Below are 144,179 nucleotides of genomic sequence, written 5' to 3' on the forward strand. Positions count from 1 at the left end.
TGAAGCTTATTTGACATCTTCCCTGGCCTATCAAACTTGACATCATCAAAACTGAACTTCAGATCTTCCCCCACAGCCTTTTCTCAGTCTTCCCATCTCAGTAACTGGCAATACCATTCCTCCTTCGGCTCAGGCCAAAAATCTTAGAAGTCATTCTTGATTTTACTCTTTTTCAATCTATTCGGAAATCCTATTGGCTCTGCCTTCAAAAATATTAAGAATCCAACTGTTCCTTAACACTTTCTGGTCTAAATCACCATCATCTCTTAACTAGATTATCACAATAATCTTGTAAGTCATCTTGCTCCCACACCATGTTCCAGCATTCCGTTCCATCACCAGAGCAATTCAGATCACGTCTTTCCTGGGCTCAAATCCCAGTGGTTTTCCATCTCCCTCAAGAGTAAAAGCTAAAGCTCTCTAGACCATCTTCAGTGCCCTCCACCACTTGAATTGCCCCACCACCATCACCTCTTTGAACTCATTTTTTACTACTCTTACTCTCTCCACAACGGACTCTGGCGGTTTCTCAAATATGCCACATACTCCTTCATCTATCTCAAGACCTTTGCATGAGGTTCCTTCTGTCTGGAACATTTTTCCAACAGAATGTCATGGTTCTTTCAGGTCTCTGCATAAATTAACCCACTATAAATACAATCCATGGCCCCACTTTAATATCTTTCCTTTATTCCACTTATTTTGCTTCATAGCACTTTTCCTCATGTGCTGTATTACATCTGTGCATTGTTTTCTGTGTGCTAGAATGAAAGTGCAGGACAGAGACGGCCTGTGGTGTTCACTGTTGTATGCACAACCCCTAGGACAATGTCCGATATGTGCCAACTACTCAGTATTTGTGGAGGGGCACCTGGGTGGTTCAATCTCCTGAGCCTCTGACTCTTGATTTCGGCTCAGAGAAAGATCTCATGGCTTCGTGAGCCCTGCTTCAGGCTCTGTGCTGACAGTGCAGAGCCTGCTTGGGCTTCTCTCTCTCCCTCTCTCTTTGCCCCTCCCCACTCTCTCTCAGGATAAATAAATATACCTTAAAATTAGGGGCACCTAGGTGGCTCAGTTGGTTGGGCATCTGACTCTTGATTTCAGCTAAGGTCACGGTCTCATGGTTCATGGATTCAAGACCCACGTTGGACTCTGCGCTGTCGGTGTGCAGCCTGCTTGGGATTCTCTGTATCCCTCTCTCTGCCCCTCCCCTGCTTGCTCTCTATCTCTCTCTCTCAAAATACATAAACATTGAAATTTTTTTTTATTTAAAAAATATTTGTGGAATGACAAATGAACATAATCAATTTAATCAAAATTGAGGAAGGCAAGAGTTTCAAGAAGAAAGTTTTCACCAGTATCTAAGGTGAAAAAAAGCTGAGATGAAGACTGAAAAGAGTTCACTGCATTTATCAATCAGGAAGTCAATGGGATGGAGACCAACAGCTTTGGGTTGATGGTGACCGGGAAGAAAGAAAGGAAGACATTAAGAAAAGAACTCTTTTCTGAAAATGGATAGTGGTAATGACTGCACAACACTGTGAATGTACAAGTGGTACATTCTTTCTTTCTGCAGAGCCTATTTTTTTAAATAGTATAAAGCAAATGGTATAAAGCAAAACTTATACTATTTTTTAATTTTTAATATTTATTTTTGAGAGACAGAGACGGAGCATGAGCAGGGCAAGGGCAGAGAGAGAGGGAGAGACAAAATCCAAAGCAGGCTCCAGGCTCTGAGCTATCGGCGCAGAGCCTGACGTGGGACTCGAACTAACAAACTGCGAGATCATGACCTGAGCCGAAGTCAGACGCTTAACTGACTGAGCCACCCAGGCATCCCAATCATACTATTTTTTAAACTTTCATATCAGCTCATCCAATTAAATGATTATTCTGCCTACAAGTATTTACAATTGAATGCCATCAATTACAATTATTAAAATGCTTTTCTTCAGCAATACTCCGTGGAGAGTGTCATAGGTCTGCTTCCTTGGAAAACATGCTGAGGCAGATTTGCTGGCAGGGAAATTGTTGGGAAGTGCTCTTCAGAACATCTACAAGGGAATGAGGGGAGCATGACTGAACAGAGAGAGAAGCTGAACTGCACTAAAGCTGCAGCAAAGGCCTCAGCTGAAGAGGTCTGGAGCCAGACCGTCCTTTAGAGTTGTCTTGAAGAGCTCTGGAGCTAGGCCTTTCCATCCTATATCAACAAATCACTGGATGACAGCCACCCTGGGGAGGGAGCATAACCTTGGGTGAGACAGCACTTTTCAGCTCAGGGCTATAGTTAGGCAGGGATTTGGCTAGGAGAGGTGGCAGACAGCTAGGGAAATAAATACCTGGCAATCTGGACAGTACGCTCTAGCATCCACTACAGTTTAAGATAGACCATAAAGTTACTAGTCTCTATCATTGTATTTTTTTAAGGATTTTACACCCGAGAATAATAATATGATGCAAGAAGATATCGAAAAAAAGTTTTATATGTAAAGCCTCATATATGAGGCCTATAGTTAGGGCCAAGAAACACCATTTTCGCTTATTATTAGTTGACTACTTCCTCACTGACAAATTTGGGCTTAGACTGCCTGTTCATGAATCCTATACGTACAGCTGCCCAGGGATGGCACTAGAAATCTGAAGAACTCAGATTTGCTAATACATAATTGAGTATTCAAGACCTCAAGACAATATTAAGTCTAAAAGAAATATTCTTAAATGGAAGCAGAAGTTGATTGTAGAAACTCCAATTGGAGGTTGAGAAATTCCTTTCTCTTTGTACACTTCAGTCTTGTAAAGCTTGCTTTATACATTAAAACTCTCTTTTTAATGTCAAAAATTACTAGAGACAACCCTCAACATAATGGTAGCCAAACCTTTCTTATTCCAAGTACAAACAATGTTTGGTGGACATTGCTTTATAGACTGCTTGTCACTGCCCCTTGAGTCTGAGGTCTCAGATTAGGACTAGCGTTCTGAAGTGTCCCATTGTCCTTTACCTCCTGCCCCAACCTACTGACCATGCTCACTCCAAATGCTTTGCAACAACTGTAACATTCAGCATCTTCAGCCTCTGCAATCCTAGTTGCTGATTCTCTTGCTCCCTAGAGCTACAGTTTAAACTGATCAAGTTTTTCAATGGTCTCACACATCTGTGTCTAATATTCTTAATCAGATTAGATTTCCCAAAGACAGAGACTAGGTATTTTACTTTTATATTCCTTATGAAAATTCTTTAATGGATATTTAATAAAAGTGCATCAGTTATGGAACATTAATAAACAATAATTTGACGATAGGAGTATGTCTTTAATGTTTCTCAACATTGACGAATACATACAAAAAATTAAGCAACCCAAATTTTGGCTATGTATCAAAATTATATTTTGTAACAAAATATATAAGTTAAATAATTCTATTAGTTTTCAAAAAATTACATTTAATTATCATAGTAACTTTTTTAAAGAGTTGGCAAGGGAATGTCATGAAGTAATTTCTTCTTATATAACAGTACTTTGGTTGGTTATATTCTGAAAAAAGAATGAGACATTTTCTCTTATTCTTTCAAGAAAAGGATCTGTAAGATTTAAATGATCTCCAGGAAAATGTTTCCAATGCTTCAGCTGTGACATGGAGAGAGGTTTCAGAGAGCTAGACTTCTGGTGATGTGGACCAAGCTGACAATTTCTAGAGACAGTGAATTTTTCCAACGAATCACCTGAAATAAGTAAAACAATAAGAAATTCCTTAGGCCAAGCAATGCCCTACTATGATCAATACTTTTTTATTTTATGCCATAATGAGCTCATATAATTTATTACATTTTAGTCTCTGACTTCAATGTCCTCATGGTCTAGTGAGAGAATACATTAAACAAATAATCAAACAGATGTATTACAGGTAATATAATCCCTTATCTAAAACCTTTAGTGCCAGATAGGTTTCCAAATTCAGAATATAATTGGAATAAACTGGGACAGCATTCCATCATCAAACACATTAATATTCTGAAGCAAGTCATATGAATCGTCTTATGAAATGGGTATAGTTCATTATACCCATCATATAACCTAGTTCACTAAGTTACTGACTACCGATAAGTTCACATTGACTTAAGTAAAGTTTTTGCCACCCAATAAGTTTGTTGCAAATTTATACGAGAAAAAACAACTTTTGGTCTTTCAAGCTTTCTGGATTTCAAAATTGAAGACAAGGAACTGTGGAGCTGTATTACACACAGTGTTAAGGGTAAGGAATTAAGATACAGGGGACCCTGAGCACATGTAACAAGAAGAACTGACTTGTTTTATTAAGATCAGAAGGATGAGGAGGCAAGAACCAGATGAGGAAAGGAGGTGAAGCACTCGAGGCAAAGGAATGAAAGTGAAGGGAGTCTGGCACAGTCTGAGGAACTGACAGGAGCCTAAGGCAACCAGAGCCCAGAGAGCAAAGGCAAGAAAGATGCAGGAAGTTGAGTAATGCAGGGTAAAGTGCATTCAAGGACCAGAAGCAAAACATTGTGATCAAATCATGAATGGCAGAGGCTATTGGTTATTTGTGAAATCCCTATGTTTTTACTCCAGGGCACTCAGCCACATTTCCCAGTCTCCCTTACACTTAGATGCAACCACTGAGTCTGTCTATGGAACATGGTAGAAGTGTTCTGGTCATTTCCAGGTCTGGCTTAGAAAAATCCTCACATCACCTGATTTTCTACCCTTCCTCTTCTCTCACCTGCTGGCTGGCAGATGCAGGTATCCCAGCAGGGAACTCTAAGGCCTAAGGGGATGGTAGAATGAAAAGTGGAAGAAGCCTAGTTCACTAAGTCACCTTATAGAAGGCTGTCCACTAGTTACTATCATGTGCCCTGTCACATGAATGAGAAATACACTTCTATTGTGGTAGGCCACTGTGCTTTCCTATTTCAGCATTTACCCTACCCTAATTAACCACTTTAAAGATTTTAGTCTTAAATATATAAACAGGGCATCTGGGTGGCTCAGTCAGTTGAGCATTTGATTCAAGATTTTGGTTCAGGTCACAAGCTCACAGTTTCTGACATCAAGTCCTGCATCAGGATCTGCACTGGCTGCATGGAGCCTGCTTGGGATTCTGTGTCTCCCTCTCTCACCACCCCTCCCCCACTCACTCAAGCTCTCTCTCTCAATAATAAACATTAAATAAATAAATAATAAAATAAAGAGGTTAGTCTCAAAAAAAATAATTGATTAATTAATTAATTAAAATGAAGGGGTGCCTAAGTGGCTCAGTCAGTTGAGCATCCAACTTTGGCTCAGGTCATGATCTCACAGTTCATGGGTTCAAGTCCCATGTTGGGCTGTGTGCTGACAGATTAGAGCCTGGACCCCGCTTCAGATTCTGTGTCTCCCTCTCTCACTGACCCTCCCCTGCTTACGCTCTCTCAAAAATAAATAAACATTAAAAATTTTCTAAAAATTAATTAAAATGAAGACTTTAGTCTCTATCTTTAAGAGTAATGGAAGCTACTAAAAGGGTATTTTTAAACATTTTATTTATGAGGGCATCTGGGTGGCTCAGTTGGTTGAGGATTTGATTTTGGCTCAGGTCACATTCTCATGGTTTGTAAGCCCAAGTCCCATACTGGACTCACTGCTGTCAACATGGAGCCTGCTTTGGATTTTCTGTGCTCTTCTCTCTCTGCCCCTCCCCCACTCACACTCTCTCAGAACTAAACATTAAAAAAAAAAAACATTTTACTCATGGGAAATTTCAAATATATGTAAAAGTTGACATGATAGGGGTACCTAGATGGCTCAGTGGGGTTAAGTATCTGACTTTCACTTAGGTCATGTCTTGTGGTTCATGAGTTTGAGCCCCACATCACAGGCTCTGTGCTAACAGCTCAGACTCTGGAGCCTGCTTCAGATTCTGTGTCTCACTCTTTCTCTGCCCCTCCCCCATCTGCACTCTGTCCTTCTCTGTCTCTCAAAAATAAACATTTAAAAAAAAGTTGACAAGATAGAAATGAAGAACCTAAAGGTTTATTATGCACCCCGCCTTCAGTTACTATCAACTAATAGCCAATCCTGTTTTATTTAAACTGCTTTCTCTACATCTTTATTATGAAATAAATATGTACATATCATTTCAACTATAAATATTTCACTTTGCATTTCTAAAAGATAAAGACTTCAAATTTTATCATACTTAAAAAAACTGTCTTTCCTGAATATCTAAATCCTATCAATGTTCAAAATCATTGAGGTCTTAAGAGATAACATTAAGAATCTAGAAGACAGTAGGATAATACCTTCAAAGTACTGACAAAACAAAAACAAAAACACCATACTGACAAGAATTGTACACTTAGCAAAGACAGCATTAGAGAGACAGAGAAAACAAATACACTCTGAAAAATCAAAGATCGAGAGTTAACCACTAGTAGGCCTTTGTTGGACTAAGCAGAACATGAAAAGACAAAACGGCGCCTGGGTGGTTCAGTCAGTTAAGTGTCCAACTTCAGTTCAGGTCATGATCTCATGGTTTGTGAGTTCAAGCCCCACATTACACTCTCTGCTGTTGGCACAGAGCCTGCTTTGAATCCTCCATCTCCATATCCTTCTGCCCCTCCTTTGCTGCTCACGTGCTCTCTCTTTCAAAAATAAGAAACATTAAAAAATGATAATAAAATAAAATAAAATTATAAATGTACATATTCTCTGAACCAAAAGCACTGATAATTTACCTAACAGATAACACTTGAACATACGGAAAAAGATACATGAATAAAGATATATACTGAGTGGAAAGAACCTAATTAGTAAACCTAATTATACCCATAATTATACCTAATTATACTTGTGGGGGACCTGTACTGATATGGTATATCAATACAATGGAGGATTATATAAGGGAAAAAAGAATAAGGAAGTTTTCTGTAATGATATGGAAAGATCTCAAGATGTACTAGTAAGTGAAAAAGGTACAGACCTATATCTCCTTACTACACTACCTTTTATTGGTAGGAAAACTGGACAAGAATATATATTCAGAGTTCCTTGCATGAGCATAAAAATATGTCTAGAAGGACATACAAAAAGCTAATAATGGTTATGGGACATGGGCTAGAAATTAGGCAGACAAGGTTATCATAGAAGAGTTTTCATATATACATTTTATATATTTAAATAGCTGAACCATGTAAATATATTAGCAATTTATAAGTTAAAATACTTAATTTTTAAATCTGTAAAATAAGATAAAGTTGATTTGGTAGCAGAAAATTTGACTAATATGCCAGAACTCTAAACTACATAATTAAGAGAATACACATGATTTTCACGCACAAAAGAAACATTTACAAAGTGACCACATACCAGGCCACACACCACATGTGTATAGGTACCAAAGAATCAATATCTCGCAGACCATATATCTGACAACACTCCAGTAGCCAGAACACAATAACAAAAACTAAAATACATTTAAAAAATACTTTTATATAACGCATGAGTCAAAGAGGAAATCATGATGGAAAATAGAAAACATTTAGAACTGAATAATAAAAAGACTGCATATCAAAATTATGAGATTCAGCTTAGAGGAAAATTTACAGCCTTAAATAGTCAACATCATCAAGCTAAGCATTCAACTTGAAAAATAAGAAAAAGAACATTAGAATAAATATGAGGAAAAATGAAGAGAAGAGAAAATAAGAGAAGAAATTATTAAAATAGAAAAACCATCCAAGAGAAAGAATGAAATGTTGACTTACATAAAATATAAATTCTTTCCTGTAAGTCTTATACAGTCTAACTTCTTAAACCTTTTCAACACAATTTAGCCAAGGGACTTCTAACTACTGGATATTGCTTGCTCAAGTCCTACTCCTGACTCAGTTCCTATCTGAACGGCGTCCACTCTGGAGGGCTGACATTCTCAGGCTCACTTAAGCAGCACTAGGAGTCCGTCAAGTACTGAGAAGTATGGTGGCCCATGCTAACTGCCTCAGAAAGTAAGACCACGTTATAAATAAGCTCTAAACAACAACAACAAAAAAATCACAGTAGGATTATTCTGTCACGTGTATGTTTTTAAGGAAATAGAAATAAGGATTAAAAACATTTTTGTAACTCCAAAGCCATTATACCAGGATTTGTAAGATTTTCCTAAACAAGTTAAACTTTTCACAGCTAATTCAGAAGAAGCTAAATGAAGAGAACTAATAAGGTTCTAATTAATATTCCCTCAAATATTCATCTGGCAGGTGCCCTACAACCTGAGAAGAAAAAGAAAAGTAATAAATGCAAATGCTAAATATTTCAGTTATTCTGTATTTAAATGTTTTCAACTGCTAAAGAGAGATAAATTAACTTCACCATCATAACAGAATTAAAATACAACTAACCTGTATGATCTTTTTCTCCTATACATTCACAGTCAAGCAGGTCATGAGTAACACAATGCGAACTTTCATGTAAGGTGAACAAATTTTTAAGCTCCTCTACTGAAAACTGGATATGTTCAGAGGTCTTGGTTAGGTCTACCACTGCCCCCGAAAGATCTTGCTTACTGATTTGTCTCTGATAAATCTTTTCTTCTATTGTACCTAAAGAGAAAACATTGATTAGATTTGCTTCAGATCTTTAAGTCTGTTATATTTATAGGGTAAAACATGTCTATTATCACACTAGTTAACAAAATAACAGTATTTCTGATATCAAAGCACAGACTGACCAAAAAACATTTTTTTAAATTCTTCAAACAGACTACATTTTTTGTCATACTGAAGGCTCATTACCTGTGGTTAGAAGTCTGTAAATATGTACAGGATGTTTCTGACCATCTCTCCATACTCTAGACATTGCCTATAGAAAACAGATAAGAATTCTGAGAGCACAGAAGAAACCAGTAGCCCTGTCCACATAAGCATATTGCTTCTACTAACAAGATAAGCATGTTTATTGTTAACATATTTAAGATTAGGAATTCTACATTTCACTTATAGCTTCAGAAAACAAAGCCCACTGGTACCCAAGCATTCTCCACTTCATTTTTTCCTGGAAAGAAAGGGAGCGATGAACACTCACTGTGGCTCTGAAAAGGGGTGCAGGGCTGTCACACAACAGTGAGGGAATTTATCCGCATCAAAGAACAGGACAGCGAGTTTGGACAGCAAGAACGCAAAGGACCAAGCATAGCATGGGCCTGGAGGGTTTATTCTCAGTCCAAGTAGCTTATGAATCCCTAAGATACCTGCAATCAGTTCAGGCTCTAGGTAGATTCTTGTGGTTTCACAATGTATCAATGATAGTGTAAACAGTTAGTATTCAAATCCCGCACATTCCAAAGAAATGTCTCACTTTCAACCAGCTCCTGGGAGATAAATTCTAAGCCCTTGTCAATTCCTGCCTGATAAGAGCATCTTAATTTACCTAAGGCCTTGGGCCACAGAAGATAGTTTTTACTAACAATATGTATAACTCAGGTGTGGGCTGTAGACCAGTTTGACCTGTGGTGGGGTTGGAGACTGAGCAACTTAGGACAGCCACACTGCTACTCAATGCCTACATGAAGAACCTCCAACAAAATCTCTTGACACCATGACACCACGCCTTGAGTGAAGTTCTCTGGATGGTAATACTCCAATATGTGTTGTCACTCATCAATGCTGGGAGAATTAAGTGTTGCACATACAACTTCCGTGGAAGAGGACAAGTGGAAGCTTGTGCCTCATCTCTCCTGAACTCCCCATGTGCCTTTTACCTTTACTGATTTTAGTCTATAGCCTTTCACTGTAATAAACCATAACTACGAGTATAGCGGTTTTTCTGGGTTCTGTGGGTCCTTCTAGTAATCTCTGAACCTGAGGGTTGTCTTTGAGTTCCCCAACACAGACACTAAGTGAGATGCAAACTGTAGGGAGAAATCTGAAAATATGTGAAGATAGACTGTATTCCAAAGAGAACAAAGCTGCTTCTGAAATATTTTCCTAAATCAGCTATCTGTACTATACCCTGCACAAACATTGATCATAGCATCTATAACACTTTACTGTCTTTCCCTGATAGTCATGAGCATACTGAAGACCCAACTGTGCAGTAAAGTAGAGAACAGAGAAATACAGGTTTGGGTGTGAATCCTGGCTCTGCCTCTCATAAGCTAGTGGCCCAGAACAAGCTTCCATATCTTTATCTGTAAAACAGGGCTAATAATATCCACACTTGCAGGATTATTGTGAAGATTAATCAGATGTAAAGCACCTAGCAGAGTGCCTGATAGAAAGTAAGGACTCACTATACAGCACTTATTATATATCTCTTCATTTTCATATCCCAGCAGGCATTGGGTCCACAGTATGCATTCTATAACACTTATTTTTTTCATGTTTGCTTATTTGTTTGGAAAGAAAGAGTATGTGCATGCATGCAAGAGAGGCGGAGAGATAGAGAATCCCAAGATCCTGAGCAGGCTCCATGGTGCCAGTGCAGAGCCTGACACAGGGCTGGAACTCACAAACCATGAGATCATGAACTGAGCCAAAATCAAGAGTCAGATGTTTAACCAAGTGAGCCACGAAGGTGCCCCATAATGTTTATTTAATTCATAAAAAGTCATACCTGGATATCAGTGGCTGGATTCCAATCAATGTCATACAGAATTAAGTGAGATCCTCCAATAAGGTTAAGTCCCACACCACCAGCTTTTGAACTTAACAAAAAAATAAAATCAGAAGAGTATTTACTATTAAAGCCATCAACAATTTGCTGTCTTTGAGAGATTGGTGTTTGTCCATCAAGTCTTGTATAAGCATATCCATGACGCTTGCATACTTCTTGTAGAATATTCAAGGTTTGTGTGTAGTTGGACACCAACACCACCCTGCCAATCAAAAAGAAAGAGTTGTTATACATAGATTTAAAGCAGTATTGGGTTTTTTTAACTGAAGGGAAATACTACAGTGATACTATCAGTGATATTTATAGAATATGCAGCAATGACCTTGTACAATTAAATCACAGGTTCTCCTTAAAATTCAATTTTTAATTTTTTTATGTTTATTTAGTTTTGAGAGAGAGAGAGATAGGAGAGAGAGAGAGAGAGAGAGACAGAGTGCAAGCAGGGGAGGGGCAGAGAGAAGGGGATACACAGAATCCAAAGCAGGCACCAGGCTCCAAGCTGTCAACATAGAGCCCAACACAGGGCTCAAAGTCACGAACTGTGAAATCATGACCTGAGCCAAAGTCAGATGCTTAACCAATTGAGTCACCCAGGCACCCCTCAAATTCAACTTTTAAATCAATATCTAAGAAACTTCCAGTATTAAGATAGTGGAAGAAAGACCTGTCTGCTTTCTTCACCTCTCTGAAGCCACCCTAAAAATAGCAGGATAAGAAACAGAAATAACTGTACCTTTGATAAAGCAAGGAGATAATTGTATGTGAAAACAGAGAATTATGGAATAGTGACCTGCTGAGGAATACATAGAACATAAAACCTAAGTGCTCAAAGAGGTAGATTCTAATAAGAAACAAGCACAAATGTATTCATATCAGAGAATCTTAAGACACTTCAGAAGGAAGGAGTTTAGAAGGCAGCTATTATAAAAGTACTGGTAAACAGAATCTAAACTCTACTCCTATGACTATTCTTCAATGGCTAGAATGTTTATATTCTGGAGAAAGTAACACAAAGAAAACTGAGAGCAAGGGACTCTAGAAGGCAAAGATACAGTAAAATATCAAAATGAAAGCCTGCATACTGGATGTAAGATCCCAGTTCCCTTTTACTGCCAACTCCCAGAATACCAATAGCTAGGCATTCTTCTCACATCTCACCTCAAAAAGATAGTATTGTAAGATTCATCTCTGAATGACTGAAACGACCCCGAAGAAAAGGTCCACAGATATGGAGTCCCCAAATAAAAAAGCCAGCTTACTATCTAATTACCCAACGAGGGCCACCAGTCCTACTCGGACACATAGAGTGTTCAATTAATGTTTTACTACATTATTCATAAATACAAATGAATCACCAACTATTTGAGGTGAGGTTCCAACATGAAAATAGAAACTAAAATGAATAAACAAAAAAAGAAACCTGTATAAAACAGAGCAATGGAGGAAACAGGAGACAATTTTAAGAAGATAATTAATATTCTCAAATAAACAGCAGGGGCACACGGGTGGCTCAGTTGGTTAAGCATCTGACTTTGGCTCGGGTCACAATCTCATGGTTCCATGACTTTGAGCCCCACATCGGCCTCTATGCTGACAGCTCAGAGCCTGGAGCCTGCTTCAGAGTCTGTGTCTGTGTCCCCTCCTCTGCTCACACTCTGTGTCCGTCTCTCAAAATTAAATAAACATTAAAAAAAACTTTTTTAAAAATAAAAATAAATAAATAAATAAAAAGAACCAGAGAGAAATTCTGGAGATGAAAATGTGGATCTGACAAGACAGCACTAACAGCACATGAGCCAGCAATATACTAGGGGATGTGGGGACTCCACTGAGAAACAGGATGCAAAGGCAGAGAGGAACTGGGGACTGTTGTTTTATAAAGAGCCTTTTAACACCTCAAAAAATAAAAATTTTAAAACAATAAAATGATGTAAAATATAAAACCAGTATTTATTACAATAGCTGAAGTTCGATAATTAAGCAAAAAATAAAAATAAGGTCAAGAATCTTTCCTATACATTTACATTATTAGCACTAGAAATCTAAAAACAATGAAGCAAATTTTAACAGTTATAGTTTTCTTAATTATCTATGCTAAGAAGGGAAAGATAATCCAACAATATATTTGTATTTCTTATACCAGTTACTTTTCGTTACATAAAAAACCATCCCAAAATTCAGTGGCTTAAAACAACAACCATTCATTTGCTATTTAGCTTGCAAACTGTAGTATTAAAAAGAAAATCACAGACCCAAAATGGCATCACTTAGGTCAAGACCCCAAGTCAGTAACCAAAACTTGATAACAAACCTAACTGCAATTTCAGCCCCCAAGGAAGATAACCTTTAACCAGTCAACATGGAATTTCCTGACTAATACTATGAAATAGACCCCTTCTGCTCCCTTTAGGAGGGCAACACTGCTTAAACAATGCTAATAAATTCCTTTCTTACCCTCCCACCCCCCTACTCCCCCCCCAACTCCCCTCCTCTCAAAACCTTTTTGTTAGTTGAGCTCAGCAGAGCTCCTCTCTAGTTACTTGCTAGATGGGATGCTGCCTGGTTCAGGAATTGTTTAATAAAGCCAATTAGATCTTCAAATTTACTTGGTTGAATTTTGCTTTTTAACAGTAGGTTCGCAATTTAGACTGGGCTCAGCTAGAAGATTCCTCTGCTGGTCATGGCTGGGCTGACTCAAGCATCTGCAGTCAGCTGCCACGTCAACTGGGGACTAGGTGACCTACTCACCAAGCTAGTCAAGGTTTATTCACACAGTGACAGAAAGTTTCCAGGAACCCAAGGGAGGACAAGCCCCAATGCACAAGATCTTTGCAAGTCTCTCTTTTGTACCATATTTGCCAACATCGCATGGTCCAATGCAAGTCATGTAGCTCAGAGTCAGAGTGGGAAATCACATGGAGAAGAACTTAGACCATTTTTGCAATCTACCACAATCCCTATACTACTATTTCAATCATTTTTCCTTCCTCTTTCTCTTCTATTATTGTTAGAGTAGGCAGTTAGTCAGGCTTTAATAGTATGCCTGAATGCCAGCAAAGGGGGTGTCAAGGCCAGGTACCAGGAAAGTCAGCAACCTGTCCCAGCAGCATTCCACAAACAAGGCCACAAAAAGTCAGATCAAACCAAACAGGCCCAAGGCAAAAAAGGTCAGAGACCCTGACCAAGTAAGGGAGAAAAGACGCAAAATGCTGCTCCCAAAGAAATCCTCTCCCCAAACAATAAATAGCCCACCTCTCAGTTAACAACTAACTGTCAATAGAAGAGAGAGACGCAAACTTCCCAAACTTCCCCCTTCAGCTCACCGGCTCTCACATCTCCAAAGCGTAGTCTCACTTGAATAAACTCACTTGCACAGCTTAACCACTCTGTCTGGTGTGTCCCTGAATTCTTTTCTTATGACCAGACTGAGAGCCTGCAGAGATGTTTTGGGACAGGCTAGATGGGGGCTTCAGGGCCTGGAGCCAGTTCACACAGCAACATTGTAGGGACGAATAACATTATATAAATATATTAATTTTTTCTGATATAACTTCACTAGACAGAGAAAAAAAAAAAAACACCTCTGGCTTAATCCTTTCCCCCAACAAATCCTTACAAGGCTAGATGCAGATTGATGGGATAGGTGACTATCTTGGTAAGGGATCCCAGACAATCCTTTTAGAGGTCTAGAGCAGCAGCCCCACACACGTACATACCACTTGGAAACAGGCTATTATTTTTATGTTCACTAGACTGCCCCCTAAGACAACTGAAATCTGTAGGCAAGGTGTCAGGTATAGTACAGCGGCAGGTGTACCCAGCAGGAGAGTCTCCACACAAGAGAGGTACAGGGGCTGGAACGCAGCAGGAAGTCTGCTCACCGAGCCATGGAGCCTAGTGCATGAATGCAACAACCAGGAGGGAAAATAAATGTTTTTAAATTTTGAACTTTCCTTTTTAAAAATTCCGTAAAAGGGTCACCTGGTGGACAAGTCAAGAGTTCTCAGCTATGCCTCCACCCAGTTCTAACACATCTTAACCTGCTCAAAAACACTGTATGTACTAGAAGACCTCTTCCTGAAGACCTAAAATAGCACAATCTGGTTCAAGTTCCTGGAACCAAACACTAACTTTTTAAAGGTTTAGAATGCTTGTGCATAGGCAGCCCAGCCCTGGAAAGCCTGGCTTCTATACCCAATTAGCCTTTTTAAAACAAGAGCGGGGGCGCCTGGGTGGCTTAGTCGGTTAAGCGTCCGACTTTCCCTTAGGTCATGATCTCGCGGTTGGTGGGTTCGAGCCCCGCATCGGGCTCTGTGCTGACTGCCAGCTCAAAGCCTGGAGCCTGTTTCAGTCTGTGACTCCCTCTCTCTCTGACCCCCTCCCCTGCTCACGCTATCTCTCTCTCTCTCCTAGAAATAAATAAAAATATTAAAAAAAAAAAACAACAAGAGCCACAGCTCAACACCTAAAAAACAACCCAATTAGAAAATGGCAAAGGACTTAAATAAATGTTTCTCCAGTGAAAACATACAAATGGCCAGCAAGTATATGAAAAGGTGCCCAACATCACTAATCACAAGGGAAATGCAAATCAAAACCGCAATGAGATATGACCTCACATCCATTAGGTTGCCTATTATAAAAAAAAAAAAAAAAAAAAAAAAACAGAAAATAACATTATTGGTGAGAATGTGAAGAAATTAGAAACCTTGTGCATTGTTGGTGGAAATGTAAAATGGTGTAGCTGCTACAAAAAGTAGTATGGGGGCACCTGGGTAGCTCAGTCGGTCAAGTATCCAACTCTTGATTTTAGTTCAGATCATGATCTCACAGTTCATGAGTTAGAGCCCTGCACTGGGCTCTGTGCTGACAGTGCAGAGCCTGCTTGGGATTCTCTGCCTCCCTCTTTCTCTGCCTCTCCCCTGATCATGCTCTCTCTCTCAAATAAACTTAAAAGAAAAGAAATGAAAAAAGAAAAGAAAAGAAGAGAAAAGAAAAGAGAAGAAAAGAAGAGAAGAGAAGTATGGTGGCTCTTCAAAAAAATTAAAAAAGACTTCCCAAATGAGCCATCAATTCCGCGTCTGGGTACACAGCCAAAAGAACCAAAGGCAGGGTCTTGAAGGCATATTTGTACACCCATGTTGATAGCAGTAGTATTCACAATAGCCAAAAGGTGGAAGCTACCCAAGTGACCTTCAACAGATGAATGGATAAACAAATGTGGAAAATACATACAATGGAATATTATTCAGCCTTAAAAAGGAAAGAAATTCTGACACATGCTACAACATGGATGAAGCTTGAGAATAAATACTAAGCTAAAATATACTGTTTGATTTCACTCTTATGAGGTACATAGAGTGGTCAGATTCACAGAGACAGAAAGTAGGAGGGTGGTTCCCAGGAGCCGAGGAGGCAACGGGCCTGGGGAGTTGTTATACACTGGGTACAGTTTCAGTTTTGCAAGATGAAAAGAGTTCTGGAGACTGGTTGCACAATAATGTGAATGACACTACTAAACAATACACTTAGAAATAGTTAGGACGAGGGGCGCCTGGGTGGCTCAGTCAGTTAAGCATCTGACTCATGATTTTGGCTCAGGTCATGATGCCAGGGTCGTGGGACTGAGCCCCATGTCGGGATCTACACTGACAGCATGGTGACTGCTTGGGATTTTCTCTGTCCTCTCTGTCCTTCCCCTGCTTGTGCTCCCTCTCTCTCAAAATAAATGAACATAAAAAATATTTTTAAAAATAGTTAAGGTGGCAAATTTATGTTATGCATATTTTACAACGTTTTAAATTTGTAATTTTTTAATGTTTATTTTTTGAGAGACAGCACATGAGTGGGGGAGGGGTAGAGAGAGAGGGAGACATAGAATCTGAAGCAGGCTCTAGGCTCTGAGCTGTCGGCTCATAAAAAACATACTTATTTAATAAAATAAGGAAACATTTTAATAAAACATTTCCCTTATTTCCTTAAATGAAGTAGTCCTTATTTCCTTATTTTAATTCCTTCATTGTTATGAAAAATAAACCTAAAAATATACACAAGTCAAATGATATTATAAATGCTCCAAAGAGGTTATGTAAGATCCCTTGACAATTAAAAGTAATTACTATTTTGCTATATTTTCTATGTATTTTTGCCTTAATTCACAAATAAAGTTTGATACAAAGATAATTAGGACATAGTCCCTGCATTATAAATACTGATATTTAAGAGAACTAATGTGAGAACTAATATAATGTGAGAAGAGCTCCAGAAGAGACAGGGACAGGGCCCAAAGGGAGTACAGAAGAGGGTCATCTAACTCAATCTGAGGCTGGGGGATTCCAAAGGGAGAAGGCATCAGAGCCAAGTCTGGATGAAGAGAAAAAGCTGTTCAGGTGACTGAGAAGTGAAGGCAATGGAGGCGTGGGAGCTTGTCACAGGTAAAAGCAGAGGTTGAGAAGCAGAGCAAACGACAAGCCCTGCAGGTGTCTGGTATAACTGAACCACATGTAAATGTGGAGTGATGGCAAATGAGACTGGAAAAGGAGGCATTAGCCAGGTCGTGAAGAGCCTTGCCCAATGTGCTACAGATTTTAGAAATTCCTGGAAGACAATTAGGAGTCTTCAAAGGACTTTTACAGAAGAGAGGGATGTGTTCACATTTGTAGTTTAGAAATATAATTTAGGGCAATGTTGATATGTAATGAGGTTCAAAGTTAGAGGGAAGTAGTTTATAAGAGACCATCATAACCCAAATCATTAATTATAAGAGTCAAATAAAAATCTTGGTACCAGAAAGGAGGTATATTCCAAGATTATGAAATAACAATCTAGGATTCAGTGACTGACAAGGTTGAATGAGTGAAGGAGAAAAGTGCGTCTAGAATGACTAGATTTTCTGCTTGGATTATGGTGCCATTCATCAAACCAAGGAATTGATGAAAAACAATCAGGTTTGCCATGGATGAAGCTGTTGGGGATATCCGCTTCTTAAAGTCTTACACGACATCAAGAAAGATTTAGACGTCCATTAAACAGTAAGAAATAAGGACGTGGGAATGAGAAGGCAGAGTTGGACCAGAGATAGAGACCTGTTTTCAAGACTGTATGAGTGAGAGTTGAAACCATGAGGAGTAGAAGAAACCAAGGAAGGATGTTTAGAGTAAGAAGAAGGCTATGGAGAAACCCCAAGAAGTAGTGACATTTGGGGCACCTGGGTGCCTCCGTTGGCTGTGTGTCCAACTCTTGATTTTGGCTCAGGCCATTGTCTAAGTTTTGTGAGTTCAAGTTCGAGCCCCACAAGGCTCTGAGCTGACAGGGTGGAGCTTGCTTGAGAGTCTCCCTCCTTCTCTGCCCCTCCCCCACTCACACTCCCTCTGTCTCTATCAAACTAAATAAACTTAAAAAAAAAGTATCAACATTTGAGTGACAGAAAAGAAGAAAGGATTCTGAATGAGATTACTAAATTAGGTGTTGGATATCAAAAGGCATCTCCAGGTTTTTGTAAACATACATATCTACTTTAGATATAGTTTTTCTTAAATAAAGACCATGACCCCAAAGGAGGAAGAAGGGGAACTAAAGCAATAGTCTAAACCAAAATTTCATGAGCACTTACAAGCAAGTTTATTAAATTGACCTCTTACTTTTCAGTAGGACGAAGTTCACGGATAACGGCTAAGAGCTTCAACAGCACCTGGAGTTTTCCTGATTCTTCCTCGGTAAACGTGAGAGGATTGTAATCAGCAGGGAACACATTTACCAAGCCTTCATACAGACTCCTTTCTTCATCTTCATCCCAAGTTGAACTACATTCTTTTTCCTGTTTAAAAGGATGACTGTTAACACTGGCTCATGTTTGTTTTGTTAGCTGGGAGATAAAGAAATGCTAAAATTATGGGGGGAAGTGAAGATTAATAGCCACCTGAAAAGACCAAGCTAACTATTATATAAATCTTCATAGGTTATGATTTGGTCATTTTTGAAAAAGGTAACATGCATCCTACTGAGTTAATTACAGAGCCATTCCGATGCAGTCTCCTAGTGCAGGCAATCTTCACCCTACAAGGGAAGCATCACTGCCCACATGTTCCTTGGGAAGGGGAGGAGGGACAGCAGAGAAATGAGAAGCAACTAGAGTACGAACAGTGATACAACGGTTCTCTCCAAAACCCTGAGATCTCTCTTCACTGATACCTCTTTTCCTCTCTTTTCTCCTTCCATTACTTCTTTCCTGATTTGTGGGCTTCACACACCACCTCCCAGGTTATATTCAGAATCAAGCATAAGTTTACTCACTCTTATGAGCAATTTCTCCTAGCAATTTCTTCCACAAGAAGGAACAATTCTGCCATAAATTAGTAGAAGTTTATTCCTACTTATATTTTGTTCATATTACCTATAGTTTTTAGAGTAATTTTATTCCAAAGTGATGATCAGCACCTCTGAAATTCCTCTTCCAAAAGTGTCTAGATGACATGTGAATACTTAACTAAAAATATACTTATTAACTACAGCACTTTTTAGGTTAAATTTCTGATACTGGCTGGTCTCACTTTCTTCCACATTTACCAGATTTATCACTGTTTTAAAAACTTTGTTCAACCTACTCCACCTGCCTAAACTGCTTCCTCATTTTTCTGTCCAATTTTCCCAATCCTATAGATACTTAAAGACTCAATGTAAATTCCACTTGATTATTTATAGCCCTTTTCTGGGTGGCAAAGGGCAAACCTTTAATGGTTACAAAGTACATTTCAACTTTGGCCTTATTTGAGAAGTTAACTATATACTTTATTATACTTCCCTACGTTTTCATGGGTGTTTCCATGGGTATTCCCTCTTTAATAATTCCAGAAACACTCGGCAGTGAATCCTATAGTGTAAGATGCGAGGCACAGAATACATTTGGTTTATTTCCAAAATATGACAATAGCTGGGTAAAATTGCTTGATTAAAAATGCCTGGAAACCTAAGATACGAACATCACTAGGATATACAAGGGGAAAGACTGGTTGCTGGCTTCTTCAGCTTAGGTCAGCTAATATGCCTATACCCTGGAGAGGTCATCAAAAGACCACAGACTCAGGATCTAGTCCACAGCTTTTTATGTTCAGAAACTGAATAAGCTTAAGCTCTAGGCAAATGAGCCACACTAATGAAATTAAGAAACAAAGTCAGAATATAAATGTATTGACCTTCAAAGGAGACCTGCCTATTTATTTTATTATTTTTTTAATGTTTTATTTCTTCATGAGAGAGAGAGAGTATAATCAGGGGAGGGGCAGAGAGAGAGGGAGACACAGAATCCAAAGACAGGCTCCAGGCTCTGAGCTGTCAGCACAGAGCCTGACGCAGGGCTGGAACCCAAGAACCGCAAGATCATGACCTGAGCCAAAGTCAGAAACTTTACAGCCTGAGCCACCCAGGGGCCCCGAGACCTGCCTATTTAAACCAAGTGGTCTATGCATTCTGTCACATGAAACCACAAGGAAAGCCAAATCACTAGCAGAAAGTTGTCTGGTGAATATTAAATCAAAATACAAGAGATGGTGATCTTATGGCACAAGTTCTTAGCCAGGAACATGTAATAAGAATCAATCACTTGGGGAATCACTTTTTCCAAATCCTAATACTTGGGTCCTACACTCAGAGATTCTGAATCAGTCAGTCCATAGGTGTTGAGGTCTCAACAAATGGAGTTTTAAAAGCTCTCCAGGTTATAATGCTAATACCCCTAATTAAGAACCAACTAACAGATAATATCTTCATTCTGTGACAGCCTGATAAATCACCTCCAACGCAGGGGAATTTACGAGTTAGAGCTCTCATATTGGGTAGTCACGGCACTCACTCTTCTGATTCTCTGTAGACTTTGGTTATCAGTTACATTTCTTTTGGTTATATTCCACTCACATTTCCTGAAAAGAAACCCATCACCTTGACTGAACTTGGGAAAAAACTTAGTTTCAACAGGAACACATTTATAAAAACTCTGCTTAAAGGTTATTTATACATGTAGAAGGCTCATTTCAGCCATTTTCTATTGATCCTCATTTTCTATGATGTTAGAGAAAAGGCTTCACAAAACAAGACTCAGATTGTTACGTTATGCACCCTATTTGAAGCCTGTGGTATCCAGTGCCTATTACTAGTTAACTGGTGCATTCAGGGCTATGATAAAGTCTACCTTTTAAGGGAGAATTTTTGGCTTCTATTTTTGCTAGGCATCATGCCCAAAGGGTTTAATTTTTATCACTGTATATAAAATCTGTTTCTTAAAAAGTTGATTAATAAATTGTTATAATCCTGCTTACTGCAGAGTTATAGAAAGCTGACTTCTCCTATGATAAACTATGTAAATATACCTCATTGAAGGATAAACTTGAAGAATTCTGGGAGAAGGCTCCATTTTCCAAGTACATAACTAATGACTTCAAGTGTGATGCAGCATCCATGGGTTTTCTTTTGTTTTGTTTGTAAATTATGATTTTGTTGTTTAAAGAAAAAAATAAAAGAATAAAAAATGTTCTAAAAAAGTGTTAAGAATAGGGCACCTAGGTGGCTTAGTTGGTTGGGTGTCTGACTTTAGCTCAGGTCTCGATCTCATGGTTCGTGAGTTCGAGCCCTATGTCGGGCTCTGTGCTGACAGCTCAGAGCCTGGAGCCTGCTTCAGATTCTGTGTCTCCCTGCCTCTCTGCCCCTTGCCTGCTCACACTGCCTCTCTGTCTCAAAAATAAATAAACATTAAAAAAAGAATTTTTTTTTTTAGTGTTAAGAATGAGCTGGGGATAACAGAGTTTTCACAGTCATTGTTTAATTTCTATGGTCAGGCATTCTGCTAGGTTATTTCCAAGTTCCTATGGCAACTTGATGAAATAGTATGTTCACAAAAGTCATTATTGTCTCTGCTTTAGAAATAACAAAAATAAAGTCTCTTCAGATGTAATTTGACCATGGTTAAATTTGCCCTTAAAGGGGCACCTGGGTGGCTCAGTCGGTTGAGCATCTGACTTCGGCTCAGGTCATGATCTCATAGTTTATGGGTTTGAGGCCCACATCCAGCTTTGTGCTGACAGCTTCAGATTCTCTCTCTCCCTTTCTCTCTGACCTCCCCAACTCACGAAAAATAAAAATAATTAAAAAAATAAAAACTTGCCCCTAAAGAACTGGTAAGTAGTAGAATAGGGACCCAGTTCTAACTCCAAAGCAGAAAACTCTCACTATACTCCAAACTGCTTATGTTTATTAAAAATTCAAACATTTAGCTCAACTGTGTAATCATTAAAACTCATACTTGGAGAAGGTATCTAATTTGGGAAAATGTTCCCAATTTATTTAGTGGAGAAAAAAGTAGATTTTAAAATAATAAGTATAACATCATTAAAATTAAGTTTCTGTAGAACTAGATTATATATAGTATCTTTGAGTCCCTGTTTCCTCACCAAAAAAAAAAAAAAAAAACCAAAAATGGGGATGATACCAATACTTACTCCACAGTTCTGTAAAGAATAAACAAAATAATACTAGAAAAACATTTAGACCAACTTGACAATAAACTATTTGTAAAAAAAACAAAAAACATTTAGTGTTGGGTACATTTATTGGCTAAGATTATTAATATCAAAATATGGGTTTTTTTCTGGCTAAAGAACTTTATTTCTTGATAATAAATTCCTAAAAGTACTGCCAGGCCACAAATTACAAAGAATTTTAAAGCTTTGATACACATTGCCAACTATCTTTCAGTTATACCAATTCATATTCTATCCAGATGATTTTAATTTTCTTCTGATTTTCTGAATTTTATAAATGTCATACATGTTTCATATATTACTTTTATAATGGGAAAAAATTATTTTCAATGATAAATTTTCTATTTGCACCAAACAAAACTGATTGGCTATATATCTATAAAATAGGAAGGAGGACCACAGCAGAGAATTAGTTACACAAGATACCAAAGGGCATGGGGCAAACTCTAGAAGGCAATGCCTCACATCCATTTCATCCCTTGTTCAGTCCTATATATATGGACATCCTCTGAACAAACAGAAGGCTGGATAAGCTGTACAGATGAAACATATAGGAGAGGCTGTAGAGCTTCTGGAAAACCCACAAATGCATCCCCTGAGGTTGGTCCAATCTGCCCTCTTAGATTCACATCACACAGACCCTTAGCTCATATCTCTGACACAGTCTCACATACTACTTACCTTTATAGAGTTGAACAAAAGGCAGGGGTGATTGCATAGTTTTTTAAGAGCTCCTATACATATTAGATGAGGACTATTTCCCAACAACCCTTGAAGGCAGAATCTGACAGCCTGAGAATTCAACAGCTTTCGATAAAGCTCAATTTGTAGTTCTCCTGGTCGGCAAAAGACTACAGTCTCTATTTTAGGTGGAAGATATTTATTTATGACTTCTTGGGTTCTTCTAAGGATAAAAAGCCCAGTGAGGCAAGTAAGTTCAGCTGCTCTTTTCTCTCCTAACTCCTTTTCTTCCTATGGAAAAAACACAGACTTAAAAGTGTTACAAAAAATAACTGCAATTAAAAGGGACATTAAACATTTTATAACAATAAACCATTTACTAATTACATCCCTTCAGATTTTCTTTTTTACAGAATAAATTCAGTATGAGTTTGGGATAAAAAAACCAACCATCATCTCTTTATTTTTCAATTTTAAATGTTTATTTATTTATTTTTGAAAGAGAGAGAGCACAAGCAGGGGAGGGGCAGAGAGAGAGATACACACATAGAATGCGAAGCAGCCTCCAGCTCTGAGCTGTCAGCACAGAGTCCGATGCAGGACTCGATCCCAAAAATATCACGACCTGAGCCCGAGTCGGATACTTAACCGACTGAGCCTCCCAGAAGCACCATCATTTCTTTCAATGTTCAGTATAACCATTTAATTAAATGAAGCCAGTGTCCTAATCTTTGTTCGGCTATTAGCACCATTGAGAGCCATCAGAAATCAACAATCAACAAATTAAATTATTCTAAAAGTAAGCTTTTATGTGAAGACTATCATGGTATATAGTCTTAAAATCATCAACAAAGAACTAATTCAGCAAATTCTTGGAAGCAAATATTTTGACAAGTTATTGATCCTAAAATTAAACCTACAATAAATTACTGGCACAAAGCACAGCTAATTCTTTCAAAATCATTACAACACTGTTCATTAGAAATGTTTGCTCCCAATTTGTTTGTTTCTTCTTGCTTCTTTCTAAGTTTTTGCCATAGTACTTTTTTAAATCAAGACACAGTATGATTGATATATAGGTTTAAACCTTTTTTGAGCATACATAACTTCACAGTTAAGCTTAAAATAAAATCCCAAATGTATATATTCATTTCTATATAAATCATAAGAAATTCCCCCCACATTTTAAAACTATTTTCAATTTTTATTACAAAAGAAATAGACTCACTGAAGAAAAGTCAGAAAATATAGTTATGCAAAAACTGATTTATAAAATCGAAACTAAGTTTAATCAATCAGAAACAACCGCTACTGTCAATATTTTTATGTATATCTTCCAAGTCTTTTTTCCTTATATTAACATATAAATTTATTTAACATTTTACTTTTACTTTTATTTGTAACAAAAACAGGATCTCTATAGTTGAAGCTTCATGGGAACAAGGTACCATTCAGTTTGGCTTTTCACTGTATTCCCTAGTATCTAACACTTTGCATTTGGCCTACTTTTATGTTTAACATAGAAGTGTTGGGTAAATAAATGAATGTGATTTTATTTTTAAATAACATGATTATCATTTTCCATGCTATTAAATATATTCACAAACTATTATTGTGTATCATTCCTGGTTCATGGGAATTGTTCAATAAATATTTACTGACTATCATTTGATTAATTCTGAGATATATATTTTTTTACACTTTAACTTCTCTCATATAGGATGCTTTTTTAAATTTGTTTTTAATATTTCTTTTCAGAGAGAAAGAGAGAGAGTGGGGAAGGAGTGGAGAGACATGGGGACAGAGGATCCCAAGCGGGCTCTGTGCTGAGAGCGGAGAGCCTGATGTGGGGCTTGAACTGTGAGATCATGACCTGAGCCAAAGTCGGACATTTAACCGACTGAGTCACCAGGTGCCCTGATATAGGATGCTTTTATTATTAATGACTTTTTAAACTATACTTATTAGCATGTTTTCCTTAGTGGTTCATTAAATAATGATGCATCTTACAGTTGGTATTATTTCTACATTGTGTTTAACAACATGAAGACTCTGCTTTAACCATTTTCCTACCTTTAGAAATATATGTCTCCAATTAGTTTGTTTCCTTTTGGTTTTAGAACTTTTTACCCTTACAACTAAGACTTTAAGCACATCTATGATTATTTCTTTTTTTTTATAAAATTTTTTTTAATGTTTTATTTATTTCTGAGAGAGAGAGAGACAGCATGAGCAGGGCAGGGTCAGAGCAAGAGGGAGATACAGAATCTGAAACAGGCTCCAGGCTCTGAGCTAGCTGTCAGCACAGAGCCCGATGCGGGGCTTGAACCCACAAACCCTGAGATCATGACCTGAGGCGAAGTTGGACGCTTAACCGACTGAGCCACCCAGGCGCCCCTATTCCTTTATAATAAATTGCAAAAAAGTGGTATTGCCACACCACAAAATATGCACAATTTTAAGGCTTTTGATACATAATTGCCAAGCTATTCTCCAATTGTACCAATTTACATTCCAACCAGTAGACGATAGTACTCTCATCTATACTTTCTATCACTATGCAAATTGAACCAACTAGCGGCAGCTAGGTGGCTCAGTTGGTTAAGCGTCTCAGGTCACGAACTCATGTCTCATCGGTTTGAACCCCACATCAGGCTCTGTGCTGACAGCCCAGAGCATGGAGCCTGCTTCAGATTCTGTGTCTCCCTCTCTCTCTACCCCTCACCTGCTCTCTTTCTCAAAAATAAATAAAACATTAAAAAATAAAACTGAACCAACCAAAACACCAATAGAAGAGTGAGGCACCTGGGTGGCTCAGTCAAGTGAGCATCCAACTTCAGCTCAGGTCATGATCTCACAAGTTCATGAGTTCAAGCTCTACATCAGGCTCACTGCTGTTGGCACAAAGCCTGCTTAAGATCCTGTCTCCCTGTCTCTGCCCTTCCCCCACCTGTGCTCTCTCAAAAATAAATAAAACATTCTAGGATTCCTGGGGTGGCTCAGTCAATTAAGCATCTGACTTTCAACTCAGGTCATGATCTCACAGTTCGAGAGTTAGAGCCCTGCATTGGGCTCTCTGCTGTCAGCATGGAACCCACTTCAGATCCTCTGTCCCCACCTCTCTCTGACTCTCTCCCACTATGTACGTGCTCTCTCTCTCTCAAAAATAAACATTTAAAAATTAATTAATTATTTATTTTTGTTAACATTTTATTTATTTTTGAGACAGAGAGACAGAATGAGTGGGACAGGGCCACAGAGGGAGGGAGACACAGAATCCAAAGCAGGCTCCAGGCTCTGAGCTGTCAGCACAGTCCAATGCAGGGCTCAAATCCACAAACTATGAGATCACGACCTGAGCCAAAGTTGGACACTTAATCAACTTAGCCACCCACGCACTCCAATAAATAAAACATTTTTTTAAAAAGTTATTTTATGGTTCTTTTAGTTTACTTTCTTTAATATCAGTAGAAATAAATATTTTCATATGTTTACTATCATTTATAATTCTTTGTGAATGTCTATTCATGATTTTTTTTTAAATGTTTATTTATTTCTAGGAGACAGAGAGAGAGACAGCGTGAGCAGGGGAGGGTCAGAGAGAGAGGGAGACACAGACTCTGAAACAGGCTCCAGGCTCTGAGCTGGCAGTCAGCACAGAGCCCGACGCGGGGCTCGAACCCACGAACCGTGAGATCGTGACCTAAGCGAAAGTCGGACGCTTAACCGACTAAGCCACCCAGGCGCCCCCATTCATGATTTTTTTAATGTGATATTATTTTCTAAAACAAAGAAAACAGGAAGAATTGAAGGATTGTGGAAAAATAAAGAATTTAATAGTTTAATTTTTCCTGAATTAAAATACTGCCCAAGTTGTGGATGATTTTCCTGGACATAGAGCCTTTTTAAAAAACCTATTTATTGGGGCACCTGGGTGGCTCAGTCGGTTAAGCATCCGACTTCAGCTCAGGTCATGATCTCATGGTTGGTGAGTTTGAGCCCCACATTGGGCTCTGTGCTGACATCTCAGAGGCTGGAGCCTGCTTTGGATTCTGTGTCTCCCTCTCTCTCTGCCCCTTCCCTGCTCATGCTTTGTTTCTCTCTGTCTCAATAATAAATAAAACATTAAAAAAAATTTTAAACCTATTTATTAAAGTAAATTATACCTCAGAAGCAGAAGGTTGTCTCGATAAAATGATGGGTTCTTCATATATTTTTCTATAAGACGACAAAGAGCCTAATATTCCTGGATTTACAAAATCAATTAATGCAAAAAATTCTTGAAGATCATTCTGAACTGGAGTACCTAAAGAGAAAAACAAGTGATAAAAAGGTCAAGTTTGTGTTTTATAGTCACAGGTATTTGTAGAAATTTGTACTTTCTTCCCTAACAAAACTAAAATAAAGGCTTTAGAGATGAGAAAAAGCAACCAAACCCAAGTGAAAAAAAAAAAAATTAAGAACCATATGAATTTTTAACTCTGGATTTAACTCTATTTTTAACTTCAGCATAGCAGCTGTGTCCAGGCTCTGGAGTCTGACTAGCCTGGGATCAAATCCCACCTGCATCATTTACTCTCTGAGTGATCCTAAGCAAGTTATGTACCTCAGTTTACTTCTAGAAAATAGGGACAATAATAGTAGCTCCTAGGATTGTAAGGAGCAAATTAGTTAATCCATATACTAAGAACAGTGCCTAAAGCACAATAAATGTTCCATAACTGTTGGTGATTCTTAATATTATTATAACTGTGTGACTCTGAACAAGATTCTTAAGCTCTTAAATTCAGGATTGTTTTACTTATAAAAGTGGGACGATAACAATTTCCCAGTGGTATTACAATGAAAAGTAAAGACACTATATGTACCCTGTAGCACAGTGACTGACATTTAGTAAATATTCAGTGAATGACACCTATCATTTTTACCTTTCAAAGTTTTCAGATCAAATTGAGATCTTCACTAATCCTAAAGGTTGACACAAATATACCCTGCATAAATTACATACTCAATAATTTTTGGCTAACTAATTTTCAAAGAAACATTAGCACGTTTCAATAATTACATCAAAAAACAGGGAGGGGTGCCTGGGTGGCTCAATTGTTTAAGCATCTGGCTTCAGCTCAGGTCATGACCTCACAGTTTTTGAGTTTAAGAGTCTCATCAGGCTTTCAGATTCTGTATCTCCCTCTCTCTCTGATCCTCCCCTCCTCACACTGTCTCTCTCTCTGTCTCTCAGAAATAAATTAAAAAAAATTTTTTTTTAATCTTTAAAGAAAAAAACACACAAAGAAACCATGTAAGTCAGTATAGTCCTACAGCATAATTTCAGATGACATTCAAATAACAGACTAGAAAAAGTTGTCCAGGGGCGCCTGAGTGGCTCAGTCAGTTAAGCATCCGACTTCGGCTCAGGTCATGATCTCACGGTTAGTGGGTTCGAGCCCCACGTCGGGCTCTGTGCTGACAGCTAGCTCGGAGCCTGGAGCCTCTTTCGGATTCTGTGTCTCCCTCTCTCTCTGACCCTCCCCTGCTCATGCTGTCTCTCTCAGAAATAAACAAAACATTAAAAAAAAAAAAAGTTGTCCAAAAATGTAAGAGGTAAATAAAAATGTACTTATTCATTAACATAGACAACATGAATTTTACAATGCCAGAGAATTTAATAATCATGCCCCTCAAAATTAAATAGGTCAACCCCAGGACCAATGCTTATTGTTTAACACATCTAGTCAGTTCTAAATTTTTAGACACATAATAGCCTTTGAGAAAATATACTTATACTGGTATGCATTTTGGTAAGTCTTTAAACAAATATCCATGACAATGACTAAAAAAGATAGGCAGAATGAGAGGTGCTTGGCTGGCTCAGTCAGTAAAGCATGTAACTCTTGATCTCGGGGTCATGAGTTCAAGCTCCGTGTTGGGGGGTACAGTTCACTTAATCAAAAAAAATTCTTTTTAAGAAGATAGGCAGAATGAGAAAAGCAAGCAAGTAAGAGGGGAAACAAATATAAACATCCCTGTGTTTGGTTTCCAGACATTCATCCAACCCCAGCTAACTAATCCAAGTCACTCATAATAGTCTGATCCCATTTGCCAATGAGAGCTGCAGGAAAGAATTCATGTCTTAGATTGGGTTCTCCAGGAGCAGAGCCCAGACAGGGATTTGGCTGCACAACATTTATGGAGGGAGTGCTCTGACGAGAAAGAGAATAATGGAATCAGAGTACAGGAGGGGAAGAAACTAAGCAAGGATGGCCTCCTTGCCTGAAATAAATTATAACAAGTCTCAGGGCATAAATTGCACTATAAAGCTGGTACTGAAATTACCTTAAGGCAAAGGCATTTTCCCCTTACCTCTATGAGTCAATCATTGACCAAGATGCAGAGGAGAGTGGAGGCTCTCGTTCAAACAAGGATAATTCTCCAGAAATTGGAAGGGCAACACAAGGCCAAAGTGAGGTATGGGAGGAAAGCTACTTTGAGCTATTCAGGCCTGATTCTAGTCTAGGCTAAAAAGGAATGAGTGGAAAAAGATTCCTCTATTTACATATGGGCCATCTCACCTTTCCAGACAGTCTGGGCCACCAGGTCTAGCCAGCAATAAATTATGCACGCAGCATGTACATATAAAAACAATGGATACTTATATTAGGCATTTACCATGTGTCAGGTAGTCTTTCAAGAACTTTACATGAATTAACTCCTTTGACCTTTACAATAAGTCTATGAAGTAGATGGTATTATAATTATCCCTTATTTCACAGATAAGGAAACTGAGGTACAGAGAAGTAAAATAATTTGCCCAAAGTTGCACAGCTATAAATATCAGACTTAGGAACCAAGAGAAGACAATGCAGACCCATCTCCTACATTCTTTACCATGATAGCATTTGCATTTATTCTTAAAAAACTCTGAAATCTGAATGGCAAAAAATTACATAGGGATTTGAAAATTCTGAATCCTACCAAGACTTAACTACCATAGGTTTATTAGTATGAATTCTATCTAGCACCACCAATTCTTTGGATGCCAAGCATATAACAAATCCTTTATGGTAAGCAGGCAAAAATTCCATCAAATCTTGCCCAAAGTAAATACTGACCAGTAAGAATTATCCTTTTCTCACAAGAAAGGCTAATGAGGGCTGTAGTTGTCTTAATGGCACTGTTCTTCAAACGATGCCCCTCATCACAGATTAGAAGATCAAATTTAACATTCTTAATTTGATCCAAGGAACGAAGTAACATTTCATAACTGATGATAAGAACAGAATAAAATGGAGATTTGATGAATTCTTCTATTTTGTGGTCCTAAAGAAAAAAAAAAGATAGTATTTAACAAATCATGGGCTAAACCATAAAATCAAATTCAAAATAGCATAATCCTGGCAGACATTAATTAGAATATGTTAACTCAAAACGAAATTGTAAGCTAAGATTACATTTTTCTGCAAAGGAGTTAGAGAGTTATATGCACTTGAAAAACTACCATATAGACAGTAAAACTGCAGTGTTGATTTGAAAAGCAGAGAATATAGGGCGCCTGGGTGGCTCAGTTGGTTGCGTCCGACTTTAGCTCAGGTCATGATCTCACAGTTCTTGAATTCAAGCCCCAGGTTAAGATCTGTGTGTCCTCTCAGAGCCTAGAGACTGCTTCAAATTCTGTGTTCCCTCTCTGTGCCCCTTGCCCGCTCACACTTCGTCTCTCTCTTTCAAAAGTAAATAAACATTAAACAAAATTTTAAGGAAAAAAAAGCACAGAGAGTTAGAAAATGACCAAGGCTAACCTGTTGGAAACCTCTTACCTGATCAACAGGAAATATCTTGATCCTCTCACTTCCCAGCCATTTTTGAAATTCTTTCTTCCAATTAGTCACCAAGCTTCCAGGTGTGACAATAAGTGTCTTCTTTATTACTGGCTTGCCTCCATAAGGTCCCTGACACTGTAGAGTCCAGATGAGTGAAATACACTGCAGTGTTTTCCCTAAACCCATTTCATCAGCAAGAATAGCTCCACATCTGCCATTCACTCTGTTAGATATAATTATACTTCTTTTAGTCACTATAGGAAAGTATTTTGTGCTCCTAATATTGTCATCTGTTAGTCAAGAACCAGAAACTGATAGTTTTGTAATTAGGACAAACTCTATGCCCCTCTAAACCCTTTTTCTAGAATTTCATGCATCTGATTTACAACACTTCTCTTTTGTATCTTTGATAATTTGTAATTTTATTCATTACATATTTATTGTCAACAAAATTACTAAAATCTGAAATTTGACGGTTTAGTCTAAATCATCTGATATTATCATACATCTATATTTAGAGACTAGAAATGAATCCCAATTTTATATCTACATTTGAATAAGTTAACTATAACTGTGTTTCTCATCACTATAGTTGAGCAATTTTTATCAGTTTCAGCATCAGATATCAAAACAGTTTAAAATATATTGTAATCTTAACCAGAAAGATCAAATGAGCTATATTTATGATTTTCAAGCAGTAAATGAAGTTCTCAATCATATAACTCCCTGCACTGTAAAAAAAAGCCCACTAAATATTGATCTAATACATGTACTTAGTAATAGTCTTATCCTACAGACCTACTCAGTTAATGCAAATTTAAATTAAATATAATAAGCAATATTAAGTGGCATGTTTATATCACTTCATAGCTTTTAAAGCCCTTCATATATAAATAATTCTTTAAGTTATAAAATCCGAAGGAATTAAGGATTGTACCAAAATAAGTACGGTTTTGTCTTTCTCTGACTTACTTCACTTAGCATAATACTCTAATTACAACCATGTCATTGCAAATGGCAAGATTTCATTCTTATGGCTAATATTCCATTGTATATATATACATCTTCTTTATACATTCATCAGTCAGTGGACACTTGGGCTATTTCCATAATTTGGCTATTGTAGATAACGCTCCTATAAATATTGGGGTGCATGTATCCCTTTAAATTATTATTTTTGTATTCTTTGGGTAAATATCTAGTAGTGCAATTGCTAGATCATAGGGTAGTTCCATTTTTAGCTTTTTGAGGTATCCTCAAACGTTTTGCCAGAATGCCTGCACCAGTTTGCATTCCCACCAACAGTGTAAGAGGGTTCTCCTTTCTGGGGCATCTGGGTGGCTCAAAATCAGTTGGCTAAACATGCAACTTCAGCTCATGTCATGATCTCATACTTCATGGGTTCAAGCCTCACATTGGGCTCTGTGCTGACAGCTTGGAGTCTGGAGCCTACTTTGGATTCTGTCTCCCTCTCTCTCTCTGCCTCTTCCCGTTCACACTCTGTCTCTCTCTCTGTCTGTCTCAAAAATAAACATTAAAAAAAACTTTTTTAAAGAGGGTTCTCCTTTCTCCACATTCTCACTGACATCTGTTGTTTCTTGTATCATTGATCTTAGGCACTCTGATAGGTGTGAGGTAATACCTCGCTGTAGTTTTGATTTGTATTTCCCTGATGATAAGTGATGTTGATTTTACTCATATGTGGAATTTAAGAAACAAATGAGCATAGGGGAAAAAAGGGGGGGTGGGAATATCAAGAAACAGACTCTTAACTCTGGAGAATAAACTGAGGATTAACAGAGGCAAGGAAGGTAGGGGGTGGGTGAAATAGGTGATGGAGATTAAGGAGTACGCTTGTGATAAGCACTGAGCGTTGTATTTAAGTGTTGAATCACTAAATTGTACACCTGAAACTAATGTTACCCTGTATATTAACTGGAATTAAAAATTTTTTAAAGTAGAGTTTTATTATAGTTTAAGTTGTTTTATTTATTTTGAGAGAAGGAAAGAGTGCTCGTGTGTGAGCACGAGCAGGGAAAGAGCAGAGAGGGAGAGAGGGCTCAATCTCACAAACCATGAGATCATGACCTGAGCCAAAATCAAGAGTTGGATATTTAACCAACTGGGCCACCTAGATGCCCCCAGTTTTATTATAGTTTAATTCATTCTATTTTTTATTGTAAAAATAATAACCAAAAATCAACTATATGTTTTCCATTTCAAAGTACAGAAAAAAAATCACATGAATTACAGCCATTATTATTTTATTTTTTTAAGATTTGTTTTGGGGGAATGTTCATAGCAGCACTCTCAACAATAGCTAAAACATGGAAAGAGCCTAAGTGTCCATCAACGGACGAATAGTTCAAGAAGATGTGGTTTATCTACACCATGGAATACTCCATGGCAATGAGAAACAATGAAATCTGGCCATGTGTAGCAACATGGATGGACCTTGAGGGTGTTATGCTTAGCGAAATAAGTCAGGCAGAGAAGGACAAATATCATATGTTTGCACATATAGGAGGATTAGGAGGAACTTAACTGAGGACCATGGGGGAGTAGAAGGGGGGAAATGGTGGGGGAAATGGAGAGAGGCAAACCATGAGAGACTCTTGAATGCTGAGAAACAAACTGAGGACTGATGGATGTTGAGGGGGAGAGGGGAGATGGGCATGGAGGAGGGCATTTATGGGGATGAGCACTGGGTGTTATATGGAAACCAATTTGACAATAAACTATTTGTAAAAGAAAATTAATTAATTAATTAAATTTAATTTAATTTAAAAAAAAAAGATTTGTTTTGGGGGGAGCCTGGGTAGCTCAGTCAGTTAATTGTCCAACTTCAGTTCAGGTCATGATCTCACAGTTTGTGGGTTTGAGTCCCGTGTAGGGCTCTGTGCTGACAGCTTAGAGCCTGGAGCCTGCTTCGCATTCTGTGTCTCCCTCTCTTTCTTTTCTTTTTTTTTTTTTTTTAAATGTTTTATTTATTTCCAGGAGAGACAGAGAGACAGCGTGAGCGGGGAAGGGTCAGAGAGAGAGGGAGACACAGAATTTGAAACAGGCTCCAGGCTCTAAGCTGTCAGCACAGAGCCCGACGTGGGGCTCGAACCCACGAACCGCTAGATCATGACCTAAGCAAAAGTCGGACGCTTAACCGACTAAGCTACCCAGGCGCCCCTCCCTCTCTTTCTACCCCTCCCCTGCTCACACTCTGTCTCTCTCTCTCAAAAAAAAATAAATAAACATTCTTAAAATTTTTTTTAAGATTTTTAAAAAATAATCTCTACACCCAACATGGGGCTCTCAAACTCACAACCCCAACATCAAATTGCATGCTTTACTGACTCAGCCGCCAGCCAGGCACTCCCATTACTACCATTTTAGATCAACAATTTGTCAATGCAAAACAAATGCCAGCTGAGATACAGAGAGTGGCAGAAAGAAACTGGTGATCCATCCTTCTACAGTGGAGGGAAAAGAACAGTAAGGCTTCACTGAGAAGATGGACCTTGTCAAAGGTGAATAAGAATTCACTTTATGAATCAAGTAGCTCGACACACTGGGAGCTTGAACTGAATTCCAAACAAGGAAATACAAAGCCTATGAACCTGGCAAGATAGCCAGAGACTAAAGATGAACATCCATATCCTTGAAAGCTCAGACTGTATCTTGCAGGTCAATGTCTCCCAAACATCAGTCTTCTGTGACTACCATCACAATTTTTGCCATAAAAAAATACATACATACAGTATGTGTTACTATTTATTTTTCTTTAAGTCAACTCCCTTTTGTACTTAGATTTATTTGAAAAGTCTAAACATAATTAATGAAAACAAAAATTTTAAATGCTATTTTTTCTAATAATTCATTAGCTAAATATACTACTATCAGAATTAAAAAACAAGGCTTGTCTATATCCACCTAAAATGATCCCACAAACCACCAGCAGAGTGCATATTACAGATCAGGAAACATTCCTCTAAGTTCTGAGAGTCTGAAACATTTTGAGCAATTTTCAGAACTGTTTTTCAGAAAAAAATCAAGCTGGTGGCAAGAAGTAGAAAGAATCTGAGGAGCATCAGAAGCAGACACACAGTTGGGGCGCCTGGGTGGCTCAGTCGGTTAAGCGTCTGACTTTCGCTTAGGTCATGATCTCGCGGTTCGTGGGTTCGAGCCCCGCGTCAGGCTCTGTGCTGACTGCCAGCTCAGAGCCTGGAGCCTGTTTCAGTCTGTGACTCCCTCTCTCTCTGACCCTCCCCTGCTCATGCTGTCTCTCTCTCTCTCTCTCTCCTAGAAATAAAATAAAACATTTAAAAAAAAAAAAAAAAAGAAGCAGACACACAGCTAGGGCCCACTGCCAAAATCCAGACAAAACATAATTGTATGATGTCCATTACGAGCACTGCTGCAGTGTGGTGCCAGAAAAGATTTGGAATTAAAGGATATTTAGGAGTTCAAAATAATTAAAAATTGTTTGATTAAATTGAAAAAGTGAGAGGGATGAAACTAAAGATGCTTTCCGGGCTAAATGAGATATGATCTCCAAAGGAAAAACTTGATTTGGGAAAGAACAATAGAAAGTTTCTGGGATATAGCATTCCCTTAACCTGTCATCATTCAAAGGGCTCTTAAGAGTGTGAGGGAATTTATATTCCTAACTCCGTACTGAATGATCAGTTTAAAAATCAAGAGCCTATGAACTAAAAGCAAAACAAAAAGGACGAGAAGGAAATATAACAAGATGTTACCAGTTTCCTTTGATTCTTTTCTACCTCCTTTATCAAGCTTTTCTGTTTATGTGTCCTCTAAAATATCTTTAAGAAACAGTTCTTTACTAGAAAACTCCATTTAAGAGGGAATGAGGGAGGCTCCCTTTTGGTGCGTGGTGCCTGGGTGACTCAGATAGTTAAGAATCCAATTTTGATTTTGACTCAGGTCATGATCTTACAGTTCATGAGATCAAGCCCCAGGTCCACATCAGGGCTGTGTGCTGACAGCGTGGAGCCTGCTTGGGATTTTCTCTCCCTCTCTCTTTGCCCCTTCCCTGCTTACACTCTCTTGCTCTCTCTCAAAATAAATAAATAAATAAACATTTAAAAGGGAGTGGGGGAGACTCCTTTTTTTTTAAGTAGAAGTGAGATAAGAAGAAAATCTTTTTTTAGAAGCCTCATAAGCAGAACTAACAGCTACTTCCATTTTGCCCCCATAAATCTTTCTCATTCTAGTGAGCTCTTATTGTACATTAAGGTTGACTATATTTACCTATTTCTTCAAATACTTTAAAAACTACGTAAGGGTAGGAACCATGGTCCTGACTGCTGTATGCCCAGCTCCTAGCAAGATATCTGGCACACAACATCCATCAAGATCCACTTTTGGAATAAATGCACACATTAAGCATCATTCATGATGTACTGAGACTCATTATATCAGACTTTTTTCTAGAAAACCATTATGTTACAGGTTAAATCAAAAGTCAGAATAGACTAAAAGTATTTTCCTACCTCATTCCCATTACACATTCATACAGGAAAAGGATTCCTTCTTTCTGATGTGGTCGAAGATGATACACAAGGTGAGGATCTATCACTACATCCACAATAGGAAAACAGTTCTTATTGAATGTCCACTGGTGATTATTGTCTGGTCGTGACATTACAAGAGAATCTTAGGAAAAAGATGATAGTTTACCTATTAATGTACTGCAATTTCACTTTGTCAGCAACTACATCATCTTGTTTTAATTACTCAGAACTGTTTGCCATCCTTTATGGCAAAAACGTTGAAGTTTAGTAACACTGATGCTAAGCAAGAACAGAAAATTAAAAAAAAAAAAAAAAAAAAAAAAAAAAAAAAAAAAAAAAAAAAAAAAAAAAAAAAAAAAAAAAAAAAAAAAAAAAAAAAAAAACCCTCATGCCTTACTGATGTAAGATTTCAGGCAGAGAATTTCATTTTTTTTTCTTTTTTTTTTAAATGTTTTTATTTATTTCTAGGAGAGAGAGAGAGAGAGCGTGAGCAGGGGAGGGTCAGAGAGAGAGGGAGTCACAGACTGAAACAGGCTCCAGGCTCTGAGCTGGCTGTCAGCACAGAGCCCGACGAGGGGCTCGAACCCACGAACCGCGAGATCATGACCTAAGCGAAAGTCGGACGCTTAACCGACTAAGCCACCCAGGCGCCCCCAGGCAGAGAATTTCAAAGGGCTTTCCAAACTTCATATACCCCAAAGGACTTCGAAACCACTGAAATTAGGGGGCCTGGGTGGCTCAGTAGGTTAAGTGCCTGACTCTTAATCTCGGCTCAGGTCATGATCTCATGGTTCATGAATGAGCTCAAGCCCCACCACTGGGCTCTGAACTATCAGCTCAGAACCTACTTGGGATTCCCTCAGCCTTTCTCTGCTCCTTCCCTGCTTGCGCTCACTCATGCAAATAAGTAAACCTTAAAAAAAAAAAAAAAAAACACTAAAATTCACTATTGTTTAATAGAATATCCAATAAGCCACACATTTAATAGTTCAGTATTCAGAGCAAAGAGAACAATTTCCAACTAAAAGCACAGGTTGGAATTTTGCCAAGTTGCACTTGCTAATGCTCACAGCTTATTTTGGAAAGGCACTCCAAATTTAACATAAAAGCTCCCATTATTTTCACGTCTGTACACACTAACAATGACTATTATTTCTTCTATTAACCAGAAGAACTGAGAAAGGATGACAAATTTTCCGTTGACTTCACCATCATTATTTGCTTCAAGTTAATTACTACATTCATGAATGTCAAACTCATGCGTCTTTGCAAGGCAGCAGATAAAAGTAACCATTGAATAATAATGTAATTCTTTAGATATATGCTAATACAGTTTAAGAGTTATTAAAATATCACCAAAAAATACAAACTCAAATATAACTAGAAAGCAGGTCTCAATTAATCTAAAGTCAGATAATAAACTCATCAAAATTATTTTGGGGATATATTTACATGTCTACATCATGGTTAAAAAATGAAATTGATTTTTAAAATAAACAAAAAGAAAAAAAAAAACAGAAAGGAGAAGGGAAGATAAAGGAAACAGGTGCTAGTAGATTAAAACAATATCCATCAATGCAGAAATATACAGTCACAGGAATGAGAGTTTGGTCATGTTTACCATTAGTGATTACCCAGAGGAAAGTTTTCTGTGGATCTTCCTATATTTCTGAGCAATTAAAAGAGACTCCCATTTCTGAGGACAATTCCTGGCAGGCAGAAGATTAAGAAGTGAAAATAGAAAACTTAGCCCTTGGCTTTCTTCTATATTCCAGTAGCAAAGCAAGAGTATATTCCTTGTGGTTTTCTAACCAAGAGATGGTCCCATTTTGTTTTCTCTTATGAAAAGCACAAAGGGGAAAAAAGAGAAAACAAGAAGATAATATACTACTGAAGCTAGAAGGACCACAGGATCTAAGTCAACTAACAAAGCATCCATCTTTAGGAAAGATAAAACCTAAATCACAATAACAGGATACCAGTTCAAATTTTAAGATGCCTCTCTCTCTACCTTCACAATAAGAAGGCACCACTTAACGCTAACAAAATCTTTCATGCTTTCATTTTAAGTCTACAACCTCGTTCTACTCTTGGCAAGATAAGTAAATGAGAATCATTAACTACTTATCATTTACACAAAGGGCTTTTATTGTATTATACACACACATACATACATGTACATATATACATATATATAGAAGTTATCACAATAAAATTTTTCATTCAGTAAACAAATATGTATTGTACCCAGCATACAGCAGACATTCTATGTCTCTATGATAGTGATTAGAACCTACATTGTAGACTTGAGGAGACACAGCCATTAGTGAGACAAGTGACTACCCCCAGAGGTCAAAAAACCAGTTAGTTCTGTGGGAAAACAGGACTCTAACTCAGATCTTTAAATAAGCACATTATTCTTTTTGGTTCTCCATATCCTCTATTATATAGTAGGAAGGCAGAGAGAAAGAATAAAGGAGAAGGAAGCCTACTGAAAGAGCTGGTGAGACAGATAAAATATTTGGATAAAAGAAAAATCAGAAGCAGAAACTTCTACTTTCTTTCAATTGAGTCTCAGATAAGCTTATATAGAGCTAGGAATTTTCAATTAGAGGTTTTATCCCAAATATGTCAATAACTGTTTGAATTTAGGCAAGTCAGTTCATCTTTCTGGCCCATAGTTTGAGCCAAATAGTAGCCAATATATCTTCCTAAATTATTTATGATAGAACAATTTTTAATTTTAATGCTCTGATATAGGAAGAAATTACTTAGCTGGTATTCCTAAATGCCAAAGACTCATCCCTCCATTCCCCAAACTATCTCAATTCAACTGCAGTCTTGACCACTCCACATCAATATAGACTTTCATCTTCATATACAATCCAGTTACTATTCATTTGTTTTACATGTAAATGGAAGACAAGAATAAACTTAATTTTGAGGCCTTAGTTTCTTCAAATGCAAAGGGAAGAAAGTGATCTCATCGGTCCTTTTATTTCAAAAATTTGATTTATATGATACTTGCAAAAAATAATTATCTTGCTTTATGTTCCTTTTATTTTACTACTACTATGAAAGCAGCCTACTCTATACCCCAACTTTGACATTTACTACTGCTCTACAATTCAAATTTACTTGTCTGTCTCCTCAACAAATGAAAAGATCTCTGATGACAGTTTGCCTCTAGGCACAATGCAAAAAAAGGCACTGAAGAAATCCCTGTTGAGTAAACAGTAAAAAAACGGGAAAGGTTTGGGGCACCTGGGTGGCTCAGTTGGTTGAGCGTCCGACTTTGGCTCAGGTCACGATCTCACGGTTCGTGGGTTCGAGCCCCGCGTCGGGCTCTGTGCTGACAGCTCGGAGCCTGGAGCCTGTTTTGGATTCTGTGACTCCCTCTCTCTCTGACCCTCACCTGCTCACGCTGTCTCTCTCTCTCAGAAATAAATAAAACATTAAAAAAATTTAAAAAAAAAAAAACAGGAAAGGTTTTATTTTTTAATGTTATTTTTAAATTAGACTCAATGTGAAAATTAAATCATTAAATTTAATGCTTATTAAAAGTAAAATTTAAATTATTTACATGACATCCCTTCAATATTTTAATACATTAATGCAGGTGATCAAAACATAGTTGTCAAAAGAGAAGTATAAACATAATCCTGACTCATGAAGACTATTTCTTCTTACTGAAGATGTCAGATATTATTCAAAATCTCACACATGTATGTATTTGTGTATACATCTCCAATTTGTATATTTTTCCTTCAAAGCAAATATTTCCGCTACTGTATTCTTAGAATTAGGCATTTATTTATAAAATGATTCCCAAGTTATATTATTATACGGTTCCAACATTATTCCTTGTGTCAGTTGTATACCTGAAGAATAATAAATACTTCCACATGAAAACTTTAAACAAAAATTCACATGCCAATATCTTTTGACAGTAAAAACAGAATATTCAAATTATTTTTTACATCTTACTTTGTGCGTGCGGGTCATAACGTGGTTTACAATCTTGGAAACCGTTTGGTCTATTTTCTTTTGAACTTGGTTTACAAACACTTCTGAAGGGGCTAGAGAGATACTTCTTGGCAGCTTGAGAAGAACTGGAGATAGCAAGGCTTCCTCCTCCAAGCTGAAAACATCTGCCACTGTTGAAATCATCTGGAGAGATTATGCCCATGACTTCTACTTCTTTTCCACCAATCATCACTCTGTGGCCCTCTTCAATCTTTTCAAGATCTTTGAATTTATATACAAGGCCTTTAAATCGAGAAGGGAGTGTGTGAATGAATTTAGTTTACTGACACAAATGTCAGTATGTATATAATCTATGATGACATAGTGATACCATAGTTACCTTCCCATAACTGTACAGAATGAAAACTGTACTTTGAATACAAATAGCCTTGTATACCCAAGAGGCAGAATGAAAACATACTTTATCATTTTGGTTTAAAAAAAAAAAAAAGAACACTAGGGGCGCCTGGGTGGCTTAGTCGGTTAAGCATCTGACTTTCGCTTAGGTCATGATCTCGCGGTTGGTGGGTTCGAGCCCCGCGTCGGGCTCTGTGCTGACTGCCAGCTCAGAGCCTGGAGCCTGTTTCAGTCTGTGACTCCCTCTCTCTCTGACCCTCCCCTGCTCACGCTGTCTCTCTCTCTCTCCTAGAAATATATAAAACATTAAAAAAATTAAAAAAAAAAAAGAACACTAAAAAAATCAGAAGGAATAAATAAAGCTATAAAAATTAGCCAAGCTTTAGAGAAAGCAAGGCCTTTTTTAATTATTGAAAATATAGCCAGGGTACCTGGGTGGCTCAGTCACTTAAGTATACAACTTCCACTCAGGTCATGATCCCATGGTTCGGGATTTCAAACCTCGCGTCAGGCTCTGTGCTGATAGCTCGGAGCCTGGAGCCTGCTTTGGATTCTGTGTCTCCCTTTCTCTCAGCCCCTTCCCCACTCGTGCTCTTTCTATCTCTCTCAAAAATAAAAAAAAAATAAAAAAACATTTTAAAAAATTAAAGAAAATACAGCCTGGGGTGCCTAGCCAGCCCAGTTGGTAGAGCATGAAACTTTTGATTTCAGGGTTGTAAGCTTGAGCCCCTTGACGGGTGTAGAGATTACTTAAAAAAAAAATTCTTAGGGGCACCTGAGTGGCTCAGTCAGTTAAGCGTCTGAGTTCAGCTCAGGTCATGAACTCACAGTTCATGAGTTCAAGCCCCGCATTGAGCTCACTGCTGTCAGTGCAAAACCCGCTTTGGATCTTCCATCCCCCACTCTTTCTGCCCCTCCCCTACTCTGCCCACTCTCTCAAAAATAAACATTTTTTAAAAATAAAAGAAAATCTTAAAAAAAAAATGTAACCTACTGTACTCACAGTTTTGCCATCTGTTGTCTGTTGAAAATCAAGCCAAGAAGAGTTTTATAGGCTATATGGGACCCTCCCTTCTTGTGAATAAACTAGAGAAATACCATGGCATCTCTATTTCCACTTAGAAACAAGTGGAAATGTGGAAAACTAGCAATAAAAGCAACTGCTGCCACAATCACTACTTTACTGTCCCACATGAGAGAGTAAAGTAAAAATACATATGTGGCAAAATATCGTTGATAGACTAACTTCTAGCTCTTGTATTAAAACCTGGGGTACCTTATAATATCAAGCTTGTTTGAGTTATTAATTCAACAAACATTTATTAAGTGTTGCCATATGCAAGGTGCTAATGCAATACAAATATGAATAAGTAAGTCACAGTCTGCTCAAAATGAGCTCATTAACCAGATACATAGAGTAATGGAATCTTCTATGCTGGCTACATTAAATGTCTAGTTACTGGGGCATTACGAGAGGCAAGAACCGTGTATACCATAAATGTTTTGAAGTCTCTAAAAATGAAATAAAACATTGTCACATTTTAGAAAATATGACATGACCTTTTTAAACTAGCTATAAAGTGCTACAATTTGCCCTATTAAAATTGGGCAAAAATTTAGTTTGGGCCAAATAGTAGCCAATATATCTTCTTAAGTAATTTATGATAGAACAATTTTTAATTTTAGTGCTCTGATATAGGAAGAAATTACTTAGCTGGTATTCCTAAAAGCCAAAGACTCATCCCTCCATTCCCCAAACTATCTCAGTTCAACTGCAGTCTTGACCACTCCACATCAATAAAGACTTTCATCTTCATATACATTCCAGTTACTATTCATCTGTTTTACATGTAAATGGGAGACCAAAATAAACTTAATTTTGAGGCATCTTTAGAAGTCCCTGTAACTCTAGAATCTCTCCTTTCACTTTGATCCACAGAGATGACTACATCTCTACATCTCCAGAAGACTTTCTTAGAAGTCTTGCACTTTGTTTCCCACAACTCCTTGTTTTCTAGGTATCACGTAATGATGGTCAGTTGAACTTGACCAAATTACCATGAGCTACTAGCAACTGCAGCACTCCAGCCTTGGTTTTTTCCTTGAGGCTCTATCCCTACATTAACAAAATCTAAATGCTCTACATCCAATTTATTTAAAAGAAAAACTGCTTCCATTATAGCCAATAACTTACAAAATTAACTCCAAGTTGATACACTTATTGTTATAAGTAAGCAATGAAGTCTTATGTTTGGATGTTTTCATCTGGAAAGCCAATAAAACCCTCGTTATAGCTTCAAGCAGTGGTTCTCAACTCCTGCTAGATATTAGAATCACCTGGAAACCAGGGTGCCTACGTGGTTCAGTGGCTTAAGCATCCAACTTCGGCTCAGGTCATGATCTCGTGGTTCCTGAGTTCGAGCCTCGTGTTGGGCTGTGTGCTGACAGTTCAGAGCCTGGAACCTGCTTCTGATTCTGTGTCTCCCTCTCTCTCTGCCCCTCCCCTGCTCACTCTCTGTCTCTCTCAAAAATTAATAAATGTCAAAAAAATTTTTTTTAATCACCTGGAAACCTAAAATATATTTATGCCAGTCCCTCTCCCCACAATCCAGGCCAAATAAATCAGTCTCGGAGGTCAGAGCCTGGGCACTGGTATTTTTCAAAAACACCTTAGGTGGGTCACCTGGGAGGCTCATTCGGCTGAGCATCCAACTTCTACTCAGGTCATGATCTCAGGGTTCCTGAGTTCCAGCCCCACATTAGGCTTGCTCCTATCAGCACGGAGCCTGCTTCAGATCCTCTATTTCCCTCTCTCTCTGCCCCTCCTTCACTCACACTCTCTCTCAAGAATAAACAAACACTTAAAAAATAAATAAAATAAAATAGTAACAGAGACACAGAAATTGGTATTTCCTATGATCATTATCATTAATAATCATAATAAATAAAAACACCTTAGGTGATTCTACTTCTGCAGAGTAAAAACCCACTATTTTAAACCTAATTAGCATTTTTTGCTACATGCAACTGAAAGAGCATTTTATTATAAACTACACATACACAAAACCATGTATACTATGCCTTATGGGTAAGGAATACACCAGAGTAATTTTGATAATTTTACCTCTGTAGCTGGCTTAAAAATGTAATTTCACTAGATAGGTTAACCAACAACATGGAATATGTACTGTAAATTTCTCTTTAATTCCTCTAAAAGCTGAGCATGGTAATAAAAATATAATAGTTGTTCAGTATTTTTATGATACAAAAGTTCTGTTAAAGATAATTCAAATAAGCCTTCACTCTTGTCACTCTGCCACTGACCTTCACCGACTACATTCTTGAAACAGTGAATTAGTTTTACTTCTGTCCTGCTTTTGTGCCTTTGCATATATTACTCCCTCTTATGTATGCCCCTTTCTCATACCCTACAAAACTATATTTATCCTTCAAATACTACCTTAAGCAATTACTCCTATGCAGCTTCCCCAGCCTCCGGCAGATCTAAATGACCCTTTTATCTCCTATTGCACTAAGTACAAATTCTCAATGAGACAATTCTCTTATCGCCTCCTAATTATCAATTACATTGCCCTGTCCCCACTAAACTACAAATCATATCCATTTTTGAATGTTTACTCCTAGCATAGTGCTTGGCACATAACAGTTACTGAAAACAATAAACTATGATATTATTGAATGAAGGCAATGCCAAAAAGCATGGTTGGTGTTAAGCATTCTGAATTTGTGAGCTAACCTGTATTATACAAATCATGTTGGCAACATTTTATAACAGAAATAATGATAACCTCCAATTTAGATGTATTAATCTAGGTCATGCCTAACCATTATCTCCTGGGTTTGTTTTTTGGTTTTTTTCAAAATTTTATTGGGTATCATTGAAATTAGGTAATATTCCACTCCCGATATCAACATCTTTCTAATTTTAATCATTTAGCATTGGGGGTGGGGGGAGTACACTAAGACAAACTGCTTAATCTAAGAAAAATACCAGAATAACTGTATATACCCTGACTAACCATTTCATTTTAGAGAAAGTGAATTCATGGGATGGGATTTGCTTCAGTGAGTTAGTATACATAAGACTGTCAGACTATTATAATTTAGACATGCACATTAAAGAGCATCTTAATCTAACCCTTTATAAAATCCAATCATTTTAATTATGTAACCTCAGATATATACTAATTTTAGGCCAAATCATAAGCATTATTTAATATCACAATACCTCTTCCAATGTCTTTGCCTTCCAAATCCTTTAATGTAAATGACTTTCCTTTTACAATGAGAACAGCATCACCTTCCCATTTTTTGTGTTTTTTCTTTGAAGCCTTACACCAAACAACACTGAAATATTTAACTAGGCTATTATGTTCTTCCTCTTCTTGTCTCTTAGGCACTGTTATTTCTTTAGGGGCTGAGTGAACTAGAACAAAAAAATAAAATAAAACCACATTATTAGAGATGACTTTAAGCAGTAAGATCACTTGAACAAGAATAAAAGCATAAGAAAATTAGATGTTACTAAAAAGTATGAAAGAATATTTGATCATACTCCTGTTAGTATTTTATAAATTGAGAAATTCAAACATCAAGTGCTAGCATTACCAAGAGTACAATGAATACAAATTTCTTATCATCTCAAAGTCATATAAACTCAGTTTAAGTAGAACATGGTAATTACTGCAAACATTTTATTTTATTTTACTAACATTTTAAAGCTCTAGAACTAAAGATAAATTTTCAACATCCATGGAAAAATATCTACTTCAAATTTTGAATTTTGGTCTTTTCCTGGGATAGCAATATATAGCCTAATCCTCTCTTGTGAAGCTGGACAGTGGCGGCAAACCATGGTTCCCTGTCTGCCATCAAATCATGAGGGTAAACAACCAATACACTCACAACCATTCTCTTTTTCACTCTATTCAATAAATTATATGAGATAATCAATACTTTATTACAAAACAGGGCTTGTGTTAAATAATTTTGCCCTGGGGCACCTGAATGGCTCAGTTGGCTAAGTATCCGACTCCTCATTTAGATTCAAGTCGTATTCATGGTTTGAGTTCAAGCCCCACGTCAGGCTCTGTGCTGACAGCGCAGAATCTGCCTGGGATTCTCGCTCTCTCTCCCTCTCCCCCATTCTCTCTCTCTCAAAATGAATATACACAACTTTTTAAAAAATGATTTTGCCCAACTATAGGCTAATGTGAATGTTCTGAGCATGGTGAAGGTCAGCTGGGCTAAACGATAAGGTCCAGTAGATTAGGTTGTATAAATGAATTTTCAGCTTGTGACATTTTCAACTTATGATGGGTTTACCAGGACATAACCCATTCTAAGTCAAGGAAGATCTGTACTCCAATCCGGCTTCCAGTCCAGTCCAATCCTCCCCCAAAACTACCCTGTTAAAGGCCACTAACGAACTCCTTGCTGATAAATCCACAAGGTATTTTTTTAGTCTTCATCAGAGTTCCCAAAAGCATTGGACAATGTCGACTACTTTCTCCTTGAAATACTGAACTCTACTTTTACTTAGGTTAGCTTCTCTAACACATTTCAACTTTTCCTCTTACTTCTCTGGTTGCTTCTCCTTAAACATCTTTGCCGGTCATCAGACCAGAGTTCTACATCCTTTTCTCACTGTGCCTTTCTCCTAAAATTAATACTACCCCTGCATAAACCTGTATTTTTTTTCGGTACCCCAGGTCATGATTGTATATCTGTACGTAACTGGCACTTAGACCAGTCTACATGAACAAACATATCATAAACATCTCAATTCATCATGCCCACTTGTCCTTTCTCCAGAAATTGCTCCTTCATTTTTTTCATTTCTCAGAGTATCACCACCCTGACTCATACCAAAAAGTTGGAAATCATCCTTGACATCTTTTACTCTCAGTTCCATAGCCAATCAACCACAAATCCAGGTGATTCTAGATCCCACATGACTCTCAAGGCTTTGTACAATTTGCTTTCTCCATACCCTCCACTCTTCAAAGTACCATTTCTGATCCGGACTATTGTACTATTGTAGGATCTTCCCAACGGGCTACCTGAGATCTCTTGCCACCTCTACTCCCTAAAGCCATTTTCCATATTTACTATATTTATCTATTTTAAATGTAAATCTATGTATCCTTCTTGCGTAAAATCCATTAGTCTTAATGGACTCTAAGAAAACATGTTACTTCTAGCCTTCTGCCTCTTCCTCCAACATGCTATTTTAAATTAACTTCTATCCACCCATAGTTCCTCACCACCAAGCTAGATCTTGTCTTATTACTTCAACATTATCTCAGCAATTAATTATGTGACATATTACTTCCCCATTAAACTATGAAGTCCTGAGAGGAATTAATCTTGCTCATCACCATATGCCTAGAACAGGTAATTTCAAAACTGCCATATTGATTCAAGGTACATTTGACTTCATATTTATAAAAATATTAAGACAGAATTATCTTAAAATTAATTTCCATGTGAAAGTGGCTTTAGAAATTAACTTTCAACTCATCTCCATTATTGCCCATTTTTATTTTCACTTCTTATAAGTTGTTACCTTCAAGATGATTATCCAAGTAAAGTCTGTAATAAAGATTTGACTCCTTGGTCACTTTTTTATGAATCATATTTTATAGATTACAGTTTTTGCCCATATGACTTTTTATAACCATAATATCTACCAAATGCAGTTTTGCTAAGTCAGATTGTTATTATCTGAATAGTACCTAAGATTTGATCCCTTGGTCACTTTTTTATGAATTATATATTATAGATTACAGCTTTTGTCAACATGAGTTTTCATAACCATAATTTCTACCAAATGCAGTTTTGCTAAGTCAGATTTTTATTATCTAAATATTACCTAATATTAGGTATTATAGATAATATTATTCCATTGGCTTTTTAGTTAAGAAAATTTACCAGGTTTTAGATAATAGAAGTTGTCATTTATTGATTATTGTCTTATCAACCTTGATTTTCCCCAGATAAAGTTTTGAGGTTTTTATGATTATGAAAAAAGGATAATTGATCAGTTTTTGAATTGATCAAAAAATTCCGTGGTGTGCAATTTTAACCAATTTTAGTTTCGGTTGTGCATTATTTCTACCAGTAGTAGTCAAAGTGCATTGAATGAAAAACTGATACCCTTCTGCATTTTTTAAATTTGCTCTAATATTATCCAAGAAAAAGTGTGATTCCATAGGATTGCAGTAAAACAAAGGTAAAAAGTATGTCTTCATCAAAATGGCTGGAAAAACATCCCCTCAAATACCCTGTTATATTCCCAGAGCCTAAAGAGTTGACTTGTTGTGTCCAAGACCCTTCCAGCACCAAGAAAAAAATGAATAGGACAAAAGACAGTAATTAAACTGATAATTCAGAAATTACCTACAATTAACTTTGAAATATCAGAAGATATAGCCTTTCTTCTGCAGAACAGTAGGAAGAAGACTAGAGCATGAACTAATCTGACTGGGTATAAATTTTGAGTCTTTCCACTAGCAAGCTAAGTGACCCTGGACAAGCTACTTCCCATTCTATGGCAGTTCATGAATCTGTAAATGAATGTAATATTAATACCTACCTCACAGATTTGGTGTGGGCATTAGATTAGCTAATATATGTAAAACACTTAGAACAGTACTTGACATGTAATACATACTACCTATTAACTACCATCATCATCATCATATCTTTGTTCCTTTCCCATTTAGTCCCATTTTAAATGTAGGTCATTAAGGCAGGGAAGAGAGAAATTCCATAAAAAAAGAATAAGGATACTGGGAATTGGGGTGCCTGGGTAGCTCAGTCTGTTAAGCGTCCAACTTTGGCTCAGGTCATGATCTCACAGTTAGTGGGTTTGAGCACCGAGTCGGGCTCTGTACTGACAGCTCAGAGTCTGGAGCTTGTTTCAGATTCTGTATCTCCCTGTCTCTCACCTGACCCTCCCCTGCTTACACACTCTCTCTCTCACAAATAAATAAAACACTAAAAAATTTTTTTAAAGATACTGGGAATTAAACACATAAGGAACATAACCTCCTACATATAGACTATTTGTAATACATAAAATACTAATTTGCTACATTCTAATCACCCCCAACAATTCCACTCAAATTTTTATTTCTAAACCTGGTTCTGATCTATTTCCCCCTTGACCCTGTAATGTATTTACAAATCAATACCAAAAAAGAATCTGTGTAAGAGACTGGAATGCCTATAAGCCAGGTTCACAAGGTAAGCATGATGCGTAAAACCATGCTTTGATAAAAGAGGGAGAGAGAGAGACTGTCATTTTAATATTGATAATGTACATTATCCTCTTAATGATTCCTAAGCATAGTTATTCTACAGTTGGATGGCTTAGTTATACCTTCCATATGCCGAAGTCTTTAATATTCTTCCTTTTCTTTCAAAAATTCCAAATACATTGTTTCAATAGAGCAAATGAAATTTAAAATGTCTCATATAATCAAATTCAACGAAGAATGTACTCTCCCAGATTCTATTTCTTGAGTTTAAAAATTACCAAAACCTACCAGAATTTTTAATATAATTAACATATAACTGCAGTATAAATATAAGGTTTGAAAGTTTTATTACACTAAAAAATTTACAATGATTAATATACAAATTCCTCCAAACCAGTAATCATCCAGTTTTCTTTATCTAGTAAGAGAGATTTAATATCATCTAAATATCATTATGTATAAAATAACCCCAGAAGATATTTCTTTGCATTAAATATCATTTTCAGAATACTTTATGAGCATGACAGGGACAATATACATTTCACCACATTTCTCAATACTCTTATCAAAGCATAAATGGAGTAGAGGCTAAAATAGGTTTAAAAAAAAAAAAAAGTCAATAAAAACTACAATATTCCCAGATATCAAAACTACATGATCAGCACTTTTCTGCTCAGCATTTTTAATTCATCTAAATATCAGAAAAGTTATTTCAACACTGACATTCCAATCATTGAGCATGTAAAAGTTTATTTTTTAAAAAAAGACACCCATACACTATTAATGAAATCATATGATGGTACAATCACTTTAGGAAAAGGTCTGGCAGTTTCTTAAAAACTTAAACATATAGATCTTCCCTAATTCAGCATTATGTCCACAAGAAATTTATACAAGAATACTCAGAATCTTTATACATAAAAGCCAAAATCTAGAGATAGCCCAGAAGTCCATCAAAAACTAATGGATACACAAACTGAGGTATATTTTAACAATGGATACTACTCAACAACAAAAAGTAATGAGCTACTGGTAAGAGGATGAATGAACATGGATATTAAAAATATTAAGATAGGTGCAAGAAAACAAAAACAAAGGGTACACAATGTATGATTCCAATTATATAAAGTTCTAGAACAGGCAAAACTTATCTATGACTTTTTAAAAATTAGAACAATTGCCTGATGTGCCAAGGGATTGATCAGGAAGGAGCAGGGGAGAACTCTCTGAGGTGTGGATAATGCTCTACATCTTGATAGGGATATAAGCTACACAGGAGAAGTCACCTGTCAAAATTCATTTAAAACTTGTACATTTCACTATTTGCAAATCTTACCCAAAACACACACACACACACACACACACACACACACACACACACACACACAAATATTGAATTCCAGTTCACAGTACTTAAGTGTTTAGGGGTAAAGTATTCTAAATAATTCTCCAACATTTTAAATAACTTTTATTTGATAATTTTTTTAAAAAAATTTTTAACATTTTTACTTATTCTTGAGAGACAGAGCATGAGTATGTGAGGGGCAGAGAGAAGGGGAAGACACAGAATCCGAAGCAGGCTCCAGGCTCTGAGCTGTCAGCACAGACCCAGACACAAGGCTCAAACTCACGAACCATGAGATCATGAGCTGAGATAAAGTCAGATGCTTAACCGACTGAGCCACCCAGACGCCCCTTATAATCTTTTAACAATATATCTTTTTTAAGGTTATTTATTTTGAGAGAGGAAGAGAGAGAGGGAGGGAGCACAAGTATGAGTGAGTGTGGGAGGGGGAGAGAGAGAGAGAGAGAGAATCCCAAGTAGGTGCAGGGCTATCAGCACAGAGAGCTCTACATGGGGCTCAATCTCATGCACTGTGAGATCATGACCTGAACTAAAGAGTTAGGACACTTAAACAAGTGAGCCACCCAGGCATCCCATCATTTTATTTTTAAAAATGAATTGACGAATGGATGGATAGATACATGATAAAGCAAATATAGCAAAACAATAATCACAGAATTTAGGTGGTAGGCATATGAAGGTTTACTGCAAAATGCTTTTAACTTTTTCTATTTGAAGAGTTTCTTAATGTTTTTAATGAGGTGAATTCACACATAATTTTAAGACATGAAAGATCTAACAAAGTATAAGTCTAATGATAGATCTCTTTTAATTTAAATTTTGGGGGTTAACTTTGGGTGATATTTTTATTTTATTTGGCTTTCCACTACTTACAAAACAACTGAAAACTAAAAATAATATAAATTCAAATTATACCTACTAGTTTTAATCAATTTAAAAGATATATAAAAATATACGGAATCAATTTCTGAAAATCATATGCAAACATTTAATATGACTGTTAACATTTAATTAGATTGTATATCTTAAGAATTTACTTTTTTGTATTAAGTATTACAACCATATCTCATCTATTTTTAAGTAATGACAATCAAATTCACCATCAAATACTTAATTGACTTTGAGAATTTGTGGATCTTAACATCTGAAAAATATAAATATATTATATTTAGACATAGTACATTTAGGATCTACTATAAACACAATTATTTAAATAAATTTATTTCAATTGTGCCCCATCAAAAATTTTTGTCTCAGTAGTACTGAATTCTTTGTCTTATGGCACATAAAAAGAGCACACAAACCAGTACAATGTATTATCTTGTATTTAAGAGTATGTATTAACAAAACATTTAACCGCCATCATCTACAGTATATATTAAATACAATGTGTCACACTCTAAATTATTTACATGTCTAATGAAAATTTGACATTACTCTAAAAGAAGGCACATGGAAAATAATTCATAGTCTAAACATTTTCACATAAGTAAAGATGCAACAGGGTAGAGTGAAATCTTTCAATAATGAAATAACACTGAGTCAATGTCTCATACAAAAAAAACAAAGTACTTAATTTGAAAATTTTAAGAAATCTAATGACATTTTTAGAAATGAAAGAGCTTTAACTTTTTCAGGATGCCATTGTAAATCATACCTAGTTTAGAAAAATCAAGTTGTAAAAGTAACAATGTGTCATTTAAATTCATGTAGATAAGAAAAGATAGGAAGGTGGCAAAAATAAACAATCTGCTATCCAAATTACGAATACACTCAATGAAAGAATATTTTGACTTAGCTTATTTTTCAAATTGAATATGCTTTTACAAAATCAAGTCTACATTTTTAAAATAAAATCACTCTTACCTATATTTTGTAGGTAAAGTTCATGGCACTTAAATTTTTGCAAAATATAATTAACCAAGATTGGCTCAGAAAAATGCTGTAGTAAACTCACTGCAATGAGTACAATTCTGGCATTTAAACATATGTCAAAATAAAGTTTTTTATTCTACACAGTCCCTAAAAGCTAAGGAGTCTGTCACCTGACACAACGAAAGAAACAACAATCTTGAACAATGCTGAAGGAAAATATGACTGTAGAAAGACTATTATGGGCAGCACAAAAACTGTCAAGGGCAACTGTTACCTTCCACAGTGATTTTGGAACCTAACCACACACAAAAATAAATGTGTGTTGCACTTTTTTGAACACAAACTCTCCTAGAAAACATCTCACGGATTTAAAGTTTCACAGAGCAGAGTTTAGGAAACTGATTTAGATGCACAAAGTCAACATTCAAATTGAACATTAACATCAGCTCTGAGTAGCAGCATGCTAATATTATAATATGAATTATATTACACATGGTAATATGCTTTCAATAACTGCAAAAAGTTAAAACTGACTACTTCAAGGATGTATTTACTAAAATTATATTGTAAAAACATTAAATTAGTATTTTAAGATTCTAATCTCTTGAGTCCAGTTTAGACTTAAAGAAAAACCACGGCACAGATTAAAGATGAAAGTATTGAAAAGATATATAGTATACATGCAAGTCATTTTTATAATAAAATATTTAACTCTTATAGCAGACATAAAATGCCAATGAAATTAAGCTATCAACAAGCTAAAATAGTACCAGGAGAGTTTTTTCTATTTTATTTCAATAGCCATAACCTAAATTCTGGATTTAATTTCCTCTCACTAAATGCCCACCCCAGAAATGCTATTATAACACTAACTCAGATATCTAATTTATATCCCTCTAATTAAAAGCATTCAATAACTACCCATTGTACATTCAACTGCGACTGTTTAAAAATAGCATTCAGTGTCATCCATAATTTGGCACCAATCAACTTCCAAACTAATGTCCCTCAATTCACCTTCACTTCTTCAACAAAATTGAGAATCTAGTATGATGTAGGCACCAAGCTATATTCCGAATACTGTTCTAGTGGTTCTCAAACTTTAGCTTCCATCAGAATCTCTAGAGGGTTTATAAAACAGATTGTGGACTTCACCTCCAGAGTTTCTGATTCAAAAGGAAATGGATTTAGATCTGTAACAAAGTTCTCAAGTGGTGGTGATGTTGCTGGTCAGCTCTATTCTTGGTGAACCATTACTCTACTCCAAAGGCAACAAACTGAAGTCCAGTGGTCGAATGAGGCCCACTCACATGTTTTGTCTGTATAGTTTTTAAAACATTTTGAATTACTTGCAAACATTTTTAAGTTGAAAATTCTCACATAATAATGCATATTTCTGGATTACTGCACGTAAAAATTTTGCTCTAGCTAAATAGTAGCTACTCATTTAATCCCAGTCCAGGTAACCAAATCCTAATTGGCCCTCACCTGGCCTACCACTGTGCCTGTATTCCCTCATTCACTTCTCCCCATTCTCTAAGCCTTTTTCCATGTCGCTCACTCTGACTTAAACATCCCTTTTCCACTATACTGAAATTCCACCTACCCATTTCTAAAGCTTGGCTTAAAAACTCTTCCTCAACAAAGCACCAGCAAAAATATAAATATTAAAGATTTCACTTAAATTTAATGTGTGCTTTAAGAATTGAGATTTATTTCTGCAAATACTAAAATAGCAATATTTACAATGATATATATTAAAACGTAACTATTTTTTTGCTATTTCTATGTAAAGTTTTAATTTTAACTTTTTTACTGTGATATTTACTGTGAAATAAATCTTTTTCAGAGTAAGATATTAAAAATGAATTAAGACTTTAAATCTTATAGCCAAGATATATGAAAAGTCCAAGAGAAGATCTTAGTTTGCTGGACAAAAAAGGGAAGAAGGCTAGGGGTAACTGATACAAGTCCCCTGATTTCATAACCTATGAATCTTTAAAAGCAATTTTAAGGAAATAAACACTTCTATAATTTTTTCATATGGAAGATATTTTAGTGGATGTTTACTTCTATGGAATAGCAGGGGAAACAGAGAAACAAAACTGAGTGCTGGTCCTTGCTCCACCATAAACAGCTTTGTTACATCAAGCCACTGAGTTCTCCAATGGACCTCAGTTTTAGATCTCAAAACTGAAGGTGGAAAAAGTGATTTCCAAATACCCTCCCACTCTAAAACCCAATCTCTTCTTCAAAAATTAGGAAAGCATACAAATCAATGTCATACATACAAGCTTCTCTTATCAGGCTAGTATTGCTTCCAAGACTGACTTAAAAACCTTGAACTACGGCTTTCAAAACTCTAATTTAAAATGCTGAAGACTCAGAACTTTAAAAGACGATGTTTGTATATCCATTTTCATAGGTTCTATTTTAATGATCAAAATAAGACATCTTTTGTAAGGCCATCAATTAAACTTCTTAGAAAAAAACTGAAGACAAAAATATATAACCAGGCCAACCAATGCACACATTTTGATGTATCTCAAAAGAAAATTAAATAATTGGATAACGTAAAAAAAAAAAAAGGTTTTTTCACAACTGAGACTAATAACACTTTTTAAGAGTATGTATTCTGCTTAGGATATTCCCAAATGAAAGTAATTTGGCCAAAATTAAACTTCTCAAATTGCAAGATTGAAAAAAAATATCAGAGACTATTATATTCAGGCAGATCATGCCTTAAGCGAACTGCTTTCAGCTTCTCCACTTCAATTTTTGCTCTTAGCAGCTCTTCCTCTAGCTGCTGCCTTCTTTTCAATCCATCCCTCTTCTCCTGAACATACAATCCAAAATTTTTTTGATTTTCTAAAATTATCTGATGCTCCTCTTTCAGCATTTGCAGAATCTGAGGGTCATACCCTAATTGTGACCTAAAGTGTTCTCCACGGTCATGTCGAAAAAAATCATCTCTCCTTGGGATAGAAGATGGAGACGATGTCATTCTCATGTCAACAGAGGAAAGTGACGGCGATAAAGATCTCTCCATAACATGTACTAATTCATGGTCTTCTCTTTGCTCTAAAATATCACTCTGTTGAGAATTTAAAACCAGTGGAGGAGGGGGCTTAATGTCTTCTTCTTGCTTCACCTCCACTGTAATAGCAACTGGATGGTGATCCAACATTACCTGTAGTGAACTCGTACCAGCCTGTGCTTCCTCATCCAAGTTTGCACTACAGCACACAAAAAAGCATTAAATGTAAATCAAATGAAGACAAGAGCATATTTATAGCATCATTTCACATTTAGTATATATCAAATTGTCAAGCTTTAGAGCTATAAAGAAATTTGTGAAACAACAAAAAAAATGTAATCCTTGAAATTTAAAGTGACTAAGTTTAAAATTTCAGTAATATATACATATAGCTCTCACCACATTCTTAAACATTAGAATTGAGCTCTTAAAAGGACAAAAAATTACAATTACTACCCAAAGTCAACAAGGCAAATAAAAAAGAAAGGCCTTTCTTAATGCTCTCAAAGAGATACCACATGTTCCCACAAGCCTGATGTTCTTAAATGATATAAAGGGACATTACTTGCACTTTGGGCCTTGCTATTCCCACACCTTAGCCCTACACCCCCTGCACTTTTGCTCTCCCGGGCTGATCTAAAAATCACCAAGGTCCATGACTTCTAGGATAGTAGAAGGCCACCTATAGGAGGTACTGATTTCTGTATCTGTCCAAAAAAAAACAAAAAAATCAAGTGTTTGTATGCTTTGGGTATGCCCAACTATCAGAATGTTATCCTAACTATACAATTTTAGATACCATGGTGTTTATCCTTTACCTATCCTAAATCACATAAGTCCATTGGCATTTCAGACTTTCAACCATTGGTCAGGTAAAGTTCACAGGAAAGGGTTCATATCCACTACTGTATCGCCAGCATAGAGCATGATATTGTACCTGGACGGCAGTAGGTACTTATCACATGTTGAATGATTAAACAAAGGTTTTTTTAATGAAATATTTTTAAATGGCTTATATATTATATACTGAAAGACTGTTAAATTTACATGTATTTCCAAATATACATTTCAGTAAGAGAAAACTAGTTTAGCATAATTAAAACTTTGACATAACAATATTTGTTATGATATAAAACACAATGTATCTTAAAATTCTACTTTTTAAAAAACCGATTTCATGAATAACATGAAACTACTGATTAGGAATATATAATTTTGTTTCTTGGCTTTTATTTAATTTATGCTTCTGTCTAACTTAAAAATAAGTTATAGAGAGGAAAGAGATTATTGGAACATTAATGAAAAAACACTACATTCAACATTATTTAGAGAACATTTTCCAAATGATAAATAAGTAACATAGTTAAGAACGCATTCTACATGGATGATTAAAATGCTGGAATAAATTCAAGCAGAACATGAGGAACAAAATTAAATCATCCCATATGTCACTTACTAATGAAATTAAATTGCCAGAAATATCAGATATTTATGATATGAATACAAATGAAATAAGATACAGTTTGTTATGAAAAATCTATTTGTAGATTACATAAATTCCTTAACTTTAATTCTTTTTGTAATCTTACGATTTTCAAAAGTAAAACAATACAATATCAATGTAATTCAAAGTAGTAAGTCTTCTCTTCATTAACTCTCTAAATCCTAGCAAGGAGGAAGGTTAAAACTACAGACAAAAATGAAACTTTTAAAAACCCACATAATTGCTATTCCAAATTAGTCTGTATAAAGGAGTATAAGAATCACTACTGTATATAGACATTACATTCCCATGTAAATTTTAAAATGCTTTTATCTGAAATACTCCATTTTCACTGAAACATTACAAGTAAGCATAACAAGGTAGAAATTAAAAAATGTTTGAGAGAAGGTCACAAAAAATTAGACAGAAGGACTTCTAAAATTTATGAATTTTGAAGGTCAAATAGATCGCAAAAACACAAAATATAACCTGACATTAGAGTGAAGTAAAACTGAAGACATATATCAATGTGTTATAAAGGTAGCCTTAGAAAATAGGAATATATCTTTATTTACTATGTTAAATATAAGCAGTAGTATTTTCCTTATTACAAACAGGAGAGTTTGGTGAGATTAACAGGCGTATTTTATACAGAAGCATAATTAAGATTATAGATTATAAACTGAGAATTATGAATATTCAAGATGATGTCAATCAAATACATAAAAGCACATTAAATATACAAATGTTAAATAAAAATGCTAATACAGAGAAAATGGCAATGTGCACACTAACACAAGCATTTAAATGGCTTATTCCTAATAATTAAATTCTTCTCTTTAAATTATGAAAAGTTGTTCTTGTTTAAACAGTGGGTTTTGTAATATATAAACTAATGAACTCATTTATCAGAGCAATGTTGTTATCCCAAAAGATTGACTGTGAATATGTAAATAAATCCTTGTGTATTACTTCTCTTCTATACCCACTGTAATTTTAAAATACACAACGAATTAAAACTACAGTTTCTATATGTAGTTTTCAAATGATAAAAGCCTATACTTAATACCTAAAAGGTAGTTTTATACCTGTAATGCGAAAGCCAATTTTCTCTATGGTTTGGGGAAGAGAAGAATTTTTAGTAAGTAGTACAGTATAAAAGTCTTACTGTGGAGTTTTTTGGACACTCAGCAAATTAGGATTTAATCATTTCTCACCACAGAGAACATTTTAAGCACTGATGAATTAATAAAATGAGTATCCAAGTTCCAGATTACCCTTGATTTTTTTTTTTTTACTATGTTATCTACTAGATATAAGCATTATACGGTAAGAAGCTGGTCTCAAAAAAATTACCCTAGTAAATTATAAAAATAACAAATGAATTTGGCTATAAAGTTTTTCTCCCGTTTCTCTCCTAACTTCAAAAGGATTTCATAGGTAATCAATAATTTAGCTTATATAATGACTCTTCCACCAATAAGAAAGCACTGTAAACCTTTGTTTGAAATGTCCCTCAACTCACAAGTTTACAATTTGTTTAAATAACCCTAAATGGTCCAGAAGAATGCAGCTGCCATTTTTAGCTTTTGTCAGGGGTTAAAATTTGAATTAGTAATAAGATAACAGTTTTGAAGATTCCCAGTTATTCCCAGACCATAAATTTAACCAAAAACTGTTTCTAACCCTTTAAGAACTTAGTTGCTTATTCATATATTAAAATTCATAGTTTGCATCTTTGCAAAATAGTAGAGTTTAACCTTCTTTCCTATATGACTCAAGATCAAAGTGAAACTATACCATTGATGAACAAAAACAACAAAAACTTTTAATTTTATTAAGTAATCTGAATCTCTACTTAGCCATCAACTCCTTTCCTTGTATTCACCTTTTTTTATTTTGAATATGTTGGAAAATAAGCTGTCTTAATATATACAATCATGCTATTAATAAATTTACTTAAGTTTTGATTTTAGCTTTTTAGTTCAATTAATATTCACTAAGTGTAGACAGTAAAATTCATTAAAAAACCAGGATTCTTCAATTTCTCCTGAAACTGCTAACTTTATATAAAATTGAAAATTCCAATTAAATATAATCTTAAATAAGAAAAAGATATCTCTCAGCAGCTAATTAGCAATTTAAATTTAAAGCTTAAAAAGTTTATAAGGTTATGTTATAAATTTTATCCCATTTATTTCTCCCTAACCTTTACTTTTAGAAACTATAGAGAGAAGGAAGGGGGAGGGGAAGACAATAAAAAGTGGCTTAAATCAAATGCAGCAGAAAAATTCCTTATAGCCTCACTTTTCTTTTTTAAGAAAGCAAAACAAAGACACTATTCATTGCTCCCGTAGTGGGGATGCTTACTATGCATATCTCTATCACAACTAAGCCAGAGCCCAATAGATAGGAGGCGCCATAATTTTCCACAAGAAAATAAAATAAAGCTTACCTTTGTATGTGGTTCCTGTCTCTTAACAGGCAAAAACTGGAAATCTGGGGAATCATCTCCATAACTTTCTTGGTTGGCTCAGAAATATTGCTTTTAAAATCTGATTGGGTCTCTTTTTGCTGCAATAGCTCCTGTTTGGCATATTCTTTGAGCCTTTTGTAAAGGGTGCGTAGGCCCTGGGCTGTTCGAGGAGGGCGATCTACTCCAATTGCATTATAGTTTACTGCTATGATATCCCAACATCTATTCTTTTCCACTATTACTGAATGTTTATTAGTGTGTTCTTCGAGAATTTTAACATATGGCTTCACAAGCTTTAGCAAATCAAGCTTTTCAGATAAGGTAAAATTGGAAGACCTAGCCTTTCCTACCATTGTTCTTTTCAAATTAAGTAGGCAGTTTCTGAAACCACCATGCAGCCTTCAGCTCTGCTCAGCTCTTTTCACAAACAGAAAAAGATCAGGCTTAACTAGGCTAGCCTCATTTAGGCCCACGCCTACAGGGGAGGGTTTATTAAAATTCCTCCAGCTTAAGCTGACGCAGGTTCAGGAAATCTGCTTAAGCCAAGCCTGACCTACATAAAGCTTCTCACTGAAGAAGACAGGAAGGCACAAGCAAAACACACTTGTGTATAAAGAGAACAGCTCGAGACAGGATTTAATACACAAAGGTCTAGAGATAAACATGGAACACAGCTAAAAATTAGCTAATTTAGTGAGAATATCGAATTTCCACACATGTATGCCTAGCTGATAGACTGAAACTGCATTGCAGTACCACTTTAATAGAAACAAAAGAGGAACTGTTTTGTGCTATTTGTTTACAAATCCAGTAGATAGGGAAATGAAAAACTAAAGATATGAGTGATGAATGTAGTGATTCCTAACAGAGCCCCTAATCACTGTTTTCTGAGCTGCTGCTCTCTCTGACAAAATCTGCATAATGCTGGTCCTGCTGTCAATCAGGAATTGCATATCCTCTAGCTAGTTAGGTTACACCCAGACTCAGACTTCACAGTAAAGCTAAGCTTCTCCTTCATTTTACAGTCTACAGTAGCCACTACACTTTTTTCAGTTACTTATGAAAAAATTTTTGAACATTGAATCTAAAAAGCACGTAAAAATTATGCTTTTACAGCAATGGATTATTCTAGCTGTAACATATGTGAATATGCTAGCCTGCTTTATTGTGTGTAAAAAACACCATTCACAGTGAGAACAGAAGAATCATGCCTTAAGACTGCACACAACAAAATGGCATTTACTATTATTACAGAGTAGGATTTTTATTCAGTTATATTCATATAATTTGGACTATTTAAAAACGAGACACCAGGAGGCACCTGGGTGGCTCAGACGATTAAGTGTCTGACTAGATTTAATTTCGGTTCAGGTCATGATCTCACGTTTCATAGGATCAAGCCCCAGGGTCAGGCTCTGCACTGGAAGTTCAGAGCCTGCTTGGGATTCTCTCTCTTCCTCTCTCTCTGTCCCTCCCCCACCTGCTTATCTCTCTCTTTCCCTCTCAAAATAAACATTTAAAGAGAGAGAGAGAGAGAGAGAGAGATACCAGGCTCAAAATAGAGTCACTTATGCTAAGTCCCATGTCACCTAATTGCAACTTGGCTCTTCCAAGAATGGAATTTGAAGCCAGTCAATCAAGAACCATGTGATCAGCACTAGTGAGGCAATCTGCCTGACCACCCCTGCCAGCCACTTAAGGAAAACGAACAGTCATCTCCACTTTTTGCTATGATAATTTCCTTGTTCGCACTCACTTCTGCCTATGAAAGTCATTCATTTTGTATAGTTCCTCAGAGCTCCTTTCTATCTGTTAAATGGTATGCTGCCCAATTCATAGATCACTGAATAATGCCAGTAAGATCTTCAAAACTTACTCAGTTGAATTTTGTTTTTTAACAAAAGTAAACAACTAGTTTAGCCATTTGCAAGACCACCAGGTTAAGAGTTTAGAATGTACTTTCTAATCCCTGTCTGAAAACATAATAAATGTATGCACAACAATATTTAACAATGTAACATAAACTAGGTAAAAAAAAAAAAAAAAAAGCCTATTTTCCCCTCATATACAAGTATAGGGGCTAAGGGCAGGCCACCCTAAAAATGGGCCACTTTGGATGAAGATTATTTTGACTTAAAAGGAATCAAAACTCAGCAGATTCAGGAAAACCTCTTAACCTCCCCCTCAACTGCCTAAATTTACATTGAAAGGGAGAACCTGTACCAAGAAGAAAAGCTACTAACAGATTGCTCCTTACTTAAGAAAGGTACCCAAAGTAATGGGGCAACCTTTGTTTTCTATACATATACTCTTACCTTCCTGCTAAAGGTCTTCCTCCCCTTTGTACCCCCTCCTTTGCTCAGGATGTTATAAAAGCCAAGTTCCCGGTCTTTGAAATCTCACATCTGTTTGGATTCCTCATATGCGTAAAACTCAATTTGATTCTCTCCTACTAATCTATCTCATGTCAATTTAATTCTTAGTCCAGTGAAAAAGACCTAAAGGACAGAAGATGCAAACTGAAAACTGACCCACCCAAACAACCTGACCAAAGGTACTCAAAGGAAACCAAGAACACAGGATATATATATGCTGTCTTTAGATAGTGTTAATTTTCGAAGAAATAACTGGTGATGTATTAAAAAATGAAATGCTGGGGCACCTGGGTGGCTCAGTCGGTTAAGTGTCTGACTTCAGCTGAGGTCATGATCTCACGATTTTTTTTTAATGTTTTATTTCTTTCTGAGAGAGAGAGAGAGACAGACAGCATGAGCAGGGGAGGGTCAGAGAGAGAGGGAGACACAGAATCTGAAACGGGCTCCAGGCTCCGAGCTGGTGGTCAGCACAGAGCCTGACACAGGGTTCGAACCCACGAACTGTGCATGATCTTACGATTCTTGAGTTCAAGCCCTGCACTGGACTCCCTGCTGTCAGCACAGAGCCCTCTCCAGATTCTGTTACCTCTCTGCCCTTTCTCCGCTCACGCTCTCTCTCAAAAATAAACATTAAAATTTTTTAATAAAAAATGAAATACTAATAAAATATGAAAAGCCAATAAATCTCATAAAATTATCAAAAATGTATATTAAAAATGATTTTCATCATCATTTTTGCCATAAGACTGGCAAAATTCTTAAAGATTGAAAATGTCAAGTAGGTGAGGGTGCAGGGCAAAGGGTTCTCTCTGGCAGTACTCATGGGGGTGTAAAACAGCATTCTGGATGGCGGTCTGAGAGCATTAATATTTCACATGTGTAAAACCTTCTAAAATTACAGTAATTTTACTTCTCGGAATCTAACTTAGGAAAATATTCAAATACAGGAAAGAATAAACCATTCCCTGTAGTAGTATAGTGCTGGAAGCAATCTAAGAGCATATCAGGTAAGGACAATTAAAATCACTAAAACAGGGGCACCTGGTGGCACATTGGGCTAAGCATACAACTCTTGATTAAGGCTCAGGTCATGATCTCACAGTTCATGGGTTTAAAGCCCTCATTAGGTTTTGTGTCTGACAGCATGGAGCCTACTGGGAATTCTCTCTCTGCCCCTCCCTACCCCCCCTTCAAAATAAATAAAATTTTAAAAACATTTTTTTATCACTAGAATACATCCATAACTCTAGGCAGCACTAAAATAAAAGAGGCAAATGTTTATGTATTGACACAGAACAAGCTCCAACATATACGGTAGGTGAAATGAGCAAGTAAAAGAAAAATACATACTATATAAACCCATTATGTTTACCAAAAACAACCAAAGCTAAATATCTATATGTACAGAAAAATATATACACAGGTATAAAATGTAGGCAGGCACATACACATATATAAAAACTCACTCCCAAAAGGTCTAGAACTCCATTGTCCAATACAGTAATGGTAAGAAAAGAAAACCACAGGCCCTAAGAAGTATCACTTAGATTGAGTTCGCAAACTGAGGCTTAATACCCAAACTTAACTGCAGTTTTAACCCCCCCTGCCCCCCAGAAATGTGGCCTTAACCAGTTAGTCAGGAAATTTTTCTTTCCATCAGTGCCAATAAGTCAGTCATCTGAGTCCTCTCTCCCTCAAAGAAAGATAAGGTACCCTGCATGTAACACCCCTTCCCCTAGAAAACAGCCTGGTCAATCCTTTTCTTTTGCTAATAACTTTCTTAACCCTCCTTCCTTCCTTCTATAAAACCTTTCATTTTATACAACTCTTTGGAGTGCCTCTCTACTAGCTAGACAAGGTGGGGCCCAATGCATAAATTCTTTAATAAAACCAATTAGATCTTCAAATTTATGTGGCCAAATTTTGTTATTTAGCAGTAGACATGAACCACGTGTGGCTACTGAGCATTTTAAATGTTAATGGAACCGAGAAACTGAATTTTAAATTTTTCTGAATTTTAATTACAGTTTAAAAATTTAAATTGAAGCAATATATTTTTTCCATGAAATACAACTTTAGTGTTTTGGTATGATTACATTTTACATAACCTTTTGAAACTATATGATACTACTGTTTCTAACATTACTGACAAGCACAATTCCCTTGACCAAACTTAAGTCAGGCTCCTCTGAGCCCTCTTCTCAACAATGCCTTGAACTTGGCAGCATGCCAGGCCCAGATCTGGCAAGACTCCCCCCAACCTTGATACCTAACCAAACTCTTCATACCTTCACCCCAATCATAACCAAGCTCCTCTCAGTAATTTTTCACTCACTTACTTCCTTATCCTGCCCCTTGGCTATAAATCCCTGTTGTATTAGAAGTTAAATTCATGGGGCACCTGGGTGGCTTAGTTGGTTAAGCGCCCGACTTTCGCTTAGGTCATGATCTCGCAGTTCGTGGGTTCGAGCCCCGCGTAGGGCTCTGTGCTGACTGCCAGCTCAGAGCCTGGAGCTTGTTTCGGAGTCTGTGTCTCCCTCTCTCTCTGACCCTCCCCTGCTCATGCTGTCTCTCTTTCTCTCTCCTAGAAATAAATAAAAATATTAAAAAAAAAAAAAAAAAAGAAGTTAAATTCAATCTCTACCCTCTCCTGCAATAGTTTTGAGTAAAGTCTTCTTGCTTATTTTTACTTATCCAATACAATTTTTCTTGGACTTTACACATAATCACATCACCAATGTAGACAATGTTTTTTTCTTTCTTCTTCTTCTTCTTTTTTTTTTTTTTTTTAAAGTAATCTCTGTACCTAATAAGGGGCTTGAACTCACAAACCTGAGGGTCAAGAGTCACAAGCTCTCCAACTGAGCTAGCCAGGAGCCCTTCCACCAGTGTATTCGATCTTAACAAATAGGTTACATTTGAATGATTTTTTTTTTTCTATGCACTGATGTAACATTTAATGGACTTGTTTGAATATTTTATGCAGACAGTACAAATTACAATGATACCCTGTGTAACTAGTTGTAAATGATTATTATTCTTTTTAGATGAAGAGCTGGTGAAAAAAAATTTATTTCAGTTAATGGAAATTCTGTTAGAACATTATGAGAAAAAACTTTTTAAGATATTTTTAGGGGTGTCTGACTGGCTCAGTCAGAAGAGCATGCAACTCTTGATCTTGGGTTCATGAATTCAAGCCACATGTTAAGTGCAGAGTTACCAAAAAAGATAAACCTTAAGAAAAACAAGATATACTTTTAAAATGAACAATTAAGCAAACAACAATTGCCTACAGAATATATGATCTAACAGACTGATTCAATCACAGTGTTTTTAAAATTACAAATACTTTTCTTTAGATTTAAATGAGTTGTACAATATAAGTGATAAACTTTCCTATGAATATTTGGGTCACATCTTATCTCAAAGGATTTCCAAATTGACAAGAAATCCTATCAATTCATGACCAAATATTCATGCCATAGATATTCATGTATCTTCTAGATCTGTAAAAAGAATTTTAGTGAGACATGGGGGAAAAAAACTTCCTCTACAATAGATGGTTGCTCTGTTAGGTTAGGTTAAAACTGATTTATTGAGGGGCGCCTGGGTGGCTCAGTCAGTTAGGCGTCCGACTTCAGCTCAGGTCATGATCTCGTGGTCCATTTCAAGCCCTGCATTGGGCTCTGTGCTGACAGCTAGCTCAGAGCTTGCAGCCTGCTTCAGATTCTGTGTCTCCCTCTCTCTCTGACCCTCCCCTGCTCATGCTGTCTCTCTCTCCCAGAAATAAATAAAAACATTTTTAAAAAAATTTTTTAACTGATTTATTGAAATTTTAAAACAAAAAACTAATGTTTTAGGGCATCTGGCTGGCTCAGTCTATTAATAGAGGTCGTGATCTTATGGTTTGTGGGTTTGAGCCTAGATAGAGTTGGGCTCTATTCTGACAGCTCAGAGCCTGAAGCTGTTTCAGACTCTGCATCTCTTTTTCTCTCTCTCTCTGCCCCTCCCCCACTCATGCTCAGTCTCTCTCCTCTCACTCAAAAATAAACATTAAAATAATAATAAATAAAAGACAGACTGGGGCGCTTGGCTGACTTCGTCAGTAAAGCATGTGACCCTTGATCTGGGGTTGTGAGTTCAAGCCCCATGTTGGGCATAAGCCTCCTAAAAAAATTTTTTTTTAATTAAAAAACAAGACCAATAAATGAACAGATGGGTATGTCATAAAGCAAATACAGTAACACTTTAACTGCAGAATCTAGATGATGGGTGTATGGGTATTCACTGCACAATTCTTTCAACTTTTGTTTAATAATTATAAAATGTTCAAAATTATCTTTGAGAATAAAAAGTTAATTTTTTTTAATGTTTTATTTATTTCTAGGAGAGAGAGAGAGACGGCGTGAGCAGGGGAGGGTCAGAGAGAGAGGGAGTCACAGACTGTAACAGGCTCCAGGCTCTGAGCTGGCAGTCAGCACAGAGCCCGACGCGGGGCCCGAACCCACGAACCGCGAGATCATGACCTAAGCGAAAGTCAGACGCTTAACCGACTAAGCCACCCAGGCGCCCCAAAGTTAATTTATTTTAATTCCTTAGCCATTAAAAATAGAATTTAGATCATTACATCTACTAATTTTAACAATAAGAAATAACTGTGGAGTAGGGGTGATTTTTTTCCATGAGCTTTAAGCAAAAAGAGTACTGTGACTACTGAAATTATTTCTGCATCTTAGGATAGTCAAGAAAAAAAAAAGATAAGAACTTATACCTTATTAATCTGTCTTAGCCCAAATTTTCTGACAAACAGAGCCTGAAGCAATGATTAGAATGCTGGTGGCTTTATTTGGGAGTTGCTTATACAGGACATCAAGGGTTAATTCAAAAAAAAGGGGGGGTGGGAGCTGAGCAAGAACTATGTAAAGCAAAGTCACTGGCAAGCACTTTACAACAGCTATGAAAAGGTACAGTAGGTCACCTGGCAAATACAACTACTTGGTACCCTCCTTGGAACATCTACTGATAATAGTCTACAAAAAAGAACATACTTCAGAGAGGTCCACAGAGGAAAAAGAGGAGTATATCTGGACGGTTCTCTCCTGCCTCCTATTTCCCATTAGTCAAAGTTCATCCCACACACAGTAAACTTCACTGCACTCCCAGACTGTGTCATCCAGCCTCCACAAACATGCAGGGTACTAAGCCCTGTGCTGTGGAAATGGATTGGAAAGAGCAGGAGGAACAGACACTCCCAGAGTATGCCTCATTGGCCTGGCTGGATGGTACCACTAAGAAACAGGACCCTGCTGCTCAGGTTAAGCAACAGATCAGCAGAGCAGTCTAGGAGCCAGGTGGTATTGAGAGAATCTGAGGAGGCACATAAAATTATATTCAGTATTTCATAAGAACATAATACAATATGTGCAGAAAATGAAACCAAAAAATAAAAATCTGCCACAAAAAATAGGGTGAAAAGTCGGGTGAATGCAAACCCTAAGAGTCATTCTGCTATAGCATTTATACCTTAAACTTCATCGCTGTGCTTTAGTGATGACATTCTGTGATATTGAGCACCTGAGACAATCAAAAATTAGATTTCAGGGATCTAAGCAAATCTTAACAGAACTGAAGGAGTCGGAGTAAGAAAAACTCAGTCCTCTTCCTGTGTTACACCTTCCTCTCACACAACCACCACATTTACCCCATTTCTGATGCAAGATGTGGGGTTTTCCCCACCAAGCGATTCTATGACACCACTGGGTGTCCTACAATTGAACTGAATTCTAACACTATCTACCTGCAGATAGCATCAGATCCCACAGGGTAAGGGCTCAGTCCCACAAGCCAACTCCCTCCCTTCAGATGCCAATCGCATCTGTGCTTCTGACCAACAGGCAGGCTATAAATCTGAAGCTCCCACAACCCCAGGGATTCAACTAATTTGCTAGAGCAGCTCACAGAACCCAAGACAACAGTTTACTATTTGCCAGCTTATTACAAAAGGCTATGACAAAGGACACAGATGAACATCCAGATGGAAAAGATGCACAGAGCAAGTTACGTGGGAAGGGGCACAGAGCTTCCAGGCCCTGTGCAGGCAGCCAGTCTCCCAGCAACTCCACATGTTCACCAACCCAGAAGCTCTGCAAACCTCATACTATTAATAGAGGCTTCCTTGTGTCAGGCAAGATCTATTATTTAACTCCATTTCCAATCCTCCTCCCTTGTCTGAAGAATGGAAGTGAAGCTGAAAATTCCCAGCCTATAATCATGGTTTCATTGTCCTGAAAACCAGCCCCCATTTTGGAGCCCACCAAGAATCACCTCATTAGAATAAAACACACTACTATCACCCAGGAAATTCCAAAGGATTTAGGAACTCTATGTCAGGAACCAGAATCAAAGGCCAAATGCTAGAATAAAAAAATGCTCCTAGAATTGTCATCACTGAAGAAATTAGAAGGGTTTTAGGAGCTCTACGCCAGCAACCGGGGTCAGGGGCCAATAAATTTATTTTATTTTATTTTATCTCACAGAGTCAAATTATAGAACTTACAGCAACTATGCTACATGAATCACAGACCTATTTTATAATCCAGCTTTACATTCATCTTCATAGAATGCCTCCCTGTTTTGCCACATCTTATTCTTGGGGTAAAAAACATTTTGAACTAGTAGCACCTGGCTTGTTAGAGGACGTGATTCTTAATCTTGGAGTTGTGAGTTCAAGCCCCACATTGGCTGTAGAGATTTCTTAAAAATAAAACCTTTAGAGGCGCATGGGTGGATCAGTCAGCTAAGCAAGCACCCCACTTTTGATTTCAGTTCAGGTCATAATGTCACAATTCAGGGGATCCAGCCCTACATCAGGTTCTGTGCTGACAGCATGGAGTCTGCTTGGGATTCTCTTTCTCTCTCTCACTCAAAATAAATAAATAAACTTTAAAAAAATTTTAGTAAAATCTGTATTTTTTTAACTAAAGGACCCTCTGCCCCAGAAGCTGGTTGGCAGGAACTTAGCCTTCAGTTAAATTTCATATATTAAAAGTGTTGCTAAGCTACTCACATTTATTTTACCCATTTCTTCAACTAATCATTTCTCAGAATAGTTAACATTATGGATGTTAGAGGTTCCATTCCTCCTCCATTGTGCACAGCCAGGAAATTAGGATGAGATAGCTCTCACTTCCGAGGACAGAGATGAAGAATGTGTATCTGACTGATAGACTGGTGATTCTCAGAAACCAGTAAATCTTCTTTACAGTGGTAATATAGGTCTAAAGTTAAGAATCCCTCTGGTCACAGTAAAGTGGCACAATATCAGCATGAAGAAAACTTTATTTAATGATTATGAGTAGGGCACATCTGCCTGCCATCAGATAGATAAGAAAAAGGAAGTATATGGCCCCAACGATTGCTGAAATCTATTACTTAACATGAGGGGAGCCAGTTTAACAATGAAGGCAATCCTATGGATGACAGATGAGAAAAAGAGAAAGAATAGGGCTCATGATGACATCCTTTAAACTGCTAGGCAAGTCAACCCTGAAGCCTGGAATTTCTAGCTATACAGGACAATAAAATACAGTTACATAAGCCAGTATTTTTATTAATACTTAAGCTAAAAGCGTATTAACTGATATTTTAAAAACTGTGTTATCTTTCTTTCCACTGTGTTTATCCCATTTGCCTATTTATCTTGCTTAGATCACCACTTCACATTTTGTTTTTAAATGAGGCTTCAAAGAGGCAACAGATGAACACATACAATTCATTCCCCCAAAACTAGATACTGAACACCATTATTTCAATTATTCTACATCAGCCCTCCAAAAGATAAAGCAAATTCCCAGCGTAAAGCTGTGCTCAAACAGGAATACTCCCATTTTGCACCCTATCCAAGTAACTGAGGAAAGCTACACCAAACTTAGCATGCTTAATATTCTAGGCAATGAAGAAACTTTCCAAAAGGGCTTAGTAAATACATCCCACAAACCTTATACACCAGTAATTTTTAGCCCCGGGAGAAGTGATGGCAAGAGTTATAAGACTATTGGGGAAACTCAGTAAACCTCCTTAGAAAAATGCATGTCTCCTTCTTTTAACTGCCTCTGTATTGATATAGTTGGTGAGGAAAGGATTCCTCTTCTAGGGGTATAGGGATGGTCAAACACACAACACCTGATACTGAACAGGTAAAATAGCAATGCAGGAGAGGAAGACTGCCATATTTATGTAGAGTCGCACGGGGGTTGCCCTCCAGAACAAAGTGAACCACTAGGGGCGTGGGAGGCAGACTTTGCAGTAACAAGAGGGTGAGGTGTCCCCCAGCTCCTACAGGCTTAGGAGTAATTAGCAATGATTCTTGCAGCTTGTAGCTACAATTCTGCAGCCAGGAGGGAAATGAAAGCTGCTATTCACAGATAAACAGAAACGGCACTTGATTTATTTAAAGGGGAGGGTTGTTTAGCAAGGGGATCTTATCCTAAGGAGCAGAGTAGGGAACATTCTCAAAATATAGCATTAAAAAGCTTATCTTAAAAGGCACAACAAAATAACATGTTTAACAATTAGGTTATCAAATAGTATCAAAAAGTATAAGTATATACTCATATATAGATTAAGCATCACAATATGATACATGCATTGCTTGTACACTGCATTTAGAAGGATAAACTTCTACTAACCTCTACAGAGGGTAATTTACTATTATCCATCAAAATGGTAACACACATACCTTGAAACCAGCACCCTAGTATAAGGTATTTATCCTATGGATATATTCTCACATATGTATATAATAGATAGACATTAGTTGTAGCTCTGCTTGTAACCAAAAAAGATCTCAAATAACATAAATATCCTTTAATAAAGCACTGGTTAAGTATATTCGGCATACCTATACAATGAAAAATTAGAAACTTCTAAAAAGCATAAAGTAGGAGGGTGGAGGAGAGAGGAAAATGGGTGATGGGCATCAAGGAGGGCACTTGCTGGGATGAGCACTGGTTGCTGTATGTAAGTGATAAATCATGGGAATCTACCCCAAAACCAAGAGCACACTATACACTATATGTTAGCCAACTTGACAGTAAATTATATTTAAAAAATAAAAACAAATAAAACAAAAAATAAAATAACAACCATAAGGTAGTTCTAAATGTACAGACAACAAGATTTCTAAGATATACTGTTACAGTAAAAATGCAATGTATAGAACAGTGCAGCAAGTGAACAATCACTTGTATGGGGAGAATATATACACACAAATAGGATTCAAAATGTATAGAATATCTCAAAAGAGATACCCTAAAAATTGAAAACTGGTTTGCCTCTAGAGAACTAGGTGGCTAGGGATCAAGGAAGGGAGCTTTTTTACTATATTCTTCATGCCTTCTAAATTCCTTACCATGTGATGCATTATTTGGTTTTTTAAGTCATGAAGAACTACATATTATAATCCTATTCATATGAAATATCCAAAACAGGCAAATCCATAGAGACAGAAAGCAGACTGGTGGTTGCCAGGGGCTATGTAGACAGTGGGGAGTGGAAAACTAACGGCTTAATTGGTCCAGGTTTTCTTTTAACATCATGAAACTGGAAGTAGACAGTAGTGACTGTTGCAAAACATTGTAAAGATGCTAAATGCCACTGTACATTTTAAATAGCTAAAACGGTTAATTTTATTATGTATATTTTATTACAATAAAAAATTAAACATTTATAAACTAAATATAAAACCAATAAAATTTAAAATCATATTAATTTGATAGTGACATCTTACTGAAATTAAACTGTTATTCATGACACAAATATGGTGCCAACAGATTTGCCACAGGTTTTTTTTCTTTTTTTTTAAAGTTTTTTTTTTTTAAAGTTTGGTTTTTTTTTTTTTTTTTTTATTTCTGAGAGAGAGAGAGAGAGAGCGTGAGCAGGGGAGGGTCAGAGAGAGAGGGAGTCACAGACTGAAACAGGCTCCAGGCTCCGAGCTGGCAGTCAGCACAGAGCCCGACGCGGGGCTCGAACCCACGAACCGCGAGATCATGACCTAAGCGAAAGTCGGACGCTTAACCGACTAAGCCACCCAGGCGCCCCTACCACAGGTTTTTTTTCAATAAGCTTTCTTTTCAACAGGACATACGATGGGTCAATTGTCTGAACATCTTAAGTGAATATATAAAAACTGCATTTGGTAGTTTTTATATATTCTAACACATTCTGTTCAGCCCTATTCTCAATGAAAACATGAAAAACTTATAATAATTATATAAGGTGGCCACCTAAAAATTCCAGCATATGCTCACATGCATTTATTCACATCAGTTAAAAGAAAATACAAAATTCTAAGCTTCTCTAAGTATTTATTAAACCCTGAGAATACACCCAACCATCTCCAGGGATTTCAAACCCAAATGAAAAACATTTATCTAATATCTACACCAGAGAGAGATTTTATCACTTCCTTTTTATATCCTTAATCTAACCCTCTTCACTACCTCCTTCCTGACTCATTGACTCAATCAGTAAAGAGAGCAACTCTTTTTTTTAACTTTTTAAAGTTTATTTATTTATTTTGAGAGAGAAAGTGTGAGCAGGGTAGGGTCAGAGAGGGAGAGGGTGAGAGAGAGAAGAGCCCAAGCAGGCTCCACACTGTCAGTGCCGAGTCTGATGCAGGTCTGTAACCCAAAACACCACGGATTGTGACATGAGCCAAAACCGAGAGTCAGACACTTAACCAACTGAGCCACCCAGGCACCGAAACCATGCAACTGTTGCTCTCAGGGCTGTGGATTCAAGACCCATGTTGAGTGTAGAGATTACTTAAAAAATAAAATCTTAAAAACAAAAACAATAACTACCACCCCATCGTCCCCTGCTCTGAGGATACTACTCCTTCCCTTAACAACCAAATTTATTTTTACATACTTCATTTACTTATATTCATTAACTTCATTTGCCAGTTTCCACTCATTAGTTATCTATCTATTAGTTATCTATTAGTTATCTACAATATGACTTTTGTTCCACTTTTTGGAACTGTTTTCTCAAATACCAAACTATATTTGATTTCTCAAACTCTGAAAACTATAATGTTCCAGTAGTTTCTTTTTGACTACCTGACTTCTCTGAAGCATTTCAAAGCCATAGGACTTAACCCAAGGGACTTAACTATAAATTTTCCAAGATCCTTTCATTCAGTCATAAAATGTTTTTGAATTCATACTATTTGATTTAAAACCTGAACAAGAGGAATGCCTGGGTGGCATAGTCAGTTGGGCATCCAACTCCTGATCTCAGCTTAGGTCATGATCTCATGGGTTTGTGAATTTAAGCCCCACGTGAGGCTGTGTGCTGATGGTGCAGAGCCTACTTGGGATTCTCTCTCTCCTTTTCTCTACTCCTTCCCCACTTGAGCTCATTCTCTCTCAAAGTAAATAAACCTAAAAAAATTTTATTTTAAAACTTGAACAAGAGAAAATTCTCGCATTAAGTGAAACAGGGTCAGGAAAATAAATAAAATATAGTAAAAGATAGTGTGGCTGACCAGTCTGAGGGAGAATTAAGTCTCACCTTATAATTCATCAAGATGAGAAGGAATCAGAAAGAATGAAATAATTTCTCTGTTTCTAAAGAAAGCAAGCACAGTTCTGATTATCAGGAGGTCTAGAGCTTCCTGTATTAATTTTTGAGGACTACCGTAACAAAGTACCAAAAACTAGGTGGCTTAAACAACAGAATTTATTCTCTCAAAATCTGGAGACCAGGTGTTCAAAATCAAGGTGTCAGCAAAGCCTTTCTCTGAAGACTTTAGGGGAGAATCCTTCCTTCCTCTTTCCAGAAAGCTTCTGGTGGTTGCTAAAGCTCTGCCTTCATCATCATGTGGTCTTTCCCTCAGTATTTCTGTGTCTCTCTCTCCTCATAAGGACACAAGCCTTGTGACTTAGGGCCTAACACAATATGATCTCATCTTAAGTTGATTACAACTGCAAAGACCCTATTTCCAAATAAGGCTGCATTCACAGGTTCCAGAGGTTACAACTTAAAGACATCTTTTTAAGGGACACAATTCAGCCCATTATATTTCCTCTCTTCTAGGCTTTAATTTTCTCAAGCCTAGGCAGAGTAGAGGCTGTAGACAAAAAAAAAATTTTTTTAAGACAGAGTGGGCTCTTTTAGCACAACCTCCAAATAAGGCACATACCCTGAGCCATGGGTAAAGTCATTAGTGGTAGATCTACATCTTCATTCTCACACAAGGACTACTATCTGCAAAGGAACAGGGTTATATAAAGAGACCTGAAGTGCTTAGTGAAGTTCAATGGAGTGAAAATATACTCACCAGGGAACTTTCAGTTGAGAAAGAAACCAAACTTAAACCAGTTTATGCAAAAATTATATTACTGAGGAAGTAGATAATAAATATTATGAACTGTTATTAAGAAATTTTAAGAAATCTATGCTGACGTATTTAGAGATGGTGTGGTATGATATCTGCAACTTATTTTCAAATGATCCAGAGAAAAACATGGACATATAAGGGAAGGAGAGGCAAAAGATTAACAACTGCAAAATTTAGGATAAGAATTATTCTTTCAACTTCTCTACATGTAGGAAATTTTTCAAAATAAAAAGTGATGGAGAAAAATGAAAACATATTTTAACTGGAACAAAAAGACTTGGACGTCACTTCAGTGGATTATGTGTAGGATTAAAAAGATGTGAAAAGGTGAATGTATACTACGTGGATCTTTCATCTCCATATTTTTCCACACACATATTTTTCCTTCTCCAATAATCCACTGCAGAAAGCAAGATGTTTCTCACAATGCTCTTTTCCCCAATTAACCTCTCTCTGAATGAGAGGCAGGAGGGTGTCAGGAGGTTGGCAAAGGCTCCCCAGTCCAGTGAATGTACTAAATCAGAGAAGGGATTAAGGGATTAAAGGTTGAGTAAATTAACTCCCTCTTCAATTTATCTTAACTCTTAACTCCCTTCTCATACTTAGCAGGTTAAAGAATGAGAAACTATAGAACAAAAATAAAGCAGCAAATCAGTAACACAGAATGTATTATACAATCTAAATATCATTCTCTGGTGAAGAGATTAGCTATCATAATAGAAAAGAAAAAGGCAAACATGGATCATAATCTGCCACAGGCTTGGAAAACAGGATATTCACTTAACAAAATGGAAGGAAAATAAGAGGAAGGAAGAGAAGGAAAAAAGAAGTAAGGAGAGAATAAATCAGTGAGACAGCAAAGCCGCTCAAGTGCCATCGCCAGAGCAGTCTCTAGGGATCTCAGATCCCTAGATCCAGCTTCAAAAGCCCTTCTCAACTTCATCCTGACACCAGTAACAGCTTTTGAAAAGTTACAAGGAGCACATAAATGAAACTAAAGATCCTAGCCAGGTGGGAAAACACAGAATTCCTTTCTCCCCCAACAAGAAATTAACCTTTTCACAGGTAAAATGTATTAATCATCACAAAGCTCAAGAATTTCCTTCAAAAGGAAGTGCTTAAGGAATCTTATTGATTTGCACTGGTATCTTGAGGAGGGCAATTACTCTTCTATAGACCAGCAGATGGGGCTCTCTCCCTGAATCTGTTTATTCAACCAAAAAATGAATAAAATGTCATTTGGAAAAATGTAGCCTTAATGTTGCCTTTCACAAGGCCAAATAAACACTAGAAAACAACTATATTTTTTTAATTACTTGTAAAATGTTAATCTCTGACAGGTACAAAAAGAAACATAATAATTATTTTAACACAATTCAACAATGCAGGGAGGGAGCATCTGTTAAATCCTTGGTCCTCCTTCAATTATGTACCCTCATAATACAAATCTGACTTGGAAGTACTCCATGGACTATTATGAATTCACAATTTTATTCATTTTAAGTTCACCTCTCCAACTTAGCACTGTTAACATGGTTTTATTTTTTTAATTTTTTTTTTTAAAGTAAGCTCCATGCTCAACATGACCCTGAGATTAAGAGTTGTATGCTCTACCTACTGAGCCAGCCAGGTGCCCCAACATGGTTTTTAAAAAAATTTTTAATCAAACCTCTATACAGAATTGATTTTGGTACTTTAGGAAAAGATCATATTTGAGCAACAAGTTTACAAGGAACAGTCTTAGATACTTACTATAAAGTACAAGATTTGAATTACATGGCTATCAACAGAATCATTTATGACAACATAGGGCACCTGAGTGGCTCAGTCGGTTAAGCATCTGACTCTTGGATTTGGCTTAGGTTGAAATCTCATGGGTTCAAGCCCTCCATCGAGCTCTTCACTGACACTGTGGAGCCTGCTTAGGATTCTCTCTCTCCTTCTGCCCCTACCCTGTACATACTCTCTTTCAAAACAAATAAACTTAAAAAAAAAAAAAAAGAAAGAAAAGAAAAAGAAAAAAGAAATTATGACAACAAAACAATGAATTGCCAAGCACCTAGGAGTATTACAATACTTTTCAAATAAAATATTAAATTTTGAAAATAATAAATTTAAATAATACTGTACTACAACTGGTCAAGTGTAAACCTAATCAATAAAAAGCAGTCTTACCTGTATGAGGTGGATCTAATGCTGCCATTACAGATGCTTCAAGACAGTGTTTTCCACTGTTGTTATGCCCATGATTAATTTCTCTAGCACTGCCCTCAGTAGGCAGATTTAAACTGCATATTTGGGGATTATTTTGTAACTGAAGAAAGGTATTCTTATTTGCAACAACCTAAAAAAAGAAAAGATGTATTTTATGCAGAAATTAAATCTAATTTTTCATCTTTTTATATAAGATTCCAAATTTAAAATATGAACTATCAACTTCTCTATATCTTAAAAGGAAAGAGACATTTTAAAATAAATTAAAATTCCTGTCTTACTGTCTATTAAACTAACAAACTTTTAATTATGTTATAAAAGCTAAAAGATACAATAAAATGAAAATTATGTTCATAATTATAGTGTATTGTAAACATATCCGAAGTTTTTAAACATGTCATAACAAGCCATTCTCAGAGTCAACTGTGCTTTTTTCTTGCCAAATTTCTCAATATTAAAATCAATCCTTAAGTATTCTCCATTTTTTATGTGGGATAATGGTACTGTCACTGTGTTGGTTATAGAGACAAATACTGAAATATTTCCAAATGAAAAGATATTCCTAGGATTTGCATCAAAATAATGATTAGGTTGCACCAAAAATAATAAGATACCTAGGAATAAACCTAACCAAAGAGGTAAAAGACCTATATTCTAAAAACTATGAAGCACTGATGAAAGAAACTGAAGACAATACAAAGAAATGGAAAGACATTTCATGCTCATGAACTAGAAAAACAAATATTGTTAAAATGTCTATACTACCTAAAGAAATCCACACATTTAATGCAATCCCAAATCATAATACTACCAGAGGCTCCTGGGTGGCTCAGTAAGTTAAGTGGCCAATTCCTGATTTAGGCTCAGGTCCTGATCTCACAGTTCGTGAATTTGAGCCCCACACGGGGCTCTGTGCTGACAGCTAGGGTTGTCTCTCTCTCTCTCTCTCTCTCTCTCTCAAAATGAATAAACTTAAAAAAAAATTACCACCAGCATTTTTCACAGAACTAGAACAATCCTAAAATGTATATGGACCTCCAAATAGACAAAGCAACCCTGAAAAAGAAAAACAGTGCTGGAGGCATCACAACTCCAGACTTCAAGTTGTATTACAAAGCTGTAGTAATCAAAAGAATATAGTACTGCCACAAAAACAGACACATAGTTCAATAAAACAGGATACAAAACCCAGAAATAAAAGCACAATTATATAGTCAATTAATCTTTGACAAAGCAGGAAAGAATATCCAATGGAAAAAAGTCTCTTCAGCAAATGGTATTGAGAAAATTGGACAGCTCCATGCAAAACAATGAAACTGGACTACCTTCCTACACCATACACAAAAATAAATTCAAAATGGATTAAAGACCTAAATGTGAGACCTGAAACCATATAAATCCTAGAAGAGAGCACAGGCAGTAATTTCTCTGACACGGGCTGTATCAACTTTTTTCTAGATAGGTCCCCTGAGGCAAGGGAGACAAGCAAAAATAAGCTACTGGGACTATAACAAAGAAAAACTTTAAAACAGCAAAGGAAACAATCAACAAAAGTAAAGGGTAACCTACAGAATAGGAGAAGATATTCGCAAATGAGATATCCAATTAAGGGTTAGTATCCAAAATATATAATAAACTCATACAATACCCCAAACAAATAATCCAATCAAAAATAGACAGAAGACATGAACATGTTTTCAAAGAAGACATACAGACGGCCAATATACCCAAGAAAAGATACTCAACATTACTCATCATCAGGGAAATGCAAATCAACACTACAATAAAGTATCATCTCACACCCATCAGAATGGCTATACAATCAACAACACAGGAAACAAGAGATGTTGGTGAGGATGTGGGGAAATAGGAACCCTCATGTAGTATTTGTGGGAATGCAAACTGGTACAGTTTGCTGTGGAAAAGAGTATGGTAGTTCTGCAGAAAGTTAAAAATAGAACTATCCTATGATCCAGCAATTGCACTACTAGGTATTTACCCAAAGAATACAAAAACAGATACTCACCCAGATGAATGGTGACATGTGCCTATAGTCTCAGCTACTTGGGAGGCTGAGGTAGTAGGATCTCTTGAGCCCAGGAGTTCTGGGCTATAATGCGCTATTCTGACTGGGTGTCCGCACTAAGTTTGGCATCAATATGGTGACCTACTGAGAGAAGGGGACCACCAGGTTGCCTAAGGAGGGGTGAACCAGCCCAGGTCACAAAAACACGAATTCAAAGGGCCACATGCACCCTTATGTTTAAAATTTTTTTTTTTAATGTTTTATTTATTTCTAGTAGAGAAGAGAGAGAGACAGCGTGAGCAGGGGAGGGTCAGAGAGAGAGGGAGTCACAGACTGAAACAGGCTCCAGGCTCTGAGCTGGCAGTCAGCACAGAGCCCGACGCGGGGCTCGAACCCACAAACCGTGAGATCATGACCTAAGCGAAAGTCGGACGCTTAACCGACTAAGCCACCCAGGCGCCCCGCACCCTTATGTTTATAGCAGCATTATTTACAATGGCCAAGATATTGAAGTAACCCAAGTGACCATCAAATGATGAATGGATAAAGAAAATGTGGTATGGATAGCAACATGTAGAAGAATGAACCTGGACCACTTTCTCCCACAATACACAAAATAAACTCAAAATGGATGAAAGACCTAAATGTAAGACAGGAAGCCATCAAAATTCTAGAGGAGACAACAGGCAACAACCTCTTGGACCTCGGCCACAGCAACTTCTTACTTGACATGTCTCCAGAGGCAAGGGAAACAAAAGCAAAAATGAACTACTGGGACCTCATCAAGATAAAAAGCTTCTGCACAGCAAAAGAAACAATCAGCAAAACTAAAAGGCAACCAATGAAATGGGAGAAGATATCTGCAAATGAAATATCAGATAAAAGGTTAGTATCCAAAAATCTATAAAGAACTTATCAAACTCAGCACTCAAAACACAAATAATCCAGTGAATGGGCAAAAGAGATGAATAAACACTTCTCCAAAGATAACATCCAGATGACTAGCAGACACATGAAAAAATGCTCAATATCAATCATCAGGGAAATAGAAATCAAAAACACAATGACCTCACCTCACACCCCACACCTGTCAGAAAGGCTAAAATAAAAAACTCAGGCAACAACAGATGTTGGAAAGGATGCAGAAAAAGAGGAACCCTTTTGCACTGTTGGTGGGAATGCAAACTGGTGCAGCCACTCTGGAAAACAGCATGGCGGTTCCTCAAAAAATTAAAAATAGAATTACCCTACAACTCAGCAACTGCACTACTAGATATTTATCCAAAGGATACAGGAGTGCTGTTTCAAAGGGACACATGCACCCCAATGTTTATAGCAGCACTATCAACAAAAGCCAAAATATGGAAAGAGCCCAAATGTCCACTGACAGATGAATGGATAAAGAATATGCCACATATATATATTATATATATATATATATATATACACACACATATACATACACATATACATATATGTGGCTATATATATATAGGAGCATATCAGCAATCAAAAAGAATGAAATCTTGCCATTTACAACAACATGGATGAAACTAGAGTGTATTATGCTAAGCAAAACAAGTCAGTCAGAAAAAGACAAATATCATGAATTCACTCATGTGGAATTTAAGATACAAAACAGATAAACATAAAGGAAGGGAAACAAAAATAATATAAAAACAGGGAAGAAGACAAACCATGAGAACTGAGGGTTGCTGGAGGGGTGGTGAGTGATGCAATGGGCTAAATGGGCAAGGGGCACTAAGGAGGACACTTGCTGGGATGAGCACTGAGCATTATATGTAAGTGAGGAATCACTAAATTCTATTCCTGAAACCATTATTACACTATATGTTAACTAACTTGGATATAAATTAAAAATAATGATAATAATACTAATAATAAGCAAATGAGCAAAGGAGAATTAAAAAGAACAAGAGACAAACCAAGAAACAGACTCTTAACTATAGAGAACAAACATGGTTACCAGAGCAGAGGTTGGGGTGGTGGGGATGGGTGAAATAGGTGATGGGGATTAAGGGGTGCATGTGCTGTGATGAGCACTGGGTGATTAAAATAAAAACTTAGGAAGCACCTGGCATGCAACTCTTAATCTTGGGGTTGTAAACTGAAGCAGCATGTTGCGTGTAGAGATTACTTAAAAATAGTATCTTTAAAAATAAAATTTTTTTTAAATGACTAGGGAGGAACTGGGGAGAGAACTGAAGAGGTAAAAATGAAACAAGACTGGCCATGAATTGATGATAACTGAAGCTAAAAAAATGGGTACATAAAGACTGTATACACATACACAATTTTCTCTATATTTGTATATGTATTAATTTTTATTGCTGCTATAACAAATTACCACAAACTTAGTGGCTTAAATAATGCAAATCTATCATTTTGTAATTCTGTATTATAACTCTGACTTGGGTCTCCCTGGGTTAACATCAAGGTGATCAGCAGAGATGCACCCCTTTCTCAAAGTTCTAGAAGAATACATTTCCTTGTCTTTGCAAACTTCTAAGTCATCCACATTCCCTTGCTTGTGGTCCCCTTCCTCCACCTTCAAAACCAGCTATTCTCCATCTCTCTGACCCGGCTTCCATAACCACATCTCTCTAACACTGTCTTCTGTCTCCCTCTTCCACTTTTACGAACCTTTGTCATTGAACTGAGTGTACCCAGATAATCCAGGATAATCTCCCCACCTCAGGATCTTTAACATTAATCACTTAGTCCAAGTTCCTTTAGCTATGTAAGGTAACATATACAGGTTCCAAGAATTAAAATATGGATGTTTTTGGAGGTCCATTTTTCTGCCTACCAGAGTAGATGTTTGAACGTTTTTTAAATATAACTCTCAATAACAGACACAGTGGTCATATCTTTATAAATATTTTTCAAAATAAATTTCAGAGGCAATCAAAAAACCTGTAAGATTTCAAAGTCATAGTTTTCCACAAAAACTAATATTCGGGGGACATCTTGGGGCTTGAATATAAAATCTTTTAGTAACTTTTCTCCCTGTGTAAGTTACTATTAATGGTTTGTGGTACAACATCATTCTCTAGAATATTAAGTGGAAGTAGATGCTCCCTACTTTTCATGTGGAAGTGCACCAATGTCTTTAAAGAGTGACAAATAAAGTTAATGATTCAAAAAAAAATATTTCAAAGTCATAGCAATGAACGAATAGAGGCCATAAATTTATTTTTATATAATTTCAAACTTAAACATTACAAAAATAACACAAGGAAATCCCTGACAACATTTACCCAGATTCACCATTTGTTTACATTTTGCTCCATTTGTTTTCCCTTCTTCCCTCTCTTTCTGTATGTATATATGTGTGTATGTATGTTTATGTCGGAGATTAAGCTGGAGACACTATGCTCCTTTACCTCTAAGTATTTCAAGGTGTGTTTCCAAAGAGCAAAGACATTCTGTTCCACAATCACAGTAAAATTATCAAAATCAAGATTTAACATTGCTATATTATTATATAACCCACTATTCAAATTCGGTCATTTATCCCAATAATGTCTTTCATAGTTTTTTCTCTGAGCCAGGGCCGATACTAGATCATATATTATATTTACTAAGCATGTTTCTAGTCTCTAATCTAGAGCAGTTTCTCAACCTTTACTTGTCTTTTGGGACTTTGACACTTTTGCAGAGTACAGGCCATTCTGTAGAATGTCCCAATATGGACTGTCTGATGTTTCCTTATGATTAACTTCAGGTTATGCAATTTAGACAGAAATACCACTGTTCATCATACCAAGAGGCACATATTACTGATTTGCCCCATTACTTAAGTATATATTTGATAAAGGGGGTATTAGCCAGGTGTCCCTCAAAGTTAGTACATTTCCCTTTGTAATTTTTTTTTATTTATTTTTGAGAAAAATAACGAACAAGCAGGAGAGGGGCAGAGAATCCCAAGCAGGCTCCAGTGCCCAGCACAGAGCCCAATGTATGGCTTGAACCCACAAACCCTGACATCATGACCTGAGCCAACATCAAGAGCCAGACACTTAACCAAGTGCCCAGGTGCCCAACCTTTGTAATTTTTAAAAGTATGTTGTGTGTGGGACACTTGGGTGGCTCAGTCAGTTAAGCGTTTGGCTCTTGATGTCAGCTCAGGTCATGACCTCAAAGTTTCAGAAGTCTGAGCCCAGCATCGGGTTCTGTGCTTAAAGCACAAAGCCTGCTTAATATTCTCTCTTTCCCCTCCCAAGCAGACGCAGTCTTTGTCTCTCTCAAAAATAAAGTTAAAAAAAAAAAAGTCATCTGGGGCACCTGGGTGATTCGATTAAAGTTTCTGACTTTAAAGTTGGTTAAGTGTCTGACTTTGCTCAGGTCTTCATCTCACAGTTCGTGGGTTCAAGCCCGGTATCAGGCTCTGTGCTGACAGCTCAGAGCCTGGAGCCTAGTTCGGGTTCTGTGTCTCTCTCTCTCTCTGACCCTCCCCACTAGCATTCTGTCTCTCAAAAATAAATATTTTAAAAAATCATCTAAAAACAAAAGTATGTTGTGAGAAGATGCTTGAATCTATTCAAATTTCTTATTTCCTCATTCACACACTAGTTTTGGTATCCATTGAAATTTTTTTTTGTAGGGGCGCCTGGGTGGCTTAGTCGGTTAAGCGTCCGACTTTCGCTTAGGTCATGATCTCGCAGTTCATGGGTTTGAGCCCCGCGTCAGGCTCTGTGCTGACTGCCAGCTCAGAGCCTGGAGTCTGTTTCAGAGTCTGTGACTCCCTCTCTCTCTGACCCTCCCCTGCTCATGCTGTCTCTCTCTCTCCTAGAAATAAATAAAACATTAAAAATTTAAAAAAAAAAAAAGACAAGTAAACACAAACACCTAAGGCCAACAACTGCTATGAAAAGCAAGGCAGGTAAGCAGGAACAGAAGTGGTTCTAGCCAATGTCCACATATCTAGGAGGTAACGGCATTTATGCTTCTCCATGCTTCAAACTTCCTTCTAGAGTTCATACTGATCAGTCCAGTCCCTTACACACTGTTGAAGGAATTACAGACTGGGGGCAACTTGGTGGCTCAGTCAGTTAAGCATCTGACTCTTGATTTCAGCTCAGGTCATGATCTAATGGTTTGTGGGATCAAGCCCCACATCAGACAGCAGAGAGCTGGCTCTGGATCCTCTCTCTCCCTCTTTCTGCCCCTCCCCTGCCAGAGTTCTCTTTCTCTCTCACTCTCTCAAAATAAATAAACTTAAAAAAAAAAAAAGAGGGGGGGGCACCTGGGTGGCTTAGTCGGTTAAGCGTCCGACTTTCGCTTGGGTCATGATCTCGCGGTTCGTGGGTTCGAGCCCCGCATCGGGCTCTGTGCTGACTGCCAGCTCAGAGCCTGGAGCCTGTTTCAGTCTATGACTCCCTCTCTCTCTGACCCTCCCCTGCTCACGCTGTCTCTCTCTCTCTCTCCTAGAAATAAATAAAACATTGTAAAAAAATTAAAAAAAAAAAAATGAGTAGATAAATAAAATGTGGTATATACATATAACTAAATACTATTCAACCATACAATGTTATGAAGTTCTGACACATGCTACAACACGGATGAACCTTGAAAACATCATGCTAACTGAAATAAGCCAACAATAAAGGGCAAATATTGTATGATTCCATGTATATAAGGTAACTGGAAGTCAAATATATAAAGAGAGAAAGTACAATAGTGGTTAGAAGGGGGTAGGTGAAGGATGGAATAAGGAATTACTGTTTAATGGTTATAGAGTTTCTGTTTGGGGTAAGGAAAAAGTTTTCAAGTGAAAACAGTGAAGATGGCTGCAAAACAGTATAATTAATGCCATTTATTTGGCACACTTAAAAATGGTAACATAGGCGTGCCTAGGTGGCTCAGTCTATTAAGCAGCCAACTTTAGCTCAGGTCATGATCGCATGGTTCCTGAGTTTGAGCCCCCCATCAGGTTCTACACTGACAGTTTGGAGCCTGCTTAGGATTCTCTATCTCTCCATCTCTCTCTGTCAGTCCCGAACTTGTGCTCTCTTAAAATAAACATTTTTTAAAAAATGGTAAAATAGGGGGCGCCTGGGTGGCTCAGTCAGTTGAGCATCGACCCTTGATTTTGGCTCAACTCAAAATCCCAGGGTTGTGGAATAGAGCCCCACCTCAGGATCTGCGCTGACCATGGAGCCTGCTTGAGATTTTTTCTTTCTTTCTCTCTTATACATACTTTACTGCAATTTAAAAAAAAAAAAAAAAAAGAGGGGTGCCTGGGAGACTCAGTCAGTTATGTGTCCAACTTTTGACTTCAGCTCAGGTCATGATCTCGAGGTTCTCAGGGCTGAGCCTTGTGCTGGGCTCCATGGAGATGGTGTGGAGCCTACTTGGCATTCTCTCTCTCCCCCTCTCTGCTCTTCCCCCATGCATGCTCACTTGCTCGTGCTCTCTCTCTCTCTCACCCACCCTCTCAAAATAAATAAATAAACCTTAAAAAAAATAAAAGAAAAAGAAAAAAGGAAACATGCAGAATAGTAACAGGAATCATTACTAACACATACATTTTCTGCTCATATCACCTTACCTAAAGTATTCATTTATATGGTTATTTTAAAAAGAACACTGGCTAGAATAATTTATTTTTACAAGAATCTCCACCCTTGGGGCGCCTGGGTGGCTCAGTCGGTTAAGTGTCTGACTTCAGCTCAGGATATGATCTCACAGTTCATGGGTTCAGCCCAGCGTCAGGCTCTGTGTTAACAGCTCAGAGCCTGGAGCCTGTTTCAGGTTCTGTGTCTCCCTCTCTCACTGACCCTCCCCTGTGATGCTGTCTCTCTGTCTCTGTCTCTCTTTCAGAAATAAATAAAACATTTAAAAAAAATACCTTGAAAAAAGAATCTCCACCCTTTCACTCACAGAGGTTTTTTTTTTTTTTTTTTACTGTTAACGGAAGTTTATTATAGAGATCCAACTGCATATCATTCCTTTAAAAAAATTATTTTAATCATTATTCTAAGGTTTTGGGAAGACTTTGTCAGAGATACTAAAAATTCCTTCAGGAATTCTAATAAAGTGTCCTCAATTCCTTAAATGACATGTTTAAAAAAATCCTTCTCTATATTATGCTTTTTTTTTTACCTGAAATAATTTTACATCTGGACTCATCTTTGTAATCTCTTCATCTGGACTTGGATTACTCCTTCCTGGTGGTACAAATTTTAGTTTTTTGAAAGAATTCCCCTGCAACTGACTCGGTGCTGCAGATCGTCTCATATTCAGCAGTACCAACCTAAAAAACACCCAAAACAGAAATCATCCATGAATCTGACAGAATTAACTCCAAACATAAAAACAGCTCATCACTACAACCATATCTTTAAAGATATGAGAATAAACCTGTAAAAAGCCTTAGAAAACAAGTTTAACAGCTATTAAGATTTTATTTTCATCACAAAGGGCTACTGAAAAGAATGCAAGATGTAAATTGATTGGTGTATACGCGAGCATGTGGATTTCATGAATACTACGGATTAGATGATGATGTAGTCTTTGAAGAGTGCAACCATTAAACTCCTAAAATACAACGTTAATAAAACAGTCAAGAAGCAGCAACAGACCTGCTGTTTCTGCTTTTGGTAGCAGTTACACTTCGTGACTTCAGTCGTTCCTCTGCCTTTGTGGCCCCGCTAAACGTGCCTACAGACATCGTCGATTAATTAATCAGTTAATACCGTGCAAGATAACGTAGACTAGTCCTGGGGGGAACAAACCCAAGCACCACAGAAGCAAAGCGGGTGCACCGCTGAGGGGCCACTGCCCAGAGTCGCCTCTCCCTGGGACCACCCCATCACAAACGCAACCCTACCTCCGGCCTTCTCACCAGCCAGCCGGGAGCCAAGAGCGAGGGCGTCCATCACATTTCAGACCAATTCCCCTCCCCCCGCGGCCCCCCGCAAGAGACGGCCGCTCCACAGCCTTCCTTCCCTCCTCCCTGGAGGCCTGCTCCGGCGCCTCTCCTGTTTTGTCCCACACAAGCCCACAGACTACCGCAGCCTCGCAAGCTTTGCCCTCCCCAGGACGCACCGACGACGATCCGATAGAAGCCGCACCCCCAGGGGACAGGAACTCAGGTAAACATAGACCCTTCGCCACCCGAGGAGCTTAAGGCTCCCGCCTCAGCACAGCCTATCGCGAACGAGCCAGCCGCGCGTGCGCACCACCTTCCTGCAGCTGCGCCTTGTTCAGCCCGACTCTGATTGGACGACTGTAACTGCGCATGTCTCTTTGCGTTTCCCTGCCTCTGTAGTCGGATTCAGATTTATGGTTCAATTCAAAAATATTTACTTGGAAAAATATTTAATTGTTTGTTATTTATTTCCTATAGTCAGACATGCTGTAGGTGCTGAGGCTACAGACCTCATTTTAAACAGAGGACACGAATTTGAGCCCACCTACATGGATATGTTCATGCAGTTAGATGGTCTGGTTAGAAAAATAGTATGCAAATAAACTCATTTTAACATAAAGTTCCTAAAGCAGCATTTTAGGAATGAAGTGACCTCAGCAACGTGATTAAAATAATATAGGCCCTTAAAGTACCTGGCCCAAATAGGTAAACTAACGTTTTAAAAGTGGTCTGACACCTTTTAATATAGTGACAAGGTATGTATAGGTCATAGGCCTTTTAATGTAAAAGTACCTCCAAACCATGTCACTGTCTGTAGTCTCTACAAAACTATTCCAGTTTAAACAAAACACTTAGAAATATGTATATAGAATAATTTTTATCATTTAGCCTGATTTTGAAAAGCACTTAACTCTAAAATATAGGTGAAGATCTAAAATACAGGTGAAGAATTAGGGAATATTAAATTTTACCAAACTGGGGGCGCCTGGGTGGCTTAGTCGGTTAAGCGTCCGACTTTCGCTTAGGTCATGATCTCGCGGTTCGTGGGTTCGAGCCCCGCATCGGGCTCTGTGCTGACTGCCAGCTCAGAGCCTGGAGCCTGTTTCAGTCTGTGACTCCCTCTCTCTCTGACCCTCCCCTGCTCACGCTGTCTCTCTCTCTCTCTCCTAGAAATAAATAAAAAATATTTTTAAAAAAAATTTATTTTAAGAGAGGTGCCTGGGTGGCTCAGTGAGTTAACCATCTGACTTCAGCTCAGGTCATGATCTCCCGGTTTGTAAGTCAAGCCCCACTTTGGGCTCTGTGCTGACAGCTCAGAGCTGGAGACTGCTTCAGATTCTGTGTCTCCCACTCTCTCTCTCTCTGCTCCTCTCCTGTTCGCTCACGCGCTCTCTCTATCTCTCTCTCTCTCTCTCTCAAAACCAAATAAACATTTTTAAAAATTGGGGGGTGAACGCCTAGGTGGCTCAGTGGGTTAAGCATCTGACTTCAGTTCAGGTCATGATCTCATGGTTCGTGAGTCTGAGCTCTGAGTCCAGCTCTATGCTGACAGTCCAGAGCCTACTCGAGATTCTCTCCCTCTGCCCTTCTCTGCTCACGTGCTCTCGCTCTCTCTCTTTCTCAAGAATAAAGTTAAAAAAATCTTCACCCAGGCAATTTTGTGGGTACAGATATCTTTGTAAAAAAATGTTTTGATAAACTTTAGTTCATTTCCTTCCCTTCTTTAATCACTGAGTAAGTACTAAAATGTTATCCCCACTACTTTCTGTAAGGACATTATACTGTGTCCCCAAGTTCAGTTAACATTAGATCTATCAGAAGTAAAAGATTCTGGGCCACTTGGGTGGCTCAGTCAGTTAGACATCGGACTCTTGATTTCAGCTCAAGTCATGATCACAGGATTTGTGAATTCCAACACTGCAATGGGCTCAGTGCTGATAGTGCAGAGCCTGCTTGGGATTCTGTCTCTCCCTCTCTATACAATCCTTTTCTCTCTCTCTCTCTCTCTCTCTCTCTCAAAATAAACTTTAAAAAAATAAAATAGGGGCACCTGGGTGGCTCAGCTGGTTAAACATCCAACTTCGGCTCAGGTCATGATCTCATGGTTCATGGGTTCGAGCCCAGCGTCGGGCTCTGTGCTGACAGCTAGCTCAGAGCCTGGAGCCTATCTTTGGAATCTGTGTCTCCCTCTCTCTCTGACCCGCCCTGCTCACGCTCTCTCTCTCTCTCTCTCTCAAAAATAAATAAAAAACATTAAAAAATTTATAATAAATAAAATGAAAGCCAAGCAACTCAGCATAATTTTTTTTCCAAATTAATACCTCAAAACTATGTTCCATTTAAAACCCAAGAATATATCATGATAAATATACTAACCAGAATAGGGTCATTAAAATATTATACCTCCAAGATATTTAGGCAGCATGAAACAATGCAGCATAGTTAAGAACATCTTTGATATGAAAGAAGTAGACAGAATAATTTAGAATACAAAAAACAGAAATGCAATTTCCAGGGCACGTGGGTGGCTGAGTTGGTTAAGTGTCTGACTCTTGGTTTTGGCTCAGGTCAAAATCTTGTGTGGTTTGTGGGTTCAAGCCCCATGTCAGGCCCCATGCTGACATTACAGGGCTAGCTGGGAATTGCCACCCCCCAACCTCAGGTCTCTTTAGGTGCCTCAATCTTTTCTGAAATGCTTTTTTCCTCATGCTGCTCCCAAACACCTGCCACTAGAAACTTCTTTCAGGGCAGTAACTGCTTTGCACCATTTTATGCCATCATGGCCTAATATAATTCTAGAGCTATTCCAGTATCTAGGAAACATCTTTTGTATTTGATTCCTCCATTTCCATTACCATTGTCTTAGCTGAGGACATTACTTTTCATTCAAGTCATTGGGTCCAAACCTGGCTGATTATCAGAATCTCCTGAAAAGATTTTTAAAAGCAGATTAGTAGGTCCTTGGAACCTCCATTTTTTTTTTTTAAGTTTTAAAATTTATTTTGAGAGAGAAAGTACGCATGTACGCGTGTGCACAAGATGAGGAGGAACAGAGACGGAGAGAGAGAATCTGAAGCAGGCTCTGCACTCAGTGAGAAGCCCAATGTGGGGCTTGAACTCACTAAGGGTGAGAGTATGACCTGAGCCAAAACTAAGAGCCAGATGGTTAACCCAATGAGCCAATCCAGGAGCCTCTTGGAACCTGCATATTTAATGACTTCCCCAGATGATTCCTAACTTTGAAAACACTGAGAACATACCAATGGTTCTCACATTGTAGGGTGCATCAAATTTTAGCAGAATCACATGCAGGGCTTCTTAAAGCACACATTGCTGGGCCCCAGCTCCAATTTCTTATGGCTGGGGTTGTACCTAGGAATGTGCATTTCTGACAAATTCCCAGCTGATGCTGAGCCGCTGATGTGAAGACAACTCTAAAAATCATTGATTTAGATCTTTGCTGTAATTGCTTAATTGCTGTTTCTGCTCAGACTCTTTTCTCTCTAGTCCATTCTCACTGCACCAGAGCTATCTTTTTTAGTGTTTTTATTTATTTTTGAGAGAGAGAGAGACAGAGCACAAGCGGGGAAGGGGCAGAGAGAGAGGGAGACACAGAATCCGAAGCAGGCTCCAGGCTCCGAGCTGTCAGCAGAGCCTGATGTGGGGCTCAAATTCACAAATCGCAAGACCGTGACCTGAGCCAAAGTTGGATGTTTAACTGACTGAGCCACCCAGACACCCTGAGCTATTTTTCTAAAGCATAAATATGATTATGATTAACTTATGGAAAACATCTTTCAGTCACTGGCCAATGGTAGATGCTTATAAAGGTGTGCCAAGTGTGAAAATATCATTCATATTAACAAAAATTTTATTGCTGAGCACAGACCTTTTGTAGTTTATTCCCAGTCTCCAAGTACACATTCCCTCCACTTCTTCTACCCCTGATCCCTACATCCAACATTGGCCAAAGTAGACTACTCACTGTTCCCTGCATATTCATATCATCTACCATCTCCTTATATTTAAAAAAAATATTACCACATACCCCTGAGCATCTCAGGACTTATTAGAAACTGGTCTATCTTCACTTAGAATGTATACTACAGGATCATTATAAAAGTGTCCTGAAACTAAAAACCTCCCTAAAATCCACATAAAAATGCTTTAGTGGGTCTACAAATAAAGCTGCAACTTTTTTTTTTTTTTACAAATAGTTTATTGTCAAATTGGTTTCCATATAACACCCAGTACTCATCCCAAGTGCCCCCCTACATGCCCATCTCCCCCCTCCCCTCCCACATCCATCAGTCCTGTTTTTTCTCAGCATTCAAGAGTCTCTCATGGTTTGCCTCTCTCCCTTTCCCCCACCATTTCCCCCCTTCTTCTCCCCCATGGTCCTCCGTTAAGTTCCTCCTAATCCTCCTAAACGTGCAAACATATGATATTAGTCCTTCTCTGCCTGACTTATTTCACTCAGCATAACACCCTCCAGGTCCATCCATGTTGCTACACATGGCGAGATTTCATTCTTTCTCATTGCCATGTAGTATTCCGTCGTATAGATAAACCACATCTTGATCCATTCGTCCTTTGATGGACACTTAGGCTCCTTCCCTGTTTTGGCTATTATGGAGAGTGCTGCTATGAACATTGGGGTACATGTGCTTCTATGCATCAGCACTCCTGTATCCCTTGGGTAAATTCCTAGCAGTGCTATTGCTGGGTCATAGGGGAGTTCTGTTGTTAGTTTCCTGAGGAACCTCCACACTGTTTTCCAGAGGGGCTGCACCAGTTTGCATTCCCACCAACAGTGTAGGTGGGTGCCCGTTTCTCCACATCCTCGCCAGCATCTAGAGTTCTCTGATTTGCTCATTGTAGCCACTCTGACTGGCGTGAGGTGGTATCTCAGTGTGGTTTTGATTTGTATTTCCCTGATGAGGAGGGATGTGTCTGTTTAGCATCGTTTCATGTGTCTGTTGGCCATCTGGATGTCCTCTTTGGAGAAGTGTCTGTTCATATCTTCTGCCCATTTCTTTATTGGGTTGTTTGTTTTTCGGGTGTGGAGTTTGGTGAGTTCCTTATAGATTTTGGATATTAACCCTTTATCTGATATGTCATTTACAACTATCTTTTCCCATTCCATTGGTTGCCTATTAGTTTTGTGGGTTGTTTCCTTTGCCGTGCAGCTTTTAATCTTGATGAGGTCCCAGTCGTTTATTTTTGCTCTTGATCCCCTTGTAAAGCTGCAACTCTATTCCCATAACTTCCACATTATTTCTCAAGCAGGCACTAATTCCTTTTTTTTTTTTAATTTTTTTTAATGTTTTTATTTATTTCTAGGAGAGAGAGAGAGACAGCATGAGCAGGGGAGGGTCAGAGAGAGAGGGAGTCACAGACTGAAACAGGCTCCAGGCTCTGAGCTGGCAGTCAGCACAGAGCCCGACGCGGGGCTCGAACCCACGAACCGCGAGATCATGACCTAAGCGAAAGTCGGACGCTTAACCGACTAAGCCACCCAGGCGCCCCAGCAGGCACTAATTCCTATGTCTTCAGAAATAATTTAGTTAAGTATGTAAAATTTTCCAGGCAGTAGAGGTTCTCAGGTAAAATATTGCTATACACATCAAAAAAGAAAAATAAACCAAATATATACTTTCCTTAATCTTCAAGACATAGTGAGGTAGGTAAAAGCAGATAGATTTAGGACCAGAGATTAAAGTTTATTAAAGTTGCACAGCTAATAGATGATAGAGCTGGTTCTCAAATCCAGGTTTTTTGGCTCCAAAGAACTCTAGCATCATGTCCTATCACAAATTTACTTGGTAAATTTTACCATCTCAATTGAAGATTAAGTTTTGCAGTAATCCAGTTCCAATTTCTAAAACAGATGTTATCAAACTCTTCAGGACGGAATCCTCTGGCCACATTTTGACTGGCTCATATAGTTATTAATTCTTGCATTTGAAAATTGTTTACACACACACAAAGAAAAAAATTGTTTACACAATGATCCAGATTTTTGGCTTTTTAAGTTTATTTATGTATTTTGAGAGAGAGCAAAAGCTGGAATGGGAGTGGGGGGAATGGGGAGAGAGAGGGAGAGAGAATCCCAAGCAGGATCCATACTGCCAGTGCAGAGCCCAATAAAGGGCTCGGTCCCACAAACCATGAGATCATGACCTGAGCCTAAAATAAGAGTGGGTCACTTAACTGCTTGAGCCACTCAGGTGCTCCTTGTCTTCTCTTTGAAAGATCAGAACCAAGGCCCCTGGGTAATAAAAAACCTTTTTTTTTTTTTTTTTAAGTCAGAAGATGGGGTGCCTGGGTGGCTCAGTCAGTTAAGCATCTGACATTGGCTCAGGTCATGATCTCACCATTCATGGGTTTGAGTCTCATATCGGGTTCTGTGCTGACAGCTCAGAGCCGGAGCCTGGTTCGGATTCTGTGTCTCCCTCTCTCTCTGCCTTTCCCTGCTCACATTCTGTGTCTCACTCTCTCAAAAATAAACAAACATTAAAAGAAGATTTTTAAATAAAAAATTAAAAAAAGTCAGAAGATGCATCAGCATTGGACCTATTGTCTTCCAAGTTATCAATCAGCTGAAGCTGAAACCTAGTTTCCTTTAACACTGCAGCCACTCTCCAGAGCCACCTGCTTCAACTTTCCCAATTTTCACCCTGGTACTGAAGCCAAAATGCCAACTTTTTTCCAGTTTTCACTGACTCTTCTTCAGCTGGTTCTCTTCCCACATTTGTTACTTTCCAGGCTACTGCTAGTAGTTGAGTTTGCAACCTTTTCTCTAGATTATGAACTTACAAGACCTTTATAAAATCTTGCTCATTAATTACTAATCTATGTCTTATGAATTTAAAAATAAAAACCAGTTTTTTACCTGAACTAGTCTATGCAAAAACAATTTCAGACATGTTATATATGATCGAACACACAATTCTAATGCTTTTTTTTTTTTTAGCTATTTAAGAAAGTTCCTTTAAAAATTCGTTTGAATTTTTTAATTTATTTTTGAGAGAGAGTGTGTGAGTGGGGGAGAGGGTCAGAGAGGGAGATATAGAATCCAAAACAGGCTCCAGGCTCTGTGCTGACATCTCAGAGCCTGATGCAGGGCTTGAACTCATGAACCGTGAGATCATGACCTGAGCTGAAGTTGTATGCTCAACCTACTGAGCCACTCAGGTGCCTCTAAAAACTCCAGTTTGAAATGTACCGACTGGATTATTCAAAAATTGAGTTGTTCCATGTCTATACACTAACCCATTAACTTAAAAAAAAAAAAGCTATTTACATGAGGGTTTCCTCCATTAGATTGTGATCATCTTGGGGGCAGAAAATAGATCTTACTCTCCCTATACTTCACAGGCTGTCTAGGGTATATGAACACAGGAGATGCTCAAGAGACATATCCTCATTCCTACATTCTCAATCTGTGGGTTTTGCATTTTTACACAAAGCAAGAGTTTACACAACTAATGAAACTTGCTACTGTTTCACACAAAGATTAATACCAGAAATAATGTTTTTAACTGAAGCATAGCAATATTTCAAAGCATTTCTTTTTTCTTACTCTTTTTAAAGTTTGTTTTAGTCATCTCTGCACCCAACATGGGACTCAAACCCATGTCCCCAAGATCAAGAATTGCATGCTCTTCCAACTAAGCTGGCCAGGGGCCCTTCTTTTTTCTGATTCTTTTCTTAATATTCCAAGTAATCTTTAAACCCAACATGGGGCTCAAACTCGCAACTCTGAGATCAACAAGAGTTGCATGCTCTACCTACTGAGCCGCCAGGCACCCCTCGTTTTTCTTATACTTATGAAAAAATACTAATCATTCTATCAAAGATTTAACTCATTAACTCAGTAACTCCTTGTATTATATATTAAATAGAATAAGTTTTATTCTTAAAGGTATTCTCCATTTTTCGTTAATTTCTAAATACCATTCAAAACTTTTCCTGAAATGTCTTACATAAAACAAAGTAGTTTTGCAAATAACGTGTATACCCATTTTACCAAAGTACACATAATATAAAATTGATTTTTCAAGGTATGTGATCTTCCATATAGATCTAAATATATATGAGAGCAATCGTCCCCCAGTTATCTCTCTGGCTTACTTCAGAAATGACTAAAACAGAGTGTTAAGCCTTTGAATTCCACCTCCGTATGATAATTTTGATCTTTATTATCATTCAACCTAAAAAATAGCTTCATACATCATCAGGATGTGAAAAAGAAGTATAGAATTACAAGTTACCCAATCAGGTTCTAAATCCTGTTTCTAATCACTTTTGAGTCAAGCTCCTCTTCAGAGCTTTCTCCATCTATAAAGTTATGGTATATCTCTTCTGCTGGATTGCTATAAAAACTGAGTGATATATGTGTGAAAGGGATAGTCAACATGTTTATCTAAGACTCTTAATTACTCGGCATTTTAAATTTGCCTGGTATTAATCTGCACTTCTGTAATTTATTACCTTGGCTGGCCTGAATTATTGGGTATTAACCCAAGGCAAACAGCAGAAACAACTCAGAGATTATCTTCAACTTAAAGCTAAAAAATTGGTCAAGTAATTACGTATCTATATATACCCATATGTTATTATTTAAGAAATGCAGTTACTTAAAAAACAACTATTTTTCTGTGTGCTTATGTCAGACATTAGGGACAAACTTTGAAATCTAGCCAATGTGAAAAATGCATCTTTAGAGAAAATGAACTCATTAGGTTTCAGGATTGAAAAAGATTTAGGTTATCTTGTGTTTTTTGAGGCTACTAGTTATGAAAAGATTTCCATCACCTTTTCCTTAAATCAGAGTCTTTAAAGCTCAGCTTTCTTTATTTTCCAAACATACTTTATATTCCCATTAATAGTTTGGCAAAACAGTGATATAGGGATGGTATGAGACTCATACACTCCTGTTGTTTAAGAACTCTATATTTTATGGCAGTTATATAGGCTAACCGAGTCAAGACATCCTTGGGGGAAAATATGGCTATTTTCTCAAAGTTATCAACTTTATTTCTGTATATGAAGTCCAGACCTTATTAGATGTTTTTGATTCTCAAAAGAACCATTATTAGACTATGTCTCATTGAGGCTTTAAAAACTTGCATAATAAAATAGCATAAGTAAGTATAAAGCTGAAACGCAAAGTACATATATATTTCTAATATTAAGAAGAGTGTCAGCTTTCTTTTGGTACAGCCAAAAGATACCGAAAACTGTGCACCAGGGCATCCTAATAAATTAACACAGATGTCACAGGTATTTTAAATTTTTGAGAGTAACACATCTGTTGGACACAACACAAACTACAAGTTCAAGGTACTTTAATTAGCACTAAATTTTCCCATGACAGTGTATCTTTGCAAAACCAGGTTTTCACCAGTTCTGATAAAAAGTACTGTGCAAAAAGCATTGTGGAACAGGAAATGATACTGATGATGTCCAAGCTGATTCCAAAGTCTAAGAAGTTGGCAGTGTTCACAGTTACTCACTGTTATGAAATAAATTCTTACTAAGTTGTTTGGATCCAACCGTTAATAAATAGAAGTATTAGGTATTTCTTTTGGCTTAGCTGTGCTGTGAAAAAGTTACTGCAACACTAAAGGGCGCCATGAGCTGAGAAAAGTATTGGGGACATCTGTGGCATAGGCAAAAAGACACTAAAACCAAAGTCACTTCATTGTTCATTTTCTACCTAAGAAATCTTGTAAATAGTTATATATGAAAGGGAAAAAATATATACAAACGTACAAAGTTTGGATTTTTATTGAAATCTTGTGTTAGGTATCAAACAAAATCTGCTTTCTTCAGATAAAAATATTCTCTCAGATGTCTCCGGATAACTGCTAAGTCTAAGTTGGTCCTTTAATGTCTTATTTTATTTTTATCGTTCTCATGAAACGTTCGTATACACTCAGGATGTTCCTGAAAGAATTTTTATCGTGTAAAGGATCGTACATGACGACCTCTACCACTGCCTCCACTAACAAACTTTCCTCTTGAGCCTCCACTGCCGCTATTTGCACTTGCCCAGGAAGGTCCAAGTCCCCCACGACCCCTAGAAGCACGGTCACGAGGACTTGGGCGGTAGCCTATAAAAAAAAAAGAATATAGTTTTTAGTCATAACATCCTTTATGTTCCCACTATAGAAACAGTAACCTATAAAACTGAGCTTAAACTAACACAGGAATTACTCTTTGCTCCTTTAAAGTCCATGTGCAGGTTCTGTGAATGTGGCGAAGACTGCTGAACTGTCCAGTTTAAATAGGTAAATGTATGATACGTGAGAATTATACCTCAAATAAAGGTGTTATAACAAAGAAAGTGCATGTGAAATCAAAAGCTATTCAATTCCAGAAGAATTCTGGACTTGATATAGCAACGTTTGAGGAAAAAACAGGTTATGTGCCTACACACACAAGACAATATTGAAAACAAAAATAGAATATACTCTATGAAGATATCTCTATTATTAAAATACTTTGGTCAAAAAAGTATCTTACGGGTTGGCTTTCATTATCAGCACATCACTATGAAACTGCTCAGATTATACATGTAGTTCATAATCGGGAATTTTTATTATTCCCACAGAATAGGTACATTGGGGATTCATTTGCAGATATAAAATGAATTGACTTTAGAATTGTAAGTCTATGTTCTAAAATATTCTCTTTCAGAATGAGAGTATATGACATTTGACAACTTGAAACGGAGGAGTCACACCATCTCCCCCACCCCCTGCCTCAGTGATATCACTGGGAAGGATGTGTATACCTGTAGAACTAAGTGGTCGTAATGGTGGAAGAGGTCCCCTGTTAAAATTGCTTTGGCCTCCACGACTTTCATTGTAAGTTCCTCGAGGAGTATTCTGAGCACTCCAACTGGAGCCTCTTGTTCCCTCCCGACGACTGTAGTTTCCTAAAAACAGAAAACACAATCAATATCTACTATTTTCACAACTTCAACTGGATTAAAAATGATTAATAGATTTTTCTTATTCTTCAAAGTAATGGAAAAGAAACTATGAAATTCTGGACATGGCTTATATAATACAGTGTGTCAGCACTGTATGTGGTTCGAAGCAGAGGCTCTAGTACCAGACTGCCAGCATTCAAATACTGGTTCTGCCACTTACATTTATATGTCCTGGTCAGCTGATAGTTTTCTCTTATGTAAAGTGGCTATACTAACAGAACCTACCTCAAAGAGTAGATGTAAGAGTGTTATATATCATAGTCCTAACACAACTATGTGTTTGCTATTAATATAAATTGCTATTCACTTTCACTGCCAACCTCCTAACTCAGCAACATGAAAACACGTCAACAATCCGCTAGTTTAGTATAAGTTCTAGAAGTATATACTCAGATAATCCTTAAAATCTTGAAACTTTAAAACAAGGAATAATGTTTAATAAATCACAGCAGCATAAGATATGATGCAATAGGTAAAAGTAGCCACCTTTAACAATCAATAAAACATGTTTTGTGATTTTCTGTTATATTCCACAACAGTACGGGCACCTGGCTGGCTCAATTGGTGGAGCATGCAACTCTTGATCTCAGGGTTGTGAGTTTGAGTCCCACACTGGGTGTAGGGATTACATAAAAATAAAATCTTTAAAAAATGTTTTTCCACAACAGTAGCTTAAAAAAGAAACAAGATTTGTATTTAAAGCTCTGCTGTGCAGTGGTCTCCCTAGGTCCCATAAGGAGGGTAGCAGTGAAACAGGCAGGACACAGGTGTGCAACATTTCAAATGGAATTCATTCACAGGTAAAATCTTGAAACAATTTAAAACAGATTAAATAGGGGTGTCTGGCTGGCTCAGTCAGTAGAACGTGTATCTCTTGACCTTGGGGTTGTGGGTTCAAACCCTATGTTGGGTATAGAGATTTAAAAATAAAATCCTAAGGGGCACCTGGGTGGCTCAGTTGGTTAACCATCCAACTCTTAATTTCAGCTCAGGTCATATCCAAAGGTTGTGGGATTAAACCCCACAATCAGGCCCTCCACTAAGTGTGGAACCTGCTTAAGATTTTGTCTCTCTCCCCCTGAACCCCTCTCCCCTCTTGCACATTCTGTCTCTCTAAAATAAAATTTTAAAATAAATAAATCTTAAAAAAAAACAGATTAAATATAATGTCAACAAGCAAGCAGATAAGAGTATCAATGATTAATTATATAGAAGAATCCTAAGGAAATTGTTGGTAAGCAGAACTGTGACAACGTGTATATATACTATTCAGAAAGGATAAACACAATTCTCAATATATAAAGGAAAATAATTAGCCAATTGACTTCTTTTAAAATTGCACTAAACATGCAATGACTTAAATATTAAGTTAAAAAAGATTTTGTCTGGGGCCCCTGGGGTGGCTCAGTCAGTTAAGCGTCCAACTTCAGCTCAGGTCATGATCTCACGGTTTGTGAATTCAAGCCCTGAATTAGGCTCTGTGTTGACAGCTCAGAGCCTGGAGCCTGTTTCAGATTCTGTGTGTCCCTCACCCTCTGTCCCTCCCTTGCTTGCTTGCTCGCTCTCTCTCTCTCAAAATAAACAAACATTAAAAAAAAATATTTTTAATATTTAAACTCAAAAAGAAAAACCTTTTTTTTTCCTATCCAATAAAGTATTCAGCAAATAATTACCAGTGGTCTGGGAAGCAGCTTAATTGTACTAACTGAAAAGTACTTCATCTGCATCACTTACGTTTTAATCACTTCTATTCAATATGCTGATATCCCAATATTCTAGCCCACTAGAAAATATACATAAATAGTTACCTTTTGAAGCAGGTGGTGTGAAAAACCTATTCTGACTGTGAAAAGCACCCCGTCCTCCTCGATTGCCTGAAAATCCACCACGAGAAGAAATTTTCTGTGATACTTTGAGTGGCCGCTTTGGTGGGGGTATTCCATCTTGAGGGACCACTTCTTTGCTTTCAGCCGCAACAAAGTCATCCACGTGCATGGATGGTGGTCGGCTTGTGTTCTGTTTTCTCTGACGAAAAATATCATGGGGTCGTATACCCTGTCCAAATCCTCCCCTGCCCCTTCCTCTTGGTGGTGGCACAACATGAGCTCGTTTGGCAGGTTCAATGTATTCAGACTTCCCACTGTTAAAACAAAAACACTTCATGAAAACTTTTTCTTCTTTTTCCTATTTCCAGTGAATATTTAAGTCAGTCTTTGCAGTATTGAAAAGTATGACATTTCAATTAGTTATTTCAATTGTATTAACATTGCAAATACCTCCATTACTTTCCAGGGATGGACAACAAAACTAGCTAAGAATGGTACTCACATTTTATGATATGACTAACAATTATTTAAAATGATCCATCCAGTTCACCTTGTTCAAACCTTCCAAACTCTCATAAAGTAGAAGAACGTAACAAATTTGCCAGGGATACCCTGGCCAAAGTAGTATCTTAAAAACAATTCCAAATAATATTCTTGACTCAAGTATTATGTCAACTTCCTTCTTTCTCTAATAGTTATGTGTCTATCTTAAAATACATTGCAATAAATAAGCTTCCATGACCACAATCAAGATCTTCAGTAGAAAAAATTTTACCTTGAAGTTATAAAGGTCTCATGCTTGTGCTTCCCAAGTTTGAATCCTTTAGTAGTCTTAGTTCTCCCTGGAGATGATGGTTCTGACAAAAATGAGCGCTCTAATTCTGAGTGCAAGTCAAAGTCACTACAGCATTTTTCAGAGAGCTCAATTAGATCAACCTTTACCTGAAGACATAAAAATGAAACAAAATGAAAAATACATCTTAACTATAATTATTAATGTAAAATTTATAAAAATTCCTATTTCCTATAAATTATATTTGACTCTCATGATAAATAAATTATAGGTCTGCCTCTTTCCCTCATTTTTTTTTTTTGTTTTTAGTTTATTTATTTAGAGAGAGCAAGACAAAGAAGAAGAGAGAGAATCCCAAGCAGGCTCTGCATTGTCAGCAAGAAGCCCAATACAGGGCTTGATCCCACAAACGAGATACCATGACCTGAGATGAATACAAGAGTTAGATGCTTAACCAACTGAGCTACGCAGGTGCCCCTCGCACTCTTTTAAAGATTTTAAGTAATCTCTACATCCAACATGGGGCTTGAATTCACAACCCCAATATCAAGGGTTGTATGCTCTACTACTAAGCTAGTCAGGAACCCCTTTCCCTCATCCTTTCAAAAAAGCAACATAATTGGTAGTTAAAGAAAAATCCTAGGAATTCAGCTGCATTTTCGGGGGATGGAAGGGAGTGGCATTCCTTCTCAAAGAAGGGCTGTCAATTTTGGGAGGCCTCTGCTATCTGACAAGGAACTCAGAATTTATCTATATAAGTTAACAAAGTAGCAACTCCATAACTTTTCCCAAAGAATCTGAATATAACACACTTTGTAAGCCCTGTATAGTCAACATTATCTATTATAAAAGGATTCTGTGCCACAGATCTCAAAGTTCTATGCATTTAATGAGGGTCCAATCTAAGTTTACTTCCAGAGAAATAAGTTCTAAAGAATCATTGACAATTTACAGTAAAGGAGAAATTAATTTTTTTTTAATTTGAGAGAGAGAGAGAGCAAGCACTAGTGGAGGAGAGGGACAGAAGGAGGAAGAATCTTAAGCAGGCTCCATGCTCAAGGTGGAACCCTACATGGGGCTCAATCCCACAACCTAGGAACATGACCCAAGCTGAACTCAAGAGTCAGAGATGACAACCAAATGAGCCACCCAGGCTCCCTTTTTCGTAATTTTTAAGCAAGTGTTATGGCCAATGTGGGGCTTTAACTCACAACCCCAAGATCAAGAGTCACATGCTCACTCTACTGACTAAGCTAGCCAGGCACCCCAAGAGAAAATTAATTCTTTTTTTAAAAAAATATTTACTTTTGAGAGGGAGAGAACAGGGGAGGGGCAGAGAAAGAGGGGGACAGAAGCAGGCCCTGCGCTGACACCGGCAAGCTTGCTATAGGGGTCAAACTCAGAAACTGCGAGATCATGACCTGACCAAAGTTGGACCACTAATTGACTGAGCCACCCAGACATCCTGAGAAATTAATTCTTTAATGCAATTTAAATCAGATTTTATGCAATGTTAAAAAAATTTTTTTAAACATTTATTTTTGAGAGAAAGAGAGAGTGCGAATGGGGGAGGATGGAGAGAGAGGGAGACACAGAATCTAAAGCAGCTCCAGGCTCTGAGCTGTCAGCACAGAGTCCAACGTGGGGCTCGAACTCATGGATGGTGAGATCCTGACCTGAGCCAAAGTCAGATGCTTAACCACTGAGCCACCCAGGCGCCCCAGATTTTATGCAATAGTTTAAAAGGGAAAGTAGCTCTCAAATATACTAAATATATTTTAAATGTGAAGTAAATAATTCTTTTATTCTTATTGCATATAATAAATACCAACACTTTTTGGACCAAGGAATATCCAAATATATTTATTTTTTTGACCAAGAAAAAAAAAAGTATGCGGTGCCTGGGTGGCTCAGTTGATTAAGCGTCTGTCTTTGGCTCAGGTCATGATCTTGCAGTTTGTTAGTTCGAGCCTTAGTTCGGGAGGAATTTTTCTAGAACTGTATTGTCCTATATAATGTGTGATGTGAGTTATGTGTATGCTTAAGTTTTTTTTTTTACGATTTATTTATTTGGGGGAGTGGAGGGACACAGAGACAGGAGAGAGAGAATTCCAAGCAGGCTCCATGCTATCCATGCAGAGCCCTGTGTGGGGCTCAATCTCACGAACCATGAGATCATGACCTGAGCCAAAAAACAAGAGTTGGCCGCTTAACCAGCTGAACCACCCAGGCACTCCTGTTTAAATTTTGTAGTAGCCACATTAAAAGAGAAAAAGAAGGAGCGCCTGGGTGTCTCATTTGGTTAAGCAACATGGTCATGACCTCACAGCTCGTGAGTTCGAGCCCTGCATCAGGCTCTATGCTGACAGCTCAGAGCCTGGAGCCTCCTTCAGATTCTGTGTCTCCCACTCTCTGCCCCTCCATGCTCATGCTCTGTCTCTCTCTGTCTCTCAATAATAAATTTTTTAAAAGTTTAAAAAAATTTTTTAAAAAGAAAAAAAGAAAGGAAAAAAACATATAATACTAGAATATATGGCAGAAATCATCCTCCCTAATATAGTTCTGAGAAACATAAATCAGTGTGCTTTTAATTTTAAATGTTTATACTCTTACACGTTCAGCATTATGTTTAAGAATGCAAATTCCCATTTGTACCTATATTGTTTTAACAAATAGATTCTTTACATCTGTCCCAAATTAAAAGTAGATTGTTGGGGCGTCTGGGTGGTGTAGTCAGCTAAGCATCCAACTTCAGCTCAGGTCATGATCTCACGGTTCATGGGTTCGAGCCCCACGTCGGGCTCTAGCTGACAGCTCAGAGCCTGGAGCCTGCTTCTGATTCTGTGTCTTCCCTTCTCTCTGCCCCTCCCATGATCATGCTCTGTCTCTCTCTCTCAATGATAAATAAACATTAAACATTTTTTTTAATACATATTTTTTAATGTTTTATTTATTTCTGAGAGAGAGCGAGAGATAGCATGAACAGGGGAAGGTCAGAGAGAGAGGGAGACACAGAATCTGAAGCAGGCTCCAGGCTCTGAGCTGGTTGTCAGCACAGAGCCCGACGCGGGGCCCGAACCCATGAACCGCGAGATCATGACCTGAGCTGAAGTCGGATGCTTAACCAACTGAGCCACCCAGGCACCCCGAAAGAAATTTTTTTAAGAATTAATAAAAGTAGATTGTCACAATACCATTCGTTTCCTTAAACCCAAAAACAGAAATGAATTATAATTCTGTGGGATACTTTTCTCTATTCTATACCCTACAAATATAAGAAAACAAAGTGCTTCAGAATACTTAGGCAAAAACATAATTTTTCCCCCAAAGAATCTCATTCTCAGGGCACCTTGATGGCTCAGTCAGTTGAGCATCATACTCTTGATTTTGGCTCAGGTCATGATCCCAGAGTTATCAAATCGAGGCCTGTGTCAGCCTCCACACTGAACATGGAGCCTCCTTAAGATTCTTTCTCTCTCCCTCTGCCCCTCTGCCCTGCTCTCACTCTCTAAAAAAAAGAAAAAAAACCCTCATTCTCAAATATACATATCACTAACTAGAAAGAAGCAAAACAAGTAGCATAAGATACTGAATATCCTGGATACTATTAAGTGGGCAGCTGGTATGAAAATAATGCAGTACTGGTCCCCAAACGGGCTTTTTTTTTTTTTTTTAAAGATTTTATTTTTAAGTAATCTCTATTACCCACCATGGGGTTCGAACTCACAATACACTGAAGAGTTGCATGCTCTACTGACTGAGCCACCCAGGTACCCCCTAAATGGGCTTTTAACAGCCATACAACACGTAACTTATTTTAGTGCTAACAATATACACAGAAACCAAAAAAAAACCCACAACAGTTTTATCTATAAATATTTAGTAATGAAATTACTTATACCAAATCCAGATCTGTATCAATCTCCTCAGCTTGAAATGGAGTGAACCACATGGATTTCAACTGATCATCCATGACATAGGCTAGCACATATGCAGTCCTAGAATAGAAAGGGTATTTAGTAAAAAGCAGAATTCTAAAATCAAATATTTTAGGTTATCTTCTCAGCAAAGTCTGTAGAATGCACAATTAAAAACGTTACCCTCAAAACTGTTAGTAAAATTAGTACTTAAAAGCCAAGTTTATTACATTGTACCAATGTGTACAGAAACTGCCCATATTTAATTTTTCTAAACTTTGAGAGTAATTCCATTACACTGAATAGTTATGTTCTATGTTCTAAAGGTACAGTGCTCCAAAGATCAAGAGGCATATAACCTATAGACCAGGGATCAGTAAACTATGGCCCCCATTCTGCCAGCCTGCTTTGTCTATAGCCTGTAAGACAGGAATGGTTTGTTTATTATTTAAGTTTTGTTTCATCTGGTTTTTAAGTAGGCTTCATGTCCAGCACAGAGCCCAATGTGGGGCTTGAACTCAAAACACTGAGATCAAGACCTGAGCTGGGATCAAGAGTAGGATGTTTAACTGACTAAGCCACCCAGGTGCCCTTATTATTTAAGTTTATTAAAAAACCGTAAGAAACAAACAAAATGCTGTAGAAGAATACGCAACAGAGGCTGAATGTGGCCTGGAAAGCCTAGAATTTTTATTACCTAGCCCTTAACAGAAAAACACATTGTTGGCCCTCTTTAGATCTCAGTCATTAAATATACAATATTTGCTCAACCACAAAACATTGCTTGTTTTACCTATTATTAAAGAGATTCTGGAGAGATTCTGGAGCTGAAAGTACTGGTTCTATATCCTGATCACCAAGGGGTAAAGGATCACCAGATGACTCCAGCATCTGCTTAAGTCCAACTACATTGTCCAACAAAGAATCCAGATTGTCATCATCTTTTGAATGTTCCTAGATATAGACAAAAACAGAATGAGATGATACAGGTAAAACTCGAACATTTATATCCATAATCTACTGACTCTTCTGTAGAAAACTTTGTATTTTTTGATAACTAAGAAATTTGGGACACCGTCAAAAACTTATCAACATTAAACACATTCATATAAAACAAACACCAAAAACATTTGTCATTTTATTTCTAGAGAATGGTATCAGGAGACATCCTGCATTCAAACAGATAATTCAAAAACTATTGCCTTCTTCCTAAGATTCATAATAGTATGGAGGACTTAACTCCAAATTATTAATTCAAAGATTCAAAGAGTTACTTCAAACTTTATTATAACTATTCAACTGAAGGTTCACCATTTAAAAAGGTCACTATGAAAAACTTGCACTAGTGAAAAAGAAAAATATGTATCTTAGGAATGAGCAAATGTTTTTATTTGTTTCTGTTTTTCTTTCTGTTTTTCTTTTTTTGTTGTTTTTTTGTTTGTTTGTTTTACCAAAACAAGCTTCTCTAGTTCAAGGAACAAATTTTCTGGACTTTCTTCTTTGCTTTGTAGAAGCTGTTTTAACTCTGCAGCATTAATACTCATTGTCCGTGACGGATGAGCTCCCTCTACTTCCATGAGACCACTATCATCTCCACAACATCCCTGTAAATGTCACACACAAGTTAAATTTGAGAGCAGAGAAATTTGCAAAGATGCTTCCAAACTTATACAGATATTTAAGATGTTTGCTGCAATCTTCCTCTCAGCGTTTTGGTTTTACATCAGTACAAATGGCTAGTTTTAAGGAAGAGTTAATCAGCTTAAATCTGAAATGCATTCATTTTCTTTTGAGTAAGACTCACATAATAAATAGCTAAACACACATATTCAATTCGCTAGCAGCAAGGTTTCTTTTTTTTTTTTTTCTCACTACTTAAAATTATCTTTATTTTTTTTTTATTTTTTTTTACAAATATTTTATTGTCAAATTAGTTTCCACATAACACTCAGTGCTCATCCCCAAAGTGCCCTCCTCCATGCCCACCCCCCCTCCCCCCCACATCCATCAGTCCTCAGTTTTTGTCAGCATTCAAGAGTCTCTCATGGTTTGCCTCTCTCCCTTTCCCCCACCATTTCCGCCCTTCTTCTCCCCCTTGTTCCTCCGTCAAGTTCCTCCTAATCCTCCTATACGTGCAAACATATGATATTTGTCCTTCTCTGCCTGACTTATTTCGCTCAGCATAACACCCTCAAGGTCCATCCACGTTGCTACACATGGCCAGATTTCATTGTTTCTCATTGCCATGAAGTATTCCATGGTATAGATAAACCACATCTTCTTGATCCATTCATCTGTTGATGGACACTTAGGCTCTTTCCATGTTTTAGCTATTGTGGAGAGTGCCTAGCAGCAAGGTTTCTTAACAAAAATAAAATACAGTGGCACTTGCAGGGCATGTAACATACTGATTGATACTTAATAAAATGCCTACCTACTATAATAAAGAACTGATGAAACCTGAATTTATCTTTCTAGAGATAAAGTAAACTAAAAAAAAAACAGTAACAATTGTATTTAAGGCTATATTCTGTAATGAGAAAAGTATTTCCTGTTTTAAAAAGTAAGCCATATAATACATGGTATTAAGATAATGATACTCCCAGATTTGATCTACAAATTCAATACAATTCCAATAAAAATCCCAGCAATCTTTGCAGAAACTGATATAGAGATGGAAAAGTAAATTAGTGATCACCATGGGCTAAATAAAAGGGGGAATGGGAAGTTTCTGTTATGGGCACAGAGCTTCTTTTTGGGATTATGAAAGCATTCTGAAATTACATAGCAGTGATAGTTGCACAATATACTGAAAACTAAAGGGGTGAATTTTATGAGACGTTGATCATACTTCAATAAATACATTATGAAAAAAGCAGCAAGAAGGAAATCTACAGTAATAGTGGCAAAACACAAAAGAAGGTGAAATATGAAAGGTATTATAAATAAAACTGACATGAATGACAGCCACTGAAGAGAATGATGAAAAGGAAGAAAGTTGATTTCTATCTTGAAGGTCAAGGAAGATCATGATAGAAATGTAGAGCAGATAAAAGATAAATTAAGTTTATGGGGAAAGATGATGAATTTGATTTTGGATATTCAGATTCTATCAAGTAGCCAAGGGCAAGGAGAGACAGGAGAGGGGAAAGGTCCCAAATAGAAGGTATAAGATCTACATCAAGATAACAATGAAGTGATGGGGGTGGGGTGGGGTGGGGTGGGGTAGGGAGCATTCTCTTCTGATTAAGGAAACCATAGGTTGGAAAGAACAGGGAAAGAATCTAAGGGAGAGTGAAAAGATTTAGAAACCAAACAGGATGGCCTTGATCTTCTCAATGAAGGAGGTAAGGAAAGGAAATGCACTGGTGAGGGATGAATAAAAGCATTAATTAGCAGTCCTCAGGGCCCAGCAGCTCCTGGATAACAAGAATGAACACTGGTTAGTGGTTTCTGATTAGGAACTGTTTAATCAGTGACATGTGTAAGAAAATGTGTCAAACTGATTTATTAGCAACACACCAGATAGGACCTGGTAAAACTAATAAGTAGTCTTCTGTAAAAACTTCTAAAATTTCTTTATTGTAGCTATAGTCCTATGATTAAATACGCTCTTTATCTTTCAGAATCAAAATCTGATCTTTCACGATCAAAGTATCTGGTAAACTTAATCACTTTAATAAAGTATTATCTGACACAAAGCAAATACCAATAAATAAACTATAAAACACAAAAATAACTATAAAACATGCAGCCAAGAAGTGCTTACTAGAGTGAAAAAAAATTTTAAGTAGGCTCCATGCCTATTGTGAAGCTTGAACTCATGACCTCAAGAGCAAGAGTCTCATACTCTCCTGACTGACTGAGCCAGCCAGGCACCCCTTACTGGAGGCATAGATATTTTTAATATAAATTACATGCATAAGAGAAATACACTAAACAGTAAATCTAATTTTGTGTTATGAAATCATCCCATATTTTATGTATTTTGGTAAAACTGAACTAAACAAGTCCTCCACAATTCCTTCCAAACACAAATCTTAAATATGAGCTGTATTTCTTTTTTCTTTTTTTTTTTTAAAATTTTTGCAATAGAAAGCACAAGCAAGGGAGGGGCAGGAAGCTGCACTGACAGCAGCAAGCCAGATGCAGCATTTGAACCTCACGAACCCGTAAGATCATAACCTGAACTGGAGTCAGACGCTCAACTCACTGAGCCACACAGGACCCCTGAGCTAAATTTCTTTTTAAACCAGTGTTGACAGAATACAGACCCACAAGATGTTAATAGTATGTGCATAAATGCACGTGTGTGTGTGCACGCGCACACGCACACACACAGTACTTTGCAGGCAATACATTTGGGAAAAGCTAGATTAGACTGCAAGTTTCTATTTATTGAGGAAGTTTCAGATCTTTTACTATAGTAATGTGCAGTTAAGTTCCATCAGGAAAGACTTTTCTAAACTTATCTGATCACAAACACTCTTTAAGCAAGCCTATTAAAGGCTTCTGGAATTGTGTCCACAACAGATACTAGATTTTGGGAAATACAATGGGAGAAATTATTTTTTGTTAAAGTTTACTTATTTTCAGAGAGAGTGAGAATCCCAAGCAGGCTCCACACGATCAGCACAGAGCCCGATGTGGGGATCAAACTAAAAAACTGTGAGATCATGACTTGAGCCAAAATCAAGAATCAGAGGCTTAAATGACTAAGCTACCCAGGTGCTCCAGGAGAAAATTCTTAATTAGATTTTAACAGTAAGACTTTAGAGTTGGGAAAATAATCTTTACTTAGTATCTATGATGGATCCAAAATACCCTAATATAATAAACTTTATAATCACCTCAAAATCACAATATCCAAAACACAATCAGTAAATGCTCAATTAAATGACAGAAGGTAAATACTTGATTAAGAGACTGATAAAATTTGACTGCCCTGAGTGTCCCTGGCAAGGTAACTCAATATAAAAAAATTATGTAAAACATGAAGGCTCTATAAGTAATATTTTTCTCTATTTAAGTTGTCAAGTTTTAGAGTATTCACAAATTAGTGATGTTTAATAAATTTAAAAAGAGTTCAGTAAATTCTACTCTTAAACATCTATCATTTTTGGAAATCAAAACCTTGCATTTATTAGTGGGGTAAGGGCACACGAAAAAAAAATACTATTCCAAGTTCACTTTATGTGCTGCCAAAGCGAGCACACACTATTGTAGGTTCAAACTTCCAAAAAACATTCCAAGATATTTTTGAATGCAACTGGTTTTTTTAACTTGACAAAAGTTTGTAAATTTAAAAAACACCAAATACATACATACGCATTTATGTACACTTACCATTGTGTCAGAGTTAAGAATTTGTCTCATAAATTCCAAAAATGAAGATGCAAGTTCACCTGTGTCCTTACTAAATGTGCTGACCACTCGTTTCAGTAAACTATGCAGAGCATTACTGTTTTTCCTTAAGGAACTGTAAATAAAGACAGAATATGTTTCAAAATTTGAACACAGAAATCCAGTATGAGAAATAAATGATCTCCAGTTCAAACAGAACAAAATTCAATCCACTATTTAAAAAATGTTTTGGTGTGGCTATGTACACAAACCACTTAACAAAGCAATATCTACGGATACCTCCTTTTAAAAATATGCTTCAATAGGGCACCTGCGTAGCTCAGTTGGTTGAGCATCCGACTTTCGCTCAGGTCATGATCTCGCAGTCTGTGAGTTCAAGCCCCGCATCAGGCTCTGTGCTGCCAGCTCAGGGCCTGAAGCCTGCTTCAGATTCTGTGTGTGTGTGTGTCTCTCTCTCCTTGCCCCTCCCCCCTCACACTCTGTCAGAAATAAACATTAAAAAACATTTTTTTTAGTAAAAAAAAATAAAAATACACTTCAAGTCCCCAACGAAAAAGAAAAAATTTCCCCCAAATAATAAAGATATAAAACTTGGCAAAAGAAACTTCAAGGTTCCCTATTTCTTATACTTTTTATAGCCTGAGGATTTCTCTAATACAAGGAGATTATAGCTGTCTCAGAAGCCTGATAAGAAAGCCTGCTTTATGTAATAACTATGTAAATTATTTAATAATAATAATTACTACTACTATAATTTGACAGAAGGAAATCAGGGTATAGACCGGGAGTCTGCAAACTTTTTATGTAAAGAACCTAATGGTACATATTTTATGCTGTGCTGGCTATATAAAAACAGTCTGTTTCTCTCTACACACAACAGCAGTGTCAATCACAACTAACCAACTGCTTGCGTAGTGGGAAAGCAGACATAAACAGCACATAACTGCCAGCTATGCTCCAATAGAACTGTATTTACAAACACTGGTGGTGGGCTGGATTTGGCTTGTGGCCCACAGTTTGCCAGCTCCTGATATAAGTAGATTTAAGTATAACAATCAACCATGACAATATACAAGTCCTGCTAAAATTATTCTATACAATTACACAGCTCTTGGTTGATCAAAAGAGAATTTTAAGTGCAAAGTATTCCAATATTCAAATTGTGATCTTTGAGTTATAATAATTCATAATTAGTCCAAATGAAAATAAGATTATATTAACACTAAACACACAGTGTTACATTTGAAAAATGTGGCTGGATTCTGAGATGCCATCATAGAAAACTCTGGTGAAGAACTAAGAGACAGAGATAAAGACTCCTCCTCTTGAGAACTTTATAAAATACTGGAATGACAAGGCACAACAAACAGGAATGAGATTAAATACAAAGATAATATGATTAATGGAAAAAGCATGGATTTAAAACTAGACTGCCAATTTCTAGCCTCGGCATATAACCTTAAGCAAATGAGTCATAATTCCATGATTTATTAAAATCTGGGGTCCACTACATACCTATTAGAGTATCTAAAATTTTAAAAACTAACAATACCAAATCTGGTATTTTTGTTGCTCAACTTTTTTAAGTTTATTTTTTATTTATTTTGAGAGAGAAATAGCAAGTAGGGGAGGGGCAGAGAGAGAGGGAGACAGAATCCCAAGCAGGCTCCGTCTGTCAGCATAGAGCCTGATACAGGGCTTGAACTCACAAACTGTAAGATCATGACCTGAGCCAAGTCAAGAGTCAGATGCTTAACCGACTGAGCCACCCAGGCACTCCTGTTGCTCAACCTGTAAAGAAGTTGTCTATAGGGGCGCCTGGGTAGCTTAGTCGGTTAGGCGTCCGACTTTCGCTTAGGTCATGATCTCGCGGTTCGTGGGTTCGAGCCCCGCGTCGGGCTCTGTGCTGACTGCTGGCTCAAAGCCTGGAGCCTGTTTCAGTCTGTGACTCCCTCTCTCTCTGGCCCTCCCCTGCTCACACTGTCTCTCTCTCTCTCTCCTAGACATAAATAAAACATTAAAAAAAAAAAAATTAAAGAAGAAAAAAGAAGTTGTCTATAAAAAGGTAGCACACTGAAATTTTAGGGTGATGGAACTGTTCTGTATGCAACTGTGGCAATAAACACAACTCTATACATCTGTCAAAATCCACAGAACTGCACAACATGAAACATGAATGAGGTTACAAGGAAAGAGAGAAAGCTAGAATCAACATCTGATATTGGAGTCAAAATGTCAATATGGACTTATTATAAAAATTACATACAAAGCAATAAATCACGGGAATCCAGCCCCAAAACCAAGAGCACACTATATACACTGTATGTTAGCCAACTTGACAATAAATTATTTATTATTATTGAGAGTCAGAAAGAGACAGAGCACGAGCATGGGAAGGGCAGAGGGAGGGGGAGACAAGAATCTGAAGGAGACTCTAGGCTCTGAGCTGTCAGCACAGAGCCTGACACGGGGCTCGAACTCACAAACTGAGATCATGACCTGAGCTAAAGTTGGACACTTAACCGACTAAGCCACCCAGACACCTCAATAAATTATATTAAAAAAAAAAAAGGAAGGCACCCCAATCAGGCAGAGCAATGAGACAAGCTGGCTCCCCTTCCCCCATCCCTTGCTACAAACAGTGAAGCACTAAGCTCAGGGATAGGAGGGCTATGTTCCTTTGGGATATCCTATGCTGATGGCTGTTACTGAGCACAGAACCGAGTGAGAACCTGATGCCCATCCCTGGGAACTGGCTGAGTTAGTGCCAGCTCCATGGCTCCTAAGGGTTAATGAAGATGGAATCAAACACAGTAAGGGAGAGGGAATGGCTGCAGCCAAGACCGAAGTGTGTTCAGTATTTCCATCCAATGGAAATATGATCAATGTGGAATGGAGATGTTTAACTTTATCCCTCCTAGGACCAGCAAGGAGGCCAGCTCCTCATTAACATCTGGCCCAGCCTCCACAAAAACAGCTCTTGGCTGGACTCCTTCCAATGTCCTAGGGCTCTGGATGTCCATGTAGTCCTAAAACCAAAAGGCCAGGGCTCCTTTGGCTCAACCTGTCCTATAGTTACAAGGGCTGGTCCACATTCGACATATGGAAACCAGAGATAATACTCTGAAAGACTGAATTTGTATAGACCCTGAGTTGAAACTTGATGTATAATAAAGCAGTATCATGAAACTTGAAAATAATAATAAATTAAAAAGGAATAAGAGAGAGGCACCTGGGTGGCTCAGTCAGTTAAGCCTCCTGACTTTGGCTCAGGTCATGATCTCATAGTTCCTAAGTTTGAGCCCCATGCTGGGCTCTGTGCTGACAGTTCACAGCCTGGAAACTGCTTCAGATTCTGTCTCTCCCTCTCCCTCTCTCTGTCCCACCCTCACTCATTCTCTCTCTCTTTCTCAAAAATAAATAAACATTAAAAAAATTTTTTTTAAAGGAATAAGAGAAATAGGAAACAAGCATTAGGACACCACAGTAAAAACTGCCACATGCCTAGATACACTGATGAATACTAAAATTAGCAGACAAAAGGGTTTTGGTTTTTAACAATTTTTTTAAATGTTTATTTATTTTGAGAGAGAGAGAGAGAGAGAAAGAGTGTGTATATGAGCAGGGGAGGGGCAGAGAGAGGGGGAAAGGCAGAGAATCCCAAGTAGGCTCTGCACTGTCAGTGCAAAGCACGACACAGGGCTTGAACTCACAAACTGTGAGATCATGATCTGAGTGGAAGTCAAATGCTCAACTGACTGAGCCACCCAGGAGCCCCTAGTGGACAAAAGCTTTACACATAAATAAGATCCTGTATTTGCAGAGTCTCAAAATATACTGTCCAAAATATTTAATTAAAAATGAAAAATTATTTACGGTGCAGAATCCTGACAGCACCTCAGTCAAGTGATCAAAGTGAATTTCATCAGAAATATATCAAGCATTTTCTGATATGGTGCACTAAAAGAGGGATCTTTCTCTGTGTAATCTTCTCAATAAAGCATAATCTCAATCTAATTATGACAAAACATTAGACAAAGCTAAACTGAGGAGCATTTTATAAAATACCTAGTAAGTACTCTCCAAAAATGTCATGGTCATGAAAAACAAGGATAGAGGAGACAAAGGATACATTACAATTAAAAGCAATGTAGGATCTAATTGGATCCTAAAACAGAAAAAGAACATTAATGGAAAAACTATAAAATCTAAATAATTTTTTTATTTTAGTTAATAGTATTATGCCAAGGTTAGTTTCTCCATTTTGATAAATATTCAATGGCTATATAAGACATTAATATAAGGGTAAGCTGGATGAAGGGCATATCTGAACTCTGTACTGTCATTTTTGTTATTATTCTGAAAGTACAACTACCTCAAAAAATTTTTGAGATGTGATTCAGGACTGCTGAGAGAACTATATAAAAAGTATTAATAGTGACCTGCTAATAATTAAAAAAAGGTAGATAAAAAACAGATCATTCTTTGCCTCTGCTCAAAATCTTATGATGGCCCTTATAATAACCCTAAAGGCCCTTGATCTGCTGCCCTCACCTTCCCCCCACAACATTACTTCTCTGACCTATGTCCTATCATTTTTCTCCTTGCTCTCTCACTCCAAAGAGAGCCACCGTGTCCTTACGGCTATTTCTAAGACACGTTAGGGCTGCCATATGTGACTGCTCTTCCCTAGGATATTATCATGTCTCACTATTTACCTCCTTTTGGTCTTGGTCGTTGTTCAAGAATCACCTTCTCAGTGAGGACTTCCCTGATCACCTCTCCATATATCAAATGACAACTCCCACCCTCACTCTGGCACTCACCAGTAACTTGAACTGCTCTCCTTAATGTTTTTCTGTAATATACTATGTATTTTATTTACTGAATTCCTAGTACCTATAACAATATCTGGCCCAGAAGAGACATTCAATAAATATTTGTGGACTAAACAAATCTAGTGTCCATTTTTTTCTTTCATAGTGCCTGCTATGTACCAGGTTTCTAGGTGCTGGGGGACTAAATCAAGAAGACATAGTCCCTGTCTTACTGTAGCTTACGTTCAAATAAGCTATAAACCCATATAATGTAATGTCAAACAGTATAAATATAGTTAAAAATATAAAGGGGGAAAAGGAATGAGGACACAAAAGATAAACTATTTCCAGTGTTTTTGTTGGTTTTTTAAAAAAATTTTAAGTAGGCTCCACACGCAACGTGGGGCCTAAACCCATGACTGTGAGATTAGGAGTTGCATGCTTGGGGTGCCTGGGTGGCTCAGTCCGTTAAGCATCTGACTTCGGCTCAGGTCATGATCGTGTGGTCCGTGAGTTTGAGCCCCATGTCAGGCTCTTTGCTGACAGCTCAGAGCCTGAAGCCTACTTCTTATTCTGTGTCTCCCTCTCTCTCTGCCCCCTCCCCTGCTCTTGTTTTTTCTCTCTCAAGAATAAATAAACATTAAAAAAACAAACAAACAAAAAACTGAGCCATCCAGGCACCCCAGGACAGACTATTTTAGACAGGTATTCTGACAGGAAAAATATTTATACAGATATATGAATGAAGTGAGAAATAAGTCTTATAAGGATCTAGAGAAAAAACATTTTAGGAAAACAAAACAAAAATGTCTGGAGTAGAAATGAGCTTGACAGGTAGCAAAACTGAGGATAAAAGAGCTATGAGGTTAAGTCAAAGAGAAAAGCAAAGGCCAGATTATATAGAGCCTTAAAGAACATTATAGAGTCTAGATTTTATTGCAGTATAATAGGAAGCCACCAAAAAGACTTAAGCAAAACAACAAATGTGTCTGTTTTAAGTTTAAAGTATCAGTCTGAATGCTCAGAGAACATATTATAGGGAGACAACAGTGGAAGCAAGGAGTAGATTGGAGTATACTGAAATGAGCCATGCACGAAAGGGTGGTAACTATGGAGTGGACAAAAGTGATCAAATTAGGGATAAATTTTGGAGGTATAAACCACTGGACTTACTGATGGATTGCATGTAGGGAGTAAGGAAAAGAGAGAAATCAAGAACTTGGTGTTTTGGTAGTACACTTGTATGGCCGGTTAACATGATAACACTTACTGGGATGAACAAGACAGAAAAATGCTTGAGAGCAAGAATATCAAGAGCTCTGCTTTAAACCTGTTCAGCTTGAGATGTCCAGTAAAAAGCTAAGCAGAAAAGTCAAATAGATGGATGGGTTATGTGGAACAGAAAAATTAGAGCTAAAGGGAGAAAAGGGAATAGGTTAAGACAACTTAGGAAAAGATTACCAATAAAAAAAAGACCAGAGAAAGGAATCCAGCAAAGCCAAAAATATCACACATAATACTATGGCAAATATATGCAAAGGGTATTTATGAGACCTTAGGAATGGAGGAATTAAGAAAAGTTTTTTGGCTTTCATGGAGATGGAGAGTATAAGACGAGTTTTAAGGATACAGAGTAAATACCCAGGCAATAGGAAAAAGGACATTCCAGAAGTAAAATGTAAACACTATGGTGAGAGACTAACGAGGGGGTAGGAGGAATTGGAAAACTTGGATTTTCAGCAGGTGCCACCAACTGAAAGGGAATATAAAAGAAGAGACAGGTTTATCAGGAAAAGGAAGTGGAGAAGGTAGGAGCCAGCACCAAACAGTATTTGGAACGTAAAGTTTCAACCAACGTTACAAGAATTAATGAAAGGCACAAACATGTTTCCTCCTCCTTTCTATCTCATAATCCTACATACTTCTACAAATTTCTAAGCAAATCTGTATATATAACATCCAGCGACCTTCCTAGAGAAGAAAAAAGATGAAGGCATGGACAGAGAGAATGAAGCAGAAATTATACTTGAGGTTTAATCATCTCAAATTATTTTTATCTGAGCCATTCCTCTACAGAATTAAAAATACAGAATCAGAGGCAGCTGGGTGGCTTAGTCGGTTGGGCGTTCGACTTCGGCTCAGGTCATGATCTCAGGGTTCGTGGGTTCGAGTCCCACATCAGCACAGAGCCTGGAGCCTGTTTCGGATTCTGTGTCTCCCTCTCTCTCTGACCCTCCCCTGCTCATGCTGTCTCTCTCTTGGAAATGAATAAAATGTTAAAAAAAATTTAAAAAATAAAAATAAAAATACAGAATCAGCACAGAATACAATACCACCATCACTTTTGTGTGTTTTCTAAATAGGCTCCACACCCAATGTGGGGTTTGAAGTCACAACCCTGAGATAAAGAGTTGCATGCTCTACTGATTAAGCCAGTCAGGCACCCCCCACCACCATCACTTTAAAAAAAATTTTTTTACATTTATTTATTTTTGAGAGACAAAGAGAGACAGGGCACAAGGGGGAGAGGAGAGAGAAGGAGACACAAAATCTGAAGCAGGCTCCAGGCTCCGAGCCATCAGCACAGAGTCTGATGCAGGGTTTGAACCCACAAACTGTGAGATCATGACCTGAGCCAAAGTTGGACACTTAACCAACTGAGCCTCCCAGGTGCCCTCCCACTTTTTTTTTTTTTTTTTTTTTTTTACACCATCACTTTTGAAGGACTACAGGTAAATGTATCAACAAAACAAAAACAGTGTGAATTAATATCCCTGGAAAATAAGATTCTCTTCTTAAATACTATAAAATGCCCACATTAATTTGTCTATCTATTCAATTTATATTTTTAATGCTGAAGATTGCATTACTAGCACACTTCACTACTAAATAATCCTTTCCATGAATACAAATTCCTCCACATGAAAGAAATTATATCTTCTACCTTCCACAAGAGCAATGAACTGATTAGTTTGGAGAGGATAACAGACTGAAAAATTAAATTCAAGAATATATTAAATTAGATAAAATATTACCTTTTTAAATGAAATAATCCATAATCATGCTCTGCAAGAAACATCATTGTTCTGACACATGTCAGTAAACAACTGTAACTGCTCTCAGAGTTAGCCAGCATAGCCAGTAGACAGTCACAGATTGAGGCCATCAATTCTTTGTTTGGTAGAGAATTAGAGAGCTGCTCCAGTTCAGAAATAGAACCTTCAGAAGAGTTTGGCAAAATAAGTGCAATGTCCTGTAAGGGTGGATAGGAATAGGGAAAAAACTTTCTTTATTATCACATTTTTTTCCAGAAGTACATAGAAATTAATACTTAGTAATTACCTCATCTAAACACTGTCACTTTCCTATCCCAAATATAAACTGAAACACATTAAGAACAAAGGCATCATTTTGTTCTTCTATAAAAGGTAATACAAGGATACACACTTAAATAAAGACAAATATTTTACTTTACAGCATTTTTACTTTAAAAGAATATCTCTTTTTAAGACTGCATTTATTTATGTTTGTTTGTCTGGCTCTATGCCCAACGCGGGGCTTGAACTCATGACCCTGAGATCAAGATTTGCATACTCTACCGAATGAGCCAGCCAGGTGCCCCTAAAATTTTTTCCTTCTGTACTGCACTGAGTGTAGTTTCTATCTTCAAATGGTTACGTTCTTTTGGTACTAAATGATTTTAGGGGCGTCTTGGTGGTTCAGTCGGTAAAGCGTCCAACTTCATCTCAGGTCATGATCTCATGGTTCATGGGTTCGAGCCCCGCATCGGGCTCTCTGCTGACAACTAGCTCAGAGCCTGAAGCCTGTCTTTGGATTCCATGTCTCCCTCTCTCTCTGACCTTCCCCCTGCTCATGCTGTCTCTCTCTCTCTCAAAAAGAAATAAAACATTAAAAAAAAAATTTAAAGATCCTTTATAAAAAAATCATTCAGTGAAATAAAGTTTTTAAATATTTATTTTGAGAGAGAAAGAGAGCGCAGGTGCAAGAGAGGGGCAGAGATAGAGAGAAGGATACAGAATCCCAAGCAGGCTCCGACTGAGCCACCTAGGTGCACCCAGTGAAATAAATTTTAATAAACACAGCCATATTGGAATTTAAAACATCAAAAAAAAAATGGATAGAGCAAATAAACATTTAAGCAGTCTTCTAAGTATTTTCCTTTAGTTTTTACATACTTCTAAAATTCAAGTTTTTCAATGCTAAGCAAGTTTAACCAACAATAACTAAAAACTCACCACTCTTTTTATAGAATAAAGCAGATTTTACAGAAACATTTTTAGGTATGTTTCATTGTCTTGAATCACTTCAACATACTGTAAACTAGTATTCAACATGGGTTACAACTATAAAACAAAGTTTGAATCAGAAGGCAAATACAGTAAGATTAGGCCAAGAATGAGGTTTATGTGATGAGGGCAGCTATGGTGCTATAGTATCATTCAAATTAGTCATAAAACCTAACATGGATTATATAACAAACACCAGTCAAATGGACATTTTAAGGTATAAGGACTTAAAATATCCTCTCTACCAGGCCCAAAACTAATTTTTACCAGGACCTCTTTTTGTGAAAACAAGTCACACCAAAACTGCTCCTTCTTAGGTATTAAATGTAACCAAAGTGGATTTTTGTCGGTTGAAGAAAAGATAATCTTTCAACATGGGATCCTATTAAAAATATTCTGCCTGGGGGCGCCTGGGTGGCTCAGCTGATTAAGCGTCCAACTCTCAGTTTCAGCTCCAAGTCATGATCTCACAGTTTGTGAGATTGAACTCCCATCAGACTGTGCACTAACAGCATAGAGCTTTGCTTGGGATTCTTCCTCTTTGTTTCTCTCTCTGCCCCTCCCCTGCTGATGCACACATATGTACTAAGTAAATAAATATTAAAAAATATATATTCTGCCTGAAAAAAATCACATCTGATTAGACAGAAGCATTATGACCAGCTAAAGACCACTGGGTACAGAAATCTTGAAAGATCTTAATCACAATGGGCTTTAAAAGTTAAAACAATTTTCATTAACTCATGGAATTATAAACTGGAAGTAAATAATATACACAGGGAGAAATACTACTACTTTTAGTCAACATCTGTAAGGAGAGTAGTCTGAAACACACTAAAACTGTAGTAGTCTATGATACCTTCAAAAGTCGTCCTAACAAAACACATGGTATTAATTCAACCAATCACAGAGCTATAATATTCAAGAGTGAATGTGTATAAATGGAATGAAAATGAACATACTAGACATAACCAACCCCAAAGAATATACTGGCACATAAAGTAACTATCCAATGACACAATCTCATAAAGAAGAGCTCTTCAGAGAAACCTGTGAAGTACAAACCCAAAGAAAGTTATGAAGCACCAAACCATTTTATTATTGGTTCACTACTCAAACTGACCTCACTAAACAGTAGGAATAATAAAACAGATGAGATCTCTGTGTTCATAGCCAAGATTTATATCAAGAGAAGCTTTGGAACCATATACAAACACAATGAATTTATAAAATAACTATAAATACCTGATCACAGAGAGACTGCAAAATGGATGTGATATATTCAACACACTGTTGGCGAATAACACTGTCTCCAGGAGACCGCACCAAAGCTAGCAGATCCTGGAATATCTCTGCGTATCTTTCATCACCTTTAATAGTTCCATTAATTAGATGCAAAATAGCTAATTTACAAGCTTTGTGTGAAGCCAGAGCATCAAGAAGAGCAAGCAACCTGGTGGTTTGGCTAGTGTACTGCTTTTCTTTATCTTCTGAAGTGCTGAAATAAAATCAGTATGTTTAGTAAACAAAATTCTTAATTTTAAGGCATTATTTAACTAATATTTATTTTTCAACACTTATACAAGTCTTGTATAAAAGACTTCAATCCTTGGATACGAGGACTTCTCTGGGATTTTACAATTATTATAACATTTTGTAAATTCAGATTTCAATACTTTTTAAAATCAGAGTACTTTATAATTCAGCTTTCAAACACCCAAAATCAAGACCTTCAAGGTATCTTGCGCCATAAAATAAAGTTTTCTAAGTAAAAAATCATCTACATATATTCATATATACATACATAAGCATGTGTGTATATATGTATATGTGTATATTTATATATACACATATATATTATCTGAGCATTCTAAACCCTGGTTTCCAAAATTCTAAGTGAAAAAAAATATATGTGTCAAAAATAACTTGAGGAAAAAATTTTTAATACCTTTGCAAGTCTTCTACAATCAAATCCAACACAGTTCTCATAATCAGAAGTGCAGTTGGTGAAGCAAGATCACACAATTGAACACAAATACGCCGTAACATATGTTGAATGGGCTGGCAGGTTGTGCCAGAGAAAGAGCGAACTATTTCTTGGAGCAACTTTGCTTGAACATGAAGGTGCATGCTCCACAATTTTCGGGTGTTGAGTGCCACTGATATATCATGTGGCTCAATAACCTGTTAAAAAAGTATATTGTATGTGTACATAGATTTTCTTTAATATTTATTTACAGTCACAAAAATTGTTCAGGAAGAACTGTTATGAAAAGAACATCTTTACTACATGCTTAAAACAGTTTTCTATTATACAATTAAACATTTGCTTGAATTCAATTCATCTAGAAAATCTTATTGTTCTCAGGTTAGCAGTCAGTAGAGCAGAGTCCATTGGTGAACCAACCTAGTTAATGGCAAATTCTAACACATGGTAAGGGGGAAAAAAGGATTTAAAAATAACAAAAGTAAAAGTACAGATAACAGCATAATAAAATTCACATTAACAAAAATTTATTAAAATGTTGCCCCCCATATTTCTTTAATGACCAACTTGCTTCAGTTTTATCTCACCCTCATCCAGTTATTTTATGTCTTTTTTAGAGGAAGGGGATGAGGGCTGTGGGTTTGTTGTTTTTTTTTTTTTTTAAAACAAAATGCACTGGCTTTTTTAAAAGTGTTACTGCAGTCATTTATAAGATGCATGTTATATGGAAGTGATACCTGAGTCGTTTGCATGGGCAATGGTAGAGGCAGCAGCTCTGAAAGTAGTATGAGTCCAGAAAAAAATCCTTCAGGAACCTTCAAGATTGAAGAAAGAACTTCTCTTAACATTAAAGACCAAGTATTATTGGCCAGCGTCTCTTCTGAGATTGTGAGTTTTTCATTAACTCCCTGTGTAAAAGTCAGTAAGATATCAATGATATCATTTTGAATTTTCTGTTCATCACTATCCAAACGACCTGAGAGGGGGATAGAGCACAGGAGCATGTGTAAAGTCACAAGTGCTGAAGGAACACGCATGTCCTTAAACTCAAAGGATCCACCTCTCAGGAGTTCCGTTAACATAGTTTTAAGAAGAGTGAGCGTGCAGCGAGCCATTGAAATGGTAGTAACTCTGTGAAGGGTAGTCCCCATGTTGACATGGAGCCTCCAGGGCTGAGTCAGAATACTGTTCAATTTCTGTAGAACCCGAATAAAGGTGTCCATTCCTTCAGCAGAAAAAAGCTGAATAACGGCAAGATTCCATTTCAGGTCTTTCTGTTGACCTTTATATAGGATAAGGGGAAAAAAAACTAATTACTCATATGTTAATCAGTTAAGATTTTTGAATATTTTATTTAATAAATGACATTTATACTAAGCTTTAAGAATAGTTTTTAAAGTATAATAGCCACATTACCTTCAACAGGAGGTGGTGGACACGCCACATTACAGAGAACACGCAAGGCAGTGGTAAGGCCAACTCCTTCTGGGGTCATCAAATTATCGATATTCTTTAAAAAATAAAAACGAACAGGAAGTTTAATTCTTGGTGCTTTGATACAAATAAAAAAAAATTCCCAAAAAGGCATTAGTTAAAATATGAGTTTCATGGTAAGTACTTACACTTTAAGTTTCTTTAGTAAATGTAAAACATGAATAAGGCTTATGAAGTTTATAAAGGTTAATTTATAAAGTGAATAATTACAAAGTGCAAGTACTGATTAAAACCAAAGTAACATACAAAACTGAATGAGACTCCTTATATTAGGAATCTAAAATAGTTCTTTTTCATATACTATTTCTAAATATCCTCTCTCCCAAAAATAAAGCAATAACTGATTTTACAAAGCCTTGTGGGTACTACACCTCTTTCAAAACTGAGGAAGCAACAGGGAAAGTTTTAGCACTCCATAACATACACTTAAATGCAGATACCACAGGAATCTAGTTGTGATGGTCAGTTAGGACATGGTTAAAGGAAAAAGAAATAAAGTTGCCTATGTTCCTAGCACTTGCCCATGCCTGGTTTCCTGACAATAGTTAGTTTGTTTTTGTAGTTTCTACAGAGAAGCACAGATGGTTTTTAAAAACCTCAGAAGAAATAACATTTAAAAATATTACTCTTTCAGCTTCTAACCTCAGAGGAAGGACTTAAAAATGAGAAAATTCTTTTCCCTTATACATTTTCCACCTTAACATTATCTTTTCCTCTGATTTATTCCTTGCTGCCTTTCCATAATAATTCCACAAATTACATAAGGCAGCATGGATCCACCAAGGGAAGTTTCAGTCTTGGATGATCTGCTTTTGGTATATCTTGGAATAAGAGTCATTTATTATTAACTATATTTAGTGAATAAGGATTTACATAAAAATCAAAATTCTTTTTATTACAGCATGTAATTTAAATTTCCAGAATCAAATTTCTTACTGGTTAAAAACTTGTACCCAAGTATCTGATGTTTACTAGATGTTTCCTTATATATTTTCCTGACCATGCACAAGTACCCTGAATATGTGACAATTTAAAATTTACAGACCTATTATATTTCTGCCAAATAAAAAGACTGAATATGAAAAGCTCTATGTCATACAAAGCAGAGTAAGGAACACAGAAGAATATGACAGCACCACAGGAGACTAAAGTACTCTTAGGAAAGATGAGTAAAGTAAGAAGATAAGGGAGACAAGTCAGTAAAGAAAAATCTAAAATCAGACAAACCCCAACAGTACTTCATTGCTATATCAAAACAGCAACAAATTAGAAATACACGTATGTTATTTTAAATAACATATTTCAACTCCAAGACCAAGATGTTTTATACACACACACACACACACACACACACACACAAATACATACAGTTTACCTGTTAAATGAAAGAGGAGATAATTCAAGGTTCATTCTGCCTCTCTAGCTTAAACTTTTTATGCACCTATAACCACCTTTGGCCTATGTTACACTAACTTCTAAAACTGACAATACAACAATTTTAGTGAATTTTTAATTACTAATTATTTATATACGAATTTTTCAAATGTACGGAGTTTTATGTTTTCATCTTTCATGAATGTTTTATTTGTAGATATGACCATCCCAAATTAACAAATTTAAAACTAGTCCCCATTGTAATTATCTGGAATGGACTCTTGTCAATTTTTGCCTAAAAATTTTGAAGGAAGTTTTTTTTTAACTAAAGTTTAACTGGAACAATTATATGTTATTTAACTTTAAACCACTGTTGTAAATATCATCAGAATGGTAGTGATATTACTCCAATCTGAGAAAAAAAATAAGTCAGAATTTGGTAGTGGAAAGCAGTACATACAGTACACAGGGTTGTGTCCATGTGTATTCCCATATACACACCGTCACACACCCATCTACATACATGTACAAATCTGTACCCATATAGTCTAGTAAATCAATCAAGTACACTTAACAATTACTGCATTATCTACATAAGTGATTTAACATAACACTACTATACCCTACCATACAGTTCCATAAAATCAAGGCACTTTTAAGTTTTACTTACCTGTTTAACATATTCAATTAGGTTTGGGATGCAGTTAATTTCAAATCTAAGGTTTTTCAGAGGTTCAAGCCACTTGCCAAGTTCTTAAAAACAAAAAGTCATTTATAATATAATATTTTAAAATAAAAGCCTTTATAACAAAGGAAGTAAAGGTATTCTTTTCCAAAGAACATTATCAGATTCATACTGATTTCAATAATCTAAACTTCATACAGGGATGGACTTACATCTAATTTTTTAAACAAGCTTTAACATGAAATGTAAATGGGCTACTATACTGGTTTAGAAGTATACTATATTGGTTTAGTAGTAAGAAGTGACAATTCTTAGCTACTTGGTTTCTGAAAACTTAAGTGTTTACATGCTTAAACAGGACAATCAACTTACATTAAAAAAATTATAAATTTACTCTTTATAAACATAATAAAATAGTGTTTATTTGCCTAATGCTACTGCTGCCTCCCACACACCCCAAAAAGCATGCACAAAATATATTAATTTCTAACAGGATCAACCCTGTTGGGGGAGTGGTGGACATCTGCTGAGTGCCTTTTCTCTTAACATGAATTTTAAATTTTGTCAATTTCTTAATTTGCCTTTATAAAATTAAATCATTATTATCCCAAAATAGTAACAAACTTTCCTTACAAAACAATCATAAATGAAATATACCATTTATCACAAATGAATTTAAAACTCTCCTAGGAAAAAACAAAGACAAAAAGGGCAAAAACAGATCCATAAATACAGAGAAGAAACTGGTGGGCTGCCACAGAGGATGGAAGTGGAAGGATGAGCAAAATGGGAGAAGGAGAGTGGTAGGTAAAGGCTTCCAGTTATGGTATGAATAAATCACACAGATGAAAAATACAGCATAGGAAATATAGTCAGTGGTATTTGAATAGCATTGTATACTAACAGATGATAGATATATTTGCAGTGAGCATCACCTAACTGTATAGAGTTGAGGAATCACTATGTTGTACAACTGAAACCAATGTAACATTATGTGTCAAGTATACTTTAAAAAAAAAAAGACTGGAATACTGAAAAAAAGGAGTGGAATGTGGCATACTGTAGGAAAAAAAAAAAAAACCCTCTCCTGGAAGCTATGCTATAATACCGATACTTTATCACCAAAAATGTTTTAAGAAAAGCATTCTAATGTAAAAAGTGACATGCCAATTCCAGACATTTTACAGGAAAAACTAAAGGAAAATGAAAATAGAGCCATGTCTCTCCTTGGTTCCACACTCCTCCATAAGGATTACAACTGTGTATATCTGAGTATTTTTCCTATACGTTTTTAAATTAACTCTTTCATATATACAGAATAAATTGTCCAAATGAAGGATATACGGAATAATAAAACAAGTATGTGTACCCATTACCCAGAATAAGTAGTAAAGCATTAATGATACCTTTGAAGATGTTGTGTGACCTCCTTTTATAAAGGCAGACTACATGGAAAAAACCTATTTTCTATATGGGAAGCTGAGTTTACTACCCAACTTTTACTGGTAATATAACACATAAAGTTTACGATTAAAAAGAATAAAGGTCACATGCTATTTACAATATTTACTCAATGTTTTCAAATTTTCTACTTGGTAAGATCAGAAAGCCAGAAATCAAAGCAAAATAATAAAAAACTGTGATTAGATACCTTCAATTTTTCAGGACTGCTCATATAAGCTTTGCCATAAACTTCATTAAATACATTTAAATATTCTAGAAAATAATGCTCGGGGTGCCTGGGTGGCTGAGTCAGTTAAGCGTTTGGCTCTTTGACTCTTGATCTTGTCATTTGTGGGTTTGAACCCTGCACTGGGCTCTGCACTGACAATGTGGAGCCTGCTTAGGATTCTTTCTCTGCCCCTCCCCTGCTCATGTTCTCTCTCTCTCAAAATAAATAAATAAACTTTAAAAAAATTATTTAAAAAAGAAAAGAATGCTCATATTCACCATCCTTCACTGCTAAAGATAGCACAATGTGTTAATTAATGACAAATAGATTTCTAAGTTGTACTTAGAATAGTATTATACTTAGAAATATACATAGAAAAACACACACATATGCAAACTATACACAAAACTGAACTTTTGAGTTCACCTTTAAGCTACTTCTTCCATTTTGATTAGTAACTTCAATCAACCACCAATTACCATTATTTTCCAGGAAAAGGTATTTGCAACAATTTTAAGAACACCATATAAAACACTTTCATAAAAGGTACTTTCAGGCAATGGTATTATCAAAACATGATAAAGTACTAATTAAAGGCATTCAAAGGCTTTTTCCTTCACATATCATAAATGCTTAAATAATTTCAAGTACCATACCTTGTAATTTAGCATTATTTTCATCTGCTTTACAAAGCTTCAAGAGAGATGCTGCATGCTGTTCTAGCATTTGGACATCACTGGAAGACTGAACCACCACCAAAATAAGTATGCATGCATAATTATAAGCTACTGACTTCTTAGACTTGGAATCACTGAAACAAAATAAGGTTTTAAAGTTTTTGGTATGAAAACAATTCTTCCAGGAATAATTTTAAGCATTTTTTTTCTATTTGGTTTTAAAGAGATCAGAGAATTTTACAATGATGCCTGACTAACTTCCTGAAGACATGAAATCAGATTTTAACACTCACCTCCAATTCACCCAAAGACACTACTTAAAAGTAGATAAACAAAGCACATGCATCACAACAGAAAGTGAAATTCTATTAAGAAAATAAGATCAGAGGTGCCTGGGTGGTTCAGGTGGTTAAGCATTTAACTTCAGCTCATGTCATGATCTCACAGTTTTTGAGTTCTAGCCCTGTGTTGGGCTCTGTGCTGACAGCTCAGAGCCTGGAGCCTTCTTCAGATTCTGTGTCTCCATCTCTCTCTCTGCCCCTCCCCTGCTCATGCTCTGTCTCTCTCTTTCTCTCAAAAATAAATAAAAGATTAAAAAGATTAAAAAAAGATCAGAAGAACAATGAAATATTAACAACTAATGAAAGATTCAGTATACTTCAATGGTCTCCTGTAAAATGTTTTTCCACTCCAGATAAGTAGGAACAAGTGCGATGAATCAATCCACTGCCATCATCACTCAGTCTTCTACTATAACACTGCTGAGGTAGAACTAGGCATGAAAGCCAATGTTGTTTGCCTTTCACAGGCCCCCCAAAATGACTCACCACTCAAGTACTCATTGCAAGACCCTGTTGTGAGGCCAGTTACCTGGGTGTCACTACTTTTTATGACATGAGCCACAAAGAGAATGTTTACCTCCTCATATACTAAAATCCTCTGCCCTCCTGGGCAGCTCCTGAAAACTAGTATCATTCTAAAATCCCCCAAACCATTCTGTCAAAGTACTTCTGAAATCAGAGCACCACAGTTTAAAGGTGAGGGAAAATTCAAGACAGCAAGATATTCCTCCTTATTCTACACATACATATTTTGGTGCTTTAAGATTACTCTACAGACAAATTAGCAAGAGTACTATAGTTGCAATCTTGTCAACACCAAGGGGAAACTGGAGGAAGCTGCTAAAAGATCCATTTCATTGCTTTACAGCACATCTTATATTTTAAAAATTTCTGTCATTCTAATCGTTAATTAACAAATTATGCATTACATCAAAAATATAGTTTTTACTTTCAAATACAATACGTTTTTTAAGAAATTAGCACTTTACTGACACAGTTTTCCAGTCTAATAAAAAATTTAATGAGTAAAAAGAAAATTACCCTAAGGCTTCTTTGGAATAGTACTCCATTAGAGTAATAAGACTTTGGAGATTTTTCTCAAGACTGAAAACATGACCAACAGCTGATCTTCCCACAGGATTAAAAGTAATCAAATAAAGATTGTGAAGCGTTCCCAAGAGATCTGAATGGTCAGTTTCTTCACTGGCTGTGCAACGCTGAAAATGGCTGAAGAGCTCTGTAATACACTGCAATGTCTGTGTTGAGTCCTGTAGCCACAAGGCAAATGCATCATCTATAACACCATCAGACTGAAGACCCTCCTCTTCATCTTGATCATAAAGGTGACACAGAGCTCGGATCAACAAATTTGTTGCTTCATATTCCGACATAAAAAAAAGAAGACCCTTTTGTGACTGTGCAAGAAACTTTAAAACATCTTTTGTGGCTTGCAGCACACCAGGGTGGGCACTTGTTACTGGAATTGACAGAAGTAAGGTAACTAACTCCAAGAAGTGATGACTGTGAAGATACCTGTAGAAAAATTCATTGATGTGTGTGAAATCAGTGCAAAACATTCTTTACTCAATATCTGCTAGATAGGAGAAAGGTAAAAATGTTAATGGCCACAATATTTATCCTCAGCAATATACTACTTTAACTATAAACATAATGCAAGCAGCAAGTCTTTTCTCCACTGGGTCAAATAAAAGTGAAAGTTAAATGAAGTTTTTTTCTAACTAACATTCAATGGATGTTCAACAAGTAACTGTGGACAAGTTTTTTCTTTCCAGAATCAACCCTGACTTTAAATTCTGGGTCTTCTTTCCAGGCCACTTATCAAATACTTCTTTTTCATCACAACCCTAGTTTACTCATAGTATACCGGTGTATCTAGGAAAAATATAGTATACGTATTACAAATAATATATAGTTTATTCAGATTTACTATAGGTAGTATATCCGAATTGGTACTTCCTACTATAGTAAACAAATTTCAATTTATCAATGTTTAGTATTTAAATAGTTAATACTATCATATAGCACTTTTATCAAATCTAAGAACCATTTCTTAGCATACATACTTTTAGTAGAAAAAAGCATGAACTTACTCAACACCTCAACTTAGACACAAATGCTACTTCATTGTTCTCAAAATACTGTGCTCCATGTATTTATCCATCTCTCTCCTAACCCCTGGCAATTGCTGATCTTTTTACTGTCTCCATAGTTTTGTCTTTTTCAAAATGTCATATATTTGGAATCATACAGTATACAACTGCCTCCTTATATTACTCCTTAAACATAGGCTTCTACTTCAGGATAAGAGGCACCCCCCAGTAACTTCTTGACTACAAAGGCAAACAGAACCCTCAAGATAAAATCCCAGAACTACTATACTCTAAAAGCATCATTAACCACTTTGTGGGGTGTTCAGAAAACGGTTAATACTGCAGGCCTCAGACTGCTTATTCTTAGAAACACCTTCTTTGAGGCTGGCCCTTGGTTGGCATCTGGGAACCTGGTAAGGGGAGGGTCTGCACCATCCAATTGGTAAGAATGCTTACACTGCCTAAAATGTTTACGCAAACAACATCGTTTACACTGAATACCGGATTTCCTTCTGGGAGTTCGGGATTCTGTTATGCAGTAGGTACTGGGGACCCACATGGCTATCCTCCAGTAAGCTTGGATATTGAGATTCTAATGCATTTCCTACATAAGCAACATTTCACATGCATTAAAATTTGTCACTGTGGGAACTAAGTAGGTCCTACGTGACTGTGATGGGAAAGAACTCTGACTTCTCCCCATCTACCCTTTTCCTCTGCTGGTTGTGCCTTGCATTCTTCTGCTGTGATAAATCATAGTTGTGACTACAGTGCTGAGTCCTGGGAGTCCCACTGGCAAATCCTGAGGGTTATCTTGGAGACTTATACACAGTAGAGGCTAGTCATCACTTCAAACTAATCTCTCCAAAATGCAATTATTTCTCCTTTCAAAATTCATTGCCCCTCCTAATTTACCAGTTTCTACCAATAAAACCCCAGTTCTAACAGTTACCCTAGCTAGAAACCTCAAAACATCTTTGACTCCTTCTCACTTTCTTCTAGCTATTAGGTCCAGTCGCCAAATCCTAGTAACTGCTCCTTTACAAATCTTCTTGCTATTAGCACAATATTTGTCTTTCTATTCCCTGTAAGTACTACTATATTAGGTAAGTACTTAACATAGTACAATCTAGACTGGCTCATCTACTTCATTAACTCCACATATTTTCCATTGCAATATATCTTAACAACATATGATCTCAGAATGCTATTTTGATCAGATCAGATCTACTACTCTGAAATAGTCAAGATCTTCCCACATTCTAAAAAATCCAAATTCCTTAGCACAGCAACCAAGGCCCTTTATTTTCTCAAGTCCAATACCTGAATGTACCTTCTCCAGTTACAGAGGAGAAAACAATACTTAATAAGCCTTTAATTACTAGTTTCCCCTCAAACTAAGAACATCACTCCCTTCCTTAGAGTCACTACCCTCAGGTATCCTCAGTGTATGACTTTACTTCCTAACTTATTAAAAATAAAGTGGTCAGGGGCGCCTGGGTGGCTTAGTCGGTTAAGCGTCCGACTTTCGCTTAGGTCATGATCTCGTGGTTCGTGGGTTCGAGCCCCGCGTCGGGCTCTGTGCTGACTGCCAGCTCAGAGCCTGGAGCCTGTTTCAGAGTTTGTATCTCCCTCTCTCTCTGACCCTCCCCTGCTCACGCTGTCTCTCTCTCTCTCTCCTAGAAATAAATAAAAATATTAAAATAAATAAATAAAAATAAAGTGGTCAGTGTGAAGTGCTTGGCTGTTTTATGATCTCCATGCTGTATCTATATTTGTACACATAAGGTTTCCTTTCTCTTGTCCTTTCTCTTGTTCAAAGCCAAACCCCTATACTTGTACTCTCGACCTCATCTCTTACCAGACCTTGCTCTAGTATTATCATCTTTTATTACCATAAGAACTCAAACTAAGGCAAGATCTAATAGTTGCAGCTAAAAGCAGGAATGGATAGGTAAAGATTTTAGAATGGTCAAGTATCTCACTTTCTGTTGCAGTATGCCCTAAATCAAGTGAAAAATTAATCACTGAAATAAGGAATAACATAATAAAATGCATTTTCTCATTAGCTACAAAATTATTTACAGGCAAATGCCAAAAAAGAAATTTATCAAAAATTAAAACAAATTTTAAAAATCTACTGTGGGTGCTGATCCTAATAATGTCAAAACTCTATCAACAAACAGAGTTAGTTAGGGGCACCTGGCTGGCTCAGGCGGTAGAGCCTGCAACTCTTGATCTCAGGGTCATGAGTTTAAGCTCCACGTGTAGCGTGGAGCCTACTTAAAAAAACAAAACAAACATAAAAACAAATGGAGTTATACAGTAAGTCATAATTGAACCTCAAAGATATTTAGCTAGGTCTGTAAAATTAAGTTATTAAAATGTAACATTAACTTGCAATATATTAAAATGATAAAGTACAAAGAGTTCACACAGAAAAGCTCTCTCCTTCCTGGGCCACCTTCTTATACCACCTTCCCAGAAGCAACTCTACAGTTTCTCATTTATTCATGCTCATACACATGCTTATGTAAGCACAGTTGTTAACTATCACTACCTTTAATTTAAATTACCATTACTAGTTTAAGTACTAATAAAACGCAGATCTCCCACAGTAGCATACTTCTCAGTTTCACTACTATTTTGAAATACAGAGTATTCTTACATAGATATGTACTACCTACAGAAAGATTTGAAAAAACAAAATCAATCACATAAAATTCCCTGTAATGATTTGTGAAATCCATTTTCCCAAACCAAAGAAGTCTTACCTAAAGAGAACAGGGTATGGATCATCCCTTTCTGGAGGTCCAGTAATACGTGCCATCGTTGGGAAAGACTTAACAGGAGGCTGGATCATTGTATGAGGTGCAGTTTCCATTAAATGGAAAACTTCTTCAAGGAGGTTAATAAGCTTTTCTATTTCCCCTTCACTTATATTTGAAGATTCCAAAAGGTCCATATCCATTGAAGCCTCTACCTCATTTTCATATTCTGGGTTTGTTCTCTCAAGTCCTGCATCTGTGTCATGATCAGGTTCACTGTGGTTAGGAACAGTCGAAGTCTTCTCTGCTAAATGGTCACCAAGTCTTTTAATCTCTGACAAGATTTCATAGAAATGGCACTTCTGAAGAATAGCCGAACCAGCAGTGACAACTCTCACAGTCTGATCTAAAAGTATGAGCTCCAAAAGTTTTTGATAGCCGCTTTTTTCATTCTGCCTTCCTCTTAAAAAAGCTTCCATTCCTTCTGTCATACTAATGACACTGTCCAAAGCTTTAAAAGCATTTAACTTAAGAGAAGAGGAGACATGATCAGCAAACAGGAGCTCAAATAATCCATTGATTACTCCTGCTTGTAGCAGTCCCAGGACTCCTTGAGCCCCACATTCTGCTAGTGAGGACACTAATTTGGTCCCAGCTTTGAGTTGTCGGACATTTAAGGCAATGGGCTGGCGAAGAGCTACCTGTAAATTTAAAGCTTGCATGGTCCAGTCAACCAACTGGCCAAGAGAGTCTTGTTTTGTGTTTTTCAACTGCAAATAACTTAATCCTTTTATTATTAAACTTGGGATTTCTTCTAAAGCTGTTACCCATTTTGCACCTCTGTCTTCCCGATACAAATCTAACAGTTCAGTTAACTTTACTGAGGCTTCTACTGCCCCTGAATTTTCTTTATCTGGACCTTGATCCTTCATTCTATTGATTTCAATTTCAAAAGTAGTCTTGTATGGACAGCTGAAGTATAAGAGCGGAACAAGTTCCCTGTCATATGGGTCATACGTCATAGGAGGAACTGAAGCTAAGTCTTCAGCAGTGTATTCAACATCAAAGTTTGGATACTTAAATGTTTCACGTTCCAAGTCAGCAATTCCATCTTCGTCACTGGAAATTTGTTCATAACCATCATCCCCTGAAAATCAGTTTGAATATTTAAATATTATATTACTGCTGTTTAATGCAAATAGAATCCAGTTAATCAAAAATATTTTACTTAGTAGTATGGCAAAAAATAAGAATAATTTCTTCAACAAAATTAACTTCTGCTCCAACATGTTATCAATAGTTAACCAACATTTTATAATTTCTAATAGAATAATTAATAAGAAATTTCATAAGCAAAGTCTGCTTGGGATTCTCCCTCTTTCTCTCTCTGCCCTTCCCCAACTTGTGCATGAGTTCATGCATACTCTCTCTCTTTCTCTCAAATAAATAAGCTTAAAAAAAGTCTTAAAATAAACACCTATCTCAAGAGATAAGAGGTTAATCTTACCCTCTTGAGAGTATTAAGATGGGAGAAAAAATTGACAGGCAAAGATTATTAAATTTAACTATAACACCATAATCACAAAGCTAAACCAAACTTTTCATTGAAAACACTAAGTTCTCTTTTAACATTAATTTCACATTCCTGAATTTTTTAAATAGACTTTGGTTAGTTACCATAAAATGCAGTATTGATTTTAGGAGTAGAATTCAGTGATTCATACACTATCCAGTGCTTATCACAACAAGTGCCCTCCATAGTACCCACCTCCCTCTGTCAACCCTTACTTTCTTCTTTATCATTAAGACTCTCTTATGCGGGATTCCTGGGTGGCTCAGTCACTTGAGTGACCGACTTCAGCTCAGGTCATGATCTCACAGTTCGTGGGTTCAAGCCCCCCATCAGGTTTGCAGCTGACAGAGCAGAGCCCATTTCAGATTCTCTGTTCCCCTCTCTCTCCACCCCTCTCCCACTCATGCTCACTTGCCCTCTCTCTCTCTCTCAAAAATAAACTTAAAAAAAAAAGAGTCTCTTAATGGTTTGTTTCCCTCTCTTCTCTCTTTTCCTCCCCTTCCCATTTGTTCATCTGTTTTGTTTCTTAAATTCCACGAGTGAAATCATAAGGTATTTGCCTTTCTCTAATTGACTAATTTTATTTACTATATTACATTCTAGCTCTATTCACGTTGTTGTAAATGGCAAGAGTTCATTTTTTTTTAATGTTTACTTTTGAGAAAGAGAGACAGAGCGCAAGCAAGGGAGGGGCAGAGAAAGGGAGACACAGAATCTGAAGCAGGCTCAGGCTCTGAGCTCTCAGCACAGAGCCCGATGCAGGGCTCCAACTCAAGAACAAGATCATGACCTGAGCCACGGTGGAACGCTCAACCCACTGAGCCACCCAAGCACCCCAAGATTTCATTCTTTTTGATGGCTGAGTATCACATTCCTGAATTTTTATTTCTTTTCATTTACCTGTCATGAAGCCTGCATTTTTTTTTTTTAATTTCTTAAAATTTATTTATTCTTGACAGAAAGAGACTGCATGCACATGTACGTCCAGGGGAGGGGCAGGGAGAGAGAATCCCAAGCAAGCTCTGCACTGTCAGCATGGAGCCTGACTGAGCCACCCAGGCACCCCTCCTAGGTCTGTATTTTATTTTTACATAAAATGTATTCACTTAAAATGCTCAGATGGGCAAAACAAAGCTTTCTTATCATTATACATGTGTAACTTTTTCCTCGATTTCAAGTAAAACAAGATTGGGGCAAAATATGGTTTTGTTTTTTAATACTGCTATTGCCTGTTTGTGGGAAAACTGGTATAAGTAATAACGGCCTACATAAGAAAAGGAAATGTTTCTAGAGTATTCTTCCAGCATCAGTCATCTGTACACATTCTTTTCCTCAAAACAAGTTTGCCTTAGCCATATCTTCATCATGCTTGAAAAGATAAGGGCCTACAGAGGCCTGACTGTGGGATAAGCCAGATATCTTCTATTAAAAACCAAATTAACCAGCCTCTTTCTCTCACCTTCTCTACAAAAATGATTAAGAAAACAGCCTGCCTGAAATCTAACTACTATTTGCCAAATACAATAAATATAAAAAATATTATTTGCTAATCTGGGAATGGGGGAAGCTAAAAAAGTATCACTCAATAACCTAATTATTTGTATTCTGTAAAAGGGCTCCTGTGATACCAAAATGACCCTCACTCTCATGGAGAATGATCCTCACCCTCACTATTTTAGAAAAAAAAAGGCAGTTTATCTGTTATTTTACATAAATGCTTTAACATTACATGCCATTTCTTAGACAAATTAAGAGTCAAGTGGCTTGAATCGTTCTCATTTTTTGCTTTCAAAGGAGAAATAAAGGCTAATGAAAGGACTGCATCATGCTGTCATACAACCTTATATAGTTGAAATTTCCCCCTCACCCTGAATTTCTAAAAATGTAGCATTTGCTAAAATATCTAGGTGGCAGACTTTTAGGAATTCCACCCAACTTATACCATTCCTTTCTGAAAACAGCTCGTCAAATCTCTAATCATCATATATTTCGTACACGATATTGCTTCCCTGGCCAAAGCTGATGGTACCAAGGGACAAATGATATTGTAGCAAGCCAAACAATCTCTCTCCCAGAAAAATGTAAACAAGACTTAGACAGCACAGGTAGTGTAGGCTGGTTGGTTAAAAAGAGACTTAACCTGGGGTGCCTGAGTGGTTCTGTTGGTTAAGCATCCAACTCTTGATCTGCACAGTTCTGGGGTTCGAGCCCCATGTCAGGCTCTGCATTAGCAGTGCGGATCATGCTTGGGATTCTCTCTCTTCCCTCTCTTTCTACCTCTCCCCTGTGTAGGTATGCGCTCTCTCGCTTTCTCTCTCAGTAAACTTTAAAACAAAAAAAGGAGATTAAACCTGTGGGGTGAACAGAGAAACAACAGTTGGCTGAGAGAAAATAAGGTAGAAACATAGAGGGGGGGAAAAAAAAGGAAATCCCAGTTCTAGTCAAGTCTTGAGGTATAGCTAGTCTATCCCTTGAATTTCTTGAAAGCCATTTATCTTTGCTATAAATTCTCTTGGATTGCTGAAAGCTATATCAAGTAAGTTCCTAGTACTTAAAACCAAAAAAGTCCTAACAAATATAACCTACCTTCACCTTCTTCATCCTCTTCACCTTCTTCCTCTTCATCTTCTTCTTCCTCCTCAGGGATACTGTCTACTGTATGGCGATCATCCTCATCCTCATCCTCTTCTTCCTCCACATCCACATCATCTTCATCATCTTCTCCTTCTTCTTGCTGTTCCTCTTCTACTTCTCCTTCATCGGAATATTGCCCTTCTTGGGGAACAGAGTTCCGATCAGGAGATATGGGTTCAAAGTAATCCTCTCTGTGAGAAGCATCCTCTTCCTTATCACCAGATACTGAAAAATTGAGATTTAAGGCACAGATTATTTTAATGGTTTAAATACCATAAAGCAGCAAATGACTCAGCTCATAAATACCCTTAAAAAAAGTGGTAGAATTACTTGCTATTAAAAATATTAAAAGTTGACATTGCACAAATTTACACAGTAAGAACTAATAAACTATACTATTTTATGTTCTAACACCACAAACTAATTCTTTTCTTTTTAGCTATTAAGTACACAGGTTTTCACCTCTTCCAATATATACTGCTTATTTTTTTTTAACTGGTACTCTTCTATATATACCACTATAGCACATTATTTTCAAAACAATGCTGGTACAGTTTCAAATGAATTAACTGATTCTTTTTTTAAAATAAGTTCACTTGCCAAAAGAAAAACACAAGGAAATACTGCACAAGATAAGGGGGGGCGGGGGAGGGTCATTCATCAAGATTTGATTAATGATATCTACTTTTTCTCTTTAATCAAAAAGCACTATAACATTAATCAGGGGATGAAAAACTAGCACTGATTTTGTTCACACCTGGCAAAGGTATGGGATCATCCTCATCATCATCAGGTGGAGGTGGTCCTGGAGGAGTTCTTGGTCCCCTAGGCTGTGGTCTTGGAGGGCTTCCATTAAACTGATCTTCTTTTTCCCCATCAGCTTTTTAATTAAAGACAGAAAAAGAACTTCCAAATTATTAAAGTAAAATGAATGCATGACAAAAATGCTGTTAATCATTTGAGTCTTTCATCTTCAGGATTTGTTAAATTTTGCCTTCCTAATAGCTAACAAGTTTGCTAATTAATTTACATTGCAGAAGTTAGAATTTTTGACTTCCCATACACCAAAATGCTCTTGGGCATTATCCCAGAGAAATGAAGACTTATTTTCCTCAGGAAGATGTACACAAATGTTCATAACAGATTTGCAAAAGTCAAAAACTGGAAAAATTTAAGTGTCCTTCAATGATTGAAAAGTTAATTAATATGACATATCCATACTATATAATACTACTCAGCAATAAAAAAGAATGAACTATTGATACACACACAGTGGATGAACTTCGAAGAAATCATACTGATTGGAAAAAGCCAATCTCAAAAAGATACCTACTACAGGATTCCATTTATGCAATACTCATGAAATAATATAATTACAGAAATAGAGAACAGATTGGTGGTTGCCAAAGGTCTGGGATAGGTAGGATGGGTGTAGTTATTAAAAAATAACACCAGGCAATCTTGTGATGGTACAATCAAGCATCTTGATTGTACTAATGGTTATGAAAAGCTATACATGAATAAAACTGCATACAGCTATACACACACACACACACACACACACACACACACAGTGCACATATAACTGGTGAAATCTGAATGAAGCTATACAGATTGTACCAATGCCAATTTTGTTCTGATATTGTTCTATAGTTGTACAAGATGTTAACAGAGGCAGATCTTGGGGAAAGAATGCACGGGACTTCCTCAAACATTTCCTTGCAACCTCCTACGGATCTATAATTATTTCAAAATTAAAAACACACATACATCCATATAAATAAAGTGTATAAGCACAAGTGCCAATTTTAAAACAAGTCAGTAAATTTAACAAAAATTTTGAGTAGCCACTATATATGCTAGGCACTGTGATAAGACTAGATGTGATAAAACCAGAAACACAAAATATAAGTAAAACATATTCTCAGCCCAGAAGAAGCTCAGAGTATGGCAAAAAAAGACAAATGAGCACAGAAAACTGAAGGATTAAAAGAAAAAGTGCAAGATTCACTGTACTTAACAAAAAAGATTTAAGAAAAGATATGCTAATACGGTGTGTGGCCATCAAAGACAAAGAGCTCACATCACACGATTATATCGTGTTTAAGAGAAGGTCATTTTATTTACTCATAAAATGCTCATTGTAAAGCAAAAGATTTTTCCCTAGTGACCTCAATTATAATTTGAAAATGTATTCCTGAATCTCCATATTTCAACAGCTTATGGTGAATATTGAATAAGGAGAAGAGACTCTGGAAAGGAGGAGTCCAGCTACATGTCTTATAGAGGGAGAGTCACTGAAGTTTAATGGAATTCTTAAAAAGCTTCTAAAAAATGGGGGAAAAAAACTGCATTTAGACATCTAACCAAATCTGAAATGCACTCCTGAAAAAAAAAATACCATTAACATGAGTATTCTAATAATATATACCAAAATTGCTGCCTATTCTTCAATTCCTTTGGAGATAATTTTGATATTAAACCATGAATAATCACTAGAATACATTTCATTTACACATTAAAAAAAAACCCTCAGGTCAATTCAAAAACTATTTTAGGAAACTAGAGGAAGAAAATCTAGCCACTTCAACATAAAAAGAAACTCTTATATAAGAAAGAATTGTAAGACTAACAAAGATATCTTCTCAAGTTTTAAGGAAGTTTGAAAAGGTAGAAGAGCTACTTTAATTACCTTTCCTATTATAATGTCACTGACAAAAACAAATTTAAAAAAATTCTTACCATGTTTTGGATTCCTTTTCAAACTTGGCTGTGGCTGGGGAGGAGGAGGAGGTGGAGGAGGTGGTGGTGGAGAGTCTCTGTCATGACTTATCACTCTATCCACTGATCCATATATTGCCAGTGTCAGACAATTATACCAGCCTCTTAGCACCAAACCATCAGTATTCACCTAATTTGGTGGGGGAAAATATCTTTCAGGTTAATGTTTTAATATGCCAAAAGTAAACTGATATCAAATTACTCTATGGTTAAACTAAAGGCTTTAAAAGTATGCTGAAAGTGCAAAGATCAATACTGATGGAAATACATCATAGCTTTTACATGGCTCTCCAGAATTGCCATACCTAAGCTTGTCTCAAGACTGCATCTCCCCTATCCGATACTTTATGTTAACTCTGTTCAAAATGCATAACCAGATTCCCCGTCAAAAGAAGGGAAATGAGAATGAAATTAAGTGGGAGTTACTGCCAATTAATAAATTAAACTCCAATAGTTACAGAAGTCACGGAGGTGCACAAAAGCACAAATTGTGCCAGTCTCAAGAATTATAATCCATAAAATTGTACAGCATTCTTTTTATATGCCCAACTCATACATGCAGGTATATTTTATGAACCCATACTGTACTTAAAAAGTAAGCGTAACCAGAATTGTTTGTTTAAACAATTAAACAAATTGTTTTTGCAAAGAAACTTTCTCCTAAAAAGATCAAAGACTTTATCAATGCCGTCAAACCTCAATATTTTCTTATAAAATAAAACAACTTTGTTTTTCAATGCTTATCTACATTAATTATCATATTTTCAAAATGACTCTGAGAGGTAGCCAGAGTAAGTACCAATATATAAGAAAATCAGAGTGTCAACAGAAGAACCTTAACCAGAAACCAAAGCCCCTGACTTCTGAGTTCTTTTCATTTCTACCATGTTGAGTAAAGATGAAGTAGTAAGTATTAATGGGGCCCATTCTGGAGGCATGATAAGGAAGAAAAAATTTATTATTCTCCTTGCTAACTCTAGCAAACTCCAGTAAAGGGAAACTGGGTACCAAAAGAAAGGCTCAAAGACTACGCCCAGGGATTGACAGATTCTAATCAAAAAGTCCCACTGGAAGACAAATAAAGAGATAATAAAGATAATTGTTAATCTAAACAGCAAACATGAGGATTAAATACCAGCCCCCACCAAAAAAAACAAACAGGCTAAGTAGTCCCATACTAGATCAGTTTTTTCTTTTTTGCATTTCAGATCACCCATGATTTAGCTCTTCTAGATGCTTCTACAGTGACATCTGTTATATCAAGAAAAAGAACATATTTTATATGAAAGGAAGAAATATAAAATACATATTTGTTAAGAAACCTAAGGCACAGTGGTGTCTAATAACAATTTATTATTATTAGACATCTTGTCATCTTCTGAACTTGCTTACCTAAATAAAAGAAAGGCAAGCACAAATGCTGGCCTCTTTCTGACTCACATTAAAAGGAAGAAAGAGCTTTATAGGTAGACAGTGATATTACAATGTCTTTGCTTCATTTTAAAATAGCATCTGGATACAAGAGGAATCAGACAAGAAACGATGTTATCCTGCAGCACTAGAACCAAATAGGCTAATACTCTGCATCACTGATTTATCTGAATAAAATCTCTCAATGAAAGTGAAAACAAACAGTAGTAACAAGATGAAAGCTGACTTCTGAAATTACCTTTGAGTTGGGTCTAAAGATGATAGAAGTATTCTCATCATATTCCAGGCTGCCAAAAGAGTAGGAATAAATATACAGGCTCAACCACTGAACATCATTATTCATGAAGAAGTCTTTCTTAATTTATATGTTTTAATAAAACCAAATGCTAGATTATTGTTTTAATAAACCACTAAGTTTAGTTTTAAATTACTCCCCCCAAAATGTTATCAAGTATAAAATAAACTCCCCAGAGATTCTGATTTAATTGGTTTGGGATAAGTGTAGGTATTAGTATTTTTTAAAAAGTATTTTTGGTTGTAATTCTAATATACAACCAAAGTAGAGAAGCATTGCATTACAGCCTTCCTAAGATGTATAATAGGACCAAATAGAGAAAAGTACCTATTTTTATCAAGTAGGTACTGACATAAATTCCATAGATTATCTAGGTTCCCTTCATTAGAAAAAAAAGTTAAATTATCAATTAAATAAATTAATAATATAGTTTAAAGTATATTGTTAATATAACTTATCATATTTAATATAAATAATAACAGTCAAAGATCAATAAAATAACAAGTGAAATCTAAAACAGTTAATTCTTGACAGGGGTTGAAATTTTTCCATTTTTAAGCTGACTTTAAATGTTTTTATTTTATAAATGAGTTCTAGGGGCACCTAGGTGGCTCAGTAAGTTAAGCATCTGGCTGTTGGTTTTAGCTCAGGGCATGATCTCTTGGTTCATGAGTTTGAGCCCCGTATCAGGCTCTAAACTGACAGTGGGGAGCCTGCTTGGGATTCTTTCTCTCTACCTCTCTCTCTACCCTGCCCCTGCTTGCTCTCTCACCAAATAAATAAGTAAATAAATAAGAATTTATAAATGAGTTCTTACTAGACCCTTTTAATGGTCAATTATTTCGCAGATATCAAAACAACTAGTTAGTAATACCTTGAAAGTAATAAATAACCCAAATGGGGATTTCTATGAACAAAATTCTCATTTTACAAAATATGACCATAGAATTTTAAATTATGTAGTACTCTTACCTAAAAGACACAAATTATTAGCTATCAAAGTGTTTATACAGTTCTTTTATAGAAATCAAAAAGCAACTTTTTCTAAATTAGGTTATTAAATCATTTGATATGTATACAAAGTATACACAGCAATAAAAAGGAAATAAAAGATGGCTAATGTTCACACTCTTAAATTTTTATCCTGTAAAGAAACTCAACATCTTCCTAGGAGCTTGACATTTCTTTAACAATGCCAATTGGTAAAATAAACTCCAAGTTCTTAGGTCTACCAACAAATACATCCTTTTTTTCTATCTAAAGAATAAAAAGGTTTTGCCTATTAATTCCTAAGTTTGGTGAAATTACCTAATGGGTACATACCTTCCCAACCTATCGAAAACTGGGGCACTTGGTTTGCTTACATTGTTAAAGAATAAGTCTAATTGAAATGTGTGCGGAGAGGTCTCCCTGTGAATGAAACAAAGTTGAAATGTCAGCCTTTGCAATAATCAGTTCCTAAATTAAAACAAAAGATGAAGTAAGTACAATTTTAAAAGCAATTCTAGAATATACTTTAATAAAAAGACACAGTTAGTTGTAATTATTTTCTATAATTTTTAAATTCACATTCGGGGTGCCTGGGTGGCTCAGTCGGTTAAGCGTCCGACTTCAGCTCAGGTCATGATCTCACAGGTCGTGGGTTCAAGCCCCGTGTCAGGCTCTGTGCTGACAGCTAGCTCAGCGCCTGGAGCCTGTCTTCGGATTCTGTGTCTCCCTCTTTCTCTGACCCTCCCCTGCTCATGCTGTCTCTATCTCTCTCTCAAAAATAAATAAAATGTTAAAATAAATAAATTCATGTTCAATTTTCAAGTAAACACTTTGAGTATTACTGAAAATGAAATTTTAATCAACAAGTATCTTTAGTCTGCTACTTGGGCCATCCTAATAGACATAAATATTTTAAAATCTTAATGTATTATAAAGACAAATGCTAATTAATTGTAACATCTTTTATAATTCATTATAGCACCATTCCCTTCTATTATTAGAACAAATCAGAAGTTAACTGATTTCAATTTATATAATTACAATTTGATTTCAACTTAACCCACATTAATACAAGACTATAATAATTCTGGCATCAGAGCCCAAAATTGTGACTTAAAGCCTAAATTCAAATTTGTATAGTAGCAATTTAGATAAACATTTTTATTTTTTTGTAGACTTACATAGTTAAGAGTAAAGTCTATTTAATTTGTGTTAGAATGAAATCTTACTTGATATATATTTTACCCCTGGCTGAAATTCCTTAGACTCAACTAATAACCTTGATTTTAAACATCACATATTTTGTTATTTACAAAAAACTCAACTGGTAAAAGGCATAATGCCCGAAGTATATCAAATAGGTTCCCTTATGCACTGACAGAATGACAAACAGGTACAATTGTTCTGAGAGGCAACATGGCAATAAAATTCAGGAGAATGAGAAAATCTTCACACCATCTGATGCAGAAATACCTTTTCTGGGGAAGTGTTTCTGTGGAAACCCTGATACACAAAAAAAGATTTTTTTTCCAAGAGAATGCTCATCATACTCTTATTTATAATTTGAAAAGTAAAAACACCTAATGGTCCCCACATAAGGAACTAGCCAAACAAATTACAGTATAGTAGTACCCCCTTATCCACAGGAGATACATTCCAAGACCCCTGAAACCATGGACAGTACCAAATCCTAAATATACTGTTTTTTTCCATATATACATACATGGATATATATACACACACATATATAAAGTTTAATTTATAATTAAGCACAGTAAGAGATTAACAGTAACTACTAATAACATACAATTTTAACAATATACTGTAAGAAAAGGTATGTGAATGTAGTCTCTCAAAATACCTTATTGTACTGTATTCACTCTTCTTGTGATGTGAGATGATAAAATGTCTATGTGATGAGATGAAGTGAGGTGAATGACATGGGCATTGTGACTTAGCATTAGGCTACTACTGACCTTCTGACGATCTGTCAGAAGGAAGATCATCTGCTTCTGGACTGCGGTTGACCGCAGGTAACTGAAACCCGGAAAGTGAAACCGTGGATAAGGGGGCACTACTGTATAACCATTCATTAGATTATGCAACCATTAGAAATCATATTTTCAAATAGTACTTAATGATGTGAAAGTACTCCTGACATAATGTTAAGTAAAATAAAGAAACACACAAAGCAGTAATATAGCTGTCAGAGTAGGATACATCTATCTAACCCAAATTCAACTACATATGCTCAACATCTCTAGTCTCCCCTTCCTATATTTCTTCAAACTAGATCCTGGCCTTTAATATCTCAAGGGAAGGAAAAAGGGCTCAAATGTAAATTCTTTACTTTTGAACCCCCCCAAAACTCAGGTGCTGGTCAGTGAAAAGCAATTTAAAGAATCAATGGTCATTTGACTGCACTAGACTTACATTTTAAAAGTTGTTGACTCTAGGGGCACCTGGGTGGGTGACTCCGTCAGTTAAGTGTCTGACTTCAGCCTAGGTCATGATCTCACTCTTTCTGAGTCCTATTCCTTCATCAGGACTTGTGCTGACAGCTCAGAGCCTGGAGCCTATTTCAGAGTCTGTATCTCCCTCTCTCTCTGACCCTCCCCTGCTCACGCTGTCTCACTCTCTCTCCTAGAAATAAATAAAAATATTAAAAAAAAATTTTTTTAAGTAAACATTAAAATTTTTAAGTTAACTCTAAAACCTAATCTAAGATACCACACTTATAAAAAGTAACAAAACATACAAATACCACATACAACTAAATATACAAATATACATATATACATTAAATAACACAAAGCATCAAATTTAAGGATTTTTCTCAGGATGGAGGGATTAAAGGGATTTTAATTTTACCTATACATTACTGACTTTTATAATGAGAAAAAACTTCTTGTTAACTATTCTAATTTGTTGACTGGATGTATAAAGATGTTTATAATGAGAAAAAACACTGCTGTAAAAGTATGGTGCACAAATATCACTTGATCCCTAACATTACTTTCTCACACCTTACATTTGCATTACTGTATTAATACCTTATTTTACTGTTCTGTAACATATTAATGATGTATAAAATTGTTTGATACTTTCATATTTGGAATTATTAAAACATGAAATGCCACTTACCCCTAGCTAAGAAGTACAAGAGAAAAAAGGAGGGAAAATTTCACAATACTCCTACCCATTGCAGATCCATTTTGCCTGTTATGCTAGCCAGCCTCCAAGACAGCCCCAAAGACCCCTCATTCCTGGTATTCACACCTCACACTGTACTAGCAGAATATGTA

The 144,179-nt window shown here is 36.8% G+C and overlaps 3 protein-coding genes across 3 annotated transcripts in view; all 3 read right to left on the bottom strand.

Annotated features, from left to right (window-relative positions):
* Window positions 1–3,311: 3,311 nt before the first annotated feature.
* RAD54B (RAD54 homolog B) lies at window positions 3,312–86,294 on the bottom strand. The gene is made up of 15 exons (XM_039216508.1): window positions 86,209–86,294; window positions 85,264–85,414; window positions 76,071–76,239; window positions 44,845–45,042; window positions 40,200–40,481; window positions 36,192–36,354; window positions 30,682–30,907; window positions 29,980–30,187; window positions 27,037–27,176; window positions 22,871–23,161; window positions 18,302–18,477; window positions 10,602–10,863; window positions 8,783–8,849; window positions 8,390–8,590; window positions 3,312–3,718 (listed from the first exon to the last, which is right to left on the bottom strand). The coding sequence occupies exons 2-15, from the start codon at window positions 85,396–85,398 to the stop codon at window positions 3,501–3,503; spliced, it is 2,736 nt and encodes a 911-aa protein (XP_039072439.1). The 5' UTR covers window positions 85,399–85,414; window positions 86,209–86,294; the 3' UTR covers window positions 3,312–3,500.
* On the bottom strand, window positions 54,763–59,470 carry LOC120219662 (fibrinogen silencer binding protein). Its single transcript, XM_039216509.1, has 2 exons — window positions 59,097–59,470; window positions 54,763–55,357 (listed from the first exon to the last, which is right to left on the bottom strand). Exons 1-2 carry the CDS (start codon window positions 59,468–59,470, stop codon window positions 54,832–54,834), a joined length of 900 nt encoding a protein of 299 aa, XP_039072440.1. The 3' UTR covers window positions 54,763–54,831.
* Window positions 86,295–95,368: 9,074 nt separating the features above from the next.
* VIRMA (vir like m6A methyltransferase associated) overlaps window positions 95,369–144,179 on the bottom strand; it is a 60,864-nt gene continuing 12,053 nt past the window's right edge. The window contains exons 3-24 of the mRNA XM_039216505.1: window positions 141,208–141,294; window positions 139,828–139,876; window positions 138,120–138,288; window positions 136,135–136,257; window positions 135,330–135,602; window positions 131,177–132,317; window positions 127,333–127,824; window positions 125,930–126,084; window positions 123,587–123,669; window positions 121,465–121,558; window positions 120,786–121,330; window positions 120,010–120,245; window positions 119,307–119,559; window positions 116,790–117,007; window positions 108,920–109,052; window positions 105,025–105,177; window positions 104,367–104,527; window positions 103,558–103,654; window positions 99,639–99,805; window positions 98,846–99,177; window positions 96,837–96,980; window positions 95,369–96,153 (exon numbers count right to left, since the gene is read on the bottom strand). Coding sequence (XP_039072436.1) covers window positions 95,999–96,153; window positions 96,837–96,980; window positions 98,846–99,177; window positions 99,639–99,805; window positions 103,558–103,654; window positions 104,367–104,527; window positions 105,025–105,177; window positions 108,920–109,052; window positions 116,790–117,007; window positions 119,307–119,559; window positions 120,010–120,245; window positions 120,786–121,330; window positions 121,465–121,558; window positions 123,587–123,669; window positions 125,930–126,084; window positions 127,333–127,824; window positions 131,177–132,317; window positions 135,330–135,602; window positions 136,135–136,257; window positions 138,120–138,288; window positions 139,828–139,876; window positions 141,208–141,294 — 5,260 coding nt within the window. The 3' untranslated portion in view covers window positions 95,369–95,998. The remainder of the gene's footprint in view (window positions 96,154–96,836; window positions 96,981–98,845; window positions 99,178–99,638; window positions 99,806–103,557; window positions 103,655–104,366; window positions 104,528–105,024; window positions 105,178–108,919; window positions 109,053–116,789; window positions 117,008–119,306; window positions 119,560–120,009; window positions 120,246–120,785; window positions 121,331–121,464; window positions 121,559–123,586; window positions 123,670–125,929; window positions 126,085–127,332; window positions 127,825–131,176; window positions 132,318–135,329; window positions 135,603–136,134; window positions 136,258–138,119; window positions 138,289–139,827; window positions 139,877–141,207; window positions 141,295–144,179) is intronic.

The sequence above is a fragment of the Hyaena hyaena genome, unplaced genomic scaffold, assembly GCF_003009895.1.
Source record: "Hyaena hyaena isolate Hyena2069 unplaced genomic scaffold, ASM300989v1 scaffold_635, whole genome shotgun sequence".
Classification (NCBI taxonomy): Eukaryota; Metazoa; Chordata; class Mammalia; order Carnivora; family Hyaenidae; genus Hyaena; species Hyaena hyaena.

Bases quoted from the DNA above. Each gene is read 5' to 3' on its own strand.
- LOC120219662 (XM_039216509.1), bottom strand. From the start codon at position 59,470: ATGGTAGGAAAGGCTAGGTCTTCCAATTTTACCTTATCTGAAAAGCTT. The intron at 55,358-59,096 runs GTAAGCTTTATT...TGTGTGCTGTAG, and splicing joins GACAGGAACCACATACAAAG to TGCAAACTTGGATGAGGAAG.
- RAD54B (XM_039216508.1), bottom strand. From the start codon at position 85,398: ATGAGACGATCTGCAGCACCGAGTCAGTTGCAGGGGAATTCTTTCAAA. The intron at 40,482-44,844 runs GTATTGTGATAT...CTCGATTTAAAG, and splicing joins AGGCAAAGACATTGGAAGAG to GCCTTGTATATAAATTCAAA. The intron at 36,355-40,199 runs GTAAGATGTAAA...CTTTTTCCTAAG, and splicing joins TTATGACCCGCACGCACAAA to ATTCTCTTGTAATGTCACGA.